Below are 144,179 nucleotides of genomic sequence, written 5' to 3'. Positions count from 1 at the left end.
AGATTCCATGTTTTGCATTCTTGATGGGTGTATGCTTAGTTTGTCATGTCATGCTCTGTAGTGAGTGCATCGAGCTCGTAAACATGCCTACTCGTTAACTGATTTGCATGCTCCAGTTTTTCACCAAGTCTGAATCTGTTTATGTTTTTGCCATGTTCACATGCTTGCAATTGTATTTTATGATCCCTTTTGGCTCAAGGTCACTAAGGGACTTTTGTTAAGTGCTTTGAGTAGCTTCATGCCATGCCTTGCTTTGCCATGTTAATTTCCTGTAGCATGTACTTTTCATGCTCTAAAGTGTGCTTCCTGATGTTAAATTCCAGACTTGTGTTAATTTCACTAAGTGTGAAACCTATTATCATTTGCACTTTTGTCATGCTTGTTTGAACCTGTTAATGGATGAATTAGCTGTAGCTCACAGTTCATCTTTTGTCAAGCATCATGGGTGGATCCCTGCCATGTATTTTGTTATCATGTTTGAGTGTTGTAGCATATTTATCTTGATGCATTTAGTTGGTCACTTTCTATTTATCACAGACCGGTGCCATATTTGTTTTGCTTGCCATTTCCAAACCGTGCGTCCGATTCCGGTGATCTTTATATCGACAACCGAAATCACCTCACCTTTCCAGTGGCACTCTTGGATTTCCATGTTGAGGCCAGGTTCAATCATTCCTTGTCAAATCTTGCATATGCATCACATATCGCATCCCGCATAGCATACCATGTTTGCATCATGTTGTTTGAGCATTGCACGTGGTCGATTGTGTTCCTTTTGCTTGTTTTTCTTGTTTGGGTAGAGCCGGGAGACGAGTTCGCGAACGAGGAGCCCGTTGAGTTCGCTTACGAGGATCCAGTCAACTCTGACAACTTTGCAGGCAAGATGATCATACGCTCGAAATCACTTCTATCTTTGCTTGCTAGATGCTTGCTCTTTTGCTATGCCTATGCTACGATACCTACCACTTGCTTATCATGCCTCCCAAATTTACATGTCAAACCTCTAACCCACCATGTCCTAGCAAACCGTTGATTGGCCATGTTACCGCTTTGCTCAGCCCCTCTTATAGCATTGCTAGTTGTAGGTGAAGATTGGAGATCATTCCTTGTTGGAACATTGTTTATTGTTGGGATATCACCATATTATCTTGTTATCTTAATGCACCTATATACTTGGTAAAGGGTGGAAGGCTCGGCCTTATGCCAAGTGTTTTGTTCCACTCTTGCCGCCCTAGTTTCCGTCATATCGGTGTTATGTTCCCGGATTTTGCGTTCCCTACGCGGTTGGGTTATAATGGGAACCCCTTGACAGTTCGCCTTGAATAAAACTCCTCCAGCAATGCCCAACCTTGGTTTTACCATTTTCCACCTAGCCTCTTTTTCCCTTGGGTTTCCGGAGCCCAAGGGTCATCTTAATTTAAACACCCCTGGGCCAGTGCTCCTCTGAGTGTTGGTCCGACTGAGCTGCCTGCGGGGCCACCTCGAGGAAACTTGAGGGTTGGTTTTACTCGTAGCTAGTCTCATCTGAGTGTGCCCTGAGAACGAGATATGTGCAGCTCCTATCAGGATTTGTCGGCACATTCGGGCGGTGTTGCTGGACTTGTTTTACCATTGTCGAGGATGTCTTGTAAAACCGAGATGCCGAGTCTGATCGGAATGTCTCGGGAGAAGGAATATCCTTCGTTGACCGTGAGAACTTGTGATGGGCTAAGTTGACAGTGATTTGAACTTTCAAAATCCGTGCCCGCGGTTATGGGCAGATGGGAATTTGTTAATGTCCGGTTGTAGATAACATGAAACTTAACTTAATTAAAATGAATCAACCGCGTGTGTAACCATGATGGTCTCTTCTCGGCGGAGTCCGGGAAGTGAACACGGTGTTGGAGTAATGCTTGACGTAGGTTTTTCTAGGATCACTTCTTGATCATAGTTGTTCGACCGTGCTTTTGCCTTCTCTTCTCGCTCTCTTTTGCGAACTGGTTAGCCACCATATATGCTAGTCGCTTGTTGCAGCTCCACATCATACCTTTGCATTACCTATAAGCTTAAATAGTCTTGATCGCGAGGGTGCGATATTGCTGAGTCCCCGTGAATCACAGTTTACTTCCACAACCAGATGCAGGGACCGATGATACCGTTCCAGACGATGCGCTTGAGCTCACGTGGGAGTTCGATGAAGACTCTCGCCGTTACTATTTGTCTTTCCCAGATGATCAGTAGTGGTGCCCAGTTGGGGCGATCGGGGACCGTGTCACATGTGGGGTTGATCTTTTATTTTGGTACCGTAGTCGGACCATGAGTGTATTGGATGATTGTAATGTTATTCATGTATTTGTGTGACGTGGCGAGTGTAAGCCAACTATGTATCCTTTCCCCTTTTATATATTTACATGGGTTGTTGTGAAGATTACCTTACTTGCGACATTGCTTTCAATGCGTTTATGCCTCTAAGTCGTGCTTCGACACGTAGGAGATATAGCCACATCGAGGGCGTTACAGTTAGGTAAGGCACTCACATCCCTTCAACGAAGCTATTTCTGGCGCCGTTGCCGGGGAGGTGAGTGCATGAAGGTATATCTTTAGATCTTGAAATCGAATCTTTTAGTTTCTTGTTTTATCACTAGTTTGGTTTACAAAAGAAAAATACACAAAAAATGGAATTGAGGTTGCATGATATTATTAATCATCTTTATAATATCTTTCTTGAAAATGATGGTTTGAATAATTGTTCTCAATTGTTAGAAGAAGAAGTCAATAAAATGTTTGGCACAAAATATTTGAATGATGAGCATGATTGGAATGTTGTTAGTATGAATTCTCTGAATATCCATGATGCTAATGATATGCAAAGCCATAAGCTTGGGGATGCTATATTTGATGAATATGATATTTTTAGTCCCCCAAGTTTTGATGAGAAAATTTATTATGATGATTGCATGCCTCCTATTTATGATGATTATATTGATGAAAGTGGATTTCGAGAGATCGTGACTTTATTTAATGATGAATCCACTATTTTGATGCGGCTTCAGTTGACTATGATAACAAAGTTGCTATCTATGATGATTATGGTGATGACACGTATGCTATAAAGAATAATGATAACCATGAAACTTGTCATCATGATTTTAATTTTCACTCTCATGATAGTTATTTTGTTGAGTTTGCTCCAACTACTATTGATGAGAAGAAATTTGCTTATGTGGAGAGTAATAAGTTTTTTATGCTTTTGTGTCATGAAAAGAATGATTTATGTGATGGTTATATTGTTGAATTTCTTCATGATGCTACTGGAAATCATTATGAGGGAGGAAATTATGCTTGTAGGAATTGCAATAATATCAAGTTTGATCTCTTTGTGTTGAAAGTTTTGAAGTTGCACTTGTTTTGCCTTCCTATGCTAGGATAGATTGATCGGAAAGAATAGCTTTGAGGTGGTTTCGTACCCTACAAACAATTCCGTCTTATGTTCTCCGCTAGATAGGAACTTTGGAGTAATTCTTTGTTGCACGTTGCGGGACGGTTATATGATCCAATTATATTAGCATTGTTGAGAGATTGACCTAGTGAAAGTACGGACCCTAGGCCTTGTTTTTAAGCATTGTGGTACTGTTTTTGTGCCCGTTTACTATTGCGATCTTGCTGATTTAATTTTTCAGATTATAAAAATATATTTCTACCATCCATATTACACTTGTATCACCATCTCTTTGCCGAACTAGTGCACCTATACAATTTGCCATTGTGTTGGGTGTGTTGGGGACAAAAGAGATTTCTTGTATTTGGTTGTAGGGTCGTTTGAGAGAGACCATCTTCATCCTACACCTCTCATGGAATGATAAACCTTAGATGATCGACTTGAGGGAAAATTGCTACTGTCCTACAAAACTATGCGCTTGGAGGCCCAACACGTGTGTACAAGAATAAAGTTGCGTAGTAGACATCAGAAAGCATCTCTCTAAATGGGAAGGTCCTTAGATTATCGAGGAGGTCTATCGTTCCGGTGCCATCAAAATCAACAATGCCGAAGGCACCAATCCGAAGGTGGTGAACGGTCAAAGAATCAAACATTATATCTCAGGTACTCCCATAAATGTTGAGACCAGTATAATTAATACCATAACATCGAAGGAGTACATAAGGAGACTTTCCAGAACATTTCAGACTCCGAAAGAAATAGGTATGTGGTACGGTAAGTATACAGACTCCAAAACGTTTCCAATGGCAATTTTCTCCATTTTGGAATATTTAAAAAATTAGGAAATTTAAAAGTAGTCCGAAGAGCGCCCGAGGAGGCGGCAAAGCAGGAGGGCACGCCCTACCCCCTGGGCTCACCCCTGTGCCTTGTGGCCACCTCATGTGCCCTCCGGACTCCTTTTTCTTGTCGAACACTTATTTTGGTTGAAAAAAAATCATTATATAACCTCCCAAAGGTTTTAACCACCGTACCACGATGAAACCCTCTATTCTTGTTACGAGTTGTTTTTCTGACAGATCTGGATCGTCATGACGTCTCCAAGCGCCCCCAAGGACAAGTTTTTTGAGAAGGTCATAAACCCTTACCTCACGGAGGTGCAGCAACACCCTCAAACTATTTAGATGTGTGAGGGGGTGCTGCACATCCGTGATGTTGAAGGGCCAAAGAAGACCGAAAGTGTGGAGGCAAGGCTCGAAGCAATGGAACAACAGGTCTTCATGTGCCAAGGGATGGTCGAACATGGACTCAACGCCAATCACTTTATGATCGCGGAGTTTACCCGTGACCACAAGCTGGACGCCAAGAACATCGGAGAGGCCATCTTCAAGCTTCATGAGAGAATCGAGCATCTCCAAGCCCAGATCTATGACCTGCAAAACCAAAACTATGAGTATGAATATAAATTTAAGAGGATGAGTTTGGCTGCAGGTTTGAGGATCCCGGAGACTCGTTCATCTTTTTACGATGGTGAACCTATGCCTTGGAAGATAGAGGATAAGATTCTTTCATCGTCAACAACTCCATCATCACCACCTCTGAAGAAAGAGATCTAAATACATGGGTATGGGCAGTCCCCTTGGCTTGTGCAAAGCTTGGGGGAGGTGCCACGGTATCGTCTCGCCATCACATCTTTAACTTTATCATTTTTCTTAGTTTGATCCTTTTGGTTATATATTGATTTAGTAGAGTAAAAGTTTTTTGTATGATCTAGTTTTGAGTTTTTCTTTGAGATCTATCTATGTAATCGAGTTCGTGAGTTATATAATAAAGAGTAGTTTTGAGTCGAGGGCTTTGCTTTCTTGCTATGATCTTGAGAAAAAGAAAGAAATAAAAAATATTATATAATGATCTTTAGGAGAGTGACGACTTCACATATAAAGAGTATGATGAATAAAATTTGTTGCGAGTTGACAAACATAGTTTTGGTCATTGTTGCAATTAATAGGAAGTGATAAAGAAAGAGAGGTTTCACATATAAATATATTATCTTGGACATCTTTTGTGATTGTGAGCACTCATTAAAATATGATATGCTAAAAAGTTGATGTTGGACAAGGAAGACAACATAATGGGTTATGTTTTCTTATATCCAAATGGAAGTTATATTGTCATGGATCCTCCAACATGTTGAGTTTTCTTTTCCCTCTTATTCTAGCCAAATCTTTTGCACCAAGTAGAGATACTACTTGTGCATGCAAACATCCCTTAAACCAATTTTGCCATGAGATTCCACCATACCTACCTATGGTTTGAGTAAGATCCTTCAAGTAAGTTGTCATCGGTGCAAGCAATAAAAACTGCTCTCTAAATATGTATGATCTTTTAGTGTGAAGAAAATAAGATTTATACGAAATTGTGATATGGAAGAAATAAAAGCGACAGACTGTATAATAATGTTCTTTATCACAAGCGGCAATATAAAGTGATGTTCTTTTGCATTAAGATTTTATGCATCCAACCGTTAAAGCGCATGACAGCCTCTCCTTCCCTTTGCGAAGGGCCTGTCTTTCACTTTTACCTTCTACCCTTATACAAGAGTCATGGTGATCTTCACCTTTTCTTTTTATACTTTTTCTTTTGGCATGTGTTGGAGAAAGATCCATATATATATATATATATCCACTCGGGTGTAGGTTGTCATAAAGTATTATTTTTTACATTACCCTTGAGATAAAAGGTTGGGAGGCGAAGCTATAAGCCCCTATCTCTCTTTGTGTCCGATTGAAGCTTTTAACCCATAAGTATGATGTGAGTGTTAGCAATTATAAAATACTAAGAGATGGTTTAGTATGTTGACTTGCTATGATAAATTGCAATTTCTTCAATGACTGAGATCATAGTTTCTTGGTTTTCAATAGAGTTTCTGATTCATACTTTACCTTGTGAACGAATTGTTACTTTGACATAATAAATTATATGACAATATATGTTGCTATTCTAAAGATGATCATGATGCCCTCATGTCCGTATTTTATTTTATCGACACCTCTATGTCTAAACATGTGGACATATTTATCGATTTTGGCTTCCGCTTGAGGACAAGCGAGGTCTAAGCTTGGGGGAATTGATACATCCATTTTGCATCATGCTTTGATATTGATATTCATTGCATTATGGGCTGTTATTACACATTTTGGTACAATACTTCTGCCTTTTCTCTCTTATTTTACAAGGTTTACATGAAGAGGGAGAATGCCGGCAGCTGGAATTCTGGACTAGAAAAGGAGCAAATCTGAGAGACCTATTTTGCACAACTCCAAAAGTCCTGAAAATTTACGGAGAATTATTTTGGAATATATAAAAAATATTGGGAGAAGAAAGCACCTGAGGGGACCCACCAAGCAACCACAAGGGTGGGGGTGCGCCCTACCCTCCTAGGCATGCCCCCTACCTTGTGGGCCAGCTGGCAGGCCTCCGGTGCCCATCTTCTGCTATATGAATGGTTTTGACCTAGAAAAAATAAGGGGGAAGCTTTCGGGATGAAGCGCAGCTGCCTCGAGGCGGAACTTGGGCAGAACCAATCTAGGGCTCTAGCGGAGCTATTGTACCGAGGAAACTTCCCTCCAGGAGGGGGAAATCATCGTCATCGTCATCACCAATGATCATCTCATAAAGAGGGGGTCAATCTCCATGAACATCTTCACCAGCACAATCTCCTCCCAAACCCTAGTCCATCTCTTGTATCTGATATTTGTCTCAAAACCTCAGATTGGTACCTATGGGTTGCTAGTAGTGTTGATTACTCCTTGTAGTTGATGCTAGTTGGTTTATTTGGGGGAAGATTATATATTCAGATTCTTAATGATAATTAATACTCCTCTCATTATGAACACGAATATTCTTTGTGAGTAGTTATGTTTGTTCCTGAGGACATGGGAGAAGTCTTGTTATAAGCAATCGTGTGAATTTGGTATTCGTTCGATATTTTGATGAGATGTATGTTGTCTTTCCTCTAGTGGTGTTATGTGAACATCGAGTACATGACACTTCACCATGATTTGGGCCTAGGGGAAGGCATTGGGAAGTAATGAGTAGATGATGGGTTGGTAGAGTGACAGAAGCTTAAACCCTAGTTTATGCGTTGCTTCGTAAGGGGCTTATTTGGATCCACATGTTTCATTCTATGGTTAGATTTATCTTAATTCTTCTTTCGTAGTTGAGGATGCTTGCGAGAGGGGTTAATCATAAGTGGGAGGTTTGTCCATGTAAGCACAGCACCCAAGCACCAATCCACCCACATATCAAATTATCAAAGTAACGAACGCGAATCATATGAGCATGATGAAAACTAGCTTGACAATAATTCCCATGTGTCCTCGGGAGCGCTTTGCTTTATATAAGAGTCTGTCCTGGCTTGTCCTTTGCTATAAAAAGGATAGTAACACCTTGTTGAACCTTAGTTACTTCTGTTACTTGCTACCCATTACGAATTATCTCATCATCAAACTATCTGTTACTGATAATTTCAGTGCTTGTAGAGACTACCTTACTGAAAACCGCTTCTAATTTCCTTATGCTCATTGTTGGGTTCGACACTCTTACTTATAGAAAGGACTATGATAGACCCCCTATACTTGTGGGTCATCAGATACCTTTGGGACCCGCAGACAAAGGAATCTAGGCAGGCTTGCCATAATGAGCCAAGGCCTGGATAACTTCATGCTCCATGTTGATGTGACAGCTCACAAGGGCGGATCTTCGGAAAAAGCAAGAGACGATTCCCCCATCAAATCCTGAGGCAAATCATAGAGGCCCGTGGCTACAACAGAATGACTAAAAATAATAGGAAGAGCAAGACGCTGACGTCCTAGAAAGTAGAGCTCCAAAAACTCATGCAAGAAGTCAAGCATCAGCATCATAGTCGGGCTCTAATACGTCATTTTTGCGTCATGTTTTCCAATTGATATTCATTGCAATTTGGACTGCTTTTTCACTTTATGACTATTATTATGCCTTTTCTCTCTTATTTTGCGAGTTTCACATGAAGAGGGAGATTGCCGGTAGTAGGAATTCTAGACCGGAAAGGGCTATATCAGAGATACATATTCTGCACAACTCCAATGACCCAAAATATTGGCAAAAGAATTACCAGAGGGAGACCCACCAGGCATCCCCAAGCCCGGGGGCGTGCCTTACCCCCCAGGGCATGCCCCCCGAGCTTGTGGGGCCCCTGGCAGGCATCCGAAGCCCATCTTCTTCTATATGATTACATTTAACCTACAAAAAATCAAAAGTAAGTTTTTGGGATGAAGCACCGCCGTCTCGAGGCAAAACATGGGTAGGAGCAATTTAGCTCTCCTGAAGTGCGATTTCACCAGGGAAACTTCCATCCGGAAGCGGGAAATCGAACCCATCGACATCACCGATGATCGTCTCATTATGGGAGGACCAATCTCATCTCAAACCCTAGTTCATCTCTTCTATTCAATCTTTGTCTCAAAACCTCACATAGCTACCTGTGGGTTGCTAGTAGTGTTGATTACATCTTGTAGTTGATGCTAGTTGGTTTATTTGGTGGAAGATTATATGTTTAGATCCTTAATGATATTCAATATCCCTCTGATCTTGAACATGAGTATGATTTGTGAGTAGCTACTTTTGTTCTTGAGGACATGAGAGAAGTCCGGTTATAAGTAACCATGCGAATTTGGTATTCATTCGATATTTTGATGATATGTATGTTGTTGCCTCCTTTAGTGGTGTCATGTGAACATCGACTACATGACACTTCACCATACTTGGGCCCAAGGGAAGGCATTGATGACACACAAGTATAGGGGATCAATCGTAGTCATTTCGATAAGTAAGATTGCCGAACCCAACGAGGAGCAGAAGGAAATGACAAGCAGTTTTCAGCAAGGTGTTTCCTGCAAGCACTGAAATTATCGGTAACAGATAGTTTGGTAGTAGGATAATTCATAATGGGTAACAAGTAACATGTGCAGCAAAGGTGCATCAAGGTGGCCCAATCCTTTTGATTGCAAAGGATAAGCTTGGACAAACTCTTATATAAAGCAAAGCGCCCCCAAGGACACATGGGAATTATTGTCGAGTTAGTTTTCATCATGCTCATATGATTCACGTTCGTTACTTTGATAATTTGATATGTGGGTGGACCACTGCTTGGGTGCTGTCCTTATTTGGACAAGCCTCCCACTTATGATTAACCCCTCTCGCCAGCATCCAGAACTACGAAAGAAGAATTAAGATAAATCTAACCTGAAACACCCACAATGCAGCTATCTCCCACTTGTCGGGCACGACTTAGAGGCATAGCCGCATGGTAGGTTTGTCGTAAGAGGGGTAATCTTCACACAATCCCATGTACTGAATAAGAATTGGATAAAGAGTTGGCATACAATCGCCACTTCACACAAATACAAGTTAAACATATATCATCCAGAATACAAACAAAGGTCCGACTACGGAACCAAAATAAAAGAAGACAACCCCAAATGCTAGATCCCGATCATCCCAACTGGGCTCCTCTACTGATCAAAAGGAAACAGAACAAAACAACAATCAAGATCTTCATCAAGCTCCCACTTGAGCTCAGTTGCGCCACCTGCACTGGTATCATCGGCACCTGCAACTGTTTGGAGTATCTGTGAGTCACGGGGACTCAGCAATCTCACACCCACGAGATCAAGTCTATTTAAGCTTATGGGTAGGAAAGGGTAGTGAGGTGGAGCGGCAACAAGCACTAAGCATATATGGTCGCTAACATACGCAAATAAGAGCGAGAAGAGAAGCAACATAGCGGTCGTGAACTAGAAGTGATCAAGAAGTGATCCTGAAACTACTTACGTTCAAGCATAACCCCAAAACCGTGTTCACTTCCCGGACTCCGCCGAAAAGAGACCATCACGGCTACACACGCGGTTGATGCATTTTAATTAAGTGAAGTGTTAAGTTCTCTACAACCGGACATTAACAAATTCCCATCTGCCACATAACCACGGGCACGGCTTTCGAAAGTTCAAACCCTGCAGGGATGTCCCAACTTAGCCCATCACAAGCTCTCACGGTCAACGAAGGATATTCCTTCTTCCGGGAAGACCCGATCAGTCTCAGAATCCCGGTTACAAGACATTTTAACAATGGTAAATCAAGACCAGCAAGATAGGAGCTGCACATATCTCGTTCTCGGGTTAATTACTCCCAAGGGAAAGGTATATGTTGTTAGGCAAATGTAAAACTAAGGTTGGGCCTTGCTCGAGGAGTTTTATTCAAAGCGAACTGTCAAGGGGTTCCCATAACACCCAACCGCGTTAGGAACGCAAAATCAAGGAACATAACACTGGTATGACGGAAACTAGGTCGGCAAGAGTGGAACAAAACACTAGGCATAAGGCTGAGCCTTGCACCCTTTACCAAGTATATAGATGCATTAACTAAATAAGAGATATTGTGATAACCCAACATAACCATGTTCCAACATGGAACAAACTTCAGCTTCACCTGCAACTAACAACACTATAAGAGGGGCTGAGCAAAGTGGTAACATAGCCAAACAATGGTTTGCTTGGAAAGGAGGGTTAGAGGCTTGACATGGCAAAATGGGAGGCATGGTATAGCAAGTCGTAGGTATCATGGCATAGAAATAGAGCGAATAACTAGCAAGCAAAGATAGAAGTGATTTCGAGGGTATGGTCATCTTGCCTGAGATCCCGCAAGGAAGAAGAACGAGTCCATGAAGAAGACAAACGGACGTAGTCGAACGGATCTCACAACTCCGGAACGGAACCGAAGCTAACGAGAGAAGCAACCCGGAAAGAAGCAAACAACATAGTAAACAACCACCACATAAACATGGCAGGATGCACAACCAAGTACGATGCATGTCCGGTTTAATGAGGCATGGCATGGCAAAGTGCACAAACAATACTACACATTAAGTGGAGCTCAATATGCAACGAGTTGCATATTGACGAAACACTACATGACTTATTAAGTTCTCTCTCGTATTTGTACTCAACAAATTAAATGTTGGTTAGCATGGCAAGAGGTGAAGCATATGAAAACTACCAATCTAGGCAAGTTTAAATTAGGATGGAACAACAAACAACAAGTCCGAAAACTCCTCATGTGCATATTTTAGGTTTGGTACTGTTCTACCCTAAACCATATTTTAGAGTTGTTAAACAAGCAAGATTAGTGCACCAAGTTAAACTAGGCATTTTTCCACCCCATTTACATATATAGTTTGTTAAGTTTGGAGCTACGGTTATTAAGTTATGAAATAAACCATTTTAGCATGGCAATAGGCAAAATATAAGCAAACATCACTTTAAACATTTTTAACATGCACGAAAGTGGCATATTATGAAACTAGATTAAATTCTAGTCATTTTTCATATATAAATCATTTTAATCCGATGCACCATTTGTGAGTTATTAAATGCATGATCTAGGGGGACTTTTCTGCAAAAACTACCAACTCTAGAAAATTGGCAAAATTCGCAGGGCCAGGAAAAAAACAACACTAGACCGAATCTGCAACTGAGCACTGGGCGCAACACACCAAAAGAACGCATAGGGCGCACAATAGAGGGGATTGGGCACTGGCTCACCATGGGCTTCGACCCACTAGTGGAGAGGAAGGCCGGCAGCGGGCGCGCTGGGCCGAAGCAGAGGAGGCGGCCCGCCTGCGTGGATGAGGCCAGTGACGTGGAAGGCGTTGTCCTCCTCCCGACGAGGACGAGCGGCGGCGGCTTGCGGACTCCGGCGGCATGGCATGGGGAGGCACTGGGAGGAGCTGGCGATGTGCGGCGGCACCAGATACGGGGACGGCCGGCCCGTTTCCAGCGTTGACGAGGCTGGCCGGCGATTGGGCGGCGAGGCGCTGCACTCTGGCGGCGGGGCCTGTCCACAGGCAGAGAGAGGTGAGGCACAAGAGAGGAAGGAGGAGGGGAGCGGGCGAGGACGGTCGGGACCTAGCGCGGTCGATGGCGAAGCTCACCGGCGGCGGGGTCGCCGGGTGGTGTGGGTCAGCGATGCAGGCGCCGGCGAGGAGGAGCGCTTGGGGAGGCGTCGACGTCCTAGTGCGGGGTGATACTTCTCCATCGTATCTATAATTTTTTATTGTTCCCTGCCAAAATTCTACAACTTTCATATAGTTTTGGCAACTTTTTATACTATTTTTGGGACTAGCATATTGATCAAGTGTCCAGTGCCAGTTCCTGTTTGTTGCATGTTTTTTGTTTCGCAGTAAATCCATATCAAACGGAGTCCAAACGGGATAAAAACTGACAGAGATTTTTTTGGAATATATGTGATTTTTGGGAAGAAAAATCAACGCGAGATGATGCCTGAGGGGGCCACGAGGTAGGGGGGCGCGCCCCAGGGGGCAGGTGCGCCCTGGGCCCTCGTGGCCACCCCGTAAGGCGGTTGCTGCCCTTCTTTCACCACAAGGAAACTAATATCCGGAAAGAGATCGTGTTAAAATTTCAGCCCAATCGGTGTGACGGATCTCCGGGAATATAAGAAACGGTGAAAGGGTAGAATCTAAGAACACATAAACAGAGAGAGACAGATAGACAGATCCAATCTCGGAGGGGCTCTCGCCCCTCCCATGCCATGGAGACCAAGGACCAGAGGGGAAACCCTTCTCCCATCTAGGGAGGAGGTCAAGGAAGAAGAAGAAGGAGGGGGGCTCTCTCCCCCTCGCTTCCGGTGGCGCCGGAACGCCGCAGGGGCCATCATCATCACCGCAATCTTCACCAACAACTTCACCGCCATCATCACCAACTCTTCCCCCCTCTATGCAGCAGTGTAACCCCTCTTTTACCCACTGTAATCTCTACTTAAACATGGTGCTTAACGCTATATATTATTTCCCAATGATGTATGGCTATCATATGATGTTTGAGTAGATCTGTTTTGTCCTATGGGTTAATTGATGATCGTGATTGGTTTGAGTTGCATGTTTTATTATTGGTGATGTCCTATGGTGCTCTCTGTGCTGCGCAAGCATGAGGGATTCCCGCTGTAGGGTTTGAAATATGTTCATGAATTGCTTATGGTGGGTGGCATGAGTGACAGAAGCACAGACCAGAGTAAGTAGGTTGTTTACGTATGGGATAAAGAGGACTTGATACTTTAATGTTATGGTTGGGTTTTACCTTAATGTTTTTTAGTATTTGTGCATGATTATTAGAGTTCCTATCATAAGTAAATATGATCCAAGTAGAGAAAGTATGTTAGCTTATGCCTCTCCCTCAAATAAAATTGCTATAATGATTACCGGTCTAGTTATCGATTGCCTAGGGACAAATAACTTTCTCGTAACAAAACGCTCTTTACTAAACTAATTTAGTTGTGTCTTTACTTAAACAGCCCCTACTTTTTATTTACGTAATCTTTATTATCTTGCAAACCTATCCAACAACACCTACAAAGTACTTCTAGTTTCATACTTGTTCTAGGTAAGGCGAACATCAATCGTGCGTAGACTTGTATCGGTGGTCGATAGAACTTGAGGGAATATTTGTTCTGCCTTTAGCTCCTTGTTGGGTTCGACACTCCTACTTATCGAAAATTGTTGTGATCCCCTATACTTGTGGGTTATCATGGGGCACGGGCCTCGCGGGTTGGGTCCGTTTGGGCTTCCTAGGGCCTGATGCTGGTCATGGCAAGCCCGCGGGCTTCGCGGCGGCGCAGGGAGACCAGGGGTGAGGTGGAGGCGCGAGAATGGCCCTGGGCGGCGGCGCATGTGGTGGCCGGCCCTGTGGACGGTGCCAAGTGGCAAGGAGGGGTTGGAGCGGCGCAGAAATTTGACAAGAGGTCTATCTACACTATAATAAGACTGCACGCCAACTTTCAACCCATTCCGAGAACATTTTCTGGCCACTTATAAAAATAATATTTCAGAGGTGCCGCGGGCGCGGGCGCGTGTGTCTTGGCTCAGAATGGACAACAGAAGGAACAAGGAGACCCGGGCGGATGCAAGTTTTGAATCATGATGATGCAATGCACATGATGACATGATGAAATGCAACACGCAAGCAAAAGACATGGCAACGTCGGCGAATAACTAGAAGACACATGGCGCATCGGACTCGGGGCATCACAACATTCCACCACTACAAGAGGATCTCGTCCCGAGATCTAGGATTGCACTGGAGAGAAAACGGAAGAGGAAGAGAAGAGGTAAAACTAAGTTGCTTCTCTGACAAATGTGTGAAACCAAAGAACCTTGCGAGGTTGAACAAATTGAAAGAAAGAATACAACGAAGATGAACAAAGTTGAAAACACTCTGTTAGAAAAGAGGAACAAGGAACACTACTAGAACCTTGTAGGTTGAAAGACATAAGAAAAACGGTTGCAATGGACAAGAAGTACATGCAAGCACTCCGGTTGAGAAGGGAGGTAAAACTTCATAAGATGAGAGAGCTCGAATGAAAACACGACACGCCGGTTTAATGGATAAGCAAAGGAAAGAACATGATCTTTGACAAAAATGGGATGATGGATCGAAGTGTGCAACATCATAAAGCCTCCGGAACAAAAGATAGAACGGACTGAAAGTAACGAAGAAAAAAACAACATCTTCTATGTCAAATGAATTTGGAAGCATCCTTCCAATAAGGTTAAAATGGAGTTGTTGGAAAGACCAACAACGAAAAGAGTAAGCTTGTTGTGGGCTTATGGAAAACATCTCGAAATATTGAGGTGAAATTCTGCCACTAACGAAAACAATAGATAGGATTGATATCAACAAGGAGACGAGAAACTTATTTCACCAGGAGGATAAATGAAGAACTAGGGTCATTTATAAGCACCATAAATAGCAATAATCCTTAGGGAAAGCTTTAGGTGAAATATAACCCAATCTAACTCCAATGAAGAGATTGATTGGTTGGAAAGATGTCTTTAGCGGAGAGAAAATGATGGATTTATATATGTCACTCTTGAAAACTTGTGAATCATGAAACACGAAGGGAAATTATCAACAATGACATAACACCACCTCAAAAGATGAGATCTGAAAGAATTGCGCTTCGGAATGCAAGATGAAGAATGCTTGAACTCCTCAAAACAAGACATGTGTTGAACACCATGTTTGTTTTAGAGTAAAACTTGGCGGACCATAACTTCAAGAGAAATCTTGAAGAACAAAAGGAATCCTTGATGAGCCACCATGTTGATTCTCCATGAAGAACTCCGGTAATAAAAGAATGATCAAAAGAAGTGAAGGATGAAAATAATGAGATTGAGGCCTTGCAATGATTAGATGGAGCTTCACGATGATATAATCGAGAAAACTTGGAACTCCGAAAAGAAAGATGAACAATTGAAACCTAGAATTTTGGTGAACCTCCAGAATAATGAATTAGATCACTTGGATGAAACAATAATAAGAATTACGTTATCCGTATCCTTCACCAATTTAAATTGATGACAAGCAACGGATTTGGCATACTGCTTATTCTTGAAGACAAGATTAAGAGAGATATAGCGAAAACTTGAGAAAAGACTTCAACGAATCACTGGTAGGATTTGAAAGAACGAAAGAGTTGATACGATAACAAAGGAAGAGAAATTTTGAACAAACCACCGTAAGGATTGAAAATGAAAAAAGAAAAGATAGCGAAACACCGGGAAGAATTAGAAAATGAACGGAGATACTTGAGAGAAATTAGATCCAAGTGAATTAAGAGACCATGAACTGGTTAGAGGATATCTGAACGATGCACCGGAAAGATTTGGAGAACGAGAGCTGATAGCTGAGAATGAGTAATATTTGAATAGATGGCCTTCGGAGGAAAGAAATGGAAACAACTCATGGAATGCTCCGGATGAGAGGATGGCATAAGGCTAGCACCATGAATCTTGAAGAGAATGGAGCAAGATTTATTAGAAACTCTTCTTCGGTCTTCAAATCCGAGAATGACGATGGGAAACACCACCATGAATTATTGAGATACTCTGGGAGAATGAATAATGAAGAAGTTGAGCCAACAATGAAAATAATTTGAAAACGATATTGGAGAAGGCAATTGACTGATGAAAATTCATTCTTACGTCAACTTGGAGAAGAATTTGATAGTAGCTCCGGAATAATAGAAGAGTCAGGTAAGATCCTAGGAAAAGACCTATGGGTTAGGGCCCACTGAAAAGACACACCGTTGAAATGATTTAAAAGATAGATTGCACCGGTTGAATTAAATGGCTTGAATAAGATAACATCCTCGAAATAGGTTGAACGAATGCAGAGTGGAAACATGAATCTCCGAGTTATCTTCAGCACACCGGAACAATTGAATAGCAAGCGGGGAATGATTATGAGGTGCACCGGCATGGGAAAACATTTGGAACGAAGAAAAGGATATGATTGATAAAGCTCGAATTGAATCCACCGGAGAAGAAATAGGAAGAAGAATGATGAACTTGTAGAGCATCTTCATGAGAACCACCGGGTAAGAACATTGACGGAAAAGAATGGAGAGACTTCACATCCATAAGATAAATACTTGATTAAAAATCTCTGTCCTTGAAGAAACAAGGGTGGGAGGGTGGGAAAACAAAGACAACTTGGGATGGATGAAACGAACACCGTTGAGAAAAAAGTTTAGAATTGATCTTGCGGATGTTGAAAATGATTGGATCCACTTGAAGAGAAGCACACCGGTTAAAAAGGATTGACATTACAATCTCGATTATCATGAAGGATTAGTATTCCGATAGAAATATGATAAAACCATTTAGAAAGAGACATGGAATCAACGTTTGACTTCAAAGCAACTCAAATACCACAACTAAAAACAAAACAAAGAATTTGGCTTGCAAAATAAGCCGAAACAAACATATGATAGATCCCATATCGTATCATGTGTCTGTTGGAAAGATTATTCTAGGAGCTACTTGAATTCCCACTTACAAACTCCTGAAACTTTCTAGTTATGTAATGAGGTGTTGGGATACAGGGGAAGCATAATATCTCACCCAAAACTAACAAATCCTACATCCAGCTGTATCCATCCTTCAACACATAACCAAGAAACCTTCGGAAATCATTTACCTCAACCTTCGAAAATCATCCGTTATATGAGTTATGGCAATACTCCCGAACTCCCGCCCTAGTACTGGGTGGCGTCGAGGTTATCTCACCAACAACTGCACAAAAGAGATTTTCGATGTCGGCGAACTCAGGTATTCCAGAACTGCAACGATAAAATTGTGACGACAACACCTCGGATCTCAACTCCCCAGGACATAGCCACAACCCCTAGATGTAAGGAGGCACCAAGAACAATGTTCTCGTCACAAAACCATCGGAACGATTCTAAGATACCCGCGTGATCCTAATTTTTTTCATGAAATTCGAGGAGAGAGAAGTCAAAACTTCTACGTCAGGAGGCCTCAATAGAGCGATGAAGGGACTGAGGAGTAAAAAGAATCCTAATCTCCGATATATATAATCCTAAGACTCAAAACATTTATTTATAGACTCAAAAACGTCAGCGATTCGATCAAGTAGGGGGCTCCTAAGTCGGGGATGGCTCTGATTACCAACTTGAAACACCCACAATGCAGCTATATCTCCCACTTGTCGGGCATGACTTAGAGGCATAGCCGCATGGTAGGTTTGTCGCAAGAGTGGTAATCTTCACACAATCCCATGTACTGAATAAGAATTGGATAAAGAGTTGGCTTACAATCGCCACTTCACACAAATACAAGTTAAACATATATCATCTAGAATACAAACAAAGGTCCAACTACGGAACCAAAATAAAAGAAGACAACCCCAAATGCTAGATCCCGATCATCCCAACTGGGCTCATCTACTGATCAAAAGGAAACGGAACAAAACAACAATCAGGATCTTCATCGAGCTCCCACTTGAGCTCGGTTGCGCCACCTGCACTGGTATCATCGGCACCTGCAACTGTTTGGAAGTATCTGTGAGTCCCGGGGACTCAGCAATCTCACACCCGTGAGATCAAGTCTATTCAAGCTTATTGGTAGGAAAGCGTAGTGAGGTGGAGCTGCAACAAGAACTAAGCATATATGTTGGATAACATAAGCAAATAAGAGCGAGAAGAGAAGCAACATAGCGGTCATGAACTAGAAGTGATCATGAAGTGATCCTGAAACTACTTATGTTCAAGCATAACCCCAAAACCGTGTTCACTTCCCGGACTCCGCCGGAAAGAGACAATCACGGCTACACACACGGTTGATGCATTTTAATTAAGTTAAGTGTTAAGTTCTCTTCAAACGGACATTAACAAATTCCCATCTGCCACATAACCGTGGGCATGGCTTTCGAAAGTTCAAACCCTGCAGGGGTGTCCCAACTTAGCCCATCACAAGCTCTCACGGTCAACGAAGGATATTCCTTCTCTCAGGAAGACCCGATCAGTCTCGGAATCCCGGTTACAAGACATTTCGGCAATGGTAAAACAAGACCAGCAAGACCGCCTGATGCACCGACATCCTGATAGGAGCTACACATATCTCGTTCTCAGGGCAACACCGAATGAACACTACGTACAACTAAAACCAATCATCAAGTTTCCCCGAGGTGGCGCTGCAAGTGGCTCTATTTTGGACCAACACTTAGAGAAGTACTGGCCGGGGGGGTTAAAATAACGATGACCCCCGGGTTAATTACTCCCAAGGGAAAGGTACAGGTCATTAGGAAAATGTAAAACCAAGGTTGGGCCTTGTTGGAGGAATTTTATTCAAAGCGAACTGTCAAGGGGTTCCCATAACACCCAACCGCGTTAGGAATGCAAAATCAAGGAACATAACACCGGTATGACGGAAACTAGGGCGACAAGAGTGGAACAAAACACCAGGCATAAGGACGAGCCTTCCACCCTTCACCAAGTATATAGATGCATTAATTAAATAAGAGATATGGTGATAACCCAACATAACCATGCTCCAACATGGAACAAACTTCAGCTTCACCTACAACTAACAACGCTATAAGAGGGTCTGAGCAAAGCAGTAACATAGCCAAAAAACGGTTTGCTAGGGAAGGAGGGTTAGAGGCTTGACATGGCAAAATGGGAGGCATGATATAGCAAGTGGTAGGTATCACGGCATAGCAATAGAGCGAACAAATAGCAAGCAAAGATAGAAGTGATTTTGAGGGTATGGTCATCTTGCCTGAGATCCTGCAAGGAATAAGAACGAGTCCATGAAGAAGAAAAACAGACGTAGTCGAACGGATCTCAGAACTCCGGAATGGAACCGAAGCTAACGAGAGAAGCAACCGGGAAATAAGAAAACAACATACTAAACAACCACCACATAAACATGGCATGATGCACAACCAAGTATGATGCATATCCGATTTAATGAGGCATGGCATGGCAAAGTGCACAAACAATACTATTAATTAAGTGGAGCTCAATATGCAACGTGTTGCATATGGACGAAACACCACATGACTTATTTAGCCCTCTCCCATTTATGTACTCAACAAATTAAATGTTGGTTAGCATGGCAAGAGGTGAAGCATATGAAAACTACCTATCTAGGCAAGTTTAAATGAGGCCGGAACAACAAACAGCAAGTCCAGAAACTCCTCATGTGCATATTTTAGGTTTGGTACTGTTCGGACCTAAACCATATTTTAGAGTTGTTAAACAAGCAAGATGAGTGCACCAAGTTAAACTAGGCATTTTTCTACCCCATTTACATATAAAGTTTGTTAAGTTTGGAGCTACGGTTATTAAGTTATGAAATAATGCATTTTAGCATGGCAATAGGGAAAATATAAGCAAACATCATTTTAAATATTTTTAACATGCATGAAAGTGGCATATTATGAAACTAGATGAAATTCTAGTCATTTTTCATATATAAATCATTCTAATCCGATGCACCATTTGTGAGTTATTAAATGCATGATCTTGGGGGACTTTTCTGCAAAACTACCAACTCTGGAAAATTGGCAAAATTCGCAGGGCCAGGAAAAAAAACACTGGGCTGAATCTGCAACTGAGTCCTGGGCACAACACAACAAAACAATGCATAGGGCGCACAATAGAGGGGATTGGGTGCTGGCTCACCATCGGCTTCGGCCCACTGGTGGAGAGGAACGCCGGCAGCGGGCACGCTGGGCCAAAGCAGAGGAGGCGGCCCGCGTGCGTGGACGAGGCCAGTGACGTGGATGGCGTATTCCTCTTCCCAATGAGGACGAGTGACGGCGGCTTGTGGACTTCGGCGGCATGGCGTGGGGAGGCGCTGGGGAGGAGCTAGGGATGTGCGGCGGCACCAGATCCGGGGACGGCCGGCCCGTTTCCAGCATCGACGAGGCCGGCCGACGACGGGGCGGCGAGGCGCAGCACTCTGGCAGCGGCGCCTGTCCACAGGCAGAGAGAGGTGAGGCATGAGGAAGGAAGGAGGAGGAGAGCGGGTGAGGGCGGTCGGGACCTACCGCGGTCGATGGCGAAGCTCAATGTCGGCGGGGTCGCCGGGCGATGTGGGTCAGCGATGTAGGCGCCGGTAAGGAGGAGTGCTCGGGGAGGCGCCGACGTCCTGGTGCAGGGCACGGGGATCGCGGGTTGGGTCCAAATGGGCTTCCTAGGGCCCGATGTGGGTCCTGCCGGGCCTGCAGGCTTCGCGGCGGCGCAGGGAGACCAGGGGTGAGGTGGAGGCGCGAGAGTGGCCCTGGGCGGCGGCGCAGGTGGCGGGCGGCCCTGTGGGACGGCGCCAACTGGCGAGGAGGGGCTAGAGCGGCGCAGAAATTGAGGGGGAGGGGGGCTAGAGGTAGGTGGAGGGCTAGGGCTGCCCAAAAATGGCAAGTGGGGTTGTTTAAATAGGGTAGGGGTTATGGTTTGGTGGGTTTGAGGTCGTTTCTGGACCCTCCGATCGCAATCGAATAGTTCCGGTCAGAGGGGGGTTTTAGCGGGCTGCAGTTGGGCTGGTTGTGGCTCTGTGGAGAGGCCTTGGGCCATGGAAGAGAAAAGAGGGAGAGGCCCGGCAGCAGTTTCTGGAGACCAAAAACGTCAGACGATTTGACCCACTATAATGTCGCTATAATTATCCGTTGGGGCATCAAACGAACTACGAATGCGAAGAAATTTGACAGATGGTCTATCTACACGATTATAAGACCGCACGCCAACTTTCAACCCATTCCGAGAACATTTTCTGGCCACTTATAAAAATAATATTTCGGAGGTGCTGCGGGCGCGTGCGAGTGTGTCTGGGCTCAGAACGGACAACGGAAGGAACGGGGAGACCCGGGGGGATGCAAGTTTTGAAAACACGATGATGCAATGCACATGATGACATGATGAAATGAAACACGCAAGCAAAAGAGATGGCAACGTCGGCGAATAACTGGAAGACACATAGTCACATAACCATAGCATGAAACATGTGGATCCAAATCAGCCCCTTATAAAGCAACACATAAACTAGGGTTTAAGATTATGTCACTCTAGCCACCCATCATCTACTTATTACTTCCCAATGCCTTCCCCTAGGCCCAAATCATGTTGAAGTGTCATGTAGTCGATGTTCACATAACACCACTAGAGGAAATACAACATACATCTCATCAAAATATTGAACGAATACCAAATTCACATGATTAATTATAACAAGACTTCTCCCATGTCATCAGGAACAAATGTAACTACTCATAAAGCATGCTCTTGTTGAAGATCAGATGGGTATTGAATATCATTAAGGATATGAACATATGATCTTCCACCAATGAACCAACTAGCATCAACTACAAGGAGTAATCAACACTACTAGCAACCCAAGGGTACCCATCTGAGGTTTTGAGAGAAAGATTGAATACAAGAGATGAACTAGGGTTTGAGAGGAAATGGTTCTGGTGAAGATGTTAATGAAGATTGACACTCCCATGACAAGAGGATCGTTGGTGATGACAATGGCTTCGATTTCCCCCTCCTGTTTTGGATCCATATGTTTCATGCTAGGTTAGATTTATCTTAATCCTTCTTGCGTAGTTGTAGATGCCACTGGTACGCGTTGGTCCTAAACAAACGGTTTTTAACCCCTTTCCTCAACGGCATTCAGAACCGTCGCCAAGTTAGTGTGGGCGATAGGGGGGTCCTTCCCACATGACCCAGAAACCGTTGGCGATATGCCCTCCTGGCACACACACTTGGCAAAATGAGGTCGTGTGCGACCGGCGAGCGCTCAAATACGGAAATACGTACAATAGTGCTAAAAAATACAATTATACGACGAAATTGTTTCCGGTCGCAAGTACATCCTACACAGTCAGTCCCCGCTAAACGTTTCTGTTCGTATATACATCACACACAGTTGCTACAAGGAAAATGTTTGTGCAAGGTGGCGTAATTCAAATAGTTTATAAGAGAATGTCATGTGTCATTGTTAATTGATCCAACATGGTTTATTCCTAGAAACTGTGTGCGTTGCTTGAGGTCATCGCCAACGATGTTTTCTCATTAATCGTTTGCAATAGGAAAACCCAATTAGCGGGCTAATTTCCCTATTATTAATAATCCGTTTGCTAATCTAATTGGCATTCATATTAAGCACATAATATATTCCATTTCCATATTAAGGAAGTAGGATTTCATAATTGAAATACATCGGAGTACAACATGATATAGCTTCAGCACTTAGCTATCCCATTACACAACTGCATCAGCAACAAGTTTCACATGCAACATCTAGAACCTTTTGAAATTAGCATGATTGACAGTACAAAGACCTTCATTCATGTTGAAGGTCTTTGCAACTTTAGGCCAGTGCCTGTGGATGATTGACCGTCCATCCTTCGACCTCTTCAGGAACACTTCAATATTGAACCATGGGTGTTGTATGAAAACTTTCCTCTCCTCCTGAGCACAAAGGTGGTTTGAGAGGTAATCATCAGTGAACACTGAAAACAAGGATGTGCATAAATATCTTCTCTATATTGGAAAAGGGGCAAAGGAATAAAGAAAAGCAAGGTATAATAGTTAGTACCATCTTGTAAACCTCAGTGCTTCCCATTGTTTCCCTAAAACACATATAAGGTAGTTAGTCATCAGGTTAAGTAAGGGTTCACATCCTATTAGTAAAATATGCTGATGAAAAATAAGCACATTGCCGATTCATCAGATTAATTCAAGCCACATGGAAAACCCATTATCCAAACTAAGCATGATTAAGAACTAGCAAATATAGCACTAGTATATGTTTCTCATGTATTAAGTGTAGCCAAATTAGATTTATTCCTGACATGGTATACAATAACAGAATGCAGCCACATCAATTGAACAACACATTGCAGAATTGAACCAAGAAGGTAACTAAACACCTGTGATAGCCTGGTTTTTGCCCTCTTCTCTTTGCCTGATTTTCAGTTGGTTTGGATTTGAATTTGAAATTTTACTTCAGATGGACTTAAACACTTGGGGTACCCCCTTGACTTTCACCCAAGTGACTTATTTCTCTCCCTAAGCCATCATTACTTCTCAGATCCATCTCAAAAATAATATTATGAATATTTTTCTAATGAAAAATATTCATTTTCTCTCTAAAACCCTAACTAGCCCCTTGTGTTCCAAAGCAAACCCAATTTTTCTTGCCCACAAAAATCTAACAAAATTCCCAAATATTCTTTGAACCCTAGGGCACCTTCCTGAGCAAAACCATTTCATCACTTTTTGGAATATTTTTGCTACAGAAAATATTTTCTGTTCTCGATAGAAATGGTAGTTTCTACAGCAACTACCATTTTACTTGCTCATATGTGGCTGGATTTTCTTGTGCATCATCACCTTAGTAGATGATTGCTAACCTCCAAAGCCTAGCTCCCAACTCTCAGTATTTTGACCACAGTAAGCTCTCAAAGTTACTGTCCAGAAACTTACCAGGAAGTTGAAATCCATGTTACTGCGCCTGAGCTCAAACCAAAGTGTGGTAACCTCTCAATCTACCATGGACTACACGCCAGACATGAAGTTTAGGCTTAGCTCGGCCTGAGGTCAGAGTTCGCGCGGTGACCGCGTTCGTCCAGGCATGCTGGTATATGGCCGACGCACTCTGCGTCACGCCCGCGCCTCTATTGCTCGCGTGATCGCTTACCCCCCTAGCAAACCTTGCCAAACTTCGCCCCGATCATCGTCCCGACCTTCATAACACTCTCCTGGCACTCGCCGACACCGGAGCTTGCCGCAGTGAGCACGGGCCCGGTCTGGCCAACGCAACAGTGCGCTGCGCACTGTGTTCGTCGCCACCCCCTCGCTCCTGTGCTTATCTCCGCTCGCCCATAGTGCCCGTGTGAGCTGCGTCACCTTCCCCCTCGCTCACTGACACCATTCGTCGCCCGGCGCCGTGTCTTGGTGTCCATCGACGGAGCCCGAGCCCCTATCATCGCTCGGCTACAAATAGAGCTCTCCCTAGCCACCTCGAGCATCATCCACTCCTCACACACACTCCACAAACTCGTAGAAAGTCGTAGCCCGGCCGAGCAGGCTGCGGGCCGCCATCCCTGAGCTTGAGCTCACCGGCGATCCCCTTGGGTCGTCTTCGTAGCTCCAGCCCCTCCCAGGCTCGGGCCACCCTTCCAGGGCCTCTGTCGTGCCTCGGTGGTGCCATTCCGCCCGATTGGATCCCCTGTTACTACCTCTAGTCGCCGTCGTCTCCAACTCCAGCGACCTATGCTTTATGTCGCCGCTGGAGACGTTGTATCCGACGCCGTTCGACAACCCCTAGCTAACCTACAGGTACGGGCAGGTGCGCCTCTGTCTCCTCTTTCGATCCCTCCCTCCAGTTCTGGCCAAGGAGCCCTCCTTGCCGACATGTGCTCCGGCGGAGCCTCGTCGCCCTCTATTTCCCTCTCCCCTCCCTCTCACCTGACTAGCAGGGCCCGCTAGTCAGCAACTCTGTACGCGCCCGAAGCGGTACGAGTGGTGGCGCCCGCGGGGTTTACGCCTTCGACGTCACCCCCCAGTTCTATTTATTTTAATTCAAAATTCAATATTATCCAGAGAGCTTCATACTGCCAAAACTTTTTAACCATAAGTTCAAATGAATTGATTCTTTTTGCATTGTGTTCTTTATGAAGAAATCGAGCAGCTCACCAAAAATGATATTTTTATTTGCTGTCTAGATTTTCTGGTGAATTTCAGAAGGGTTCTTGATGTTTTCTTTTTGTGTTTATAATTGTTTTCAGAAAGTGAAGCTTGTCTTGGGGATCACCAGGAGGATTGTGAACCTCATCTGCACTAAGGCAAGCGACATCAACATATTCATGGTGCCATTACAATATTTGTGATTTTTCAACTTGAATTAATTGTTTAATCCATGCATTTAAATCACTAGAATAATATTTATGTTCTGTTGGTTGCTTGTTTGAGTTGATATGCTTAGTTTATTGAAGTTTGAAGCTAATTTGGTTGGTTAAGTAACTAGAAGAAATATTTGTTAGGAATAAGTAATATGGTTATGGATATAAGTAATTATTTTTGGGTTATTTTCTTAAATGAGATAAATGATAAATTCGCTAAGTAAAGATTATGTGTAAAGTGATGATGAATCATAACCAGAGGGGTGTTATGAGCTGTTGATGTCTATGCTTAGTGTGGATATGGTTGACCCAGTTATTTCCGTTGATATATGATGCATATGTTTGTGATGTGTTTTCATGGCATATCATGACACCGGTTATTTTCACCTTAAGTTGAACCTGATAATAACTCAACTTGAACATATTGTTGATCAGGTCATGGCGTGCCACTGAATCGAGTTTTTCCCAGTGCAACCACATTTGCCTTTATGGGAAGGCCTTTATTCGGTCCATTGTCATGCCTCTGGTCGGTGCCACCAATGAGGGAAGGTTATGGGCGTGCGGTACCCTGGACCGGTAAGCAGACATAACCTTGTGTGCCTGTTGTTGTTGTTGTTGTTATGCTACCTTGTCCCCGTTTGGGACCGTTTATGTTTTGCCACGACGGTGGCCGTTGGTGTGTTTGGTAGACACGGGGCCACCTAGGACTAGTCTAGTGGGGAGTGAGTCGGAGTGGCCGGGAGAGTGTCATGGCAATGGAGGGGTTTCGTCGGAATGTCATTGGTCCACCCGAATGGGAGTGCGAGGCCATGGGTTCCGTGGTGTGGGTACAATGCACTACCTCTGCAGAGTGTATTAAATCTATCGATAGCCGAGTCCACGGTTACGGACACGCTCGAAAGTAGGTCACACCATGGGTCAAAGTTGAAATTAATTTTGCACACTAAGATATGAACTTTGCACCGTTGAGAAGATGATGTTTGGGAAAACATTGTGTTGATGAAGACCAAGTTGTTGGTCCGTTTGTGATCTTGTTAAGATCACCATTTGGTTACGAGGTAACCCGATCAAAGACCACGAGGTTGGTCCGTTTGTGATCCGAGAGCGATCACCGTTTGGTAAGAAAGTCCGAGGGACTTATATCACAAGATCATGATCACCGCATGTATGATATGATGTAGCATTAGTAAATAATTTGGTTAAATATCATGATATTTCTTGTCATTATGTTTATGTTTGTTGTGAGCTTGCAAGTACATTCAATGTACCGACCTGGCGTGTCATGCCAGCTTTCAGGAAAGTCTCATTGGAAGGGAGTGTTGTCTGAGTCTAGATCGTGTCCACATCGGTGTCCCTGTGCTATGGAGTTCCGCTAAGACGTCATTCTGCTGACGCGTAGTTGTTAGGATCGAGGCCCCATTTATGTTCACTAAATAAAGTACATATTGTTCAGCCGCACCGTGTGTGCCGCTTGACCTCGCCACATGTTGTAATATGAACTATGATCCGCTAGCATCAATAAAGCGGTTGTTTTCTGTACCAAGATGTTGTGTGTTGTCAGAAGACATGGTCTCTGGGCTGGCAATGCATGGTAAACTAGTTGCTCTGAGCCGGGGTGCCATAACACCACAACAAATGAACCAAACGTTAACTAAGCACCACATTGCACAATATAACATACTCCTAATAGAAGACCAAACAGTTAACCAAACCAAGCATGCTTAAAAACTTGGAAATATAGCAATTGTATTTTTTTCTCATGTATTTAGTATAGCCAAATTCGATTTATTCCTCACATTGTATACAATAACAGATTGCAGCCACAACAATTGAACATCGCATTGCAGAATTGAACCAAGCAGTTAACTAAACACCACTATCGGATTACGGGTTCCGGCAAACCCTTGAGGTTCGAACACTGGGGTGCACATGAAAATCTCCCCCCTGGCTCACACTCTCGCAACGATCTCAAAGCCTAGCTCGCCAAACCCGAGGAACAAGGGACACAAGAGTTTATACTGGTTCGGGTCACTATTGCGGTGTAATACCCTACTCCAGTGTGGTGTGGTGGAGTGCCTTGTAGGCTGGGTATGAACAAGTACATGGGAAGAACAACCTCCTGAGGAGAGGTGTTCTTGAGCTTGGTGAGCTTGTGTGGTTGGGGATGATCTAGATCTCTCCCCCCTCCTATGGTGGTAGCTAGTCCTATTTATAGAGGCCCGGGTCCTCTCCCCAAATATTAGGCGGGAAGGGATCCCACAACGGCAAATTTGAAGGGGGGCAACAAGTACAAGTTATCCTGACAAAAGGTGGTCTTTGCCTGCCAAAGGCTCTGGTGGTGACGTCGTCGTGGGCTCCGTGATGACCTCCGTCTTGCTGTCCTGCTGGTATTGGTCTCGCTGCATCGATATGGAAACCTTTGCCTGATGCCTCAGGAATCCTCGCCCGCGCATGCCTCTTTAGCAACAAAGAGGAAACTGGCAGTCTGCGCCCGCTGGCGCCCTCCTGGCCTTGGTCGTCATGGCTCATGTCACAGAAACCTCACGAGATGCCTCCTGCCTTGATCTCTCCGCTCCTCGCGAGCCAGCCTGGTGAGGCAGCCCCCGAGGAGGTCTTTTGTCGTCCGCCTCACGAGGCTTCGCCCCTCGCGAGGGTCTTGGGTGTTGGTTGATGAGGATGGGCCATACCAGATCGCTGGTGGAGCCACGCCCTAGGCCGCAGGCAGGCAAGTCTGGGTACCCCTATCGGTGTCAAAACCGGCGGATCTCGGGTAGGGGGTCCCGAACTGTGCGTCTAGGCCGGATGGTAACAGGAGGCAAGGGACATGAAGTTTTACCCAGGTTCGGGCCCTCTTGATGGAGGTAAAACCCTACGTCCTGCTTGATTAATATTGATGATATGGGTAGTACAAGAGTAAATCTACCACGAGATCGGAGAGGCTAAACCCTAGAAGCTAGCCTATGGTATGATTGTTGTTCTGTATGTTGTCCTATGGACTAAAACCCTCCGGTTTATATAGACACCAGAGAGGGTTAGGGTTACACAAAGTCGGTTACAATGGTAGGAGATCTATATATCCGTATCGCCAAGCTTGCCTTCCACGCCAAGGAAAGTCCCTTCCGGGCATGGGACGAAGTCTTCAATCTTGTATCTTCATAGTCCAGGAGTCCGACTGAAGGTATATTCCGGCCATCCGGACACCCCCTAATCCAGGACTCCCTCCCCTGATGCAGGCTTCAATGACGACGAGTCCGGCGCGCAGATTGTCTTCGGCATTGCAAGGCGGGTTCCTCCAAGTACTTCATAGAAGATTTTGAACACAAAGATAGTGTCCCACTCTGCAAAATAAGTTTCCACATATTTCCATAGAGAGAATAATATTTACACAAATCTAATCTGCTAACGTATTCCGTAGCATGACATCGCACCACGGCCAAGCCTTTATTCGAATCGTTTTATTGTCCCACCTCAGCGTGTCATGCGAGGCGGTTTCCTTGGCATGTCTCGTCGAAGCAGAGATCGTGTCCCCTTATTCTGGGATTCTCATCAATACGGGCGTGGGTAACCCAACTGTGCCTTTGATTACGGCTCTTGGAGATAAGCGAGTTTTACCAGGCTGGTGGGGACACACAGTTGCGTCCACCCATTTAAGGGGATAAGGATCCACCTTTTCACCTACACCTTCTTCCTCCTTTGCCTATCCATTTTCGCGCACTCGAGCTCCAGCGCCCAAGTCCGCACTCCCCACCTTAACCTTCTCCAGCCATGTCCGGAGCGGGAGGCAAGTGGATGGTCTCCTCCGTCATGGAGGGACACATCAAAAAACTGAGGTAGGCCGGATACTTGTCTACCGACATCGCGTACCGGCTTCCCGAAGAGGGGCAACTCCTCCCCACCCCAAGGCCCCATGAGAGGGTAGTGTTCCTTCCCCACTTCCTTCGCGGACTGGGCTTTCCTGTCCACCCATTCGTCCGGGGACCCATGTTCTACTACGGCCTTGATTTCCATGATCTGGCCCCGAACTTCATCCTCAACATCTGAGTGTTTATTGTCGTGTGCGAGGCTTTCCTCTGCATCCGCCCCCATTTCGGCCTATGGCTCAAGACTTTCAATGTCAAGCCGAAGGTGGTGCGCGGCAACCAGGCGGAGTGCGGAGGTGCCATGGTGGGCAAGATGCCCAACGTCTTATGCCTCGAGGGCTCCTTTGTGGAGACCCTGAAGGGGTGGCAATCGGGGTGGTTTTACATCACCGAGTCGCGTGACCCTGAGTGGGTCGCAGCCCCCGAGTTCCGGTCCGGACCCCCAACGCGGCTCACATCCTGGAAAGAGACGGGCCTGTCGTGGGGCAGCAAAGGAGAGGTGACTGGACTGCAAACATGCATCCAAACCCTGGTGCACAAGCAGCTCAAGCTTGTCAACGGAGTCCAGGTTATGCTCATCCGCCGGATCCTCCTGTGTCAACAACGGGCCTTCAATCTGTGGGAGTTCAACCCGGCGCAGCACCGAACTCTGAGCAGGCTCTTCGACACGATGTACGAAGATGCCTGGAAGGTGCTTTTCAAGGGCGCCGAGGCTCCCGCATCCGCTATCGAGGATCGCGGATTCAGTGTGCAGCGTCACGCTAGCACGGTAAGTTGTTTGTACCTTTTACAGGGCATTAGTTTTTCATAGCTTAACTCTATGCGGGATCTAAGCTCCCTTACCTTTGATAGGTTTGGCAGGCGAAGTCCGGACAGATCGACTGTCCGGCTCCTTTGCCCGAAGACCCAGCCGATGCCCGCTTGGAGAAGCTGCTGGTTCCGGCACCCTATGTGGTGCCGGAGAAGAAGGCCACGAAGAAGGTCATGGGGATTCGAAAAAGTGCCCGGCGCCAGGAGGTGTCGGGTTCATCATCCGACGGCTCCAAGGCACATTCCTCTCATGAAGACGAGGAGGAGGAAGAAGAGACCTCTCCCCCTCCAGCAGGGGGAGAGAAGAAAAGGAAAGCCGCCCTCACTAGGGAGGCCGAAGGGTCCAAGAAGGGGAAAACCCTTCCTCCGAACTACTCCACCGACACCGACGACGGGTGGAGAGGAGTGGCCGCTCAGGGCCAAGCCCCTGGCGAAATCGTAAGTATCTGGATACCAGAGTAATTCATAGTATTGCTTTATTGCATAGCTTTCCCTTATGTCGAATATGTTTATGTAGCCCACCCAAAGACCAGCTCGACGCGTCGTCGAGCGGCTCACTAGACTCGTCAGATGTGAATTCGCTTCCGACGCCACCTCCCCCCGCCCTACGGACGACGCCGAAGTATTGTACCAACAGGTTCCAAGCCAGGAGGAGGTGGTCCTAGAGGCACCGCAAGGCGACCTCCCAGACTCCAGGAGTAAAGGGGATAAACACCCCCAGGGCTCCAAGTCCGGCCCTAGGCCGGACACCGCTCCGGAACCTTCAAAGGTTCCAGAGTCCGGCGGGCAACCTCCTTCCAAGAGGAGCAAGCCCGCCGTGCCGGTGACCCCCGTCCAACCGGAGGCGCCGGACAATCTGTTGGAGGTGCTCAAAGGCGCCTCCATCGACGAGGAGCACTGCACCATTATGAGTGCGGTGGTCCAGAAGGTTCAGTCCGCCAAGAGTGGACTAACTGAAGCTTGTGCTAGCCTTTTAACAAGCTTTGAGGTAAGTAAAGAATGTGTAAATAATATTACCGCATAGACAGTAGCCCCTGATGCTCTGTTTGGCGTTCGGGAAGAAAAGCCGAATAGAGGATCAAATAAAATTCGCACGTGTCTAACAAAAAGGAGTCAATATGCGTATGCAGGCTTCTCTGCTGGCGTCCGCCGCACTGACTGCGGAAGTGGACACGCAAAAGCAGAACCTCGAGCAGTCCGAGCAAGAGCTCAGGCATGCCAAGAAGCAGCTTGAGGACAAGGAAGGTAAGAAATACCTTGTTTAAATATAAATAAAAAAGGTGCAATTGCAAAAAATGGCAGGATTATCGTGGCTATTGTAGGGGCCACGTCTAAGGTGGCGACCCTTAAGCAAGCACTGGTCGAGGCCGAGAAGAGGGCAGCCATGGAGCGCACCGAGTGGGAGAAGTATGAGGACCAGGTTGGCAAGGTGCGGCAAGAGCTCCAGACTCTCCTGAAAAAACATGAGAGTTTGGAGCTTGACTCAAAGACGCGAGCGTCCAAGCTCGCGATGGCTATTGAAAATGCCAAGTATGCCAAGGCCGAATCCCAGAAGACCCTCCAGGAGTTGGATGCGGTGAAAAAGATAGAGGTGGGTAAGGCATTCTTTATGCAAAGCAAACACATAAACGTGAGTTACTTGTTACTTACCCGAATCAGGAGCTCTCCAGGAGCATTCGCAGATCTTCCCCGTCGCGTGTCCAATGCCGCCGCATTCTATCGAGCCGAGGAGGGCAGCTTGATAGAGAAGGTGTTCTGGTCTCAGTATGCTGAGGCCGGACACCCCATGCCCCTGAGCGACCAGCTGAAGCAACTGGTCGAGCTCCACAAGGCGGCCGAACAGGCCATGAAGGGCCTCATAGTTCGGATGTGGCCTGGAGAGGCTCTGCCTCGGAGCTATTTCAGGCTAGTGCGGCGGCTTGTGGGGGCCTGTCCAAGGTTCGAAGTCATCAAGCACTCTGTCTGCATTGAAGGTGCCTGTAGGGCCCTTGCCCATGCTAAGGTGCACTGGGGCAAGCTGGATGCTGAGAAGCTTGTGAAGGATGGGCCACCGCCGGGGAAAGAGCATCAAAAGCTCGAGAATTATTATACGGATGTTCTGAAGGGTGCCCGCCTTGTGGCAGATGAATGTTCCAGGGATGTAATTTTTGAGTAAAACCTGCTCGTTTTGTCCTGTGCGCTGAAAACTTGTTCATATGCGTTAAGCAATGCTATTGGAATTTAAAATATTACCTTCTGTGCGGCTGTTTATCAATTCCGAGAGAAGGCGAGTCGTCGGCTTCTGCCCCCGTGCCGCTAGTGCTGGGGTGTTCGAGGATAAACCTGAGCGCTCTTTTTCCCATGGTTGGGTCCTTCGAGGGAGGCGCTCAGCACAACGAACAAGGCAATCGGACTATAATGCGTGAACACTCTCACTTAGCCACAGAATTCTATAATTTTAAATTTCGGCGAAGCCCTTGGTATTCGGAAGACCGAGTTCGGGGCGCTATCCATGCCTTGGCCGGACAGAGCCGACTCCTCGCTCTAAGCGGCATAAGTCTTTAGGGACTCGAAAAACCTCTCGAACAGCGACCAGCTCTCGCTTCATCATGACAGTCAGTTTTAGCTTTCTCTACTGAGGTGCTCAACCCATCTCAACTGGGGCACAATCGCAGTAGTTCTCCTAGTGCTACCTTAGCCGACATAGCAGAACGTAAGGCACCCAAACATAGGAGCCGGGCAAACCCAACTATTGACCGAAGACATGATTCGGAGCCGATGCATATAATGCTATAAGTTCGGGGTGCCGCACTTATTAAAGTGTTCGGACTTCTCATGCCATATTGAGGGGTACTAAAGCCCCTGGCATATTTTGGCCGTACCAAAGTGTACGGGTGCAACATGTCGTTAAGGAACATATATTTGTAAAAAAAGAGCAATGAAAAAATAGACAAAAGCTATGCATTGTTTATTAAAAAGGGCTGCGATCAAAGCAGAACGATACAAATAATGCGATAAGCAAAAGGTTGGACTATTTAACATGTCCATTCCACGGGCAGGCTGCGGAATGGCATGCGAAACAGGTATACTGCTCGTGATAGAGACCACCTGGGAGTTCCGTAATGCGGCATGGCTTGTCTGCTTCCCTGGTTCTTGCATCGTTTGTGCGGCAAGTGAACTGCCGAACAGGCCTTCCAAAGAATGGAGTCCTGAAAGTAAGAGAAAATTAAAACATCGGCAGCCCCTGGTGCGGTTTAAGACGTGTTTCGGGCGTGCCGTGATGGTGCCCCTCGCCCTGTACCCATGGTATTTCTAGAGCGTAGTTATGTACGTGAAGCACTAGCGTCGCATATTTGCGAGGGCTGGGGTTGGGGCCGCATTGCTACGCATGCTCGGAACGTGCCATGCGGTCTTGTTGTAGGTTACTCCAGGCGCGCTTGACGGTGTCCGGACGTTTAATGGCCAGACTGGAGAACTGCCTGGAGAGGCTGCTCTGTACTTCCGCTGCAAGGGCCACGGTGTGCTCCTCCGTTCAGGGGGAGCGTTCGGTGTTTCCATTGACCGTAATTACTCCTCGAGGGCCTGGCATCTTGAGCTTAAGGTATGCGTAGTGAGGTACCGCGTTGAACTTGGCGAATGCGGTTCGCCCGAGCAGTGCGTGATAGCCACTGCGGAATGGGACTATGTCGAAGATTAACTCCTCTCTTCGAAAATTATCCGGAGATCCGAAGACCACTTCAAGTGTGACTGAGCCTGTACAGTTGTCCTCTACACCTGGTATTACGCCTTTAAAGGTCGTTTTGGTGGGCTTAATCCTCGAGGGATCTATGCCCATTTTCGGCACTGTATCCTGGTAAAGCAGGTTCAGGCTGCTGCCGCCGTCCATAAGGACTCTAGTGAGATGAAATCCGTCAATAATTGGGTCTACAACAAATGCTGCGAGTCTGCCATGACGGGTGCTAGTGGGATGGTCCCTTCGATCAAAAGTGATCGGGCAGGAGGACCATGGGTTGAACTTTGGGGCGACTGGCTCTACCGCATATACGTCCCTTAACGTGCGCTTCCGCTCCCTCTTGGGTCATCCTCCGCTGTTCCATCGCCATCTCCTTCTTTTGGGGTGTCCACCATGTATATGTCATATGACGAGGTGGCTTTCCAGGGCCCAATAGGCGCTGGTTCTTCATCGTCTCCTGCATCGGCGTCCATACCGTCGATGTCTTCGGAGTCGAAGTCGAGCATGTCGGTTAAATTGTCGACAGTGCCTACAAAGTGGGTGGTGGGTGGGCTTTGAATTTCTTCATTGTCTGTATCCCAACCTTGCTGACCGTAGTCAGGTCAGGGCTCTCCTGATAAAGAGAGAGACTTTAGTGTCTTCAAAATATCGCCGAAAGGCGAGTGCTGAAAGATGTCCGTGGCAGTAAACTCCATGATCGGCGCCCAATCGGATTCGATTGGCAGGGGCGCGGAGGGTTCGGAGTCCGGAGAGGAGTCCGGCTCCTTGGAGTCACGAGTCTCGCAGAGTGCGGGGCTGGTGTTCGGCTCGATCGCCATTGGGATCGCGGCCCCCGAGGCGGCATCCAACCACCCATCCTCGATCGGCGTAGTTGGCTCCGAATTAAGGGTCGAAGCCGATGCGGGTGCAGCCTTCAGGGCACTGTTCAGCGCCAGAGCTAGATCATGCTCGTCATGACAGTGCGGCACGCATGGCAGTGGCTCGAATCCGTCGAAGATCAAGTCCCCACGGGTGTCAGCCGTGTAGTTTAAACTTCCAAATCTGACCTGACGGCCAGGGGCATAGCTTTCGATCTGCTCCAGATGGCCAAGTGAATTGGCCCGCAGTGCGAAGCCGCCGAAGACGAAGATCTGTCCAGGGAGGAAGGTCTCACCCTGGACTGCATCGCTATTGATGATCGTAGGAGCCATCAAGCCAAACGGCGACGACACAGAGGATCTCTCAATGAAAGCACCAATGTCGGTGTCAAAACCGGTGGATCTCGGGTATGGGGTCCCGAACTGTGCGTCTAGGCCGGATGGTAACAGGAGGCAATGGACACAAAGGTTTACCCAGGTTCGGGCCCTCTTGATGGAGGTAAAACCCTACGTCCTACTTGATTAATATTGATGATATGGGTAGTACAAGAGTAGATCTACCACGAGATCGGATAGGCTAAACCCTAGAAGCTAGCCTATGGTATGATTGTTGTTCTGTATGTTGTCCTACGGACTAAAACCCTCCGGTTTATATAGACACCAGAGAGGGTTAGTGTCGGTGTCAAAACCGGCGGATCTCGGGTAGTGGGTCCCGAACTGTGCGTCTAGGTCAGATGGTAACAAGAGGCAGGGAACACAATGTTTTACCCAGGTTCGGGCCCTCTTGATGGAGGTAAAACCCTATGTCCTGCTTGATTAATATTGATGATATGGGTAGTACAAGAGTAGATCTACCACGAGATCAAGGAGGCTAAACCCTAAAAGCTAGCCTATGGTATGATTGTTGATGTGTATGTTGTATATCTATCGACTAGCCTAGCCTCGGTTTATATAATGCACCGGAGGCCTAGGATAACAAGAGTCCTAGCCGAATACGCCGGTGGGGAGAAGTCCTTGTCTTGATCACCAAGTCTGGTGGAATCTTCCTTGTATGCGGTAGTCGTCCAAACTGGCCCATGAGTATACGACCACGGGGGTCCTCGGCCCAATCTAATAGATCGGGAGACGACGTGGTGAGTACCCCCTAGTCCAGGACACCATCAGTAGCCCCCTGAACCGGTCTTCAAGTTAGGGACGCTCCTCGATTCTTCCGAACTGTTCTTCATCTCCGGTTGCCGGTCTTGAAAACTGGTTCAAGAAATCTTCTTTATCTTCGATCTTAAGGATCGCCGAAATACATTCCACGAGTTTACACGTCCGGTATCCGAGGAGCCCCATTAAGTTTCTGGCCTTTATCAATGCCTTGTTTATTTTTCTGCCACACCTCGGGTTTGAAGTTGTTCCCGGGAGGCAGGGTACTCTCGCGTCCGAGCTCCAACACCGGACCGCTTCCCAGCTCTAGCGCCGGAATGTATCCGAGCTCCAACGCCGGACTATGTATCCGACCTCCAACGCCGAAATATATCTGAGCTCCAATGACGGACTGTGTCCAGGCTCCAATGCCGGACTATATCTGAGGTGTCATATCACCTTGGTTCAAAAAAGTTGAAGGAGTTTAGCCGAGCTTAATGCCGGAAATGCCCTCTATGGAGCCAGCCACTAGCGCCCGAGCTTTATGCCGGACTGCTTCTGAAGTGGTGCACCACCCCGACTATGGGCCGAGTTTTTGTCAATATTTTTTATTGGTGCAATTTATTCTCTGCCGAGATATATAGCCAGTAGCCCTCAAGGTGTGTATCGGTCTAAAACCCGAGCTGCACATGAAGGATGACATAAGACCGCTGATCCCAGTAGCCGCTGAGACTCAGGTTGATTTGCAAAATCAGCCTGAGGATCAAGTCCTAGCTCGGCAGAATACTTCGGGACACAAAAGCGGCATGCTCAGTCCTCAAGACTCAGGTTGGGTGCGGCCGACCAACCTGAGGATCAACATCTCCTCGGAAACTATATTGCACAAAAAAAATTCTGCATTGGACAAGCAATGCAGTAGCCCCCGAGACACTGGTCGGGTGGCAACACCAGATCAGGGGATCGATGTGCCCCTTTAATATTTGCAAATAATTAGCCCGAAGCCCAGTAGCCCCCGAGCCTTAATGCGGGCACGGGTGGCCGAATTAAGGATCAATATCCATAGTAAAATCACAAATTATGTGTAATGACTCTATGTATCCAAGTACTTTACGTCATTAATGCTCGGATCCGCATTGTACAAAACTTTGTTGACCGACCATCGGCTTGCACCTCCTTGGCCAGTAGCCGAGGAGTGTTTGTCCTACTTTATAAAGCCTTTATGAGGGCAAAGATTTACGACAAACAAGGCAATCTGGCCACACGGTTTTATAAACAAATGTACGCAGAGAGATATGTTATATTACTGTTTAACAGAAGAAATGTATTCCAAAGAAAATAGTCCCGCTATCGGTTCCTTTCTTTGGGTTGTCATGCTAAGCATGATCATGAAACCTCAGCTCGAATGTAAGAGCAAAATATTGAGGATTTAGTTTGGGAGGCCAGTTAATAGCCCCCGGTAGTGTTCGGCGAAAGTCGAGGTCAAGCCGTAAACACTTCGGCCAATGTTATGAATGGCCCGTCATAGTCATCGGATCGCTGACCAGTTTATGCTTATTGTGACAGGCAGTTTTCGGCTTTCTCCACTAAGGTGCTTAACCATGTGAGCTGGAAGCATAATCGCAGTGGTTCTCCCCTTGGACGCCTAGCCGAAAAAAACGGAACGTAGGAAGCAAGTGCAGGAGCCGGGCAACCCAACTATTGACCGAAGACACAATTCGAAACCAATGCATATATAGCAATATCTGAGAATGTTTTTGCCGAATCCCTAAAGTTGTCCGGCGTTGCACTGCGAGACTAATGCTGGAAAAGCACAAATAGTTTAAAAGTGCCAAAAAGCTTGGAAAACCAAGAAACGTCAGTAAAAACATGACGTCCGAACAAGATCAAGTGTTCGTGCCAATCCGAAAATTGGTCTTAGAAAAAAGAAGTGCTTCTGCCATCCTTTAACATGACACATCCTATCTCAAGACTTCAAGCGGGTCAGCCTACGGCTTCAACCTCCTATCCCGAGGGCGGAGTACTTCTCATTAGGCCAGTTTAGCAAACTAAACTCTAGCGGCTTTGAGAGAGAAATTAGGCTCCCCGGCTAGTGACCGCACACTTGCGTCGAAAAAAGGAGTGATAAATAATAATAATAGAACTTTGCAACGACTGAGAAGAAGAACACTTATTATAATACGGCTCAAATAAACTTAAGAGCCCGCAAGTGACTTGGGTAGAAGAATGATTGCATGTACCGAAGTACTTATATCATATCTATGTTCAACCGAACTACAAACGCGTCTTAACCGACCGTCGGCTTCTCCCTCTTTGGTTAAGGACCGAAAACTGTTATGTACTCCATCGGTCGAGAATATCGACGGTGTTTCCAATAACCAGGCAATCAAGCCATAAGGCTGTAACAGACAAGGCGCGCTCAGGGAACTTATGCTATATTACTGCAAAGAGTAAGAAGCATCTTCGAAGAAAATAGTACCCCCACCGATACCTTTCTTCAGTGCTCATTGTTATTATCAGACTTGTGCAATAGATTTTTTGTACTCATGAGTTCCGTTGTGTGTCGACCATCATTGAATAACTATAAGAGCGCTAGCTTTCGGCTTCACCCAGTCTGAGGTCAGGCTTGGGTGACCCGATCATGACAATCGCAGAGGTGCTCCCTTTACTCCCTAGCTGAACAATCGGGAACGTAGGGGTAAACACAGGAGCGAGGCAACGGAGCTTGCAAATCGCTTAAGTCAATGTGGTGCATATTGTGGCGTAATACACGAACAAGGAACGAAGCCGTACAAGTATAATCATATGCAACAGGAAAAGCTTCATAACGGAAGCCCCCAAGTGATGCACTAATCGGAAGGTTCCCGGAGTTTGGACGCTCGGATCGAGCCAAAATTGTGAGAGGTGGTAGATATAGGAATTCCGCAGCCGATCAATGGTTGGATCTTCCAAAGGACGTCCGAGCTAGAAGCTGGACACCACGCCCTAAATTCACCCAAATCCCCGTCCAGATTTGACAGGGCTCCGGTATATCGTGGATTGCCAGAGATTCCTCCATCGGAACTCGACGAAATTTTCCAGGGTTGTTGTAGACTCAATTCCGCACAATTCCACCAAAGCGATCGTCAAAGCGATACTCGAGGAGGTGGTGGTGGCAGATACGAGTTCGCTATCCAGAAAAACAGCACGGTCGCTTGAGGGCAATGTTGACGTTGAGCCCCCGAGCTCCATAGATGATTCCTCCGTGATCTTGATAGAGATCAGAGTTGATGTTTGATGAAGGCCCTCTTCCGGACATGGTGATCCGAACACGGGGCGCAATTCTTGGTCGAACCAAGGTGACCAGTCGAGCTGGTGACAAAGATGCCGAAGTCGCAGTTGATCTGCAGGCTAGCCATCGATCCTTTTGTCGATCACACAGCGGAACTCTCAGTGAAAGCACCAATGTCGGTGTCAAAACTGGCAGATCTCGGGTAGTGGGTCCCGAACTGTGCGTCTAGGCCGGATGGTAACAGGAGGTAGGGAACACGATGTTTTACCCAGGTTCGGGCCCTCTTGATGGAGGTAAAACCCTACGTCCTGCTTGATTAATATTGATGATATGGGTAGTACAAGAGTAGATCTACCACGAGATCAAGGAGGCTAAACCCTAAAAGCTAGCCTATGGTATGATTGTTGATGTGTATGTTGTATATCTATCGACTAGCCTGGCCTCCGTTTATATAATGCATCAGAGGCCTAGGATAACAAGAGTCCTAGCCGAATACGCCGGTGGGGAGAAGTCCTTGTCTTGATCGCCAAGTCTTGTGGAATCTTCCTTGTATGCGGTAGCCGTCCAAACTGGCCCATGAGTATACGACCACGGGGGTCCTCGGCCCAATCTAATAGATCGGGAGATGACATGGTGAGTACCCCCTAGTCCAAGACACCGTCAGTTAGGGTTACACAAAGTTGGTTACAATGGTAGGAGATCTATATATCCGTATTGCCAAGCTTGCCTTCCATGCCAAGGAAAGTCCCTTCCGGGCATGGGACGAAGTCTTCAATCTTGTATCTTCATAGTCGAGGAGTCCGGCTGAAGGTATAGTCCGGCCATCCGGACAACCCCTAATCCAGGACTCCCTCAACCCCCGTTCCTAAGACGCCGACAGTAGCCCCGGGGCCCACACTAGTAGGGAAAACCTTATACACAGAACATTAGCAGTAGTGCAGGCTAAAAACGCATGCTGGTGCTAATTAGTAGCAGCACGGTGTTTTAAACCGCGCTACAGATACAGTTATAGCAGTAGTGTGCCCGAGTACAAAAGCAGTACTACTAAAATTCCCACGGCTTAGCCGATATGTTGCACATAGTAGTAGCGATCTTCGCCGAACTGCACTACCGCTATTTGCTTTGTAGCAGCGCGTTTACGCTGAGAGGCACTACTGCTAAAATCAATAAAATTAAATGGAAAGCAAATAGAAAAGTAAATGAAAATGAAAGAAATACAAAAAGGTGAAAGCAAAAAAAATAAAATGTAAAGAAAGATAAATGAAAAAGTGGAAAAAGAGAATGGTATAGTAGTAGCGTGTACCCAAGAACGCACTGTAGCTATGTTAGCAGTAGCACACTTCCCGGAACGCGCTACTGCTACTTCTGACTAAACCGCTCGATTCGTTCTTGCCAACGGCCACTTCCCCCAAATCGCAACTCCTCCATTGTCGTCACCACCGTCGCCCATCGACCGCTGCGTGCTCTCCCGTCGCTCTCCCGCCTCAATGCTGCCCCCGACCCCGACCTCGATGCCACCGTCCGCCGCGCGCCCAAGCCCCGACCCCGACCTCGACGCCGCCTGCCCCTCCCTCGTCGCAGTCATCGTAAGGCTCTGCCTCTCCTCTCCCCTACCCTCCTCTCTCTCTCTGTTAGGGCAATTTATATATGTGTTGATGATGTGTTGATCTTCATATGAACCCTAGGTGTTCATATGAACCCTAGATTTGTTTAGGGCAGTAGGCATTTTTAGCATTTAGGAAAAATGATTAGCAATTTTTTTAGGAAATTAGCTAGGGCAATTTTTTATGAAAATGCCTACACAGTAATTTCATTTGCATATTGTTGTTATATGATATATGTCATTGATGTTCATTTGCATATTCGATTATTGAAGTGGTTCGATTGTGCCCAAGTGGCTTTGTTGTTTCCAGGAAATGAAGCCGAGTGGCCTATGTTTTGCCAGAATATTGATTCCTTTCCGTTCCGCTAAATTTCAGGTTCACGATTTGTCCACTTTTTAGCAAAAGCCATGCCAAATTTTTCCATGAATTTTGTCATGACTTGTGGTACAAACTAGGACATATCGAGTGCCCGGGATTTGTCGCACCGGGAAGGAGTCAGTGTTCCTACAAAGCATAGGCCTTTTTTATGTCATTATTCATTTTATTAGTTATAGAATTAATTGACTAGATTTAATCATAAGAACTACTTGAATTAATAGAACTAGTTGAACATGTCACATTTGTTGTTATTTTTTAGTTAAAGAAGTTTTCCCGGATCGATGTCGACGATGCCTATCCCGCATCCTCGTCGTCGAGTCGGCGGAGGACACCTGCATCACCAGATGGGCCATGTCTTGGACTGGGCTCCGTCGGGGTGGTACTGGGAGGCGCTACCTACCGGGGGCGTAGGTTGGTGAGGAGCCAGCATGTCGTTAACCCGAACCTTCTTTGGTGGCGGTCGCGTGGGCCAGTGACGGTCCAGAGGCTCGAGGACCCCGCGGAGGTGGTGTGTCACCGTGTCAGTGAGGAGGACGCGCACGTCCGTCGCTACTTGTTTGCGCTGGAGCATAGGTTCTCCAATACCTGGCAGGTTCTACAGGAATCTCACTGGAGCTGTGATCCTGTGATGGTTCCTTCTATCTGGGTGTCCACCGCCCGCGCCGATACCGGTCGTGCGCTAGGGTTTTAGTTGTATTAGTGATGTTATATGTATGATACTGTTCGGGATGTATTAGTGATAATATTCGACGATGTACAGACGCATGAGATGATTTACTTTTGCTTATTGAAAGCATGCTAATTTGAATACGTATTTATTTTACGATTTGATATTGCTTATTGAATGCACATGTCAATATGAGTCCTATAAGATATTTTGCATATCCTAGAGTTGTCTTCGATCGATTTTCAATTAATGTTTCAACTATGAACATAGGAAATGTCTGACAACGAAAAGGATTTCGGTATTTGCAAATATTGCGAAGACGAGCGCGGCCTGTGCGACGGAATCTTCCTAGATGATGATGGGCGCTTCAGCATCAAGCTGGACGTGAACTTCGAAGTGGATACAGTAAGTCACAACGACAAGTCTTTTTTCGTAATTAAGCATGACATTTGCTTCAACTTATAATTTAATTTTTTTACTATTCTACTAGCGTATCCCCTGCCATGCTAGAGTTTTTATCTTGGATAAGATAGGTTTCAGTCGTACTATGGAGGTAAAGAAAGTTTACTTGAAGACCGAGCATGGTTATATTTTCCATGCAAAATTATACAACGCAGACGACTACACCTGTTTTGGATGCAAAACTTGGCGAGCACTATGCAATACTTATGCATTTGAGCCTGATATGGTTATCACCTTCGATATTCGTCCGAAAGATGATATTGAAGGTAATACCGACATCTGGGTCGATGTGCGGACGCCTCCAGTTATACCATTATGTGAGTTTCTCAACCATATTTATGTCTTCGATATTGTTTATTCCAAAATAGTTGACAACTAATTTCTATTGTCAGCTTATTTCGGTTCAAGCAAACATGTCCACCGCTTGGTAGACAGGACCTACTACTGCCCCGGGGCTGAACTAAACTGCGAGGAGCTAAGTTATTATGTTTCATGGCTTGAGGATCTTGATACTGTCAAGACAAATTTTCTTCCTACACTTAGAAATGTTAGTACTGAAAACGTGCGACCAATAGTGTTAGTAATGAACTACGGTCACATATATTTAGGAAAGATGGTAAGATTTTTACTATTTATCCTCAGTGCATCTTTTGCATACATTATTTTTTAAGCTAGACTTCATTGCTAAGTATGTTACTATACAATGTTCTTCAACAGGGACTCCCGATGAATGTTGTGCCTCATGGGATCGAGACTAATGGTACCATGAGTATTGTTAGCTTACGGCCAAGATATCCTACAATGCACTTTAGTGCATTCAGGATTTCTAAGAGCGAGGAAGTCTTAATAGTGAAAGACTGGACCAAATTTGTGATGGAGGAGCGCAGAGAAGTACTAGGGGGCAGCAATCAGAAGCGCATCCCACGATTAGGAGACAGGTTCATCTGCATGCTCCAACTTGATGAAGGAGGAGAGCTACACATGTTTTATGTTATTTTACCTGAGAGAGAGCAACAGGAGTGATTAGCTAGCTAGAAATGAGTTTGAAGATGATGGTGTGCTACACTATGACTATGATGATTAAATAGCTAGTGTTGGTGGTAATGACTATGATGATTATTATTAGCTAGTGTTGGTGGTGATTAGATAGCTACTGCTTCTAGTGTTGGTGGTGATTAGCTAGCTAGAATGAGTTTGAGGATGATGATGTGCTACACTATGACTATGGTGATTAAATAAATATTGTTGGTGGTAATGACTATGATCATGATTAAATAGCTTGTGCTGGCGGATTAGATTCAAGTGGAGGCAACATGTGGTGCACATCGAAAGTACTACTAGTCCAAACTACATCAAGTTTGGATTAGTAGCACACTTTTGACATGAACCACATATTGCCTGCACTTGAACCTAATCCACCTTCATTTGACACACTATTATGGACATAATGATATAAACCTCATAATTGGTATTGTACCAAAATTTGTAAAACGACGTATAAATAAACTAAAAATGAAAATAAGAGTACTAGCAGCGATGGATAGTAAACACACTACAACTAGCTAGATTAGCAGCAGTGCGGGATAGAACAAGCGCTGCCGCTATGTGTCTTAGCAGTAGCGCTTGTCGCACGCGCTACTGCTAAGTAATAGCTGTAGCACCTTATTGGTAGCGCGGCTGCCCGCACTACTAGTGGGCATTAAACCCGCTCTACTACTAGGGTTTTCCCTAGTAGTGCCAAGGCGCGCTCGTGCTTGGCTTCGCGGCGAAGCCAAGGGTCAAGTGCGGAGCACCGCACGCCCTAACAGCTGATTGACGCGTGGCGATTGATGGGACGTGGGCGTCTCCGCTTCCCCATGCTGCCTCGGCAACTGCCTGACTTGACGAGTCCCCGTGGCATGATGAAAAAAGGTCATTATTACCTTAGATCATGGAGGCCGGTAGTTGGCCCCCTCGTGGCTATAAATGGGAAGGGGGGCGGTGCCCCTGTCACCCAACTCTTCCTCCACTCCTCCTGCTTCTTCGTCTTCTTCCTTGCCGCGACACCCATGGCGCCAGTGAAGAGGTTCTCGGCCGCCGAGAAGGGGAAAGCTCGCCAGGAGGGGCCCGGCTCTCCACCGCCTAAAAGGGGGCGCGGCCGCCCACACAAGCATGCTACCAACCTCGCTGCGGTCCCTCCTTGGCGTGGGCAGACTCTTTCGGGGTCCGGCTCTATCCTTGGCGGCCACGACGGCGCTCCTTGGTGCGGCAGGAGCCGCTTAGGTCGGGGTAGCCCCGTCGATGAGGGGAGGCGCGCCATGGTCGCCCAGCCTCCCCGGCCATGCTTCCACTTGGCGGAGGTGCTGCCGGAGTTGGTCGTGTGGTCGGTGAACCCAGCCAGCACTTGGCTTCAACTTCCGTGCTCCTTCACCGGCGAACTGCCGGCCCCAGGTCCCAGCGGCCTCTGGCTGCAGGCCGATGGCTGTTGCAGCAAGGCTTCGTGGGTTGCGGTGGAGGTCTCTACTGCGGTCAACGTGGCCCTGGCCCGCGGCTAGCAGACGTTCACCCGTGCACGCGGCCTGGGCAGGCGGTGCACCCTCCACTTCAAGTATGACGGTGCAGCGACCCTCTTCGTGAGGGTGTTTGGGGAAGACGGTTGCCGCGCCGGGTGCTGCCCTCAAGACTACGATGATGGTGGAGAGGTGCCTGGCCTTGGTGACGGCCGTGACGAGCACGAGGGCGACCTTGCCCTCGGCGGTGGCCACGGTTTGCCCAGCTAAGGCAGCTCCTCCTCCGGCGAAAGCTCCGGCAGCGGCGGCTATGACCAGCCTCCACGCCGTCGGGCCCACTTCGAGGACGGTGGCGGGTCATCCCATCGTCGCGCCTGGGTGAAGCATGAGGAGGACTCTGGCTGAGTCCGAGGGCTGATCCTCGTGAGCAGCCGCGTCATCGGAGCCGCTTTTGCTTGTCCTCTCCTTCCCTCTCCCGTACATTGTAAGAAACGAATATGGGGCCCTGCGAGGGCATGTAATGAACCATGGTGCTTATGTTGCTTTTGCTATGTGTTTATTGTTTCCGGGTTGTGCTGTGAGATCTATGCCTTATATGGGTGTAGAGGGGTAACTTAGCTCGATGCATCCGGGGTAGCTTTGACCTCATGAGGGCATGCGTCTCTAGGAACCTAGTGGGGCTTCCCCACTATTGATTCGGGTAACATCGCGAAGCTCCAAAAGTTTTTTAAGAAATCCTTAACCCTTCTTGCGCGGGGCCTCGGGTATGGGCTGGTTATGGCTAAACGCACCGCGTCACGGTACCCGTGGGCACGGACTAAAAGGGGATGTGCCGATCACAAGCTCAGAGAAGAACGCCTCGCGAAGACCAGGGAAGTGCGCACGCGCATACTACCTATCCAGCCCCCCTCGCGGGGCGTGCGAGGGAGAGGGTCGGGCAACTACCACCCTCCCTTGCAAAAAAGAAAGGATCAAGGGAAGAATCAGAAAGAAGAGGGGGGGTTCAACCAAGCCATCGAGAAACGCTAGAAATCCAAATTTCATTAAAGGAAAAGAGGCAAGCCAACTACAGAAAGCAAATGAACAGCCGCGTCCAGCAGGTAGTCTAGTCTTCTCACCAGCGCAGAGCTAAGTGCTGCCACTAGGACATGGGAGGGAGCCCTCGAGGCCCGAGGGCGACACTACGGAGACTCCGGGGTCTGTATAGCCCCACTCATTATTACGTGAGAGTGTCACAAGCGGAGACCTTCACAGGCACTGGGCCTTGCTTCATGGGTAGAACTTCTGGAAGTGCTGGATGTTCCAGGCGTTCTGGATGGGTATCCCGTCCTGCATCTCCAGGTGCGCGGCACCAGGCTTGGAGACGCGGGCAATCCTAAACGGGCCCTCCCACATAGGTGGGAGCTTATGCAGCTCTTCCCTGGAGATCACCCGCCTCAAGACGAGATCGCCCACCTCAAGCATCCTGGAGCGGATGTTGCGACAGTGGTACTGTCGCAGCCCCTGCTGCTATCTTGCCGCTCAGAGCAAGGCTTCACGACGGCGTTCCTACCCTGCACAAGGTCCATCCCCCGCATGGCATCCTGATGTGTCTCATCAAATGCCAGGGCCCGCGCGGAGCGATGCCTGACCTCGTCAGGGAGAACCGCCTCTGCTCCGTAGACGAGGAAGAACGGGGTCTCGCCTGTTGGCTTGGTGGCGGTGGTGCGGATGGACCACATCACAGACTGGAGCTTGTCCTGCCAGCCCCTGCCGCAGGCTTCGAGCTTCTTATTGAAGGTCCAGGTCTTCACGCCTCTCAGGACTTCGGCGTTGGCGCGCTCAGCTTGGCCATTGCTCCTGGGGTGTGCCACCGAAGCATAGCAAATCTGCGTTCAAAGGTTAGCACAATAGGTCTTGAAGAGATTGCTAGTGAACTGCAGGCCATTGTCGGTGATGATGCGGTTAGGGACCCCGAACCGGCTTACGAGACCCTTGATGAACTTAACTGCTGACCTGGCCGGGATGGTGTAGATGGCTTCAACCTCTGCCCACTTGGTGAACTTGTCGATGGCGACGTAGAGGTAGCGGTAGCCCCCAGGCGCTCGCAGGAACGGACCCAGGATGTCCAACCCCCAGACCGCGAAGGGCCACGAAAGCAGGAAAGTCTCGAGGCCCTGGGCCGACTGGTGGATTTGCTTGGCATGGAACTGGCAGGCCTCGCAGGACCTTACTAGCTGCGGAACACCTTGCCAACCAGGGTACGTGACGATGAGTGATGCCCGTAGTCTCCACCGTGTATGTCAGCCAGCAGCTCGTTCCCCTGCTCCCGGGAGATGCATCGCAAGGAAACATCATTTGGTCATTTTCTGTACAACTCACCGTCCTTGATGCAGTATGCCGTAGCCTGCCGGGCCACACGCTCCGCCTCCTCCTCCTTCTCCGGCAGCGTCCCATGCATCAGATATGCCTTGAATTCCTTGGTCCAGCACCCCTCCTGAGGCTCGAGCACCAGGAGCGGACGTGCTCCTAAGGTCGGGCTGCAACGGGGGCTCCCGAGGCTGGTGGCTGGGGGAGTTCTTCTCGAGGTGATGTAGTCTCCGCGGCCGCAGGGGTTGCCGAATGCTTGAAGAGTCGCTCTTCGAAGACACCAGGTTCTTGGGGTAACCACCTTGACGCCTTCTTAGCGATTTCGTCAGCCTCCTTGTTGGTGCCGCGTGGCACATGTTGTAGCTCTAGGCCTAGGAATTGCTTCTCTATCTTGCGCACTTCCGCGAGGTATGCCTCCATATGCTCGTTCCTTGGTTCATACACCTTGTCAGAGAAGTTGATGAGGAGTTGCGGGTCAGCCTTGATGGTGAGGCGCTTCACCCCCAAAGCCATAGTGGCCTTGAGTCCAGCGATCAACCCGTCGTACTCCATGATGTTCTTGGAGACCTACTCACACCGCTGGAAGCAGATCTGCACGATATAGTATAGCTTGTATTGGGTGGGCGAGATGAGCACAGCTCCAGCCCCTGCGCCTTCTCGTGTGAAAGCGCCATCGAAGTACATGACCTAGCCATCAGGTGCTTCATTTCCTGGCGAGAGGGATCGACTCTCACCCACTTCGGGCTCCTGAGCGTTGGTCCATTCTACAACAAAGTCGGCAAGCGCAGCTTGAGGCCAGCGGGAAGGGCTGGCATGATGAGCTCCAGTCTGTGTTGTTGTCCATCCGCACAACCGCGACCAAGCCAACAGGCGAGACCCCATTAAGCGGTTCTCCCTCACGAGGTTAAGCATCGCTCCGCGCGGGTCCTGGCATTCGATGAGACACAGCAGGACGCCATGCGGGGGACGAACATTGTGCTGGGGGAGGAACGCCAATGTGAAGCCTCGCTCCGGGCAGCAAGGTACCAACAGGCGCTATGACGGTACCACTGTTGCAGCGTCCGCTCCAGGATGCTCGAGGTGGGCGATCTCGTCAAAGGCAGGTGCTCTTTAGGGAACGGCTGCACAAGCTCTCGCCCATGTGGGAGGGCCCGTTTAGGATCGCCCGTGTCTCCAGGCCTGGCGCCACGCGCCTGGAGACACAGGATGGGATCCCCATCCAGAATGCATGGAACATCCAGCACCTTCAAAAGTTCTACCCATGAAGCAAGGCCCAACGCCTGTGAAGCAAGGCCCCGTGCCTGTTGTCGGTGTGAAAACCGGCGGATCTCGGGTAGGGGGTCCCGAACTATGCATCTAAGGCTGATGGTAACAGGAGACAGGGGACACGAAGTGTTACCCAGGTTCGGACCCTCTTGATGGAGGTAATACCCTACGTCCTGCTTGATTGATATTGATGAATATGAGTATTACAAGAGTTGATCCACCACAAGATCATAATGGCTAAATCCTAGAAGTCTAGCCTGTATGACTAAGGTATTAAGTATATCCTTTTCGGACTACACCCTTCGGTTTATATAGACACCAGGGGGATCTAGGGTTACATAGAGTCAGTAACATAAGATGGAATCTTCATTGTTGTTCGCCAAGGAGTGTCTTATCCGGACATGGGCACAATCTTCGTTCTTCATATCTTCACAACCCATCAGTCCGGCCCATAGATAACAGGCCGGACACCCGAGGACCCCTTAGTCCAGGACTCCCTCAGTAGCCCCTGAACCTGGCTTCAATGACAAGGTATCCGGCACGTAGTGCTGTCTTCGGCATTGCAAGGCGGGTTCCTCCTTCCGAACTCCTGAATAGTCTCCAGACGAATTGATCGTGTCCGGACCTGTAACACACATCGCACACAACCGCAGAGAGAATATAATAACACACAAGTCCAATATGCTGACAACTTTAGTAATGCAACGTCATGCCTGTCTGTAGGATCGATAGTATGTTTAGAGGGGGGTGATTAGACTACGTGACCAAATAAAAATCTAGCATTTTCCCAATTTTCGTTCTTGGCAGATTTTAGCAACTTTGGACAGGTCAAGCAATCTTAAGACAATTCAAGCAAGCATGCATAGATTAATATGAGCAGCAGAAAGTAAAGCATGTAACTTGCAAGAATGTAAAGGGAAGGGTTTGGAGGATTCAAACGCAATTGGAACATCCAGCACCTCCGAAAGTTCTACCCATGAAGCAAGGCCTAGCGCCTGTGAAGCAAGGCCTCGTGCCTGTTGTCGGTGTCAAAACCAGCGGATCTCGGGTAGGGGGTCCCGAACTGTGTGTCTAGGCCGGATGGTAACAGGAGGCAAGGGACACGAAGTTTTACCCAGGTTCGGGCCCTCTTGATGGAGGTAAAACCCTACGTCCTGCTTGATAAATATTGATGATATGGGTAGTACAAGAGTAGATCTACCACGAGATCGGAGAGGCTAAACCCTAGAAGCTAGCCTATGGTATGATTGTTGTTCTGTATGTTTCTATCGACTAGCCTGGCCTCGGTTTATATAATGCACCAGAGGCCTAGGATAACAAGAGTCCTAGCCGAATACGCCAGTGGGGTGGAGTCCTTGTCTTGATCGCCAAGTCTTGTGGAATCTTCCTTGTATGCGGCAGCTGTCTGAACTGGCCCATGAGTATGCGGCCATGGGGGTCCTCGTCCCAATCCAACTGATCGGGAGACGATGTGATGAGTACCCAATAGTCTAGGACACCGTCAGTAGCCCCCTGAACCGGTCTTCAAGTTAGGGACGCTCCTCGATTCTTCTGAACTATTCTTCATCTTCGGTTGACGGTCTTGAAAATTGGTTCAACAAATCTTCTCATCTTCGATCTTGAGGATCGCCGAAATGCATTCGGTGAGTTTACACGTCGGGTATCCGAGGAGCCCCTTTAAGTTTCCGGCCTTTATCAATGCCTTGTTATTTTTATGCCACACCTCGGGTTTGAAGTTGTTCCCGGGAGGCAGTCTCCTCTTGCGTCCGAGCTCTAACGCCAGACTGCATTCGAGGTATCTTTTGCGGCCGAGCACCAATGCCGGACCGCTTCCAAGCTCCAACGTCAGAATGTATCCGAGCTCCAACGCCGGACTATATCCAAGCTCCAACGCCGGACTGTATCCGAGCTCCAACACCGGACTATATCCGAGCTCCAACGCCGGACAGTGTCCAAGCTCCAATGCCGGACTATATCTGAGGTGTCATATCACCTTGGTTCAAAAAAATTGAAGGAGTTTAGCCGAGCTTAATGCCGGAAATGCCCTCTATGGAGCCACCCACTAGCGCCCGAGCTTTATGCCGGACTGCTTCCGAGGTGGTGCACCACCCCGACTGTGGGCCAATTTTTTGTCAATATTTTTTATTACTGCAATTTATTCTCTGCCGAGATATATGGCCAGTAGCCCTAAAGGTGTGTATCGGTCTAAAACCCGAGATGCACCTGAAGGATGACGTAAGACCGCTGATCCCAGTAGCCGCTAAGACTCAGCTTGATTTGCAAAATCGGCATGAGGATCAAGTCCTAGCTCGGCAGAATACTTCGGGACACAAAAAGCGGCGTGCTTAGTCCTCGAGACTTAGGTTGGGTGCGGCCGACCAACCTAAGGATCAAAATCTCCTCGGCAATTGTATTGCACTTAAAATTTTCTGCATTGAACAGGCAATGCATTAGCCCCCGAGACACTGGTCGGGTGGCAACACCAGATCAGGGGATCGATGTGCCCCTTTAATATTTGTAAATAATAAGGCCGAAGCCCAGTAGCCCCCGAGCCTTAATGCGGGCACGGGTGGCCGAATTAAGGATCGATATCCATAGTAAAATCACAAATTATGTGTAATGACTCTATGTGTCCAAGTACTTCATGTCATTAATGCTTGGATCCACATTGTACAAAACTTTGTTGACCGACCATCGGCTTCCACCTCGTCGGCTAGTAGCCGAGGAGTGTTTGTCCTACTTTATAAAGCCTTTATGAGGGCAAAGATTTATGACAAACAAGGCAATCTGGCCATACGGTTTTATGAACAAAGGTACGTAGAGAGATATGTTATATTATTGTTTAACTTAAGAAATATCTTCCAAAGAAAATAGTCCCGCTATCGGTTCCTTTCTTTGGGTTGTCATGCTAAGCATGATCATGCAGCCTCAGCTCTAATGTAAGAGCATAATATCGAGGATTTAGTTTGGGAGGCCAGTTAATAGCCCCCGGTAGTGTTCGGCGACAGTCGAGGTCAAGCCATAAACACTTCGGCCATTGTTATGAATGGCCCGTCATTTAACACTGTCATCGGATTGCTTACCAGTTTACACTTATTGTGACAGTCAGTTTTCGGCTTTCTCCACTGAGGTGCTTAACCATCTGAGCTGGAAGCACAATCGCAGTGGTTCTCCCTTTGCACACCTAACCGAACAAAGCGGAACATAGGAGGCAAGCGCAGGAGCCGGGCAACCCATCTATTGACCGAAGACACAATTCGAAACCAATGCATATAGAGTGAGATCCGAGAATGTTTTTGCCGAATCTATAAATGTGTCCTGCATTGCACTGCGAGACTTGTGCTGAAAACACACAAATAGTTTAAAGTGCCATAAGCTTGGAAAACCAAAAAAACGTCAGTAAAAACTTGACGTCCGAACAAGATCAAGTGTTCGGTGCCAATCCGAAAATTGGGGAAAAAATCGTGCTTCTGTCGTGCATTAATATTACACATTCGATCTCAAGACTTCAAGCGGGTCAGCCTACGGCTGCAGCCTCTTATCCCGAAGGCGGAGTGCTTCTCGTTAGACCAGTTTAGCGAACTAAACTCGAGCGGTCACTAGAGAGAAAATGGGTTATCTGGCTATTGACCACACACTCACATCGAAAAAGGAGAGATAGAACTTGATGTGGTCCTTTCTCGAGAAGGAGTTTCTCTTGAAAGAATTGAGTGGTAGGAAGATAGAACTTGATGAGGTTGTCGAACCTTTATTTCAACCAAAGAGTGATGCAACATAGAAAGATGTTTTCTGTGGAGCCTACGTCTGTTGAATAGGAAGTTAATGATAGTGATCATGAAGCTTCGGATCAAGTTGCTATCGAACCTCATAGGTCGACAAGGATATGTACTACTCCTGAGTGGTATGGTAATCCTGTCTTAGATATCATGTTGTTAGACAATAATGAACCTACGAGCTATGGAGAAGCGATGGTGGGCCCGTATTCCGATAAATGGATCTTTAAGAAGAAGACGGACGTGTGCGGTAATGTTGCCGTCTATGAAGCTCGACTTGTGGGAAAGAGTCTTTTCACAAGTTCAAGGAGTTGACTACGATGAGAATTTCTCATCCGTAGCGATGCTTAAGTCTGTCGGAATCATGATAGCATTAGCTGCATTTTTCGATTATGAAATCTTACAAATGGATGTCAAAACAAGTTTTCTTACCAGTTTTCGTAAGAAAAGTTGTATGTGATACAATAAAAGGTTTTGTCGATCCTAAGGATGCTAAAAGGTATGCTGGCTGCAGCAATCCTTCTATGGACTACAGCAAGCATCTCGGAATCGGAATATATGTTTTGATGGAGTGATCAAAGCTTTTAGGTTTATACAATGTTTGCTAGAAACTTGTATTTACAAGAAAGTGAGTGGGAGCACTACAATATTTCTGATAATTATATGTGGATGACATATTGTTGATCTGAAATAATGTAGAATTTCTGGAAAGCATAAACGGTTGTTTGAAGAGTGATTTTCAAAGGAAGACCTGGATAAAGCTGCTTACATATTGGGCATCAAGATCTATAGAAATAGATCAAGACGCCTGATGATACTTTCGAAGAATGCACACCTTGATATGTTTTCGAAAGAGTTCAAAATAGATCAGTCAAAGAAGGGGTTCTCACCTGAGTTGTAAGGTGTGAAGTTGAGTAAGACTCGAAGATTGACCACGACAGAAGAAATAGGAAGGACGAAGGTCGTCCCCTATGCTTTTGTCATAGGCTCTATATGGTATGCCATGCTAAGTACTGCACGAGATGTGTGACTTGCCACATGTCTGGCAAGAGGGTAGAAAGGTGATCTAGGAGTAGATCACCAGATAGCGGTCAAAATTATCCTTAGAGCAATAAGGAAATGTTTCTCGGTTATGGAGGTGATAAAGAGTTTGACGTAAAGAGTTATGTCAATGCAAGCTTAACACCTATCCGGATAGCTCTGAGTAGAGATACTGAATACGTATAATGGAGCAACAATTTGGAATAGCTCCAAGTGGAACGTGGTAGCAGCATCTATGATATGACATAAAGTTTTGCGAAATACATAGGGATCTCAATATGGCAAGACCCGTTGACTACAACCTCTCTCACAAGCATAACATGATCAAACCCAGAACTCTTTGAGTGTTAATCACATAGTGATGTAAACTAGATCATTGAGTCTAGTAGACTCTTGGATGTTGGTTGCATGGCGATGTGACCTGTGAGTGTTAATCACATGGCGATGTGAACTAGATTATTAACTCTAGTGCAAGTGGGAGACTGTTGGAAATATGCCCTAGAGGCAATAATAAATTGGTTATTATTATATTTCCTTGTTCATGATAATCGTTTATTATCCATGCTAGAATTGTATTGATAGGAAACTCAGATACATGTGTGGATACATAGACAACACCATGTCCCTAGTAAGCCTCTAGTTGACTAGCTCGTTGATCAATAGATGGTTACGGTTTCCTGACCATGGACATTGGATGTCGTTGATAATGGGATCACATCATTAGGAGAATGATGTGATGGACAATACCCAATCCTAAGCCTAGCACAAAGATCGTGTAGTTCGTATGCTGAAGCTTTTCTAATGTCAAGTATCATTTACTTAGACCATGAGATTGTGCAACTCCCGGATACCGTAGGAGTGCTTTGGGTGTGCCAAACGTCACAACATAACTGGGTGGCTATAAAGGTTCACTACAGGTATCTCCGAAAGTGTCTGTTGGGTTGGCACGAATCGAGACTGGGATTTGTCACTCCGTGTAAACGGAGAGGTATCTCTGGGCACACTCGGTAGGACATCATCATAATGTGCACAATGTGATCAAGAATTTGATCACGGGATGATGTGTTATGGAACGAGTAAAGAGACTTGCCGGTAACGAGATTGAACAAGGTATCGGGATACCGACGATCGAATCTCGGGCAAGTATCGTACCGCTAGACAAAGGGAATTGAATACGGGATTGATTGAATCCTCGACATCGTGGTTCATCTGATGAGATCATCGTGGAACATGTGGGAGCCAACATGGGTATCCAGATCCCGCTGTTGGTTATTGGCCGGAGAGGTGTCTCGGTCATGTCTGCATGGTTCTCGAACCCGTAGGGTCTACACACTTAAGGTTCGATGACGCTAGGGTTATAAGGAAAGTATGTACGCGGTTACCGGATGTTGTTCGGAGTCCCGGATGAGATCCCGGACATCACGAGGAGTTCCGGAATGGTCGGGAGGTAAAGATTTATATATGGGAAGTCCTATTTTGGTCACCGGAAAAGTTTCGGGTGCTATCGGTAACATACCGGGACCACCGGGAGGGTCCCGGTGGTCCAACAGGTGGGGCTACCTGCCCCAGAGGGCTGCGTGGGCCAATTGTGAGAGGGGACCAGCCCCAGGTGGGCTGGTGCGCCCCCCCACCAGGGCCCAAGGCGAAGAGAGAAGGGAAAAGGGGGAAACCCTAGGCTCAGATGGGCCTAAGGCCCACCTAGTGGTGCGCCCCCCTCTCTCCCCCCTTGGCCGCCCCCCTAGATGGGATCTAGGAGTGGCGGCCACCCCTAGGGGTGGAAACCTAGGTGGGGGCGCAGCCCCTCCCCTCCCCCTATATATACTTGAGGTATGGGGCTGCCCAACACGTGTGATTTGCTCTCCCTGTTGGCGCAGCCCTACCTCTCTCCCTCCTCGTCTCTCGTAGTGCTTGGCGAAGCCCTGCTGGAGTCCCGCGCTACTCGACCACCACCACGCCGTCGTGCTGCTGCTGGATGGAGTCTTCCCCAACCTCTCCTTCTCCCCTTGCTGGATCAAGGCGTAGGAGACGTCACCGGGCTGTACGTGTGTTGAACACGGAGGTGCCATCCGTTCGGCACTAGGATCATCGGTGATTTGGATCACGACGAGTACGACTCCATCAACCCCGTTCACTTGAACGCTTCTGCTTAGCGATCTACAAGGGTATGTAGATGCACTCTCCTTCCCCTCGTTGCTAGATTACTCCATAGATTGATCTTGGTGATGCATAGAAAATTTTGAATTTCTGCTACGATCCCAACATTTCCAATAACCAGGCAATTAGGCCATAAGGCTGTAACAGACAAAGCACGCTCAGGGAACTTATGCTATATTACCGCGAAGTGTAAGAAGAATCTTTGATGAAAATAGTACCCCCACCGATACCTTTCTTCGGTGCTCATTGAAATTATGAGACTTGTGCAATAGATTTTTTGTACTCATGAGTTCCGTTGTGTGCCGACCATCATTGAAAACTATAAGAGCGCTAGCTTTTGGCTTCACCCAGTCTGAGGTCCGGCTCGGGCGACCCGATCGTGACAATTGCAGAGGTGCTCCCTTTACTCCCTAGCCGAACAATCGGGAACGTAGGGGTAAACACAGGAGCGAGGCAACCCAGCTTGCAAATCGCTTAAGTCAATATGGTGCATATTGTGGCGTAATACACGAACAAGGAACAAAGCCGTACAAGTATAATCATATGCAAGTGGAAAAGCTTCATGAAGGAAGCCCCCAAATGAATTGGGTATTTGAATTTGTGCGTCACAAAGAAAGTTTGGACAAGGAAATTTTTTACAAGCAACTTTTTTCCAAAAAAGTATAATGCTTGGACGAACCGAACACAAGTTAAAAATTAAAACTTTGTGCATGAAAGCGACTTAGATGGTTAATGTGTTTGGCATTGATGACACGGTCCGAGCTTGATGCGGGACAAGGTTCCATCCCCCTAGCCAGTCCCGAGGTGGCGGAGCGGAGAGCTCGACACGCCGAAGTGGTGACATAGCACGGTCAATGTAGACCGGCAGAGTGACGATGAAGTCCCCGGATCATTTTCCTGTGCACAAAAAATAGTGCAAACCGGAGATAATAGTAATAATAATAATTAAAAAAATCATTGCATAATAAATAATTTATGTAAAGTGAGTAATAAAAGAAATATGGCCTGGCGCCGAAGTCAATGTCGACGCAGGGCGTCGGCGTGATGCGGTAAAGGCGTGGCAAATCCTGAATTCATAGGTCGGTCCGAGTTCCGGATACAGCGTTCGCCGGACTATGTACGGAAACTGACCGAACCACCACGCGACCGTCGTTAATGCGGCCATCATTTGATAGACCTGTGTACAGATGATGGAAAAAACAGAGTAATAATTCCTTGGGAAAATAAACCCAAACAAGTAAAAAAATACTAGGATTAATAGCACCTGGTTTATTTGTTGTAGCAATCCGAAGAAAGGTGATTCCCAAAATTGGGACTCGATCCGCACACCCATTGCCTAATGGGCGATAAAGCGATGGTATTGCGATGCTGGCAAAGGTTGGCTCGCCGAGGCAAAGCCCTCGTTCCAGCTAACGTGACGGAGCTGGTCGGCTAGTGACACCGAAGTCTCCGGAGTAGGTTGATGAAGAGATGGTGAAGCCCCCAGTCCAGCCGAGATGTCGAAGCCTCGACGTCAGCCGATGAGTCGAAGTAGGTCCGCGTGATGGACACCAGCTTGATGAAGCAATAGTGCGGCCCTGTCGATGCAGGTCGAGACGTGGTCGATGCCGGCTTGGTGAAGCGACCGTGCGGCGATGCCGGTATGCCCGCTCCGTGTAATCTGTGGGGCGGCGATGTTGATGATTATTTATCCTTCGCGATGCCGGACTCTTGTTTGGCTTGGCAAGATGATGATCCGAAGAAGTTGAGCTCGGCTCAATAAAGTGACGACATGTCTAGCGCAGGTCGACACCCGTGGAGCAATATTGCCGGACTGCTTTGGCAACAGCATGATGTTGAAGATCATGTTCAAAAGATCTTAAAGTTAGTGGGATGTGTTCGGGAACAAAACACAATACCCCATACAAAACTTCCTTCAAAAGGGATGTCCGAAATCCCGTTCATAAAAAAGATGAACTCGTTTCGGATTCGTTTTCGCGCAGAAAACAGATCCGAAAAGTGATGCACTAATCGGAAGGTTCCCAGAGTTTGGACGGTCGGATGGATCTGAAATTTGGAGGGGTGGTAGATATGGGAATTCCTCAGTAGATGAACGGTTAGATCTTCCAAAGGACCTCCGAGCTAGGCTCTGGAGACCACACCCTAAACTCGTCCAGATTCTCGTCCAGATTTGACAAAGCTCCGGTATATCATGGATTGTCAGAGATTCCTCCATCGGAACTCGACGAAATTTTGCATGGATGTTGTAAAATCAATTCCGCATAATTCCACCAAAGGGATCGTCAAAGCGATGCTCTAAAGAGGTGGTGGCAGCAGATACAAGTTTGCTGTTCGGAAAAACAGCACGGTCGCCCGAGGGCAATGTTGATGTTGAGCCCCCGAGCTCCATGGATGATTCCTCCATGATCTTGATAGGTATCGGAGTTGATGTTGATGAAGGCCCTCGTCCGAACATGACGATCGGAGATGGATCACGGTTCTCGATCGAGCCAAGGTGACCAGTCGAGCCGGCGACGAAGATGCTGGCATCGCAGTTGACCTGCAGACGAGCCATCGATCCTTTTGCCGATGACACAGCGAAACTCTCAATGAAAGCACCAATGTCGGTGTCAAAACCGGCGGATCTCGGGAAGGGGGTCCCGAACTGTGCGTCTAGGCCGGATGGTAACAGGAGGCAAGGGACATGAAGTTTTACCCAGTTTCGGGCCCTCTTGATGGAGGTAAAACCCTACATCCTGCTTGATTAATATTGATGATATGGGTAGTACAAGAGTAGATCTACCACGAGATCGGAGAGGCTACACCCTAGAAGCTAGCCTATAGTATGATTGTTGTTCTATATGTTTCTATCGACTAGCCTGGCCTCGGTTTATATAATGCACCAGAGGCCTAGGATAACAAGAGTCCTAGCCGAATACACCAGTGGGGTGGAGTCCTTGTCTTGATCACCAAGTCTTGTGGAATCTTCCTTGTATGTGGCAGCTGTCCAAACTGGCCAATAACAAGGACTTGCCTCACTAGCGGTAGATCTTCACGAAGTAGGCGATCTCCTTGCCATTACAAACTCCTTGGTTCAACTCCACAATCTTGTCGGAGGCTCCCAAGTGACACCTAGCCAATCTAGGAGACACCACTCACCAAGAAGTAACAAATGGTGTGTTGTAGATGAACTCCTTGCTCTTGTGCTTCAAATGATAGTCTCCCCAACACTCAACTCTCTCTCTCTCACTAGATTTGGATTTGGTGGAAACAAGATTTGAGTGGAAAGCAACTTGGGAAGGCTAGAGATCAAGATTCATATGGTAGGCATGGAATATATTGGTCTCAACACAAGTGTAGGTGGTTCTCTCTCAGAAAATATAGGTTGGAAGTGTAGGTTTGTTCTGATGGCTCTCCCCACGAATGAAGAGGAGGTGGAGGGGTATTTATAGCCTCCACACAAAATCTAACCATTACACATAACTTCCCAAACTCAGTGGGACCGAATGGTTACACTCGTTCTGACCGATTTAGCAAAGCTAGTGACTGTTAGGGTTTTCAGTGGGGCCGACATGCAACTCGGTAGGACCGATATGATTAGGGTTAGGGCATAACGTAATCTCGGCGAGACCTATTACACAAACTCGCTGAGACCGATTTTGGTAATAAGCTAACCAGAGAGTTGGTCAGGTAAACTCGGTGGAACCGATCGCTCATTTCGGTGAGACCGAAACGTTACGAAGGGAAAACAGAGAGTTTACATTGCAATCGCGGTGGGACCAATCGCTCATCTCGGTGAGAGCGAAATGTTACGAAGGGAAACCGAGAGATTACAACCCCATCTCGATGAGACCGAGATCCCTATCGGTGAGACCGATTTGCCTAGGGTTTGTGGCAGTGGCTATGACATTTGAAACTCGGTGGCGCCGGATTGGAAAAATCGTTAGGGCCGAGTTTGACTTTTCGTTTAGGTCATATGTGGATGTGAGAAAGTAGTTGAGGGTTTTGGAGCATATCAGTAAGCATTTTGAGCAAGAACCTCATTAAACAACACTTCATCCCTGGCTTTTCCTATAGACTCAATGTGATCTTGGATCACTAAAATAGAAAATGTAGAGTCTTGAGCTTTGAGCTTGAGCCAATCCTTTGTCCTTAGCATTTCGAGGGGTCCACTTTTCTCATCCATGCCATGCCAATCCTTGAGCTTTCCTGAGATATTAATCTTGAAATAGCATTAGCTCAATGAGCTATATGTTGTTAGGAATTACCAAAACCACCTAGGGATAGTTGCACTTTCAATCTCCCCCTTTTTGGTAATTGATGACAACATATAGATCAAGGCCTCGACAAATGATAGTAAGAGTGAAAAACATTGTTGCTTTGAGAAGTATGTGAAAAGCAAGAGCTCCCCTTAAATTTGTGCATAGTTTAAGATTTTCTTTGGACTGCAAATGCACAAAGAGTTAGGATCATGGGTTACTCTTCCATGTCACATACATCTTGGTGGAGCGCTCAAAATGATAATAATTAAAATGCATGCACTCATCACCAAGCAAAGTGAATGATCATATAAAAAGGATAATGTCATCCAACAAGCATTAAGGTAGAATATGATCAAACACATGATCATCCAAGCAAGCACGAAGTATAAAGTATCTCAACCAAGCAAATAAACGAAGTTTAACCACCAAACAAGAAGAGAGAATAAAAAGCAACGCTCTCTCTTGAAGCCTATGATCTATACATTTTCTCCCCTTTGGCAACAAGTTACCAAAAAGTTCATAAAAATACATAGTGCTAGATCGACACTCAGGCTTGGTCTTCGGGTGGTGGTGTAGACAGAACTCCAAGAACGAAGGCATCAGTCAATGTAGATGGAGCTGGTGGAGTAGGTGCTAGAGCCGGTGGCACTGAAGTTGTAGCTTGTGTAGATGAAGTGGCTCTGGTGTCTGGAATAGGCACTGCAGGAGACCTCTGACCTCTGGGCACTCTAGCAAGAGCATCAGTGGTTGTCTTGCCCTTCTTCTCCTGCACTTCATCCCGAAGTTTCTCAACGACTTACTGGATCTCAGTGACCTTCACATCTAGGTCATAGAACTTCTGCTCCACGATCCTCTCCAAGCTCTCCTGGTTTTGAGTCAGGGTGGCTAGTCCCTTCTCAATCCTCAGAGTGGAGGCAATCAAGTAGCCAAGATGATCTTGCTTGCTTTTCAGAGGATACTGAGATGCTTCTTCAGTAGTTGGCATCCTTGCAGCCTTTTCAGCCTTTGACTTCTCCTTCTTGGCTTGTGCCTACACAGAAGATGGTTCATTTTCATCCATCACCACAGTGTTGTCCTCAAAGTCTGGGTAGATGGGCAGGTGCTCCTTGTCCAGCAGATATGTGCCAGTGCACATCTTGGGGTTAATCAGCTCCTGGATCTGTGGGGCATACCCACAACTCCTCTTCTGATCTGCTGATGTCCTCTTTATGGTTTCCACTATTAGGCTCATGACTTTGAACTTTTGTGGGACATCAAAGATGTGAAGCAAGTTAATTGCATGGCCTCTGATCATCGTGTGATCACCTGACTTTGGCAAGAGAGTGTGCATGAGGATCCAGTTGATAGTTGGCAAGCCTGACAGAAGGTAATGTATAGATCCAAACTTGTGTGTCTCAAGAACAGCATATGGGATCTCCTTGTACATGTGTGCCATCGTGTTGTGATCCTTCTTCTTCTTGGCATAGACATCCAAGTCATCTTCACTCTATTCTGGGGCATTGATCAACTTAGCCCATTCTGCAGCTGTGGACGGGTACCTAGAACCTTCAGACATCCAGACAATCCTTCCATCTGGGTAGAAGTGAGTTGTGGAGTAGAACTGTATGATGAGCTCATCATTCCATTTTGTGAGCTTCTGAGCCACAAACTCATCAACTCCACAAGCCTTGAAGCTGTCATATACACCAGGGAAGTGATCCTCATTTTCCTGAATGAATGTCCAATCGACCCATCTCATGTCACCCACTATGGGCTTCTTGTCAAGCAAGATGGTCTCATAGAAGTCCTGTTGTTCCTTTGTATGGAACCTATAGTTGACAGCAGTCCTTCTCCTGGTGGCATATGGATCAGACTCTCTCCATAGCCTTAGACCAGAGTCCTTCCTGACTTTCATGTTCTCTGCAACTGGATGAGCATCATTGTGGTCTGGAATTTTTGGCTTGAATTTCCTCAAGACAATAGAATCATCTTCTTCTTCTATTGCAACTTCAGGCATTGGGGCCTTGTTCTTCTCTGCTACTAGGATGTTCCTGGTGCTCCTCTTTGGTGCAGTTTTGGGTTTTGGAGCAGCTGGCTTAGAATATCCTTTGGGCTTAGATGGAGCAGCCCCTGATCTTATGGCATCTCCCATAAGCTTCTGAGCTTTGGGTGCTGGTGCTGCATCCTATTCCTCTTCCTCTTCTTCAGAGTCATTCATGATTGAAGATCTCCCAAACACTCTGGCAGTGGTCTTCTTGACCCTTTCCTTTCTTTTCTTTTCTGCCACAACCTGCTCTTTGGGTGCAGATCCCAAAGTCTCTTGAGTAGATGTTCTGGCTTTAGACATTGGAGCTCTCTTGGAAGGAACCTTTTGCCTCATCCCTGGCTTGGTGGCAGCAGCTGTGCCATATTCCTTTTTCAGGACTTTCCTCCTTAAGGTGGTTTCTTCTTCCTCAGCCACATAGTCCTCATCCTCTGACTCTGAGGTTCTTTTCTTGCTGGCCCTGGTGGCAGCCTCTGGCAGATTGCTAGGTGTTCTCCTGCTTCCATCATCTGAGCTGCTAGACGGACTAGTGCCCTCACTCATCTGAACCTGCTCCTCAGATTTGTTCTAACTGTCACTCTGATCTGACATCATGCAAACACTGACGGCAAACCCTGTGACTAGATTATAGATGAGGTAGAGTGGATAAGCATCACAAAGTACAAAGGTTTTTGCAAAAGAATGAATTAAAAACTTAGTTTTATTTTTCCACAGAAAGCATTTTGGATCTACCAATTTGCAAACTCAGTGATACCGAAGCAGCTTTTGGAACCTAAACTAGTGAACTCGGTTAGACTGAGTCACAGTTCGGTGGCACCGAGACTGCTAGGGTTTCACAAAGTGCAGAACTCGGTCACACCGATTTGCAATTCTCTGTCAGACCAAGAATCACATGTGCAATGGCCTGAGCCAAATCAGTGGAACCGATTTCATTAACTCGGTCGGTCCGAGATGGTTTCGGCGGAAACATAACCCTAAATTGTCAATTCACGACTAAACTACGGAGTGTTTTCGATGGATAGATTGATCTCAATCGTGGCAAGATACATGGCAAAGCAATGTGCTGGGAAATCAGAGTTAGAACAACACAAAGTTCAAGTCCATACCCTAGTTCGGCGATGAACTTGCTATGGTGGCAACGGCGGAGACGATCCCATTGACGGCGGCAGAGACCAGTGACAGGAGGCGGCTTGCGACGAGGAGGACGATCCGGAGACCCAGGGAGGCAGAGCAGGCTAAGCGCGGGCGAGGAGGTTCAGAAAGTTTTCCAAAATTTGACCCGCGGATATATATAGCCTAACCCTGTCGGTGTGACCGAGTGGAACAACTCGGTGGCACCAAGATTCATAACTGCAAGCAGTTACTGAAACTCGGTGTGACCGAAAATTTCAAATCGGTTGCACCGAGATTGAAAACCTAGATCGACTTAGTGATCTCGGTATGACCGAAATGGATGAATCGGTCAGACCGAAACGCATGAAGAAGTTTTGGATTTTTAAGTCTGTGATGAATCGGGGACTCCGAGTGCTCCTCACATAGAGTGGTTCGAATATGACTTGATCAAACTTTGTGATGCAGCATGAGTAGTGTTTGAGACAAGAAAAGCATAGATAGCTAGAGAAGGTTCTTAGGCATTATTGTCCATCCACTTGGCAAAAGAAAAAGAAACCAATCAATCAAAACAACAAGTGGATGTCCTCGAATGAGTAAATTATGCAACCAACATGCTCACACAATAAAATGACAAATGAAATTTGTGGCAAAGCATGCACAAGAAATTCTAGCATCTATCAAGCAATTGGCGATGACTAGGTCATCTATATATGAGTATATTGACTTAGGAGTCAAATGAGAACATTTGATCATAGGTCATACTCATCATTTAAGCACAAGTGGGGTTACCACTTTTACATAAAGCATTGTTGTGTTCACACCATTAGATTTGCTTTAACTCAATTGTTAGAGCAAAGCTCCCCTAGATGTGAGATCCCCCCTAAGAGGGATGAACTAACCTTGGGTTTTGTCGATGATGACTTCATGTAGGTGTTGAATATGTGGATGCTCTAAGTTGATGTAGATCATTCGGAGCTATCCTTTGGAGTAAATTGCACTTTCAGTACCTACACGGGTTAGTCCCACAAGGAACAAACAAGGATATCCATAGACATAGAGTGATGCACACACAATATGATGTCTGTGAAAGCATTAGGTTACCTTGTCCCTTGTCTTACCAACGAGAGGGTTTGTGACTCTTTGAACTAGTGCAAGATGTGGAAGTTGATTGCACTTGTTCTTGCCAAAATGATAAGAGTGAAGTATGTTGGTGGAGTCACCCTAAAGAACTCTCTAGTTCTTCTTCTTCGGGATCCACACCATCTTGATGGGAATCCTCGGAGTTGTAGTTGTATTTGATGAAGTGGAACTTGATGTAGTCTTGGGAACCCACTTAACCAAGGCTTAGGAGCTTCTTCAAATGCATCAATTTCCTCTTGAAGCTTGTCCTTGCCTTTTTGCTTGTGGTCTTGTGGTGGAAGATCATCTTGAGCTTGTGTCCCTTTGAAAGAAGTAGGATCATACTTCTCTTGTTGAGGAACAAACTTCGTCTTGGGGTATTGATCTTCTTCCCACTCAACTCCATTGGCATTGAACTTTCGTTCAAAACCAATACCTTGATTCTTCCGATGCCTTCCTTCTTGCGTATAATTTCCTCGAATTGCTTACTCCCGGCAAGGCTCTTGTAAACACCTTTCTCTATGATTCCCTTCAATAAGCTATTTTCATTCTCAAGTGTAACTTGGCTAAGAGAATCATTAGTGGAATCAAGAGAACTACTAGAAGCAACAACATTGGATTTAGCACGATTATTGTTACTACTAGAGGAAGAATCCTTCTTGTTCTTGTTACTAGACTTGACTTGAGGCATGTATATGGATAAGAGTAAACGCTTGGCAATGTAAGAAGAACTTTTCTTACGAAGATCATCATTGATTGCCTTTAAGAACTCATGCTCTTGCTCAAGATTGATCTTCTCAAAACGTAATTTCTCATGAGTCCTTAAAAGTTCTTGATGATCTCCTAAGATAGTTTCATGAGCTAACTTAAGAGTGTTTAGTTATTTAGTTAGAGACTCAATCTTCTCCTTATCATTGTCATTCGTTTCATCTTGATTAGCATGATTAATTGACGTTTCATCATAGTAATCATCACTAGAGTTGTCAACAAGTAAATCATCATCACCTAACAACTCATCTTCATCACTATTGAAATCAATATACACGACTGTGATACCTTTGGGCCTTTAGCCATGGAGCATCTTCCAATTCCTTCATTTGGTGAATCAAATATGTAGTACAAGTTGGTTGACACAAGTGCTAGATCGGCAACACCTTCATCTTGAGTATATTCGGAGTCGGAGTGATAGCTTCTCTCGGAGTGACTGTCGGAGTCAGGGCCGGATACCCATTCACCAACATGAGCTTGATGTCTTCGTTTTGTGTGGCTCCTTGATGACTTGTCCTTCCTTTCCGAATCCTTGCTTCTCCGGGAGGGTCTTCGTTCATAACGATCATCCCTACTCCTTCTCTCCCTTGACGGTGATTCTTCTCCTCTACTTCTTATTTTGGGAGAATATTCTCTTCTCTTGTGGGGAGATGTACACTCATTGGAATAGTGTCCGGGTCTTCCACAATTGTAGCAGTTCCGCTCTCGACTAGAAGATCTTTTGTCATTGTAGGACCTTGACTTGGAACTTCTCTCTTTGCTTCTATTCTGGTAGAACTTGTTGAAGTTCTTCACCATTAGCCTAAATTCTTCATTGAAGGTTTGTTTCCCACTTGATGATGTGGGAGCTTCACATGAGGCTTTGTAAGAACCACTTGACTTGTTATGGAGCTCCTCCTTATCCTTGAGCGACATCTCATGAGCAAAAATTCTTCCAATGACTTCCGTTGGCTTGAGATCTTTGTAATTTGGCATCATTTTGATCAATGTGCATACGGTATCGTATTTTCCATGCAAGGCTCTTAGGATCTTCTTGATGATGAATTTGTCGGTCATCTCTTCCCTTCCTAAGCCGGCAATCTCATTTGTGATAAGAGCAAGCCTAGATTACATTTCAGTGACACCTTCACCATCCTTCATTTTGAACTTGTCAAGTTGACTTTAAGCACATCAAACTTGGATTCCTTGAAAGAGTCGGTACCTTCATGCGTATCAATCAAAGTATCCCAAATTTCCTTTGCATTCTCAAGACGACTGATTTTGTTGAATTCTCCGGGGCACAATCCGTTGAAGAGGATATCACAAGCTTGAGCATTGTATTGTAGCATCTTCAACTCATCTGCGGTAGCTTCACGATTCGGTTCTCTCCCATCAAAGAATTCACCTTGCAAGCCAACACACACAATAGCCCAAAGGCGGGGTTATGTCCAAGAATATGCATTTTCATCTTATGCTTCCAACTAGCAAAATTAGTGCCATCAAAGTAAGTACCTCTACGGTGGTAATTTCCCTCGCTAGACGCCATACTCTCCTAGGTTGTGAAACCAAGGCTATGACTTCCAAAAGCTATGAGAATCAAAGCAAATGGAGACCAAATCTCTGATACCACGTGTAGGATCGAAAGTATGTCTAGAGGGGGGGTGATTAGACTACTTGACCAAATAAAAATCTAGCCTTTTCCCAATTTTAGTTCTTGGTAGATATTAGCAACTTTGGACAAGTCAAGCAATCTTAACACAATTCAAGCAAGCATGCATAGAGTATATGAGCAGCGGAAAGTAAAGCATGTAACTTGCAAGAATGTAAAGGGAACGGTTTGGAGGATTCAAACGCAATTGGAGACACAGATGTTTTTGTCATGGTTCCGATAGGTGGTGCTATCGTACATCCACGTTGATGGAGACTTCAACCCACGAAAGGTAATGGTTGCGCGAGTAAACAGAGAGCTCCACCCACGAAGGGTCCATGAAGAAGCAACCTTATCTATCCCACCATGGCCATCGCCCACCAAGGACTTGCCTCACTAGCGGTAGATCTTCACGAAGTAGGCGATCTCCTTGCCCTTACAAACTCCTTGGTTCAACTCCACAATCTTGTCGGAGGCTCCCAAGTGACACCTAACCAATCTAGGAGACACCACTCTCCAAGAAGTAACAAATGGTGTGTTGATGATGAAATCCTTGCTCTTGTGCTTCAAATGATAGTCTCCCCAACACTGAACTCTCTCTCACTGGATTTGGATCTGGTGGAAAGAAGATTTGAGTGGAAAGCAACTTGGGAAGGCTAGAGATCAAGATTCATATAGTAGGCATGGAATATCTTGGTCTGAACACAAGTGTAGGTGGTTCTCTCTCAGAAAATATAGGTTGGAAGTGTAGGTTTGTTCTGATGGCTCTCCCCACGAACGAAGAGGAGGTGGAGGGGTATTTATAGCCTCCACACAAAATCTAACCGTTACACATAACTTCCCAAACTCGATGGGACCGAATGGTTAAACTCGGTCTGACCGATTTAGCAAAGCTAGTGACCATTAGGGTTTTTCAGTGGGGCCGACATGCAACTCGGTAGGACCGATATGATTAGGGTTAGGGCATAACGTAATCTCGGTGAGACCGATTACAGAAACTCGGTGAGACCGATTTTGGTAATAAGCTAACCAGAGAGTTGGTCAGCTAAACTCGGTGGAACCGATCACTCATTTCGGTGAGACCGAAACGTTACGAAGGGAAAACAGAGAGTTTACATTGCAATCTCGGTGGGACCGATTGCTCATCTCGGTGAGACCGAAATGTTACGAAGGGAAACAGAGAGATTACAACCCCATCTCGGTGAGACCGAGATCCCTATCAGTGAGACCGATTTGCCTAGGGCTTGTGGCAGTGGCTATGACATTTGAAACTCAGTGGCACTGGATAGGAAAAATCGGTAGGGCCGAGTTTGACTTTTGGTTTAGGTCATATGTGGATGTGAGAAAGTAGTTTAGGGTTTTGGAGCATATCACTAAGCATTTTGAGCAAGAACATCATTAAGCAACACCTCATCCCTCCTTGATAGTATTGGCTTTTCCTACAGACTCAATGTGATCTTGGATCACTAAAATAGAAAATGTAGAGTCTTGAGCTTTGAGCTTGAGCCAATCCTTTGTCCTTAGCATTTTGAGGGGTCCACTTTTCTCATGCATGCCATGCCGAGCTTTCCTGAGATATTAATCTTCAAATAGCATTAGCTCAATGAGCTAAATGTTGTTAGGAATTACCAAAACCAGCTAGGGATAGTTGCACTTTCACTCTCCGGTCATAATTTCGAACCGTTTTTCGCCCCACGTTTCGAGACGTGGTTGTCATTGGCACGTCTTGTCAAAGCAGAGATCGTGTCCCCTTATTTACATGATTCTCATCAATACAGGCGTGGGTAACCGAACCACGCCATTTACACAACCCTTGGGAGCAGGCGAATTTTAAGGTGAATGGGGGGGCGTTCAATATTCACCGCCCTTATAAGGAGACAAGATTCCCCTTTCTTCTCCCATGCTTTCTTCCTGCCACTCCGCTCTTGAGTGCCGACGCCCAAGTCCTCATTCATTCCCATTCAAACAAACACCCTACCATGTCCGGATCCGGAGCCGGCGGCAAGTGGATAGCCTCCTCTGTTAAGAGGAAAAATATAGAGGAGCTCCGAGAGGCCAGATAGCTGGCCAAGGAGATCGTTTACCGACTTCCGGCCAAGGGACAGATCGTCCCCACCCCTGAGCCTCATGAGAGAGTGGTGTTCCTCATGCATTTTGTCCGCGGGTTGGGATTCCCTCTCCACCCGTTTGTCCGCAGACTGATGTTTTATTATGGGCTAGATTTCCATGATCTAGCCCCCAACTTTATCCTCAACATCTCGGCATTTATAGTCGTGTGCGAGGCCTTTCTCCGCATCCCACCTCATTTCGGCCTATGGCTAAAGACCTTCAATGTGAAGCCGAAGGTGGTGAGCAGTCAACAGGAAGAGTGCGGAGGAGCTATGTTGGGTAGGATGCCCAACGTCACCTGGCTCGAAGGTTCTTTCGTGGAAACAGTGAAGGGGTGGCAGTCGGGGAGGTTCTACATCACTGAGCCATGCGACACCAACTGGCGGTGGCCCCCGAATTTCGATCCGGAGCTCTGATGCGGCACACCTCCTGGCAAGAGAAGGGCCTAAACCGGGGTTCTCTGGGCGAGCTGACAGGGCTCCGGACATGTGTCCAGAACATGATATCCAACAGGATCAAGCTTGTCAATGTGATCCAGGTTATGCTCATCCGCCGGATTCTACTGTGCCAACACCAGACTTGCTATTTGTGGGAATTCGATCCGGCCAATCACCAGATGCTGCTAGAGCTCTTCGGCACAACGCACGAGGATATCTGGAAAGTGCTTTTCAAGGACGGTGAGACGCCACCGCCTACAACCAAGGATCGTGAGCTTAGCTCAAAGCGCCAAGCTAATTCGGTAGGTTCTTTCACGGTCTCAAGGCATAATCTTTACTAGCGCATTGTGAGAAAGAAGTCTAAGCTCTCCTATTAATTTTTTTCCTTAGGCCTGGACCGACATAGCGAGGCGGATTGACTGTCCATCCCCACTACCCGAAGACGAAGAGACCCCACTCTTGACGAAGATGTTGTTCCCGACGCCTTATGAAGTGCTAGAGAAGACGACCAAGAAGGCGGCCAAGGGGGCCAGGGGTGGCCTTCGGCGAAAGGATACTTCGGACCTGTCGTCTGAAGACGAGACTGACACCTCGGTCGCTGAAGACGACGAGGAGGAGGAATAAGACAACTGCCCCCTGAGGGGGGATGAAGAAAAAGGGTGGCCTCCACGAACCTGGAGGTGAAGGCACCCAAGAGGGGGAAGGGCTCTCTCGCGGATAACTCCACGTGGGATGTCGATAGCAGTCCAGAACGAATGCCCCGGACCAAGCCTCGGGCCGCTTCATGAGTACCAAAGACCTTATGTTTGTCCAAATGTATGGCCCTTCCCCTTTGCCATATTAATATGTTTAGTTTGTACTATTCCAGTCCGGCCCGCGACAGTTCTCCCAATACTCGATAGAGGGATCACTAGACTTGAAGGAGATGGCTAGCATGTCGCCGCCATCTGCTCACTCTGCCTCACCCAAAGGCGATGATGAGATGGTGTCCCAAAGGGCCTTTCCCTACCAAGGGGAGGCTACGGAGATCATTAGGGCGGCGTCCAAGGATGACTCCACGGCCGCCGGGCATATGGGGGAAGAAACCACCATGGGGACTGATGGTGGGGGGCGAGTTCCATTCGGCCCTCAGTCGGATATCATTCCGGAGACCTGCACGGCTCCGGAGTCTGGCGAACGGCCTTCCCTGAAAGGAGGGGGCGTGCTTGTTCCGCTGGTGGCCTCCATCCAACCAGAGGCATCAGATGATCTGCTGGAAGCACTGCGAGGTGCGTCCATTGTAGATGAACACCGTGTCCTCATGGGTACGGTGATCAAAAAGGTTTAGTATGCCAAAAGTGGGCTGACCGAAGCCTGCACTAGCCTTTTAACAGGCTTTGAGGTAATAATAACTATAGAAAGAATATCATAGCGGTAGACAGTAGCCCCTGATGCTCTATTCAGTGTTCGGAAAGAAAAGCCAAACAGAGGATCAAAACAATTTTCGCAGGAGTATAACATATGATGTCTATGTAAATAAGCAGGCGTCGCTGTTGGCTGTTGCCGCTCATACTGCGGAGGTCTCCGAACTGAAGCAGAGCCAAGGTATGTAGTAACCTGTGCATGTATGTTAGGAAGGATGAATACTTCATGCTGACTAAAGTGTCATGGACTATGCTAGGGGCCACGAGCGAGGTGGGGGCCCTCAAGAAGGCATTAGCCGAGGCTGAGGACAAAGCGGCCAAGGAACACGCTATACGCGAAAAGCACGAGGACCGGGTCAGCGAAGTTCAGCAAGAGCTTCAGGATGCCGTCAAAAAGTTCGAGTCCCTGGAGCGTGATTCTAGGACGCCGGCATCCGAACTTGCGAAGGCCTGCCAGAGCGCACAAGAGGCTCGAGCTGAGGCCCAGAGCGCCCTTCAGGAACTCCAGGCGGCTAAGAAGATTGCAGCGGGTAAGGCTTTCATTATGCAAAACAAGTCTGTGAAGGAAACGCTCCTTTTACTTACCCGAATTTGGTGCTCTACAGGGGCATTTACGGATTTGCCGTGCAGCGTATCCGATGCTGCTGAATTCTATCGAGCCAAGGAAGGGAGTTCGACAGAGAAGTTGTCCTGGTCTCAATATCTTGGACCAGAACATCCGGTATCCTTTAGCGACTAGCTGAAACAGTTGGTCGAGCTACACAAGGCAGACGAGCTGGCCATGAGGGGCCTGATAGTCCGGCTATGGCCTGCCACGCCGATACCCAGCAGCTACTTCGATCTGGTGAAGCGGCTTGTTAGTGCCTGCGTGTGGCTTGAGGTCGTAAAGCGGTTGGTCTGTATTGAGGGTGCCCGGATGGCCTTTCCTCGTTGCAAGATGTGGTGGGCGAAAATGGATGCCGTCGAGATGACCAAGGGGCTGCCGAAGGGCAAGGAGCATCGTACACCCGAGTGCTATTTTGCAGAGGGGTCTCGTATTGTAGCCACGCAGTGCGGGCATAACATTATTTTCGAATGAATACACTCGTATTTTGTCTTGTATGATCACAACAAATCCGCTTTGTGATATAATTTATGTTTTGATTATGTCCTCCTGTGCGGCCGTGTTATTTTAAATCTGAGGGTTGGCCAGTAGTCGGCTTCTGCCCTCACATAGGTAGTACGGAGGTGTTCGGGATGGTATCTAAACAATCTTGATCCAATTGTATGGTCCTTGCAGGAGCTGTTTAGTGCACGAACCAGGCAACCAGACTATACGGCTTGAACGCCCTCACTTAGCCATAGGAGTTCTATAATAAAACATAGGCGCAGCCCTTGGTATATGAAACAGTGTGCTGTCAGTGTCTGATCGGGAAGTACGATACTTCAAGAAATGCGGAAAAACCTCCAACGATTTGAGACCTCCGAACAGCTGATCGACTCTCGCCGCATCATGACAGGCAATTTTCGGCTTTCTCTACTCAGGTGCTCAATTGGTTTAGACCAAGGCACAATTGTAGTAGTTCTCCCTTTACTACCCTAGCTGATGTAGCGGAACATAGGATAGCAAGCACAGGAGCCGGGCAACCCAACTATTGACCAAAGACATGATTCGGAGCCAATGCATATAATGCTAAATCCGGGGTGCCGAACTATACTTACAAGAAGTGTTCAGATTTTTGTTGCCGTACTGTGGGGTGATATAAAGCCCCTGGGAAACATCAAAACGTACCAAAGTGTACGGGTGCTACCTGATGGGGTTATCAACAGGGAAACTGAAAAAAACAGAACAAGTGTAAAGGTAAAAAGCTGGGGTCCTACAACTCCAGCTACAATCTGTTTTGATTGTAATGTAATTAGTACCTCAAGGCGCATTGATACAAGTAGTGCAATAAGAAACAGGCTATTTAACATGCTGAAACCAGGGAAGAGCTGCATGTGGGTCCTGGAAGACAGGTAGAGTTATCATTAACAGAATCACCTAAAAAGTCCCCGTATGTCTGCGCTCCTCGCCATTTTGGTGTGTTTATCCTTCAAGAGGACTGATAACCAGACCACCTGATGGGGTTTGTGGGATTAAAACCTGAAATAAAATAAGCAAAAGTGAAAGAATATGTGTATCCGATGTCGGTTGAGCCATGCGGTGGATCACAAGCTAGCTATGCCTCCGTCGATGCCCATGGAATTTTGAGTGTGTAGTTATGTATGCGCGGCACGCAGGCCACCGCTTGATCGGGACTGAGACGGAGGTCGGATTGCTAGTCGAGCTCCTGATGAGCTGAGCTCTCCTGATGCAGAGTAGTCCGGATCCTCTTAAGGGTGTCCGAGGGCTCGGCAACCGAATGAAGGTTCTGCTTGAGAAGGCCACTTTGTACTTCTGCTGCTAGGGCAGCTGTGTGCTCTTCTGTACGGAGAGAGCGTTCCATATTGCCATTGACTGTTATGACGCCGCGTGGGCCGGGCATCTTGAGCTTGAGATAAGCATAGTGTGGCACTGCGTTGAATCGAGCAAACGTAGTTCGTCCGAGCAATGCATGATAGCCGCTACGGAACGGGACGATATCAAAGACTAACTCCTCGCTTCGGAAGTTGTCTAGAGATCCGAAGACAACCTCTATTGTGATTGAGCCCGTACAACGGGCCTCTACGCCTAGAATGACTCCTTTCAAGGTGGTCTTTGTAGGCTTGATCTTTGATGGGTTAATGCCCATTTTTCACACTGTATCCTGATAGAGCAGATCGAGGCTGCTATCGACGTCCATGAGGACACGAGTCAGGTGGAACCCATCAATTATTGGGTCTAAGACTAGTGCGGCTGAGCCTCCGTGATGGATGCTGGTCGGGTGATCCCGGCGAGCAAACGTGATCGGGCATGACGACCATGGATTGAATTTTGGAGCGACTGGCTCTATTGCGTAGACGTCCCTAAGCGCACGCTTGCGCTCCCTCTTGGGGATGTGGGTAGCATATATCATGTTCACCGTTTTGACCTGAGGGGGGAACTTCTTCTGTCCCCCTGTGTTCGGTTGTCATGGCTCTTCGTCATCATCCTCGCTTTGTGATCCCTTTTCCCTGTTCCTGACGTTTAATTTGCCGGCCTGTTTGAAAACCCAGCACTCTCTATTTGTATGATTAGGAGGCTTGTCGGGGGTGCCGTGAATCTGGCACGAACGATCAAGTATGCGGTCCAAGCTGGATGGGCCCGAATTGTTCTTTTGGAACAGCTTCTTCCGCTGACCGGACTTAGAGTCGCTGAATCCGGCGTTGACCGACGTATCATCGGTGTTGTCACTTTTGTTTCAACGCTTGTATCTATTGCGTCAAGACCTGTCTTTGTTGCCTTTAACTTCAGGGGCGTCGGTGTCGTTTGCATTGTTTTTGCTACGGGCCAACCAACTGTCCTCGCCCGCACAAAAGCAGGTCATGAGTGCCGTGAGGGCTGCCATGGATTTTGGCTTTTCTTGGCCGAGGTTGCGAGTGAGCCATTCGTCGCGGATGCTATGCTTAAAAGCTGCTAGAGCTTCGGCGTCCGGACAGTCGACAATTTGGTTCTTTTTAGTTAAGAACCTTGTGCAGAATTTCCTGGAAGACTCTCCGGGCTGTTGAACTATATGGCTTAAGTCATCAGTGTCCGGAGGTCGAACATATGTACCTTGGAAGTTATCGAGGAAAGCCTCTTCCAAGTCCTCCCAGCTGCCGATGGAATTTTCAGGCAGACTATTTAGCCAATGTCGAGCTGGCGCTTTGAGTTTTAGAGGGAGGTATTTTATGGCGTGGAGGTCATCTCCGTGGGCCATATGGATGTGGAGAATGAAGTCCTCGATCCACACCGCGGTGTCCGTGGTTCCATCTTATGATTCTATGTTCACGGGCTTGAATCCTTCGGGGAATTCGTGATCCAAGACCTCATCAATGAAGCAATGAGGGTGTGCAGGGCCTCTATATCGAGCCATATCATGAGGCAGCTCTGTTAGAGTCCGTCTGCGGTGTTCGGCCCACGCATGACTGGATTTGTCATGTCCGAATAGGTGGCCATGGTCGCGTGTCGAGGCGCGTCCTCGCGATCCATAGATTGATCTTGTATGTCCTACTTTATTGTTCAGGTTCTGCCGTAGGTCATATGTATGGCCGTGGGCTAATTTACCTCTGCCTGAGTGATGAGGCGGGGCGGGCTAGTGTTCGGCATGAGTTGTCGTTCTGTCCCGACCACGTGGTGGTCGGTCAGCCGTATTGTGTGATGGTGGTATGTACTCCGGCGCCTCCTTGTCAAACTGAGGTAGCAATTTGCATTTTGGGTAGCTTTTGGTTGGGTGCTTGAGGCCGTACTATTCGTCTGGTAGGACATCAGTCCATTTATCATTGAGCAGATCTTGGTCAGCTTGAAGGTGTTGCTGCTTCTTTTTCATGCTCCTTGCCGTGGCTAGTAGCTGGCGCTTGAAGCGCTCCTGCTCAAGAGGTTCCTCGGGCATGATGAAATCTTCGGTGCCGAGGCTCACATCATCTTCGCAGAGCGGGAGGTAATTATCGTCCTGCAAATCTTCGCGTGTGGCCTGTTTAACAGGGCTAACCTGCTCATCTTCCCGTTCATCTTGTTCGTTTGCTTTGCCGACGGGGTCTTCGTTGTCTTTGGCACCTTCTGGAGTGTCATCTTCTCCTGTGCCGGTGTTGCTGTCTTTACTGTGTCGTGATTTAGAGTGGCGCCACTGACGCTGACGCTTGGATTGTATTTCGGAAGGTTTATCCTCAAGTGGGTCTTCCTTATCGTCGCTGCTGTTCTCCTTTGGTGCATCCACCATGTATACGTCATACGAGGAAGTGGTCGTCCAGCATCCGGTGAACGGCGGGTTCTAGGCCTCTTTGTCTCCGGCATCGTCGTCCATACTATCGATGTCCTCGGAGTTGTAATCAAGTTCGTCGGTCAAATCGTCGATCGTGGCTATAAAGTGGGTGGCGGGTGGGAAGTAAAATTCTCCAGCGTCAGCCCCTAGTTCGAGCCGGATATAGTTCGGCCGAGAGTCCTCCGCCAAGGACTTGTTTTTTTAATGAGTTTAGCACATCGCCCAAAGGCGAGTGCTCGAAGACGTTTGCGGCGCTGAATTTGAAGATTGATAAACAATCAAGCTCGGCGTCCACGGGCTCACGCGGTTCAGAACCTACGGCCGAAGACGAGTTCGACGTTCTGGTGTCATAGGCATCATGTGTGACCAGGTCCATGTGCGGCTTCAACACCGTGGAGTCCGCAGCCTCCAAGGTGGGGTTAATCCTCCCATCCTTGGATGGCACGGCCTGCTCCGGCTCTAAGGCCAGAGCGGTTACAAGAGCAATCTCCTGGATGCGGCCCGATGACAGATTTAGGTCATGATCATCGGGTTGACCGGGAGCGGCCACCATGGTATCAAATCCAGCGAGGATCAAGTCTCCACGGATGTCTGCGATGTAGTTCAAGCTCTCGAATCTGACCTGATGGCTAGGGGCATAGCTTTCGATCTGCTCCACATGGCCAAACGAGCTGGCCCGCAGTGCGAAGCCGCCGAATATGAAGATCTACCCGGGGAGGCAAGTTTCTCCGCAGACAGCGTCATCATTGACGATTGAAGGGGCCACCAAAGCTTTCAGTGACAGCATAGAGGAACTCTCAATGAAAGCACCAATGTTGGTGTCAAAACTGGCGGATCTCGGGTAGGGGGTCCCAAACTATGCGTCTAAGGTTGATGGTAACAGGAGAAAGGGGACATGAAGTTTTACCCAGGTTCGGGCCCTCTTGATGGAGTTAATACCCTACGTCCTGCTTGATTGATATTGATGAATATGAGATTACAAGAGTTGATCTACCAAGAGATCGTAATGGCTAAACCGTAGAAGTCTAGCCTATATGACTAAGGTATTGAGTATATCCTTTCTGGAATACACCCTCCGTTTTATATAGATACCGGGGGGATCTAGGGTTACATAGAGTTGGTTACATAAGATGGAATCTTCATTGTTGTTCGCTAGGAATGCCTTCCATGCCAAGGAGAGTCTTATCCGGACATGGGTACAGTCTTCGGTCTTCATATCTTCACAACCCATTAGTCCGGCCCATAGATAACAGGCCGGATGCCCGAGGACCCCTTAGTCGAGGACTGCCTCACATGTCAAGATGTCCGCTCGTGACACTCCCGCGTAATAATGAGTGAGGCTGTAAATTCCCCGGAGTCTCAGGAGTGCTGCCCTTGGGCCTCGGGGGCTCCCTCCCACGTCTGTGCTGGTGAGAAGACTGGACTAGGTGCGGGACGCGGCTTTTCATTTGCTTTCCATAGTTCGCTTGCCCCTTTTTCTTAATGGAAGATCGCATTCTGGTTTTTCTTGTCCTCTTGGTTCGGTCGCCTTTTCCCCTGTTCTTCCTTGGATCTTTGTTTTGGTCCGTGCTCACCCTCGCATGCCTCGCGAGGGGGCTGGACAGGTGCCCTCGTGAGCATTTTTCCTGTTCTTCGCAAGGCACCCTCGCGCGAGCCCACAAGCTGGCGCACCTCTCTCAATTCGTGCCCCTCGCGTACCACGATACGAAGCGCTGGGTCATGACCGGCGGCGCCTATGACCAGGATTCGGAAGAATGAGAGTCTCCTAATGAATTTCTGCAGTTCCTAGGCGCCTCCCGAGCAAAGGAGGCCTCGCGAGGCACTAGGAAATGCGTGCCTCACGAGGAGGAAACCACTTCAGGCACATCAAGCTAAGTCTTCTCTACACGCCTACATAAAATTTTGGTGCCACAACATGACGCAGGGACGATAAACATAACATAGCAACTCGGAAATCATGGTTCATTACACGCCCCTACAGGGCCCATACTTGTTTATTCTTAAATACAGGAAGGAAAGAACAAAAAAAGTGGCGCGTGCCCCCGCAGCGGTTCACGAGGACGGACCCATGGCGCTCTCCTGGGCTCAGTCGGACCCCTCCTCGCGCCTCACTGGAGCACGGCGACGGGATGACCTGCTACCACCCTCGAAACGGGTGCAGTGATGTGGCGGCTGGTCATAGCCGCCGCTACTGGAGTTGCCGCTGGAGGAGGAGCCGTCGTAGCTGGACGAACCGCGGCCAGCGCCGAGGACGAAGCCACCTTCATCCTGATCATGACCATCGCCAAGGTTGAGCACCTCGTCGCCGTCGTTGTCCTCGGGGCAGCACCCGATGCGGCGACCATCTTCCCCAAATACCCTCACGTAGAGGGTCGCGTCACCATCATACTTGAAGTGGAGGACACACCACCTGCCCAGTCTGCGCGTGCAGGCAAACGTCTGCCAGCTGCGGGCCAGGGCTACGTTGCCCGCGGCGGAGACTTCCAGCGCGACCCATGAAGCCCTGCTGCAGCAACCGTCAGCCTGCAGCCAGAGACCGCCTGGACCTGTGGACGACAGTTCGCCGACAAAGAACTGCGGGAGCTGAAGCCAGGTGCCAGCCGGGTTCTCCGACCAGATGATGAACTCTGGCATCACCTCTGCCGAATGGAAGCACAGTCGAGGAGGCCGCGCAACCATGGCGTGCCTCACTTCATCAACAGGACTGCCATGACCAAGGCGAGTCCCGCCGCGCGGGGCGGCGCCGCCGCTGCCTTGAGGGGCCACAGTGGGGGTCGCGGCGTGCGTGCACGGGCCACCACGCCCCCTCTTGGGTGGTGGCGAGCCGGGCCCCTCTTGGTGGGCCTTGCCCTTTTCTGTGACTGAGAACCTCTTCGCCGGCCCCTCCTGACGGGCCTTCCCCTTCTGTGCGGCCGAGAACCTCTTCGCCGGCGCCCTGAGTGCTGCTGCTAGCAAGGAAGCAAGGAAGAAGGAGGAGCAGGGGGAGCGAAGGAAGAGATGGATGACGGGGGCTCCGCTCCCCTTCCCATTTATAGCCAAGAGGGGGCCAACCGCCGGCCTCCATGATCTAAGGTAATAATGACCTTTTTCTGCATGCAGCAGGGACCCGTCGAGTCGGGCAATTGCCGAGGCGGCGTGGGGAAGCGGAGACGCCCACGCATCAAACGATGCTGCAGGCTATTGGGCTCTTGGCGCTTCGCGCTTGCCCCTTGGCTTTGCCTCGAACCCAAGCCCGAGAGCGCCTTTGGCCCGGGGGCTATTGTTGGCGTCCTGGGAATGGGGGTCCCCAGACTTAACTACCTGCGGCCCATGGCGTGGCTCCACCAGCGGCCCTGTACGGCCCACCTTCACCAGCAAACACTCAAGACCCTCACGAGGGGCCAAGCCTTGCAAGGCGGACAACGCAAGACCTCCTTGGGGGCGGCCTCACTAGACTGGCTCGCGAGGGGCGGAGAGATCAAGGCAAGGGAAACCTCGTGAGGTTCCTGTGACGCAAGCCAGGACGACCAAGGCTAGGCGGGCACCAGGCGGGTGTCAGCACGCACAGTGTCCGTGTTTGCTCTTTGGTTCTAAAGAGGCAAGCGCAGGTGCGGAGTCCCGAGGCATCAAGCAAAGGTTTCCATATTGGTGCAACAAGACGAAGACCAACAGGGCGACAGGACGGAGGTCCTCGTGGAGCCCAGGACAGCGTCACCACGAGAGCCTTTGGCAGGCGAAGACCATATTTTGTTAGGATAGCTTGTACTAGTTTTCGCCCTTCAAACTGGTCATTGTGGGATCCCTTCCCGCCTAATATTTTGGGAGAGGACCCGGGCCACTATAAATAGGACTAGCCACCACCTTAGAAGGGGGACGATCCTCTACGGCATCAGCTCACCAAGCACAAGAGCACCTCTCCTCAGGAGGTTGTTCTTCCCTTGTAACTATTCATCCTCAGCCCAAGAGGCAATCCACCACACCACACTGGAGTAGGGTATTGCACCACATCGGTGGCCCAAACCAGTATAAATCATGTGCCCCTTGTTCCGTGGGTTAGAGCCTCTAAGCCTTGAGATTGTGGTGAGGGCGTGAGTTAGAGGGAGGAGAGATCTTCGTGCGCACCCCAGTGTTTGAACCTCAAGGGTTTTGCCAGAACCCGAAATCCGACACCATTGTTTGCTATTTTTCTCGAGAGAAGCCACTAGTGAAACCTACGCCCCCGGGGTCTCTTTCTCATATTATTTGCCTTTTATTTTCAGATCTACTAAACTAAAAATACAAACATACCTTGCTACGTTTTATTCTTATTTATTTTATTTGGCATTCGATCTATCAATCTACTATAATTTTATCTCACGTCCGTTTGCCAATTTCTGGCGCCGCTATCCGAAAGGGATTGACAACCCCTTTTACACATCGGGTTGTGAGTGGTTGTTATTTGTGTGCAGTTGTTGATTACGTTGTGTTGCATGCACTACAAAAAAAAGACACATCCGTGACATTTTGGGCCGAACTAATTTTTTTTCTTTCAAACTTATGACACTTCTATGACGATAATTGTGACAAAACCCGGTATCATCATAGATGTGGTGGGGTCCTACTTCTATGACAAAAAATCATGACAGAAAATGGGCTTTTCGTCCTGGGTGGGCCGGAGATGCAGCTGCATGACATTCTTTGGGCCGTCCATGACGGAAAAAACAGTGGTAGAAGCGAGGGCGAGGAAAATATCAGGGTGTTCCCGGTTACGTTGGGTGGTCGGGGCCGAGCGATGCATGTTTCTCTCGTACACGCACGCGCGTTGGTGCGGGGCGTTCGGCTCTAACTGAACCCGAGTGAGGCTTTGGGCTCCAACTGAACCCGAGTGATTGCACTGCAGGCTACGCGTTACTAAACCCGAGCGATCGATTGATGGCTATTAATTGAACCTGATCGAGCGATTCCTTCGCTACTGCTGCTAACTGAAGCCAATAGATGCTGCCTCTGGATGAACAGTGAGCGTTGCTGGGGGGTTTGGATGAACAGTTCATGGTGGGGGTGGATGAACAGGACCCCGTGGCGTTGCCTCTGGATGAACAGGACCCCAATCGATCGAGCCGGTTGGGGCTGGATGAACAGGACCCCGTGGAGGGCAGGATGAACAGGACCACCCCATGGAGGGCTAGATGAACAATAGACGGTGGAGGGCTGGATGAACAGTAGCTCGTGGAGGGGTGGTTGAACAGGAGCCCGTGGAGAGGGCTGGTTGAACAGTAGTCGGTGGAGTAGCGCGTGGTGGAGGCTGGATGAATAGCAGCCCGTGGATGAACGGTCGCAGGTGGAGGCTAGAGGAGGTCGACGGTGGATGAACAGTAGGCCGTGGATGTTGGAGGGGGTCGATGGTGGAGATGAACAGTATCCCGTGGAGTCCCATTTTGCGGTACGCCACACCCCTCTCGATGAACAAGACCCCCGTTTCGACCGTAGCGCTCCAACACAAGTCTGTTACCTCCATTTTACGGTACGCCACACCCCTCCCGATCAACAGGACCCCCGTTTCGACCGTAGGAGGTCCATTTCCTCCGTTTTGCAGTACGCCAGACCCTTCCCGATGAACATGATCCCTTTTCGAATGTGGCCGGTCGAACACAAGGCCGTTTCCTTCGTTTTGCGGTACGCCAGGCCTCGTTTCCATCGGTTGTTCCGTCCAAGACCTCCTGATGAACACGACGACGCATTCCATTCTAACCCAGTCGGTTGGCTCCCCATGAACACGACAGCGATGCAATTTCTCCATTTTGACCCAGCCATGTACATGAGCCCTGGCCGTACGTATGCGCAAGTAGGCGTTCGATACCCTGCCCGTATGTACGCACGTGGCCGTATTTTCTTTCTTACTCACTTGCCGTTGTACGTATGTGTACATGCTATGTGTGCGCCTCTACTACGACACGTGTGTCGGTGGGAAACGACACCTATGGGATCACAAGAATCCCTACTACGGTCGTGGGGCGCGGGGTTGAGAGAAGAGCGGGTCTAACAGGGAGCACGCGGGTCGTTTATCCAGGTTCGGGCCGCGAGGATGCGCAAAACCCTAGTCCTGCTTTGGTGGATGTATTCTAAGTGCTTGAACTAGCTACGGGGTGCAATGAGCTCCAAAAAAGCCGAATCCATCCCCTCGTCGCCTTGGGCTCCTTTTATAGAAAAAGGGGTTGCCACAGTGGCACACAGGAGGTGGAAAGGCAACAGTGTTGCGAGGTTATCCTGGTATTACAGGAGAAAGCGCATTAAATGCGAGGCTTAGGTGTCCCTCCACTTTATCGGGGACGGGGGCGAGGCCCGTCCCATCCGTTGCCGCTCCTCCATGCTTCGACACGCACATGGCCAGCGATGCATGCGGTGTCATGTAAGTAGGCAGGCAACTGAGGTGGTGCGGTGGTGGAGCCTCCACGAAGGGCTGCATGTCGCCACGCAGGTGCCTGCCCAGCTGGTTGGGTCGGCAGCTACATGCGAACGGCGATGGAGACTTGGCTGGTGCGGGTCTGGTGCTGGCCCTGCTAATACGCTTGGCGAGGGCCTTGCTGGGTGGCCCGACAAGGGTCTTGCCGTGGCGCGCAGGCGTCCCCGGCAAGGATCTTGCCTTGGGTCTTGTGGGTTTCTTCGGTGAGGATGGCTACCTTCCTATCCTCATTTGATCTTGACTATTCTTTGTCTTCACGAAGATCTGCATGCCACCACAGAGGTGCCTCCCGAGCCCTGTCCAATGCATTTGTCGAGTGTTGGTGGGCCCGAGGGTGGCTCGCTCGGCTGGCGTGGGCGAGCTGCCCCGGCAGGGGTCCTTGCCGGGGAAACCTGCTTTGCCCATCTGATCTTTGTGTTCTTGGTCCTTGTCGTTGCTTTGCTTCGTCTTGGGATTCGGTCTTACCTTGGCTTACCTCCCTCGCTCTGCTTGGTGTGGTCACGGGCACGGCTCTGACTACCCGTGCATAGGTGAAGGGGTACAAAAATGTGCCCCTAGTTTTGTACACCGACAAGAGCCCCCCGGCCTGGGCCACACACAAGCGCGACACGTTGTTCGGTCAGGCCCAATACGGTGTGCGGGCAGGCGGGGCGGTTTTTACCGCCGTAAGATTTTTCGCGTGCTGTGCTTCCCACGACACACGTGCGTGGGGCGGGGTGGAGGGGCGTGCGTGACGTAGGCGGCATGCATGGGGCGGTTTTCACACGCATGCGTCACATCGCAGTAAAGAGGCGGCTCGCGCCTTCCCAGTAAAGGGAGGGAGGCGTGGAGGCGCGGCTCATTTACTGAATGAGTCTTCAAGGCGTCCACTCCCTTGATCACGGGGTGGGGAGTGGTTGCCTCACCCGTCCCCTCGGTTCTGCACGTCCGCCACGCGTCTTTCATGCGCTCGGGGTGGCAAATGGTGGAGGCGGGAAACCGGGCCATCGCTGGTTGGGGCAGCGGGTCGATCTTGGTTCTCTGCGCCTCCCGTGTCTTGATTGGCCGAGAGGGGCGGCCGAGCCCCAACCCCGTTCCTTTATAAGGAGGGGGAAGGGGGGATGGCATCCCGCATTCCTCCATCTTCTAACTCCCTTCGCTTCCGCTCCTTCCTTTCATTCACCATGGAGAAAGGGAATCCCGGTCCTTCGATGGTGGCGGCGAGGGTCGCCGCTCGACAACGCGTCCCTCCTCCCCCTGAGCCCGTGTGGCAGAGCCAGCCACAAGGGGAAGGGGGAGGGGGCGAGGCCGTGGGCGAGGCCGTAGTGCTCGGGGAAGAGGAGGACGGGGCGGCAGATCAGCCACTCCTCCGCCAGCAGCTCCTACTCCGATGGAGGGCCACGATGGAAACAAAAGCTGTGAATTCTTCGTCAGGCTGCGCCAGCCATCGCGCCGTCGCCCTCGCCTCCCAACTCCATTCGCACGGGAGATGGAGCTGGATCCGCCGCAGGTGTTGCGGTTGCATATGAGGGGGTGCGGGAACGGCGGCTCATGGGCCGGCGTCGAGTTCCCCGCCCCTCACGTCATGTATATCCACCGAGGGTGGAAGACCTTCGCTCGCCACCACAGCTTGACGGATGGGCTCACTCTCCATTTCAAACTAATGGAGGGTGGCCTCCTCTCCGTCAAGATCTTAGGGCACTTCGGGACTCGCGTAAGGTGTTGCGTGGAGAGCTCTTCTGATGACGAAGATTCCTCCTCGAGCGAGAGTAGTGAGGAGGACAACGGCAGTGACGATGAGGCTAGCAGGCGGCAGGATGACGGGTCCGATTAGGCGTCGGGCGCCACTCTGAGCGGCACTGGCGACTCCGTCATCCGTGTCGCTGGCTCCTTGAACGTCTCGGGGTCGTCTCCTTGGGCGACTGGCATTGGGAGGCTGCGGAAGAGGAAGAGGGCGGGCGGCAAGGCCGTCAAGTCGGAGTACGCAGGCACTGACACCATCGTCGCGTACCGACGTCCTGCCGCCTCGTCTTCAAGCTCTGCCTCCGGCGCCGCCATCACCATCCAGCCCTTGGACGGCCACCAAGATGTTCTCTTGGTGTCTTCTGCCACTCGTACCCCTCTTAGGCGCCCCTTTTGCCATTCTGTTTTCTTGTTCCATTTCCTGAGGAGAGGGACATGAAAGGGATTATGGACATCGTATCTCTTTTTAGTCTTGTAAGCCTTCGGGCCTTTGTCAACTTTAGAACTTGTAATCCCCTTATTCATGTTTTTCATTTCGTATGAACTTTACCTATACGGGATGTTTTTCTGATGAAAAAGGGATGTTTGCCGGGTTTTTCGTTCGCAGGTAAAGCCCACGACAAGGAGTAAATCCTTGTTACTTTTAAGATAAATGTTTTCTCGCCCGGCAACAGGCCTGGCCGTCTGATGACCCACAAGTATAGGGGATCTATCGTAGTCCTTTCGATAAGTAAGAGTGTCGAACCCAACGAGGAGGAGAAGGAAATGATAAGCGGTTTTCAGCAAGGTATTCTCTTCAAGTACTGAAATAAGTGGTAACAGATAGTTTTGTAATAGGATAAATTGTAACGAGCAACAAGTAACGAAAGTAAATAAAGTGCAGCAAGGTGGCCCAATCCTTTTGTAGCAAAGGACGAGCCGGAACAAACTCTTATAATAGGAAAAGCGCTCCCGAGGACACATGGGAATATTGTCAAGCTAGTTTTCATCACGTTCAGATGATTCGCGTTCGATACTTTGATAATTTGATATGTGGGTGGACCGGTGCTTGGGTGTTGTTCTTACTTGACCAAGCATCCCACTTATGATTAACCTCTATTGCAAGCATCCGCAACTACAACAAAAGTATTAAGGTAAACCTAACCATAGCATGAAACATATGGATCCAAATCAGCCCCTTACGAAGCAACACATAAACTAGGGTTTAAGCTTCTGTCACTCTAGCAACCCATCATCTACTTATTACTTCCCAATGACTTCCTCTAGGCCCAAATAATGGTGAAGTGTTATGTAGTCGACGTTCACATAACACCACTAGAGGCTAGACAACATACATCTTACCAAAATATCAAATGAATACCAAATTCACATGACTACTCATAGCAAGACTTCTCCCTTGTCCTCAGGAACGAATGTAATTACTCACAAAGCATATTCATGTTCATAATCAGAGGTGTAATAATATGCATATAGGATCTGAACATATGATCTTCCACCAATTAAACCAACTAGCATCAACTATAAGGAGTAATCAACACTACTAGCAACCTACTAGCACCACTCCCGGACTTTGAGACAAGAATTGGATACAAGAGATGAAATAGGGTTTGGAGATGAGGTGTTGCTGGTGAAGATGTTGATGGAGATTACCCTCTCCCGATGAGAGGAGCGTTGGTGATGACGATGGTGATGATTTCCCCTTCTGAGAGGGAAGTATCCCCGGCAGCACAGCTCTGCCGGAGCTCTAGATTGGATCCGCCAAGGTTCCGCCTCGTGGCGGCGGAGTCTCGTCCCAAAAAGTTCCTCCCTATTTTTTTCTCAATTAAAGACCTCATATAGGACAAGATGGGCATCAGAGAGCCACAAGGGGGCCCACGAGGTAGGGGGGCGCGCCCTAGGGGGGGGCGCGCCCTAGGGGGGGGCGCCCCCCACCCTCGTGAGAAGGGTGTGGGCCCCCTGGCCTTCATCTTTGGCGAGGATTTTTCTTTATTTCTTTTAAGATATCCCATGAAGTTTCAGGACTTTTGGAGTTGCGTAGAATAGGCCTCTAATATTTTCTCCTTTTCCAGGCCAGAATTCCAGCTGCCGGCATTCTCCCTCTTTATGTAAACCTTGTAAAATAAGAGAGAATAGCCATAAGTATTGTGACATAAAGTGAAATAACAGTCCATAATGCAATAAATATCGATATAAAAGCATGATGCAAAATGGACGTATCACCACCCCCCCACTTCGCTCGACCTTTCTCACGCCCTTGGCGGAGGCAGGGATGAGGTGGGCTTAGGCTCCTCGTTTCATTTCCTTGCTGCCGCGACTACGACCAAACTCGGTCCTAGGAAACGAGTCCTAGGGTCCGGAATGAGGGGAGCACGGTAGCTTAAGGATAAAACGAGGTATCACATACCGCAGTCCATAATGAAACGCATGATAAGGAATAGAGAACTTATCTGAATCTGCAGCCCCTAGCAACCTTGGCTTGCCGTGGGTGCATCTTTGCTCTTGTAGCCCTCGGCAATAATGGCTTGCCGGGGTCCAGACGCCGGTCTGTCCCCTTCCTTCCAAAGCAGCTCGGCAAGGATACTCATGTGTCCTGTGAACCAAAGAAGATAGAGAAGAACAGAGAGACACGCACTCGACCTCTAAGCAAGGGGTTAGCCACCGCTAAGCACTATCAACCCTAACCAAGGACGAGACTCGACCTAGCAAGCATGCTATAACTTAGGGCGCCAGCGCTTCATTTATTTATGCTCAGGGTCTGCGCCTGGCTTTGTACAGAGGGTCACATGTCTTGTTGGCAAAGCTCGTACAAAAGGTGGCTTGCCGGGAGGCCCGACAAGCCGCGCCTTATGGGTAAAACTTGCGAAGATGCTCGATGTTCCAGGAGTTGCTCACTGGTATGGCATCCTCGGTCTCCAGGTGGACTGCACCCGGCCTGGTGACTCGTATTACCCAATAAGGGCCTTCCCACTTCGGCGTCAACTTGTTGGAATTCTTGGCCAATTGAACACGCCGAAGAATAAGGTCGCCTTCATCAAGGCTTCGGGCATGAACCTTGCGGCTATGGTAGCAGCGCAAGGCTTGCTGGTAGCGTGCCGCTCTTACAGCCGCCCAAAGACGATCTTCCTCAAGGAGCGTCACGTCATCTTGGCGCAACGGCTCTTGCTGAAGCTCATCATAAGCGAGCACTCGAGGTGACCCGTCTATGAGTTCCGTGGGGAGAAATGCTTCCGCCACGTATACCAGGGCGAAAGGCGTCTGGCCGGTGGCTCGATTTGGCGTCGTCCTGATCGACCAGAGAACCGCCGGCAACTCATCAATCCAGCGCCTTCCGGTCTTGTCCAGCCTGTCAAAGGTCTTCATTCTCAAGCCTCGCAATACTTCAGCATTTGCCCTCTCCGCTTGGCCGTTGCTCCGTGGATGTGCCATGGAAGCAAAACAGATCTTGCTGCCGAGGTCTCGGATCTACTGCATGAAGGTGTGGCTTGTGAACTGCGTGCCGTTGTCGGTGGTGACTCTGTTTGGCACACCAAAATGGCAGACCAGTCCTTTGAAGAATTTGACGGTTGACTGAGCAGTCACCTTCCTCACTGCTTCCACCTCTGGCCACTTTGCTAACTTGTCGATTGCAACATACAAGTACTCAAAGCCCCTGACAGTGCGGGGGAAAGGGCCCAGTATATCGAGACCCCAGACCGAGAACGACCAGGAGAGAGGGATTGTCTGAAGGGCTTGAGCTGGTTGATGAAGCTTCTTTGAATGGAACTGGCACGCTTCACACTTGGTGACTAGTGCCGTCACATCCTGGAGGGCGGTGGGCTAGAAGAAACCTTGCCGGAACTCCTTCCCGCCAAGGGTCCTCGACCCTATGTGGGAGCCACATATGCCTCCATATATCTCTTCCAACAGCTCTAGTCCTTCCTCCCGGGGGATGCACTTGAGTTTCACACCATTCGGCCTCCTCCGGTACAGGACGTCATCGACGAACTGGTACAGGGAGGACCGACGGGCTACTCTCTCTGCTTCTTTCTGCTCCTCAGGAAGCTCCCTGTTTGGAGGAATTGGACGGTGTGTTGCGCCCATGCCGGAGCTTGAGGCTCGACGGCAAGGACCAAAGGCATCTCTTGTGCCATGGGAGCAGCTGTCTCCATGGCCAGGGCCTGACGCCCTACCGGAGCCAGCTGCTCTTGGGCAGACTCAGCGTCTGCAGCAGCACCCTTGCCGACAGCCCCGGGGGGCTCGGTAGGAAAGTACTTGCCGGGACCTGATTTCCTCCGCTTGCTCTGCCCTGCTGATGGGTCGACGGATTGTTGAGTTAACCAGAGCAAAAAGGTACCTGGTTCAACAGGTAGCTTGAATGCGGCACGCTTTGACAGGTAATCGGCGATGTCGTTCTCCGCTCGGGGGACGTGCTCCTCCTGGATACCGTCAAAGCATTCCTCTAGCTTCCTCACCTCATCTACGTATGCTCCCATCAATGGGCTCTCATAATCTTTGTTAACCTTCCTGACAACGAGCTGCGAGTCACCCCTGACGATGAGCTTCTTAACCCCGAGGTCCACCGCGATCCTGAGACCGGCAAGCAATCCCTCGTACTCGGCGGTGTTATTGGTGGACATCTCCCTGGGGAAGTGCATCTGGATCACGTACATGAGGTGCTCTCCGGTGGGTGCGATGAGCAGCACGCCGGCACCGGCGCCTTGCAGCGAGAAGGCTCCATCAAAGTACATGATCCAATTGCGGTCTGCTTCCTTGCCGGGGAGAGTAGTCTCCTGGATTTCTTCGTCAGGCGTCGAGGTCCATTCCACGATGAACTCCGCCAAGACTCTGCTCTGAATTGTCGTGGTACTCTCAAACTTTAAGCCGAAGCTTGACAACTCCAAGGCCCATTCCACAATCCTTCCGGTTGCATCCGGGTTGTGCAGTATCCGTTGCAACGGGGGCGAGTGACGACAGTGATCTCGTGGGCCTGGAAGTAGTGACACAGCTTCCTCGAGGCCATGAGGAGGCTAAAGAGCAATTTTGCACACCGGAATACCTTGACCTAGCCCCTGCAAGAGGGAGCTGACAAAGTAAACCGGGTGCTGCATCATCCTTTTCTTGGGCACCACCTCACTCGACTGCGGGGGCATCGCCCTGGCGGAACCAGACTCTGCCGGGGGAATCTTTGGCACGCCATCCGCTGGTTCTGCCGCCATTTCTACCTCCTCGTCGACCTCCCTCTGTGCCACTAGTGCAGCGCTGACCACTTGATTTGTCACCGCCAAATATAGCAGCAATGGCTCTCGTGGTTTAGGCGCAACTAGTATTGGTTTGGAGGAAAGGTATTTCTTCAGGTACTGCAATGCGGCCTCAGCTTCTGGGGTCCACTCTATTGGGCCCGCCTTTTTCAAGGTCTTGAAAAATGGAAGGGCGCGCTCGGCAGACTTGGAGATGAACCGGCCCATGGCGGCAACGCAGCCGGTGAGCCGACGCAGATCCTTGATCCGCTTGGGCGCCTTGATCTACTCAATAGCCTTGATCTTGTCTGGGTTTGCCTCAATCCCGCGCTGTGACACGAAGAACCCGAGAAGCTTGCCGGACGGGACGCCGAAGACGCACTTCTCAGGGTTCAATTTGAGGTTGATCTTGCGCAGCTTGGCAAATGTCTCTTCTAGGTCTTGCACAAGAGTCGGTCCGTCCTTGGTTTTGACCACTATGTCATCCATGTAGGCCTCCATATTTCTATGGAGCTGAGGTTCAAAACCAATTTGGACCGCTCTTGCAAACGTTGAGCCAGCACTCTTCAACCCGAAGGGCGGCCGTAAAAAGCAATACGTACCACATGGGGTTATGAACATTGTCTTCTCTTCATCCTCTCTTGTCATGAAGATTTGGTGGTAGCCGGAGTAGGCATCGAGGAATGATAACAGATCACACCCGGCCGTGGAGTCAACAATCTGGTCGATGCGCGGCAACGGGAAGGCGTCTTTAGGACAAGCCTTATTGATATCTGTGTAATCAATACACAGCCCCCACTTCCCATTCGCCTTGCGCACCACTACCGGATTGGCCAACCACGTCGGGTGGAGCACCCCTCTCACCAGACCTGTCGCTTCTAGCTTCCTGATCTCCTCTGTGATGAACTCCTGCCTCTCTAGAGCCTGCTTTCTCACCTTCTGCATAACAGGCCGCACGTGGGGGCAGACGGCTAGGTGGTGCTCAATCACCTCCCTGGGAACACCGGGGATGTCGGACGCTTGCCATGCAAACATGTCGACATTTAGCCGCAGGAACGTGACAAGCTCGCCTTCCTATTTGCTGCTGAGGGCGGAGCCTACGATGAAGGCCCCTCCCGTGCCGTCTTCCGCGATGGGCACCTTCTTGGTCTGCGGCAGCCCGGCTCTGGATATCTTGTTCTTGTCGGCAGAGCTCTCTGGCACGTCCTCAACGGTAGCACAGCACCCCGAGGAGGTGTGCTTGCTGGAGTGGGCGCAAGAGGTCTTGCCGGGCTCCTTCTTTCCTCCCGGGCCTTCTGCTGTAGGAGCAGGTGTCTTGATGGCAGCTGCTGCAATGCTTCCCGGTAGAGTTGGTCGGTGCAGATCAGCGCGTCCTTCTTGTCGGAGGGGATGGAGATGATGGTCAATGGCCCGGGCATCTTTAGCATGTTGTAGGCGTAGTGTGATGCCGCCATGAACTTAGCTAGTGCCGGGCGGCCGAGGATCCCATTGTAGGGCAAGGGGATCTCGGCCACGTCGAAGACGATCCTCTCCGTCCGGAAGTTCAACTCCCCTCCAAATGTCACGGGCAGTGTGACCTTTCCCTTTGGCTGGCTTCTCCCCGGATTGACCCCCTGAAACGTGCCCATTTCCTCGAGGTCTCCGTCAGGGATCTGCAACCTTTTGATCACGACAGGCGAGATCAGGTTCAGGCCGGCCCCGCTGTCGGTGTTAAAACCGGCGAATCTCGGGTAGGGGGTCCCGAACTGTGCGTCTAGGAGGATGGTAACAGGAGACAAGGGACACGATGTATTTACCCAGGTTCGGGCCCTCTCGATGGATGTAAAACCCTACTCTTGCTTGATTAATATTGATGATATGGGTAGTACAAGAGTAGATCTACCACGAGATCAAGCAGGCTAAACCCTAGAAGCTAGCCTATCGTATCATTGTTCCTACGGACTAAAACCCTCCGATTTATATAGACACCGGAGAGGGCTAGGGTTACATAGAGTCGGTTACAATGGTAGGAGATCTACATATCCGTATCGCCAAGCTTGCCTTCAATGCCAAGGAAAGTCCCTGCCGGACATCGGATGAAGTCTTCAATCTTGTATCTTCATAGTCCAGGAGTCCGGCCGAAGGTATAGTCCGGCTATCCGGACACCCCCTAATCCAGGACTCCCTCAGTAGCCCTTGAACCAGGCTTCAATGACGACGAGTCCGGCGCGCAGATTGTCTTCGGCATCGCAAGGCGGGTTCTCCTCCAAATTCTGCGTACCTGTTGAATAATGTCTGGTTTCTTGTAAATGTAGCGCTCTTTGGCTTCTACGCTCAATAATGGCCGTATTCCACGTGTCGCGCTATGGAATAGGCTATTCTGCCTTGTGCCCCGTTCTCAGAAAGGTCAATATATCAAGTGGGCGGAGCCGAAGTGTGGCGCATCGCCGGGACCAGATATCTATCCGGAACCCCAAAGAAAGCGTCCGAGGACTGGCCTTCGGAATGGTTTTATATAGAGGACGTCCCGCTGCCGGATCCTGTCCGGATCGACCTCCCTGAGTTCGACAGTGCTCCCCTAAAGAAGCGCCTAAGCTGGCGTCCACGGAGCCCTCAGAGGGAAAGTGATGAGGACGTTCTTTACCTGATGGGCGGGGTAAGATTGTTAGCTCATTCCAGACTGACCATGATCGGGGTCATGGCCGCATGCATCATGTGAGGGGTGCAGCCGCTTCAGTATAGAGGCCACCCCATGTGGGACTTCAATGAGGAGGACGACGCCACCCGCCACGGCCGTAAGGGGCCGGATTCGGCTGCCGCTCTAATAAAGATCTTGTCCGCTTTGTACAAGGAAAAGAGGAGGAATTTCTCCGCGTCAACCCACAGGGTGGATTTTCTATGTACAATCCCCCAAGTTGGGTAAGTGGACACTTCTACTTGCCCATCCGTTTTATATTCCCATCGTTAAATATTCAGTCTAACGACTTCAACGCACGAACTGCGCCAGGCTGTTAAAGAAATAAACAGCCCTCCTCCATAACCCGAGGATCCGGGACGGTCCCTCGTCCCGGCCTCTCAAGAGGATACGGACTTATCTGTGGAGCTGATTGATGGGGTGTTTCATCAATTGAGCAAGGACAACGCCTTGGTGGCCATTACGGCCAATTACCCAGGGCTACTCCCAGCCTCACATGTAACTAAGACCGAAATCCCAGCACTTTGAAAAGGGATCTATCCTCGCGTGTTTTCGATTGCCGTATGACAACCGTGTTTTGCGGGGGAGGTCCTTGAGACGGGAGGCCGAGCCTGCGGTGACTAGCCAACGAGGGGCGGCAAGGCCCCGCGGGCTGAAAAGAAGTGTGGTCCGGACTGAGACGCCGGCACAAAGGTATAGCGCGCCATCTTATTCCCAGGTGTTATTCCTTCGAGGCATATTAACGCTCGTGCTCTCTTCAGGACGAAGAGACCTCACTGGACTATATCCGGAGAGGTTGCCAATCACGCCTCCACCAGCCAGGCTCCTAATCCTGGTCCGGAAGCGGAGGCGAACACAAGGCGCGCACCGGATGCTCCTCTGACAGAGGATGCGGACAGGCTGTCTGCCACCAATTCCGAGGTGGAGAGTGCCATGAACCACAGGCGTCGCCGGACAGTTCTTCGCGACGCTTGTTTCTCCCAAGAGGCATTGGATGCCTTCAATTCGGGAGATGCGTACCTCCGTGCCGCTCAAAATGGTCTAGCCAGAGCCAAGGAGCAATATGTAAAAGACATATGGGTAAGAAAAATTTGGTAATTATATATATACCACTAGCCCCCGAGACTTGAAACAGTTAGAATAACTGATTTAAGGATCATTTGTTATGCATGTTCTTACAGAAAAGAATACCCTACTATCCCGGGAGCTAGAAGAGTGCAAAGCCCAACTTGAGGCCGCACTAGCCGCGGCAGGGGAGCCCAAGGAGACCCCCTTTGGTAATATACGCTTCGAAAGATAAGTATTTTGTGAAGTGCGGCGTGGGTGCAAATCTGACAAATGGAATTGCAGATGGGGGAGGATTAAATCCAGAAAAGCAACAACTCCTACGCCAGCTGAAGGCTGGTGAGAGCGTGCTGACAAAGGTGAGGCGGGAGAAGAACGATCTCCAAGATGCCAACACCAAGCTGGGCGTTGAACTGAAGGATGTTCATGCCCAGCTGTTGGACTCCGTTAAGGAGAATCAGCGGCTTTGACACGGCATATTTAGTAAGTGCTTAAACGAACTTTGAAAAAAGAGTTCGGCAAGGAAGTCGACAAATAGAGTAATGTCTGTAGGTATGCTAACAGGTCGTCCTGCAGAGGAAATGCCCGGTTCTATGGGAGACCTTCTTCCCGAGCTGTCACAACTGCACGAGCGAGTTCGGCAGGTGATGCAAGGCGTCGCCCAAGCTTTGTGGCCATCCGTCTCCATGCCCAAAGGCCTTGGAGAGCTTGTAGAGAAGCTGAAGGGAGCATGGCGGCGCTTCCGACTGTGGAAGATGTCGGCCTGCCTTCAAGGCGCCAGGGAGGCCTGGGCCATGGTGAAGACGCGGTACACGAAGGCTGATCCAAACCAGATGGCCGAGGTCGGACCCGTGGGGCCCGATGGGAAGGAGATCCCTGTGAGCCTAGTATACGGCCAAGTAGAATTGGCCACAAAGTATTCCCAACAGGACCGTAAACTAGACAGCCTGTTAGATGGTATTGAAGAGGAATACAATCAGTTAGATTGACTATGTGATTTTAATTGACATGTGTAATGCCTTCTAGCCGGATTGTAGATAGTTTGTCATGGCCGACCTTTTCACTTCAACCTCGGGACCTGACGGTTCGGAGTGTGTCCGAATACCCTCGCGGTTATATAAGAACCAGGGTATGCATGAAGACCTGGCGTAGGGGTCATTAGTGCTTGAACAGACAAGTGTCCAACTAGTTATGTTATATTTCATGGTTAGTAAGAAACATCTTCCAGGGAGAATAGTTCCGTTAGGGGTTCCTTTCCCTGGGAGGCATGCCCTAAAGTGCATGTCCTTTCTGCGAAAAGAGACAAAGGAAAAACATCTGGGGGCGTATAGATAAATAAGTGAAAAAAAGATCATCTTTAGTTCACCGACCGAATATTCCCTTAAGAACGCTAGCTTTCTGCTTCACCTAGTCTGAGGTACACATCCGGCTGACCCGGCAGTAACAATCCCAGAGGTGCTCCCTTTACCACCTAGCCGAACAATCGGGAACGTAGGGGTAAGCACAGGAGCCAGGCAACCCAGCTTGGCCAAAACTTAAGTCATATCAATGCATATAATGGTGAATAAAAGGTACATGCGGAAGTGTGACACATGTGTTGGGCATGAAGCCCGTATAAATAAGCTTCTGTTTAAAGAAGCCCCCAGGTTTAATGAGTGCGGATAGCGCGTCACTTTATGAGCCTTTAAAGGCTATAAGAGAGAGGGAGGGGAGAAGGAGAGAAATGTAAGACAGAAAGTATATAAAAAATGGACAGAGGAAGGAGACGAACACATAGTCCGGCGCTAGGCATAGAATCTTCGGAGACGGGCTGCGTTCCTTGGGTTCGGCTCGAGTCGGTTATCCGATGCATCTCGCAGGCGGTACGCTCCACCAGTCAGGACTTGGTTAATTATGAAGGGACCTTCCCACTTGGGCTTGAGTTTGTCCTTTTTCTTGTCCGGCAGGCGCAAAACTAGTTCGCCAACATTGTAATATTTGGCCCGTACTTCTCTACTTAGGTATCTTCGAACCTGCTGTTGATAGAATGCGGAACGGGCTTTTGCCACGTCACGCTCTTCCTCCAAGGCGTCCAAACTATCCTGCCGATCGAGCTCAGCTTCTCTTTCTTCGTACATGCACACTCGAGGTGAGTCATGAATTATGTCGCAGGGCAAAACTGCCTCTGCGCCGTACACCATGAAGAATGGTGTGTATCCGGTGGTGCGATTCGGCGTGGTCCGCAGCCCCCAGAGTACAGAGTCGAGCTCCTCTACCCAGTGCATATTAGATTCCTTAAGGGACCGCACTAATCTGGGTTTGATGCTGCTCATGATAAGACCATTTGCACGTTCGACATGGCCGTTAGTTTGTGGGTGATAGACGGAAGCATAATCGAGCTTTATGCCCATGTTTTTGCACCAGAGTTTTACCTCGTCGGCTGTAAAGTTCGTGCCGTTATCAGTGATGATGCTATGGGGGACGCCGTAACGGTGTACAACCCCGGATATAAAGTCTATCACCGGTTCGGATTCGGCCGTCTTAACAGGCTTGGCTTCTATCCATTTGGTGAACTTATCCACCATGACCAGTAAGTATTTTTTTCATGTGGGTTCCGCCTTTAAGGGGTCCAACCATGTCAAGCCCCCAGACCGCGAAGGGCCAAGTGATGGGGGATAGTTTGGAGGGAGGTGGGTGGCATATGGCTTTGGTTTGCAAAAAGCTGGCAACCGATGCATCGTTGGACTAAGTCCTGGGCGTCTGCCCGGGCCGTCGGCCAATAAAAGCCTGTACGGAAGGCCTTGCTTACAAGGGACCGAGCTGCAGCGTGATGACCGCCGAGTCCGGCATGAATTTCAGCCCTTCCTCTTCGGAGATGCACCTTTGAAGGACTCCGGTAGTGCTTTTCTTATAAAGTTCTCCCTCGTGGACTTTATAGGCTTTAGATCGCCGCACTATGCAGCGTGCCTCATTTTGGTCCTCGGGGAGTTCCTGCCTAGTAAGGTAGCTGAGGAATGGTTTTGTCCACGGGGCGATGACGGCCATTATTACGTGGGCTGAAGGTGTTATTTCATTGGCAGAGCCTCCAATTATGTCAGAGTGTTCGGTGTCGGGCAGTGCGGTTGGGTCTGGGCTGTTATTGCCGGGTTCCCCTTCCCATACTACGGATGGATTGAACAGCCTTTCCAAGAAGATGTTGGGGGGGACTACATCGCGTTTTGCGCCGATGCGTGCCAGGACATTTGCCACCTGATTATTTTCCCGGGCTATATGGTGAAATTCGAGCCCTTCGAACCGAGATGACATTTTTAGGACGGCGTTGCGATAAGCTGCCATTTTTGGATCCTTGGCATCAAAGTCTCCATTTATTTGGGATATTGCGAGGTTCGAGTCCCTGCGCACCTCTAGGCGTTGAATGCCCATGGATACTGCCATCCAGAGACCATGTAAAAGGGCCTCATATTCGGCTGCATTGTTGGAGTCTGTGTACATTATCTGGAGTACGTATTGAACTGTGTCTCCTGTGGGGGACGTCAAAACGACGCCAGCCCCTAGAACGGCCAACATTTTGGAGCCGTCGAAGTGCATGACCTAGTTTGAATATGTGCCATACTCTTTAGGGAGTTCGGCCTCCGTCCATTCTGCGACGAAGTCGGCCAAAACTTGCGACTTGATATCTCACCGTGGCTTGTAAGTTATGTCGAACGGGAGGAGCTCAATGGCCCATTTTGCAATCCGGCCCGTCGCGTCACGATTATTTATAATATCGTTAAGTGGCACTTCCGAGGATACTGTTATTCAACACTCTTGAAAGTAGTGTCGCAACTTCCGGGATGCCATAAATACCGCGTACGCAATCTTTTGATAATGCGGGTATCGTGACTTGCACGGAGTAAGGACAATGGGCACATAGTAGACCGGCTTTTGAAGGGGGAATTTGTGTCCGTCCGTTTCTCGTTCGATGACGAGCACTGCGCTTATGACCCGATGGGTTGCTGCAATGTATAATAGCATTGGTTTTCCAATGTTTGGCGCGGCCAAGACTGGGTTTGTTGCCAAGATGGCTTTTATTTCGTCGAGTCCGGCCGTGGCTGCATCCGTCCACTCGAAGTGTTCGATGCGCCGATGGAGGCGGTAAAGGGGTAGGGCCTTTTCTCCCAAGCGGGAGATAAAGCGGCTTAGAGCCGCCACACATCCGGTTAATTTTTGTATTTGTTTGAGGTCCTTCGGGATATCCAATTGTGACAGAGCTCGGATCTTTGCTGGATTTGCTTCAATTCCTCTATCGGATACAATGAAGCCCAAGAGCTTTCTGGCTGGAATGCCGAAAACGCATTTTTCTGGGTTGAGCTTGATGTCGTATGTTCAGAGGTTATCGAATGTTAACCTCAAGTCGTCTATTAGAGATTCGACATGTCTTTTTTTAACGACCACATCATCTACGTATGCCTCCATTGTTTTGCCGATCTTGTTTGCCAGACATGTCTGAATCATGCGCTGATATGTTGCGCCGGCGTTTTTGAGCCCGAAGGGCATTGTGTTGAAGCAGAATGGGCCATATGGTGTGATGAATGCCGTTGCGGCTTGGTCTGACTCTGCCATCTTTATTTGATGGTAGTCGGAGTATGCGTCGAGGAAACACAATGAATCGTGTCCTGCGGTAGCATCGATAATTTGATCGATGCGGGGGAGGGGTAAGGAATCCTTTGGGCAAGCCTTGTTAAGGTCTTTAAAATCAACGCACATGCGCCATGATTTGTCCTTTGGTACCATCACCAGGTTTGCTAGCCAGTCCGGGTGTTTTATATCTTTGATGAATCTGACCTCCAATAGTTTGGCTAGTTCCTCTCCCATGGCCTGTCTCTTAGGTTCGGAAAAACGCCAAAGAGCCTATTTGACTGGCTTGAATCCTTTTAGGATATTTAAGCTGTGTTCGGCCAGCCTGCGTGGGATTCCTGGCATGTCTGAAGGGTGCCAAGCGAAAATGTCCCAGTTCTCTCGTAGGAACTCTCGCAGTACGGCGTCTACATCAGGGTTTAACTGTGCCCCGATGGAAGCTATTTTATTGGGGTCCGTTGGATGGACCTAGAATTTGAATATTTCTTCCGCCAGTTTAAAGGAGGTGGACTTGGATCTTTTGTCGAGTATCACATCGTCCCTATTCACCATGGAGCACAGCGCAGTCAGTTCCTCAGCCGCTAGGGCTTTGGATAGCGCCTCGAGGGCCAGTGCGGCTTTCTTGTTTTCGGCCCGGGCATCTCGAGCTTGATGTTCCCGTAATGGGGTATTGCTTGGAAGATTGTAAACGCTTCCCGCCCTAGCAGAGCGTGGTATCCGCTACTGAACGGGGCCACTTGGAACGTGACCTCTTTGGACCTGTAATTATCTGGCGTGCCGAGCACCACATCTAGTGTGATTTTTCCTGTACAGTGCGCTTCCCAACTGGGGATTATTCATCTAAAGGTTGTGCTGTTTTGCTCAATGCGGTTCCAGTCTATTTCCATTTTTTGAAGGGTGTCCTCATAAATGAGGTTCAATCCGCTGCCGCCATCCATGAGTACCTTGGTAAGACGAAAGCCGTCCACTATTGGACTGAGGACCAATGCAGCTGGTGCACGGGCTGTTCGGAATTTAGGTTCATCACTGGCGTTAAAAGTAATAGCCATGTCACTCCATGGGTTTATTGTTGCTACTTGGTAGACTTCGGCTAGGGTGCGGAGTGTTCTTTTTCGCATATTATTTGATGTGAAAGTCTCGAAGACTGTTAATACCATACTGGTGTCTCTTGGGTGGCTTTCTGTGGCTTCTGGAATTAGAAGATCTTCGCCAATTTTTGCCGCCTGCTGGAGTATCCAACATGCTCTAAGGCTGTGAGTTGGTGTGGCATCCTCTCCACTGTGAATTTTACAGGTTCCATTAAGCCATCCTTCCAGTACGGTTCCGTGCCCTATAGAGGACTTTTGCTTTTTGGTATTGAACCCGGGTGTTTGGCGATGATGCACCCTTTTAATTCGGACTGGGTTTGTATTCAGGGACGGATTGTCCCAAAATTTTATTTCGGTTTTCCAGGCGCTTTCCATCACAAAGTACTTTCGTACTATGGACGCCAAGTCAGTGAAGCGTGTAATATCACGGCGACTTATGGCATTGAGGATTCTCTTGTCCGTGCAATTATTGCAGAAGAATGAAATTGCGTCTTCCTCGCGGCAGTCCTTTATCCTGTTCGTAACCAGGAGGAATCTGGCCCAGTAATGATGTACTATTTCTTCGGGCTCTTTCCTAATTTGGGATATATCGCTTATGTACAGGTGGGTGGGTGGAAAAAATCTGAAACCTCACCCAATCTGAGACCCAGAGGCCAGGGAGTTTCCGAACTCGGAAGTTTGGATTCTTGGATGTTGTCCAATGAATCTAGCCCATCGCCTGACTTTAAGTTCAGGTCTTGAGTGATGTCCTCCCCTCCGCGGGCATCCGGCTTGGAGGGATCGGGAATCCGGACATAGCTGGTCCTTAAGATAGATGAAGGGTCGCCGCACTGTCCCTCTACCACGGCAACGTGATGGGTGACCTGGGGAGAGTCAATCTCTCTCAGATCGGGTTTAGGCCCAATCTGGTCGTAATCCGTAGCGACTCCTAGGGCGGCGATGCAATCCAAGAGCTCGCTTAGGGAAGAGATCTCCATTGGATCTAGCTGCTCAGTGAATTCCGAGCTGACGTTAAGATTGCTTTCGATGACCCGAGAGGTCATCGTCGGCGCAGCAGCCAAACAGGCGGTCATAAGGAAACCACCTAGCCGGAGAGTTTGGCCGACAGCCAAAGCTCCCTTAGCAATGGTGCCGTCTTTAAAGACGGGGAGGCATCCTTCCTGATGGCGACGGCACAGAGGAACTCTCAATGAAAGCACCAATGTCGGTGTCAAAACTGGCGGATCTCGGGTAGGGGGTCTCGAACTGTGCGTCTAGGCGGATGGTAACAGGAGACAAGGGACACGATGTTTTTACCCAGGTTCGGGCCCTCTCGATGGAGGTAAAACCGTACTCCTGCTTGATTAATATTGATGATATGGGTAGTACAATAGTAGATCTACCACGAGATCAAGGAGGCTAAACCCTAGAAGCTAGCCTATGGTATCATTCTTCCTATGGACTAAACCCCTCCGGTTTATAGAGACACCGGAGAGGGCTAGGGTTACACAGAGTCGGTTACAATGGTAGGAGATCTACATATCCGTATCGCCAAGCTTGCCTTCCACGCCAAGGAAAGTCCCTTACGGACACGGGACTAAGTCTTCAATCTTGTATCTTCATAGTCCAGGAGTCCGGCCGAAGGTATAGTCCGGCTATCCGGACACCCCTAATCCAGGACTCCCTCACCCGCCGTCAACCAACAACTTGTTCACCCTGAGTTTGCGCATTGTTGACGAAACCAACAATGGCAAACACCCAACCGCGGTAGTGTGATCAGGGTGGTCCTCGGCGTCAAAGATGAGGGGCGTGCTAGACCACTTTAGTGGCTTCTGAGCGTCGAGCGACGGCTCTGTTGCTGTAACCTCTCGCGCCCACTGCTTGAGCTGGCGGTGAGAGGTCTGCAGCGAGGCGCCGCCATCGACGCACATGGCCTCCGTAGCCTTCTGGAACCCTTGCTCACCAGACTCGTCGTCCTCGTTGCGATCGTTGTCTTCTTGTTTCTTGTCGTGGCCAAGGGCGGGTCTTTCTTGCTGTTTGTCCTTGCCGGGGCGGCCTCCTTGGCCGCCGCGCTTCTTGCCGGATCCCTTGGCACCATCCTGGTCCTTCTCCTTGTCTGGCCTTTCGTACTCAGCCTTTTGCTTCTCAGCAGCTCGACTTGCCGGCAGTTCTAGAGATCGTGGCCCTTGGTGCGGTGGATCTTGCAGTATTGCTTGCTGGAGCTTCCTGGCTTGTCGGTAGCCGCCAAGGCCCGGCGGGCGGCGCACCCGGCAATCTCCTTGCCGGGGGCGTCTTTCTTGACCTTCTTGTTGGCACCGGTATCGTTAGATCCCTCAATGGCAAGCACGGCTTTGCCTTTGCGTTTCCTGTTGCGATGCCGGCCCTTCTTCATCGGGGTGGCGGCGTCCTCCTCCGTAGAGTCGGTTTCCGCGCTGGCGTTTTTGCCGGGGTACTTCCTTCCCTCTTCGGCTCGGGCGCACCTTTCAGCCAGAACATAGAGCTTGGCCACATCCTTAACCCTGGTCATCGCCAGCTCCTCGCGCATCTTGCGATTGCACACGTTCTGATGGAAGGCGCTAATCACAGCGGCGGGATGAACGCCGGGGATGTTGTACTACACCCAGCTGAATCTCTGGATGTACTTGTGCAGGGTCTCCCCTTCCTTCAGGGGAATGATATGCAGATCACTGGCCTGGTCATGAGCTTGGTGGCCTCCCGTGAAGGCGCCGACAAACTCATGGCACAGATCTGACCAGGAAGAGATGGAGTCCGCCGGCAAGTGCATCAACCAAGACATCACATCGGGCTTGAGCGCCAGCGGGAAGTAGTCGATGAGCACCTTGTCATCGCGAGCCCCAGCAGCCTGCATCGCGATGTTGTAGATGCTGAGAAACTCGGACGGATGGGTATTGCCAGTGTACTTCTCGCCGACATTGGGCTTCAACGTGCGGTGGGACGTCCACTGGAACTACCTCAGCTCATGGGTAAAAGCCGGGCAGCCCACCTCGTAAGGTAGGCCGCCGGGGCCCCCCGGTGCCGGGTGGTCCGTAGAGGGTCCCGCCCGCTCGTCCGACTGGCGGGGCACTTCGCGCCGGCGCTCGACGGTGGCTCGAGCGTCTTCGTGAGCTCGCTCCCGAAGGACCTGGCGCTGGTCGGAGGGGGTCCGTGGATTGGATGATGCTATGGAGATGTTATCACCAGCGTCGCCGCGACGGGCCGACGCCCGCGGCGGCTGGCGAGGAGGAGGAGAGTGCAGCGTGGTCGCAGCTCCCCCGGTCCTCCCAGCGCCAGTAGGTGGTGGTTCGGTGAAGCGCCGACCCGAGGGCCCCGCCGGTCATGGATCGTCTATGTTCGCGACGACGACGAGGCTCCGGATGGTGGCCCTCCATTCATCGAGCTTCTCCGCAGCAGGAGGGAAGTCGAGGAGCAGCTGCGTGCGTGCCAAGGCTTCCGCTGGCGTGGGTGGCGGTGACAGCTAAGTGGATCGTGGTGTGCTTCGACTTCTAACTATGTTAGAAGGAGCTCTGTCACGACCCAGCGGATGCGTGCCATTTTCACCAGCGCTTCCGCGAGCGTGCCGAACTCCTTCGCCTTGCTGGCGACGCACAGGGCTCTTCCCACAGTGGTGCGCAGGGTCACCAACGTGGTGACGCTGTTCGGCACGCATACCATGGGAAGAAAGCGCGGTGGTTGCTGGCGTATGTGTCCTGGAGGTCGCCGCGCCGCCCGGAGTCGGCGCGATGACACCCCCGGAGGGCCCCGCGCCACCGGCAGGGGGCCCAGCTCCGTCTTTGGATCCGGTGGCGTTGGGCCGATCGTCTGGTGCACGAACGACGCCGCTCGCCAGGCTCCGACTATCTGGGTGGTGCTGGTGTTTGCGGGCCACGGCCCGGGTCCTGTCCGCGACCGGTCCGCTGCTCGTCCGCACCGGCATGGGCCGTTCGGCCCCCAACGAGCCGATCGCCGTGGCCGTCTTCTTCTTAGGGGCCATGCTGACGAAGAACAGCTAGGCTAACTACCAGATCAGATTCTCACAAACGCGCCCCCTACCTAGCACGCCAAAGATGTCGGTGGGAAACGACACCTATGGGATCACAAGAATCCCTACTGCGGTTGCGGGGTGCGGGGTTGAGAGAAGAGCGGGTCTAATAGGGAGCACGCGGTTCGTTTACCCAGGTTCGGGCCGCGAGGATGCGTAAAACCCTAGTCCTGCGTTGGTGGATGTATTCTGAGTGCTTGAACTAGCTCCGGGGTGTAACGAGCTCCAAAAAAGCCGAATCCCTCCCCTCGTCGCCGTGGGTCTCCTTTTGTAGATAAAGGGGTTGCCACAGTGGCACACAGGAGGTGGAAAGGCAATAGTGTTGCGAGGTTATCTTGGTATTACAAGACAAAGTGCATTAAATGCGAGGCTTAGTGTCCCTCCACTTTATCGGGGACGGGGGCAAGGCCCGTCCTATCCGTCGCCGCTCCTCCATGCTTCGACACGCGCCCTGGCCAGCGATGCATGCGGTGCCATGTAGGTAGGCAGGCAGCTGAGGTGGCGCGATGGTGGAGCCTCCACGAAGGGATGCATGTCGCCACGCAAGTGCCTGCCCAGCTGGTTGGGTCGGCAGCTGCATGCGAACGGCAGTGGAGACCTGGCTGGTGCGGGCCTGATGGTGGCCCTGCTGAAGCGCTTGGCGAGGGCCTTGCCGGGTGGCCCGGCAGGGGTCTTGCCGTGGCGCGCAGGCGTCCGCGGCAAGGATCTTCCCGGGGGTCTTGTGGCTTTCTTCGGTGAGGATGGCTGCCTTCCTATCCACATTTGATCTTGACTATTCTTTGTCTTCACGAAGATCTGTATGCCACCATAGAGGTGCCTCCCAAGCTCTGTCCAATGCATTTGTCGAGTGTTGGTGGGCCCGAGGGTGGCTCGCTCGGCTGGCGTGGGCGAGCTGCCCCGGCAAGGGTCTTGTCGGGGCCGCTGAGGCTACCCCCGCAAGGGTCCTTGCCGGGGAAACCTGCTTTGCCCATCTGATCTTTGTGGCCTTGGTCCTTGTCGTTGCTTTGCTTCGTCTTGGGCTTTGGTCTTACCTTGGCTTACGTCCCTCGCTCTGCTTGGTGTGGTCACGGGCACGGCTCTGACTGCCCGTGCACAGGTAAAGGGGTACAAAAATGTGCCCCTAGTTTTGTACACTGACAACGTGCGTGCCTCTACATCGACCAGTATGTACATACACGTTCGCGACCAGAATTACAATGCTATGTACGCTTCAACCAGGTGGGTCCCGACTGTCAGGCACTTCCTTGCGTCTGAAGATGTAGCTGGTGGGTCCTAGCAGTCAGGGGGGCGAATCGTTTTTTTTTGCCCGGACGCACTTCCTTGCATGCGAATATGTAGCTGGTGGGTCCCAGTAGTCAGGGGGAAACATTTTTTCGCGAAATACGGTGGCCCGTCCGGTGGGTCTCCGCTATCAGGTGGAGGAATAATTATTTTGCGTGTAATAAGGAGCTACTTCTTTGCTGCGGCCTTGGACCCAGCTGTTAGCCTCTCCACGTACAATCCAAGTCCGATCGAAGCCATTCCTTGACCACGTTGACCATGCCGCGCTGAGAGCACCAGGGCGGTCGACAACGGCGAGGCCTAGGAAGGGGACGACGTGGAGCCGGGGAATACGCGGCAGTGGAAGCCTGCGCGAAGAGGAGTACGAGGGTTTACTGGTTCGGCTGCGGTGTGAGGTTGCCGTCGCCGCAGAATAATAGGGGGTGTGGGTGAGTAGAGGGATGGCCTGGCCAGCGGTGGGAGTACTAGGGGCGGTGAGGCCTCCACGGCATCGCAGCCGTCCACGGGAGGCAGGAGCATGAGGCACGACCGGCGCTGGTTTGAGCGGCCGAATCAAGAAGACCAGAGGTTGAAGAAGCACTACAGCCGTTGGATGGACATCGTACGGTAAATGGAGCTAGAATCATGCATATTGACTAAGTTGACAAAGCCCTCCGTCCCCGTCAACTTAGTAGGCCCACAAGTCAGCCTCCCACTATACTGGGTCCCAGCTAGCAGGGGGAGTATTCATTTTTTTGTGCGTAATAAGAAGGCACTTCCTTGCATGCGAAGATATAGCTGGAGAGTCCGAGCTGTCAGCGGCGGTAACGTTTTTTTCGCGAAATACAAAGGCCCTTTCGGTGGGTCCCAGATGTCAGGTGGAGGAATCATTATTTTGCGTGTAATAAGGAGGCATTTCCTTGTGTGCGGCCGTGGACCCAGCTATCAGCCTCTCCACGCATAGTCCACATCAGATGCATGTCGGTCGTTGACCATGTTGACCAGGCCGCGCCGAGAGCACCAGGGCGGTGGACAACAGCGAGGCCTAGGAAGGGAACGACACGAAGCCAGGGAAGACTCGGCAGTTGTTTCCCATGCGGAGGGGAGTACAACTGTACGAGGGTTTACTGGTTCGTCTGCCGTCGCCGGAGAATAACAGCAGGTGTGGGTGAGTAGAGGGATGACTAGGCCAGCTATGGGAGTACGGTGAGGAGGTGAGGCCTGCGCGGTAGCACAACTGGCCGCGGGGAGGAGGGAGCAGGCAGTCCCGCCGCCGCCGATTGAAGAAGCACGACGGCCGTTGGATGGACATCCAACAGTCACTCCTTGTGCATAAACCTTTTTTTAGGAAAGCTTCAAATCTGTGGAAAACAACATACTGCCCATCTGCCATTATTTCTAACAATTTATAGCCCATTTCCTAATTCTTAAGGTTTTTTTGGAGCCCATATTCTTTTTGTTAGCATTACAGCCCATATTGTGGCCACAGTTAAAAGATTATACGAAATTTTGCATATTTCGGTGCAGTCCGAACTGTTTTTAATCCCGAAATTTCGAGTCACGTTCAAACTGATTTTAAAAATAAATATATATCAATATAAAATCCAACAAATTGTCCACAGATAAAAAATCAATGCAACTTAAAATCTCGAAATGAAAAAAACAAATTTGAAACTAATTGCCAGTTTGATGTGTTTTAGAAATGTATAGCTCATTTCTCATTACTGATAGGCCATTTTCTCGACCAACCAAATGAAGCTCTCCTCGTCTTGAAAGATTTGCAGCCCAACTGGCCTGACAAAGCGACTTACTTGGCAAATCACAAAAAAACTAGGTTGTGGCCGTGGACCCAGCTGCGGCCATGGACCCATCTATCAGCCTCTCCATGTACAGTACTCTTCCGATGGAAGTAGGTCGTTGACCACATTGACCAAGCCGCGCCTAGAGCACCAAGGCGGTGGACGACGGCGAAGCCTAGGAAGGGGATGATGCGGAGCCGGGGAAGACACGGCAGTGGATGCCCACGCGAAGAGGAGTACGAGGGTTCACTGGTTTGGCTGCGGTGTGAGGCTGCCGTCCCTGCGGGGCCTGGCTAGCGGTGGGAGTAGTAGGGGCGGTGAGGCCTCAACGGCAGCACAGCGACCACTGGAGGAAGGAGCAGGCGGTCTCGCTTGCACTGGTTTGGGCGGCTGGTGCAAGAAGAGCAGCGATTGAAGAAGCAGCAGGACCGTTCGATTCAAATCCAACGGTTACTAATGCTAGAATCGTTTGTTGACTAAGTTGACAAGTCCTCAATATGCGTCAACTTAGTAGGCCCACAGGTCAGCCTCCCAACTAGTGCGCCACAGATGTCAGTGGGAGGAATCATTTGTTTCGCGTAATAAGGAGGCAGTTGATTGCGTGGGGCCAACCCATCGGAGGGAGTAGGGTGGGCCCGGGAAGCCTACGCGGCATCACAGCGGGCCACAAGAGGAGGGAGCAGGAAGTCCCGCCGGCGCTAGTTTAGGCGACTGGAGCAGGAAGATCAGAGATTGAAGAAGCACGTCGGCCGTTGGATGGACATCCAACAGTCACTGTTGCTAGAATCGTGTGTTGACTGACAAAGCCTTGCGTAAACAAGTTAGCCTCTAAGTCTGTGGCGTGTACAACCCATTTGCTATTATTTTTATAATTTTTACTCATTTTCTAATTCATATGGAATTTATTGCAGCCCGTTTTCAATTTTTAGAATTTCTGCCCATTTTCTGGTCAGTACCAGGGTTAAAAATTAACTAAATATGTGGGAAATTTTGAAAATTCGCAATTTTTTGCTGAGGAAAAAATATTCTTAATCCAAAAATTAGTATCCATACTAAAACGAATTTAAAAATAAATTAGTACTATGTCATGTTAAATCCAATGAAATACTCCCTCCGTCCCAAAATTCTTGTCTTAGATTTGTCTAAATACGGATGTATCAAGTCACGTTTGGTATTAGATACATCCGTATCTAAACTAATCTAAGACAAGAATTTTGGGATGGAGGGAGTATAAGATATCAGTGAAGAACAAAAACAAAAAAAGAAACTAATATCCCATTTGCTATAATTTTTTTTGGAATTTTCAATCCCTTTTGATATTACTTTTAACAGACGCTGACCATACTCTTTGGCCAGGCCGGAATGCATCCCTCCTCATCTTGAAAGATTTGCAGCCCAGTAAGTTGGAGAAAACAAATAGGCCTAGCTTGGGTATTCTTCAAAAAGAAATACTGGGCTACCTATTTTCCCAAAGAAAAAAACAGCTGGGCTGGTCATGTTGTTAGACGGGCCACACAGACCGCACAACCCAGTTTATAGCCCGCTCCTCTGAATTACTACTAAAAATAAGTTGTGCAATTCTGTCGTTAATTGACTATACGTTGAAAATGATGTGAGTCCCAGATATCAGCAGGGTGGATTAGAGTACAAAAATGAGGGGTTCATCTGAGTAGTAAAATAGGCGCTTGCTTGTGTTCGGGAGAGGACCTGATGAGTCCATACTGTCATACTCACAACTACAGTCCTCTCCCGATTCACTATGTTGACAGGGACCGTTTCGAAAAAAACAATATTGACAGGGCCGGACGGCGGCGCCGTGGCGAGCGCACCAAGGCGGAGGATAATGTGTTGTCGCCAATGTGCTGGGCTGGGTTGGACATTCTTATTGAAAAATAAAAATGAACCGAATCTATTTACGATGTTGACTACGATTTGCATGGGCCCGCTGGCTGCAGGAAGAAAATGCTGGGAGAAAGAAGACTGGTCGCTATCTTTGCCGAAGAATAATATCGACTGAATGTAACGACACTATCAGAGGAAATAATATCCTCCTATTAAATCGTGAAATTAAAGAACTGATGCATGAGCGTTTAGCTTTATTTATTTATTTACTTATTTATATTTAGGGAACCATGAGCATGTACATGGGCCGGATTCATGTGAGAGCCTCCCTTCCAGTTAATTATGGGCTTCTCTATTGGGCCTTCATCAGTCGGCTTCATGTTATCAACAAGTGGAAAATGTGTTCCGTACGAAAAATAGTATGCCCTACGTACGGTACGGGGCACTAAAGGATCAAACTGTGCAACGACTTCCAAAACATTGTGTTTGTCGTTCTAACAAAATATTTATTCAATCAACAAACGAAATATACTACTGATTGTACATTGAAAACAGTAGCAGCAGCAACCAGGCCTGGGGGTGCAACAGAAGCAGTAAGCAGGCCAGAAGAGTGAAGACGCAGCTCTCTCTTCCAAACCAAACATCAGCCATCATTACAAAAGGACTACCAAAAAGAACAAGTGTATGAATCAAACTAAATAAAGATCCTACTACAACAAGTGTATGCATCTAACTAACTGGCTCAGTTAGACGTTACTATTTATTAAGCTGTGGAGATTGGCTAACGGCTTGAACCAGATGGGTGCTTGACGGGGGAAACTCCAGCCAGCAGGTCGAAGTCTGATACTTGTGACCCTCTCTCCTACTTTGGGTTGTAGAGCATGGCGGCACATATCAGGATTGGGTGCATGCAGAGACGCATGGTACACTGTGTACACACATTTTTGCCTGATGAACGAAACCGCGCTACCATCATGATACTTGCCGTCGGTTATCTCCGGTTAATCGCATAATTCAGTCCGACAAACAGAGAGTGTGTACCAAGGCTACTTACCAACCTCTAGTCAAATATTCCTGAAGGCCCGGAGAAGCTGGGATCCTGCTCAAAGACCTTGCACTGACAGTGATTGTATTCCACGAAACAACACATCCGGTACATGCGAACAATCATCAATCGTTCGCCATCGTCTGATCGAGCCAGGAACCACCAGCAACTGCCATGCCGCTTTTTTTTGAAAGGTTCTAGGATTAGGAAGGGTAGGGACACTAGGCGGCCTACAACATCATATCAAGTTGGAGTCAAATAACCCTCAAAAAAAGTTGGAGTCAAATAAAAAAGGGCTCTTGATGTAGTCAATCTTAAGAACAACATGTTATGAGCATGAATATTTTTTCAGTAAATGTTGACAGTAATATAAGCAAGCCATCATGATATCATAGGAAAGTAACATACTACTGTAACAGCCATTTTTAGCGATGACTGGAGTAGGCCAGCAATAGATCCAACCATGGAAGGAGTGGACAGCGTAAATGAAGCCCTTGTGTTCAATGGCATCAGAGAACCATGGAGGATGTATGATCCTGTGATGGACATGCAGATTTATTCACTTACCGCAGTTACCTGTCAGATAGGCGAGACTGCGGTAGAAGAACACAATCAGTCTAAAGTCTTTATAATTCGCATATCTTGTGGGCACTTGGCAGATTACAACCTTGAGAAAATCAAACTTGGTATCATGTTGGCTACTGTAAGATTCCATGTATTCTGGGCCGCGATGCCAAAGCAGCACAGTGTTGACCTCCATGAGCATCCACGAGCATCCAGCTGCCGCGACCGTCGATGAGCACCATGCAAGACGTGTTCATGCCGACCTAGTACATACCGTTAATGTAGTTGAGGGTGACGGGAATCGGATCGCAGTCAAGGGGGTTGATGCTTTTCACCCTACGATCGTTATGATGCGTGACACGCTGTTTCCGAAGATTAGGCGGCATCAGCAAGCCAGGAGCTGGCTTAAATATCTCCGGCCTGAGGGCTTTCAGTAAACGGTACAGCCCCGACGAGCATGCGGTGAGCAGCATGGTACTGAGATTGTCCACACGCGAAATAATGAGCTTGATTACCTCTGTGGGGAGCGAATTCCAGCCACTCTTTCGACGGATGCTGCTCGGTTCTGCCATTGTTAGTGCTTGGGTTTCGGACGAGGGGGGGAGGCCCCTTAGCGGGGATGGAAGATTGAACGAGGGGGGGCGCCTTAGCTGGGATGGAAGAGCGGACAAAGACGGGGAAGCGAATATGTTCTGCGGGAAGTGGACAGGTGATGATGACTACAGCATGTCGCTTGACTTACGAGACACATACCAACAGCGTAGGGTCATATCAAAGTCACACAACTTGCTTGAGTGATCACAGTACTGGTCCAATCATTGTTATATCGAAAGTAAACTGTTTGGAGTGAAACATAAGATATTTTTAGTGATACGTATATCAAAAGTAAGTTGTTTTCTTTCAAATTTGTGAATATGTATTATTCTACTTTGGATCTGTTTCAACGAACGGGCTCATTGTTATAAAGGTTTATCTCTTGCATTCTCCGCAACCAACACCTAGTGTACTGGTCCAGCCCGGATGCTCGCAGCGCGATGACCTGAGTTCGAATTCTTTCCTAAACTTTAGCTTTTTATATTATTTTTTAATATATACTATACTTCTTTCACTACTATACTGGCAGTGGAACCGACAGAGTACTTAGAATACAGGATTAAGGATGGATTTGTTTCTTTTTAACTTTCTTTATGAATCTGTAGCCAGCCTGCAAGTCAAGTAAACTATACTGACAGTGGAACCCACAGAGTACTTAGAATACAATATTAAGGAAGCAATGAACTTTTTATAGAGGGAGAATCATACACGCAATTAACTCAAATGGATTGGACAAGACTCTATTATTCTCCAACAGCAACCGGCAAATTTCCTCTCGCGGGCCGGAGTAGGTTTCTCGGTTCGCATGCGAGTTTAACGGAGGGGTTTGATGGAGGCGAGGAGGCGTGTTCAGCCTGGCGTGTAGTGGACGGCGCAGTACTATTCGATTTGACAACTACAAGTAGTATATTACTAGTACGCGGGTACGTGCATAGCACGTGCAAAGTTCAATTCGTGAAAACACATCTCCCACGCTAATTTTTTTTCTTCAAAAAAGAAGTCCTTGAAAAGTCTAACAAATCAACCATTTTGTTATGTTTGTATGTAAAGTTATCATGACAGCTATCCTAATGTCACTAATCAAAATGTCCTAGTCACATTATTTCTTCGAAGAAAAATATTTTCATGGTTGCAAAACTTGGTAACATAAATTTTTGTCCATCTCATGTATTTGTGCAGTGTGATAGATGACTTAACCATTTGCACGTACATAAGTAATAGTAGTACTCCCTCCTTCTTGGTCATGGTGCACAACCAAATATGACTTATTGACCTGGACAGAGGGGGTAGCACAGTTTGCAAGCATATATAGAGAGAGACGTGTAGTGCGATAGTATATAGTAAAGTTCGTGCTATATGCACGTACTTACAAAATGCATGCAAATACACAAGGTTTCCAAGCTTTCCCTTTTACATACTTAATTAAGGACGCTAATAATTCTTGAACATTCGGGATTTATCATTTGCGTCCCAAAACTAATGAGATCGCCTTATGAAGCAAAAATTATACTCCTACTAAAAGCCAAGGCGCTCGCAGGAGCGCTTGTGGCGCGCCACGAGTGCCCTAGTGTGCGGACGTTTCCCAGTGCGCGGACACAACGCCTCTTCCTCAGCCTCGCAACACGCGAGGTGCTGACTGGCGGCTTGCCCGCGGGCGAGCGCGATCTCACCGGTGTGGTGATCCGGCGCCAACAGGTATTCCTCCTCGCTGCAAGCATGCACTCGGTCCACGTACCGCCAAGTGTAGATGAGGCGCTTGGGCCCGACTGCACTCAGGGCTTTGGCTCGGGTGTCATCCTCAACCCTCATGGCCCTCGCACGAGCCTTCTACCAAAGAGCCAATTGCCTAACTCTCTCGGACATGACATAGGCCTGCCAGGTAGCTTGTTCCGCGGTGCGCTTCTCTTCCTCGGCCTTCTTCTCTGCCTCTATTTTGGCGCGCTCTGCTGGAGGCAAAGCCTCCCACAAGGCGACATCCATTTCTTTCCAAAGCTCCTCAAGGTTGGGGGGCTCGGCGGGCGGCGCGGCGCGGCGATCTCCTAGTCGCGGGGAGCTGACGCGTCCTCCGACGCGCAAGCTTGCGAGATTGGGAATGCCGACGCGTCCACCTCGATGCGTCGCGGCAAGGAGCGGAACAGCGACGCGTCCTCCTCGACTAGTGGCGGCGAGGAATGAAACGGTGACGCGTCCACCTGGACGTGTCGCGGCGAGGAGCGGAACGCTGACGCGTCCTCTTCGACTAGTGGCGGCGAGGAACGGAACAGCGACACGTTCCCGTCCGCGCGCGGCATGGCGAGGGGCACCTAGGGCTTGGGAGGGGCGATGCCATGGTGGTCGACGTGAGAGGGAGGGGGAGGAGATAGCAATGAACGTGAACGTGAGGGGGAGGAGATAGCGATGTCGTGGGAGGCGCGGTATTTATAGCGAGCAATGGCACACCCACGTAAGATATGGACTGAGCTGCACTGACTTAACTGTAGGTCCAGTTGCGTCACTGACATGTGGGCCAGACCCCTGTTGGGCCCATATGTTGGTGACCCAATGCACCTAAAGTTAAGTAACTGAAGCAGCATCCCGGAAGATATGTTGCGTGATTAACGTAACAACTACTCCCATCACATGTTCAGATTTCAAGGTGCATTAATTCATTGCATGTGAAGCTTATGAGAAACTTGACCAATGCATGTACTTCATGCATGAATGCATTGAAATTAATGCATTGGTAAACACAATTCTTTGAGAAAAACGAGTGCATTAATTGAGTTCTTTTACAAACCATGAAAATTATTCCACCACTCATCATCTACCTAGGTTGATGAGATTTTTGAATTGAGCCCTATAAACCGGAAAGGAGGTAGTACGTGGGACTATTTGTTGGAGTAAATTACGGGGGAGGGAAGGGGTGGAAATATTGCTGGTCACAACGGATTGGACGAGCGCCGGGGGAGGAGAGTCATGCATGCAGATTTTTTCCACATGGGGTGGAGTGGTGGGACCGCTGGAGGGAGAAGGAGAGTCTGGCAAGCATATTGTTTCCACACATGGAGAGGAAAAGATTTGGAGACGAACGGGCTTCCTGCAGGTATGGGGAACGGTGCATAATAAGTCTCATCTTGCATGCCGGGCTAGGTATAGTCTCAAGTCATTAAAAACATACACGCCCCACACATGTTCATATTTCAAGGTGCACTAAATTATTGCATGCGATGATTAAGGCTGGCCATAATGGTGGTATCTTAGCTGATATCATGCACACGGGAATAGCAAACATGTTGATGTGGCAAAGAATTAAGAAAGAGAGGGGGTTAGAGTAACTAGTGTTCATGCATGCATTGGTAAACACATTTTTTTGTGAAGAAATACAAAAACTATTCCACCGCCTCTATCTTGCTAAGAGTAGGTGAAAATTTTGAATCGAGCCCTTTAAACTAGAAGGGAGGTAGTAGTACTCTAATAGCTAACCTTGGCCCTATTTGGATCCATGTGTTAGAGTTAGTTTGGGTTAGTTTGAACTCAACTAACTCAAAAAAAATCTAACCCACCCAAGAGGTGCTTATTTGGGTTAGTTCTTCTCGGGACACTAAAAAATACATTTTTCTCTCCCTCTCGCCGCAGCAGATCCCTCCCCACTTCCTCGAAGCTTCTCGTCCTCTCCCTCCCTCCCTCCCTCTCACACCGCCCATGAAGGCACTGTCGGTGCCAAAACCGGCGGATCTCGGGTAGGGGGTCCCGAACTGTGCGTCTAAGGCGGATGGTAACAGGAGGCGGGGGACACAATGTTTACCCAGGTTCGGGCCCTCTCGATGGAGGTAATACCCTACTTCCTACTTGATTGATCTTGATAATATAAGTATTACAAGAGTTGATCTACCACGAGATCGTCGAGGATAAACCTGTAACGCCCACGATGCGGCTATATCTCCCACGTGTCAAAGCACGACTTAGAGGCATAACCGCATTGTAAGCAATGTCTTCACAACAACCCATGTAATGAATAAGGGAAAAAGGTACATAGTTGGCTTACACTCGCCACGTCACACAATAGCATAAATATCATTACATTCATCTAAAAGCCACCCGAATGTGCCGACAAATCCCGATAGGAGCTGCACATATCTCGTTCTCAGGGCACACCGGATAAGCAATCCGTACAACTAAAACCAGCCCTCGAGTTTCCCCGAGGTGGCGCTGCAAGGGGCTCTAGTTTGGACCAACACTCAGAGGAGCACTGGCCCGAGGGTTAAAATAAAGATGACCCTTGGGCTTCGGAAACCCAAGGGAAAAGAGGCTAGGTGGCAAAAGGTAAAACCAATGTTGGGCATTGCTGGAGGAGTTTTATTCAAGGCAAAGCGTCAAGGGGTTCCCATTATAACCCAACCGTGTAAGGAACGCAAAATCAAGGAACATAACACCGGTATGACGGAAACTAGGGCGGCAAGAGTGGAACAAAACACCAGGCATAAGGCCGAGCCTTCCACCCTTTACCAAGTAAATAAGTGCATTAATATAAACAAGATATAATAATGATATCCCAATGATAAACATGTTCCAACAAGGAACAAACTCCAATCTTCACCTGCAACTAGCAACGCTATAAGAGGGGCTGAGCAAAGCGGTAACATAGCCAAACAACGAATTGCTGACAAGGTGGGTTAGAGGTTTGACATGGCAATATGGTAGGCATGATAAGCAAGTGGTAGGTATCGTAGCATAGGCATAGCAAAAGAGCGAGCATCTAGCAAGCAAAGATAGAAGTGATTTCGAGGGTATGGTCATCTTGCCTGCAAAGTTCACCGAGTTGACGTTAGCTTGATCCTCATAAGTGTACTCAACGGGCTCCTCGATCACGTACTCATCTCCTGGCTCTACCCAAGCAAGAACAACAAGCAAAGGGAGACACAATCAACCACGTGCAATGCACAAACAACATGATGCAAAACATGGCATGATATGCGGGATGTGATATGCGATGCATATGCATGTTTCGGAAAGGAATGATTGAACCTGGCCTAAACATGGAAAACCAAGTGTGCCACTGGAAAGAGGAGTTGATTTCGGTCGAAATCAATATAAAGATCACAGGAATCGGATGCACGGTTTGGAAATGACAAGCAAAACAAATATGGCACTGGTCTGCGATTAACAGCATGAGGCCATCTAAATGCATCAAGAACAACAAGCTACTACACCCAAACATAGCATCAAAATACATGGCAGGGATCCACTCAAGATACTTGACAAAAGATGAACACTGAGCTATGGCTAATTCACTCAATAACAGGTTCAAACAAGCATGGCAAAAGTGCAAAAAGATTACAGGTTACAGACTTAGTGGAAAATAACAACACGCCAGGAATTTAACATCAGGAAGCAATGTTTAGAGCAAGATAACAACATGCTACAGGAACATATCATGGCAAAGCAAGGCATGGCATGAAGCTACTCAAAGGATACAACAAAAGTCCCTTACTGACCATAAGCCAAAAGGATCAGAAAATACAATGGCAACCATGTGAACCTAGCAATTATCGTCAACAGATTCAGAAAGTGAAAAACTGGAACATGGCAAAATAGACATTAAGTAGGCATGTTTGCGAGCTCGATGCACTCACCACAAAGCATTGCATGGTAAACTAAGCATGCACCCAGCAAGTAGACATGGAATAGAAGCTAGACATGGCAAGAACAATAACATAGCATGCATGGATCAACTATAACAAGGTCGGAAAAAATGCTTAACATGTAAACATTCTGCCAGGAACATTTGATAGCAAAAGTAGAGCTCGATTGACTCAAGCTAGGTTGCTCCATAATTTCAAACAAAGGCATGGATGGATAGAGCACCACAATATCTACAAAACATCCTTACTGATCATGCTCAAAAGAGGCACGGATCACTCGGTAGCAACATGAACACATGGCATAAAAATAATGACAGGGAAAAGACTTAGAATATTTCTAAGTCCCTGAAATCAGCAACATTACTAGGGCTACTTTGCATGCTTGTGCTAGTCACCACAGAGATCACAAAAATACATGGCATACACCCCTGTAAAGATGGCATGGCATACTTCAAAACTCATGTAGAGCTCAAGATCATAGGAGGCACACATCAATCATGGCAAAAATGGCAAATGAGCAAATGTTCATAAGATACTGAAACTGACATTGCATAGCCCTCTTCCAACAGCATTTAGGGCATCAAGATGAGCTCAAATTAACATGATGCAATGAGATAAAATGAAGTACTCGTCGAGACAAACATTTCGATATGCTACACGCACGAATCAGTGCAACGGTGAAGAACTTATGACATGAGGAAAAAGTCTAAAAATACTGGGAATTAGGGTTAGAGCCAAAAAGTCAACCGTTAGCTCAGATCCAGATCTGGTTCCTGTAGCTGCACGCAATCCAAGGAGCTCCGGTGAGAGGTTGCTGCTCCAGCAAGGTCGAAGCTCCGCTCCGGCGAAGGGGAAGGCGAGGAGGAGGCCGAATCCGGTGGCCTCGAGGTGCTCCGGCGACGAGGGCGCCGGATCGGCACGGCGGCGGGCGCGGATGACGGCGGGGCAACGTCGGCCGGAGAGAGGAGGCGGCGGCCGGTGATGGTGACATGGTGGCTGGCAAAGGAGAGGCGGCGGGGTTCGGCGCCGGTGCGGGAGAGGAGAAGCGGCGCGGGCGACATGAGGCGGATGGGCCGCAGGGGCTCCGCCTGGGCCGAGCGGGCCTCGGCAGTGGCGCTGCGGGTGCCACGTGACGCCTCAGGACTGGTGCGGGGCGGCGGCGCGGTGTGTCCAGCGGCGGGCGGACGTGTCCGGCCGGCGGAGGAGTGGGTTTTGCTAGGGTTTTAGGGGGGAAGAGACCCGGGATTTCAGAGGAGGGGCTATATTTATAGGTAGGAGGAGCTAGGAGGCTCCAAATTGAGCGTGGTTTACGGCCACGCGATCGTGATCGAACAGCCTAGATGATGGAGGAGGTTTAGGTGGGTTTTGGGCCAGTTTGTAGGGGTGTTGGGCTGCAACACACACGAGGCCTTTTCTGTCCATCAGTTAACCGTTGGAGTATCAAACGAAGTCCAAATGGTACGAAACTTGACAGGCGGTCTACCAGTAGTAAACCAAGGCCACTTGGCAAGTCTCGGTCCAATCCAAAAATGTTTAACACCCGCACACGAAAAGAGGTAGAAAGGGACAACGAAGGACATAGGAGCGCCGGAATGCAAAACGGACAACGGGGAAAATGCTCGGATGCATGAGATGAACACGTATGAAAATGTGAAGCCATGATGATATGATATGAGATGCATGACAAAGACAAAAGCACATGAAGACAAAAACCCGACAATGAGGAAATATCATAACTTAGTGCCAGAAATGGCAAGAGTTGGAATACAATTATGGCAGGTTACATACGGGGTGTTACAAAACCCTAGAAGCGAGCCTATGATTATGATTGTTTTTGTCCTACGGACTAAACCCTCCGGTTTATATAGACACCGGAGGGGGCTAGGGTTACACATAGTCGGTTACAAGGGAGGAGATCTACATATCTGACTTGCCAAGCTTGCCTTCCATGCAAAGGAGAGTCCCACCTGGACACGGGACGAAGTATTCAATCTTGTATCTTCATAGTCCAACAGTCCGGCCAAAGCATATAGTCTGGTAGTCTGAGGACCCCCTAGTCCAGGACTCCCTCAGTAGCCCTTGAACCAGGCTTCAATGACGATGAGTCCGGCGCGTAGATTGTCTTCGGCATTGCAAGGCGGGTTCCACCTCCGAATACACCATAGAAGATTTCGAACACAGGGATAGTGTCCGGCTCTGCAAAACAAATTCCACATACCACCGTAGAGAGTATAATATTTCCACAAATCTAATCTGCTGACAACTTTTCATAACGTGACATCACGCCATGGCCCGGTCATTATTCGAACCGTTTTTCTCAACCAGCTATTGCACATATAGCGAGGCGGTTTTCTTGGCACGTCTTGTCGAAGCAGAGATCGTGTCCCCTTATCACGGGATTCTCATCAATACGGGTGTAGGTAACCCAACCGCGCCATCAATCACGGCGCTTGGGGAATAAGCGAGTTTACCAGGCAGGTGGGGAGGCGCATAGTTTCTTCCGCCCTTATAAAGGGACAAGGACTCCTCCTTTTCACCCACGCCTTCTTCTTCCCGCCCATCCATTCTCACGCACTCGAGCTCCAGTGCCCAAGTTCGCATTTTCTCCGCAAAACCACTCCAAACATGTCCGGAGCGGGAGGCAAGTGGATGGTCTCCTCTGTTACGGAGGAGAACATTACGAAGCTTCGGGAAGCCGGATACCTGGCCGCAGATATCGCGCACCGGCTCCCAAACGCGGGGCATATCGTCCCTACCACCGAACCCCATGAAAGGGTTGTGTTCCTTACCCATTTCGTCTGCGGGCTGGGATTTCCCCTCCACCCATTTGTTTGCAGGCTCATGTTCTACTACGGGCAGGACTTCCATGATCTGGACCCCAATTTCATCCTCAACATCTCGGCATTTATTGTCGTGTGCGAGGCCTTCCTCCGCATCAAGCCCCACTTCGGCCTGTGGCTGAAGACCTTCAATGTTAAACCGAAGGTGGTGGTCGGCCAGCAAGCGGAATGCGGAGGCGCCATGGTGGGCAAAATGCCCAACGTCACCTGGCTCGAAGGCTCCTATGTGGAGAACGTGAAGGGGTGGCAATCGGGGTGGTTCTACATCACCGAGCCGCGTGACACCAACTGGGTGGCGGCCCCCGAATTTTGATCTGGCATCCCCATGCGGCTCACCTCCTGGAAAGAAAAGGGCCTATCCTGGGGTTCATCGGTGGAGCTGGCCGGACTACAGAACTATGTTAAAAACATGATAAGCAAGAAAATCAAGCTTGTCAATGTGGTCCAGGTCATGCTCTTCCGCCGGATCCTCCCGTGTCAAAGACGGGCATTCAATATGTGGGAGTTCGACCAGGCTAAGCACCAGACGCTGTGAGAGCTCTTCGACAAGACGCACCAGGACATCTGGAAGGTGTTGTTCAAGTCCGCCGAGGTACCTCCTCCCATTACTGAGGATCGAGGACTCAGCGCAAAGCGCCCTGCCAATCCGGTGAGCTCCTTATATCTTGTAAGATGTTTCTTTCCCTAGTATAATCATGTGGGGGATCTAAGCCTCCATGCCATTTAACATGACTAGGTCGCGACAGCGGAGCGGATCGATTGTCCGGCCCCACTGCCCGAAGATCCAGCTAGGGCTCTCTTAACGGAGATGCTGGTTCTGGCGCCCTATGAGGCGCCGGAGAAGAAGGCCAAGAAGAAGGCCACGGGGACCAGGAAAGGTCTCCGGCGCAAGGTCGTATCGGACTCATCGTCCGATAACGCCGAGGTGCCCTCCTCCCACGAAGACGAGGAGGAGGAAGAGGAAATTTCTCCCCCCCCCCAGCCGGGGAAGACAAGAAAAGGAAGGCCGCCCCATCAGGGGAGGCCGAAGAGTCCAAGAAGGGAAGGACTCTCCTTCCGGACTGCTCCATGGCGGTCGCTTTTAGCGACGAGGAGTGGTTACCCAGGGACAAGCCCCTGGCGCAGTCATAAGTATTCGGATACCATAATAGTTCTTGCTATGTTTTATTTTATGGCTTCTTATCATGCCGAACATGACCATGCAGCCCATCCAAAGCCCATACCGATGTGTCCTATTTGGATGAGTCTTTGGGCCCATCTGAGATGAACAGCAATTCACTCCTGACCGCCTCCTCCCCTTGCCCTATGGACGACGTCGAGGTATTGTCTCAAAGGGTACTGAACCAAGGGGAGACAGTTCCGGAGGCTCCCCAAGGCGACATTCCGGATGCTAGGCGCACTAGGGGCAAGACTCCCATGGGCTCTAATGCCGGGGGCAGCTAGTCTAGCCCCCAGCTGAATACTGTGCCAGAACCGCCAATGGTTCCGAATTCTGTCAAGCGACCCCTCGCCAAGGGGTGCAAGCCGTCTGTGCTGATGGCCTCTGTCCATCCAGAGGCATCGGACAATTTGCTGGAAGCGCTTCGCGGTGCTTCCATTGACGAAGAGCGCCGCACTATCATGAGTGCGGTGGTCAAGAAGGTTCGGTCTGCCAAAAGCGGACTGACTGAAGCCTGTGCCAGCCTCCTAACAGGATTTGAGGTAAGTAATCAAATTATGAGAAAATGTTACAGCATAGATAATAACCCCTGATGCTCTGTTTGGTGTTCGCAAAGAAAGGCCGAACAAAGGATCAAATAATAATCACAGGAGTCTAATCAGAATATGTCAATGTGAATAAGCAGGCTTCACTGCTGGCTGCTGCCGCTCACACGGTGGAGGTCTCCGCACTGAAGCGGGACCTTGAGCGGTCCGAGGAAGAGCTCGGCCTTACCAAGAGGCAGCTCGAAGAGAACAAAGGTAAGTAATACCTCGTCTGTTTATTGATAAAGAAAAAGGAAAGTGGTTGTTAGATCATAGGATCGTCATGAATTTTGCTAGGGGCCACAACCGAAGTGGCAGCCCTGAAGAAGGCGCTGTCCGAGACCGAAGAGAAAGCGGCCAAGGAGCGCGCCGAGGGCAAGAAACAAGAGGCCCGAGTTGGCGAGGTTCAGCAAGAGCTCCAGGAGTTTGTCAAGAAGTACGAGTAATTGGAGCGTGACTCTAAGATGCAAGGGTCCGAGCATGCGAAGGCCCTCGAGGACGCACAAAATGCCAAGGCCGAAGCCCAAAAGGCCCTCTAGGAAATTGAGGTGGTCAAGAAGATAGCGGCGGGTAAGGCATTCATTATGCAAAGCAAGCATCTGAAGGAAACTTTCCTTTTACTTACCTGAATTCGGAGCTCTCCAGGAGTGTTCGCAGATCTACCCAGCAGTGTGTCGGATGCCGCGGAGTTCTACCGGGCCGAGGAAGGGAGATCGATGGAGAAGTTGTTCTAGTCTCAGTATAGTGGGACCGAACATCCGATTCCCTTGAGCGACCAGTTGAAGCAACTGGCCGAGCTTCACAAGGCAGCCGAACTGGCCATGAAGGGCCTCATAGTCCGGATGTGGCCTGGCAAGCCCCTGCCTGGCAGCTATTTTGGCCTAGTAAGGCGGCTTGTGAACGCTTGCCCACGGTTTGAAGTCATAAAGAGGTCCGTCTGCATTGAGGGTGCGCGCAGGGCTTTTTCCCGGGCGAAAGTGCACTAGGCGAAGATGGACGCCGAAAAGCTGGTGAAGGAGGGGCCACCGGAGGGCAAGGAGCATCGCCACCCCGAAAAGTATTATGACAGTGTCCTGAAGGGTGCTCGCCTTGTGGCAGAGGAATGTGCTAAGGATGTAATATTTGAATGAATGTGCTCATGTGATCCTGTAATGTGGAACGAGTTCATGTGCGCTATGTAACGCTTGTTAATTTAAAATATTACCTTCTGTGCGGCTGTTTATAAAATTTGAGAGTTGGCCAGTCATCGGCTTCTGCCCCCATGTAACTAGTACTGAGGAGTTTGGGATAAACCTGACCACTCTTTATCTCAGTTTTGGGTCCTTCGAAGGAGGTGTTCAGCACAACGAACCAGGCAATCGGACTATAAAGCATTATCACTCTCACTTAGCCATAAAAGTCTACGATTTTAAATCTTGGCGAAGCCCCTAGTATTCGGAAGGACGAAATCGGGCCGCTATGTACGCCTAAATCGGACAAAGCTGACTCCTCGCCCGAAGCGGAAAAAATCCTTAAGGATTTGAGACCTCTCGAACAGCGACCAGCTCTCGCCGCATCATGACAGTCAATTTTCGGCTTTCTCTACTGAGGTGCTCGTCTGGAAGAACCGGGACACAATCACAGTAGTTCTCCCAGTGCTACCTTAGCCGATATAGCGGAATGTAAGGTACCAAACATGGGAGCCAGGCAAACCCAACTATTGACCCAAGACATGATTCGGAGCTGATGCATATAATACTATAAGTTCGGGGTGCCACACTGTCGAAAGTGTTCGGATTTTTCGTGCCGTGTTATGGGGTACACTGAAGCCCCTGGCGCACTGGTCGTATCAGAATGTACGGGTGCGATTTGTCGTAAATAAGCAGACAGGGAAAAAAGATAAAGGAATGCAATAATGAGCTAATGTTGTACATTGTTATTTAGATGATGCGTCAAAGCGTATGCATACATGTAGTGCAATAAGTAAAAGATAGGACTATTTGACATGTCCTATCCAAGGTCAAGCTGCGTGTGGGTATGCAAAATAGGTATATCGATCGTTATCAGAGACCACCTGAGGATTCCCTTGTACGTCAAAGCTTCTTGTTTCCTTTGTGTTTCCTTCCCGTGCGGGTCCGATAATCAGACGATCGGAGAGGGCTTCAGAGAATAGGGGCCTGAAAGGAAGAAAATGTTAAAGGTATACGGGTCCTGAAGCGGTTGAGCCGCATTGTGGGCTGTGCCAGGGTCGTGCCTCCGCCTATGCCCATGGTGTCTTTAGTGTGTAATTATGTACGCGCGGCGCAAATTTCACCGCTTGACTGGGGCTAGGACGGAGGCCGAATTGCTAGGTGAGCTCTAAACGTGCCTGGCGGTCCTCTTGCAGGGTACTCTAGGCTAGCTTGAAGGTGTTCGGGGTCTTTTTCGCCGAATTGGTGGTTTGCCTCATAAGGCTGCTTTGCGCTTCTGCTGCGAGGGCCGCGGTGTGCTCCTTCGTGTGGAGCGAGTGTTCTGTGTTTCCATTAACTGTTATAACCCCGCGAGGTCCTGGCATTTTGAGCTTGAGGTATGCATAATGCGGTACCACATTGAATCTGGCAAATGCAGTTCTTCCGAGCAGTGCGTGATAGCCACTATGGAAGGGGACGATATCGAAGGTTAACTCCTCACATTGGAAGTTGTCCGGAGATCGGAAGACCACTTCCAGTGTGATTGAGCCCGTGCAACTGGCCTCTACACCTGGGATGACACCTTTAAAGGTGGTTTTGGTGGGTTTGATCCTCGAGGTGTCTATACCCATTTTGCGCACTGTATATCGATAGAGCAGGTTCAGGCTGCTGCCACCGTCCATAAGGACTCAAGTGAGGTGAAATCCATCAATGATGGGGTCAAGGACCAAAGCGGCAGAACCACCATGACGGATACTGGTGGGGTGGTCCCTACGATCGAAGGTGATCGAACAAGAAGACCATGGGTTGAACTTTGGGGCGACTGGCTCCATCGCATAGACGTCCCTCGGTGCAAACTTCCGTTCCTGCTTGGGAATATGGGTTGCGTATATCATGTTTACCGTTTTCACTTGGGGAGTAAATTTCTTCTATCCTCCTGTGTTCGGCGGCCGGGGCTCCTCCTCGTCGTTGCTATGCAGCCCCTTTTCCTTGTTTTCGACATTCAACTTGCCACCCTGTTTGAACACCAAGAATTCTATGTTGGTGTGGTTGGCTGGTTTATCGGGGATGCCGTGAATTTGACATGAATGATCGAGTATGCGGTCCAACCTGGACGGGCCCGGATTGCTTCTTTTGAACAGATTTTTCTGCTGACTGGATTGAGAGCCACTGAGTCCAGCATTAACTGTCGTGTCTTCGGCGTTGTCGCCGTTGTTGCGTCGCTTGTGTCTGTTGCGACGTGGCCTTCCGTTGCTATCTTTGGCATATGAATTGCCAGGGTTTCTGGATGTGTTGTTGCTGCAAGATAGCCAGCTATCCTCGCCCGCACAAAAGCGGGTCATGAGTGTCGTGAGGGCTGCCATGGATTTCGGCTTTTCTTGGCCGAGCTGTCGGGCGAGCCACTCATCACGGATGTTATGCTTAAATGCCGCTAAGGCCTCGGCATCCAGACAGTCGACAATTTGGTTCTTTTTAGTTAGGAACCGAGTCCTGAATTTTCTGGCTGATTCCCCTGGCTGTTGGGTTATGTGACTCAAGTCATCGGCATCCGGTGGTCGCACATAAGTGCCCTAGAAGTTGTCAAGGAATGCATCCTCCAAATTCTTCCAACTGCCAACGGAGTTTGCCGGCAGGCTATTGAGCCAATGCCGAGCAGGTCCTTTGAGTTTTAATGGGAGGTACTTGATGGCATGTAGATCGTCACCGCGGGCCATGTGGATGTGGAGGAGGAAATCTTCGATCCATACCACGGGGTCTGTTGTACCATCATATGATTTAATGTTCACGGGTTTAAAACCTTCTGGAAATTCGTGATCCATTACTTTAGGGGGTGTGCGGCGCCTCTATGCCGGGCTATATCACGACGCAGTTCATACAAGTCTTGTCTGTTGTATTCGGCCCGGACGGATTTGCTTTTAGTATATCCAGCGTGACGGTTATCGTCACGTGTTGGGGCGCGCCCCGTGATCCGTAGATCGATCTTACATGTCCTACCTTGTTTTCCAATATGTCTCGCAGGTCTTGCGTGTTACCCCGGGCCTTGGTATTTTTGTTTAGCTGGCGACGGGGTGCGGGCTGGACTTCAGCCTGACATGCCGCTTTGTCTCGGCCACGAGGTGGCCGGTCAGTCGCATCATACGCTGGAAGTGTAGGCTTTCATGCTTCTTCCTCGAGTTGGGGTAGCAACCTGCGCTTTGGGTCACTTTTGGTTGGGCGCTCGAGTTCGTATTCCTCGGCTGCCAGGACCTCAGTCCATCTATCCGCTAGCAGATCTTGGTCAGCTTGAAGATGCTGTTGCTTTTTCTTCAAGCTTTTTGCTGTGGCTATAAGCCCGTGCTTGAAGCGCTCCTGTTCGGCGTGATCCTCAGGCATGATAAATTCTTCGTCGCCGAGGCTCACCTCGCCTTCGGAGAGATGCATGTAATTGTCATCCTCTAATTCTCCGTCTGCTGCCTGTTCCTTAGGGCTAGCTTGCCCATCCTCCCGCGTGAGGCCTGGCTGGAGTGGATTGTCTTCGTCTTTGGCGCTATCCGCAGCGTTATTGTCTCTTGTGCCGGTATCTCCATTTTTTCTATGGAGGGGCTTAGAGCGGCACTGTTGACACCGGTGCTTAGATTTTTTCTTGAGGGGATTATCCTCTGTTGCCATATTGCCATCGCTTTCTTTGGGGTTGCCTACCATGTATATATATCATATGATGAGGTGGCAGCCCAGCGCCCTATGAGCGGTGGTTCCTGTTCTTCTCCTACATCGTCGTCCATACCGTTGATGTCTTTAGAGCCGAAATCAATCATGTCGGTTAAGTCGTCGACAGTGGCTATTAAGTGGGTGGTGGGTGGGGAACAAATTTCTTCGTCGTCCGCTTCCCACTCAAGTCGGACATAGTTCGGCCAAGGGCCTTCCGACAAGGAGAGAGACCTCAATGAATTCAGCACATCGCCCAGGGCGAGTGCTGAAAGATATACGCGGAGGAAAACTCTGTAACCGGCGCCCAATCAGATTCGATAGGCACGGACGCGGGCGGTTCGGAGCCCGTGGCAGGGGACGAATCCAAGGGTCCGGCAACACGGGTCTCGTAGGAGGTGAAGTCAGTATTCGGCTCTATCACCGCTGAGTGTGCGGCCTCCGTGGCGGGGTCCATCCACCCGTCCTCGGACAGCGTGATCTGCTCCAGATCGAGGGCCGGAGTTGCCACAGGGATGATCTCCCGAACACTGTCTAGCGGCAGAGCTAAGTCATGATCGTCGTGACTGTGCGGCGCACCTGACACAAGATCGAATCCGTCGAAGACCAAGTCTCCGCCGATGTCGGCAATATAGCTTAAGTTTCCAAACCTGACCTGATGGCTAGGGGCATAGCTCTTATTCTACTCCAGATGGTCAAGCGAGTTGGCCCACAGTGCGAAGCCGCTGAATACGAAGATCTGTCCGGGGAGAAAAACCTCACCCTGGATCGCATCGTTGCCAATGATCGAAGGATCCATCAAGCCTTATGGTGACGACACAGTGGAACTCTGAATGAAAGCACCAATATCGGTGTCAAAACCGGCAATCTCGGGTAGGGGGTCCCGAACTGTGCGTCTAAGGCGGATGGTAACAGGAGGCGGGGGACACAATGTTTACCCAGGTTCGCGCCCTCTCGATGGAGGTAATACCCTACTTCCTGCTTGATTGATCTTGATGATATAAGTATTACAAGAGTTGATCTACCACGAGACCGTAGATGCTAAACCCTAGAAGCTAGCCTATGATTATGATTGTTGTTGTCCTACGGACTAAACCCTCCAGTTTATATAGACACCAGAGGGGGCTAGGGTTACACAGAGTCGGTTACAAGGGAGGAGATCTACATATCCGACTTGCCAAGCATGCCTTCCACGCAAAGGAGAGTCCCACCCGGACATGGGACAAATTCTTCAATCTTGTATCTTCATTGTCCAACAGTCCGGCCAAAGCATATAGTCCGGCAGTCCGAGGACCCCCTAATCCAGGACTCCCTCAAGCACCTCACCGTATCTGTGCTCCATCTAACCCTGTCATCCAAACACCTCTTTCGCTAGAGTTACTTCAGGGTTAGTTCAGGATTAGAATCTTTAACTCATCTAACTCATCTAATGGTAGTTCTTATACTCATTATAATCAGGATTGTAGATATTGATATTTTTAGTGTAAATTTGGTCAAACACTTTGCAAATGGTTGACGAAAGTAAAAAGGACCAGAGGGGGTATCATGCATGCGGAGTAGGCAAAAAAATTTCTGATTTATAGCCGGTCGAAGACTGAAAGGGTGCGACCGAGCGAGGGAGGTGAAGGTCGTGGGAGGCGCGATGGTTGACGGAATTAAGTGAAGTTACCCACGCGCCGGCATGGCGTGCGAACAGGCAGAAGCTATACCGTCAGGCCTACGATATGGGTCTAGTAGACATGACATCTACTGGGTCCCGCATAGTTCTCGAGAACTCTTTGGCGGCTTGCAGCCGTTTATCCACCGGGCAAGCCAGCAACCCCATGCTGTTCGCACGCCCTACTCGTCCCCGTCTTCTACTAGTACAGTACCTTACAACAGTTTTCTCCCAGTCGTCACGTCCTTTCACATTACACCAGTTCAACTTCTCCTAACCCTCCTCCAAAATCCATGGCCTCCCTAATCTCCATGGTCGCCGCTGAGTACCAGGTTAGAGCCATCACTGGAGATGAGTTCTTCGTCATCTACACATGTGGATCCGCGATGGTGAAAGCATGCCTTGCTCGCTTCCTACGCATGTTCAACAGTTCAACGGATGAGTAGGTCGCTGGGCTAGATGTTGAGTTCACCACAGTCCTGCAAAGAGAGAAGAAACTAAAGGAGGCAGAGAAGAAGAAGCCCGCCGTGATCCAGGTTCGTGTACATAATGTGTGCTTGGTCTACCACATATGCCATGCCGACGTTGAGTGCCAGGATTTTAAGAACTTCCTCAAGGATGGAAGAGTGAAATTCGTTATTGTAGACTTTAGGAACAACAGGGTTGTCCTGGGTCGGATAGGCCTCATTGTAGGCCAGCCCTTCAATGCTGACCCTGGCAGCAGCCATGATTGATCCTTCGTACGCTAAACTGAAGAAACCTCGCCACGAGTTTCATCATGCATGGGAGTGGAAGACATTAGATGAAGATCACATACTGTACGCAGCAATGGATGCCTACCTTTGTTTAAATATCTACAAGGGTTGGATGAAGAAGCAGAGCCCAGTGTTCACTTCAAGCAAAAAAGCATCGGTGAAGAGGAAGAGGAAGAGGGACGAGGACGAAGTCGAGGACGTGTACTCAGACTCCGAGTAGGTGGCAGTGCCGTCGCTCATGCTGGTTCTACTGCAGTGTCAAGCGGACTAGTTGCTTAGTTTATTTTCAAGGGTGTGTTGTGCTGAGGCCCCAGCAGAACTATGTTTATGTTCTTACTCGTTATTTGAACTCTTTAGTACGTACAGTAGTACTAGTACTATGTCTTACTACTCTTCTTCTTGCGGTTGGTACTACTACTCATATCTTCGTGTTCCTACTGTACTTAATACGTTCGTAATAGTAGTATAATTTGGGTCAGTCGATTTGTGAAAGAAGTTCGACGGAGCGAAGGAAGAAGATGGCAGAGAAGCTACCCCATTATCTATATTAGGGTGGCAGGGTGCCCACGATCTATCTTATGAGTGTTGGGTGTGGAATGCAGTTCGCGGGAAAATAATGGATCGTGCCCGGTGTTAAACAGATGGCGAGGGTGGGGGAGCATGGTGGTAGCAGGCGGTTCAGGGGAGGGCGGAGCGGCGGCGGCAGGCGGTTAGGCATGTGGCGGGTTGAGAAGATAAATCGTGCATCAATTTCGGAGGTTTAAGAAGCCCTTCTAACCATCCATGTTGCATCAAACGGCTCACAAGAGTCGACTGACCCAAATTTCTCCTTCAGATTGCAGGATCCACGTGGCATTCAAGGTCTCGAAGGTAGATTCCACGTTCGCACCCAGTTTGTGGGCTTGACGCACGTGCGACTGGCTTCCGCCGTGACAGCCACCATGCGCTCCTCCTCCGCGTGGGCGGAGATGACAATGACACGCTAGTTCCTCCTCATCGGCATGCTAGAGCACGCGCTCGTCCTCCTCTTCATACGCTGCGTGCATAGACGCGACTCCACTAGCTGCTCGCGTGCTTGGCAGCGCGGCGGCATCGCAAGGAGGGCATGCGCAATGGCGGCGCCGGCATGCGCAACGGTGGCGCCGGCATATTGATGAGTGCGCGTATGGGAGCGTAGTTTAGTTTTATATAGGGTTGATTAAACTTAAAAGAAAATCGTACTAGTACATGTAAACATTAGACTTACGCAGCGCTTTTATTAGTTACCACAGCCACGATACGGAATCCTATGCAAGCGCGTGAACCGCGGCCATGCGGTCGATCGAACGGTGCATCACTATGTTGCGCTCGAAGGACATCCACCGAACCTTTTTGTGTGTGTGAAAACAATCACTAAATATTACTCAACTTTTTTTCCTAGAAAAGTTCTTGACGCTACAATATTTCCATATATTTGAATTTAGCTCCAGTTCGTGTTTATTTGGATTTGGACGTTTTAGGTGCGCCCTTGTTTTTTTAATACAGATTTTGTGTGTGTGACTGAGAGAGAACGTGTGTATGTGTCCACATGTGTGTTGTGGCGGAAGGGCAATGTGGAGACGGTGTGTGTGTGATAGAGACATAGAGAGGTGTGAATGTGCAAATGATCATGCATGAGTGAGACATAGACAGATGCCGATATGTTGTGTACTTGTGTATACATGAGAGAACGGTCTTCTATTTTACTTATGTGTGTGTGTGCGAGAGAGAGAGAGATAGAGAGGAGCATCCGTAACACAACAACCATCTCTCTCGATTCGTCCGTCCCTGGCATGATCGCATGTAACACATGCATCAGCGCACACATTTTGACACCCTCACCTGGCCCGTGCCCACCTCAAGGCCCGCACATCGCTCTCTATCTCACACGCACAATCTCTTCATGAATACCCTGTTTAGCATGTAGCTTTCCGTCACATACACACACATTTCTCTCCTTAGGTTTGTTTTCTCTCAATATCTCACACACACACACGCAACACATAGCACACACACACACCCCTCCCCCGAGCACACAATTCATCCCCATCCAAGGTTATATGGCGACCACTCTCGCTTGTGCTTCTTTGCACCCCATCATGCACAACACCTCAATCTTCAAAGAGGGCATCGAGGAGATCGAAGACGGCGACCACACTGCGCTAGAGAATGCGGGGCCATTTGGAGGTAGGATGATGTGACGACGGCTGACTGACTCCTCCCCCCACCCTCTCTCTCTCGCACAAAATTACCAATCCCTCTCTCCGCCGCACAAATTTATCAATCCCTCAACCCACGAGATCCTTCCCCTCTCGTCCATGTTTTTCCAGCTCTCTCATCAAACTTATTGTCTCTTCTCCTTCCACGTGTACAAAGTCCGGATGCACACTCATCTCATGTATATTACATGTCTCCATCTTTCTCACAGACCTAACTTGTTCCTCTGTCTTTCTCTCTCTATCTCCTTCTCTCTATTTCGTTAGGTTTGTCTCCTACTCTCTCGTCCACATACATACAATCTTTCCCGCCCTATCTGCTCCATCTTCGCAAGCTCTCTCTGCACGTTTCATTCACACATTGGGATATGTTCAAAATGTTGCTTTTATAATGGCTGATGTAGAGTTATTGTTGGTTTTGTTGCATCCTACAAAGTAATAACTATGAAATGCATTTTGATTGTTATTTGACTAGGATTATGCGAGTTTGAGCATGTTTTGAAGTACTATAGACCTCGTATACATCTTGGAATTCGACAATGATTGTAACTATTGAATTGTATAGACCATTACATTCGAAGTCAATATCCTAATATATTTATTTCACAATTTCAACAAATGATTAATTCACTACGTACTAAGAAAACAAATGTGTACATCCTAAATTTTTATTTAAGTCTGCGTATTAGCATTTTTCAAAGTCAAGTTTTGTAAACTCTTAGAAAGTTTATAACAAAAAAATATTAACATATACAATAACGAATAATTACCATTAGATTCATTATTCAATGTACTTTCACATCATACATATCTGTTATGGTAAATGTTTATATTTTTCTATAAACTTGGTCAAACTTTAGGAAGTTTGACTTCGGTCAAACCTAATATGCAGAGTTTACTAGTACTACTCGCTAGATGCTTAGCCGAATCACCCAACATGCCACACGGGGAGTTCAGTGTCATAAAATTTTGAGGTCGGCGGGAAAATCTGCCGCGACCCTGATTCAAGCAGTGGGAAGTTACCATCATAGCCTTCGGAATAGGCCTACGGATGAAGGTTGGTAGGGGGCTATTTTTGTAACTTCAGGTTCACCCTACCCAGCCAACCCCACCACGACACCCAGAGTAGTACACCTGAATACTCCCCATTTTCTATCCCCACCGCAAAATAGACTTCTCCACAGCACCGCAGCCTTTGTGCTCCTCCCATCTACATATCGACGCACTCGTCCACCGCAGTGCATCCGCCTCATCGATGACCTCGTACGCCGCACTGGAGCCGGTCCACCATCGTCGTCGTACACGGAGCCTCTTCCCCGACACCGTCTTCCACAGTCTCGGATCTGCTTCCTGGAAGCCGATGCCAAGCGCAGAAGCACCACCGTCGTGGACAATGAACTGACTCCCATTGCCGACCATGACTCACAAAGGCCGCCGCGACCATCGTTCTCCTCCTCGATTGGTAATGTGTGTATTGAATCACCTAGCAGTACATGTGTAGCTCCAATTTTGTTCATACCTACCCTTCAAATTTACTGGGTGCTATTGTTCCCATAAAAGTAATTGGTTATAGCCTCTATTTTTCTTGCCATGTTGAGATTTGAAAACCACGAGTGCGAACATGCAGAGGAGCAATGAAGGCCAAACACGGGATATTGGGGATATCTTCAAGGAGCGTGGCAAGTTAAAGAAGAGCTGCACCGAACCTATAAAATGACCTTTGGTAAGTAACACCCTTTCAATTACTTCATGTCAGGATGTAGTTCCTGCGAGGAGGGAAGTATGGTCAACCTCGAGGTCATGTCTCCAGAATGAGGATGGATTACACACAAGGTGCCAGTTCCCTAACGATGCTGGATTAGACACAAGGTGCAAATTCCCAAATGATGCTGGATTACACACAAGCTAGGTCGAGTCGTCAGTTGTTCGTGTCCTCGTGGCTCTAGTAAAGGCTGAAAGAAAGCATGCAACAGCCCTTGGGAATGTAGTTGAGTTCCTGAAGAAGCGAAAAGAGCAATCAGATGCTCTCTTCACCCATGCCAAAGAAGATATGGTAGAAGCCAGAAATAAGCTAGTAGAGGCAGAGCAGGCTAGGCATCTCCTGTCAGCATGCCTGTTGTGATGTCCGTGCATCTACTGATGTGGCAATTTTTTTTCAGGTCATGTAATAACAGGAATTACTTTCCAAAAAATAACAGACGAAGCATTGGACATGGTATAGTTCATGCGCAAGCCCGACATTCCAAGTTCAACTTCCACATCAAACTAATGTTCACACATATCTCCACATTCATACGTAATGTCCACAACCATGATTCACTTCAAAGCCAAAACAATTGAGGAGAGTTATGAATACAGAAAAACCTCTAGTTCCTGCTGCCAGTGCGAGCACAACAAGTCAAGACCATGCGTAATTAATTATATTTTGGTCATTTTTTGTGTTCAAAAATGCCGGCCGGCTCGCGGAAGGATGTGTTGCCGGCACACGTGCGGATTCAATGAAGGTAGGTGGGGCAGTCTGAAGCCGGTTGCATGCGGCGAGGAGGGTTGTTCAGCCGGGCTCGCAGCGAGTGGGGCCCTCTTGGCCGGCGTGCCGGTTCAATGCCTGCGCTATGAGAGGTCGCGTCAGTGTCAAAGCAATCACTCCCTCCAGTCCTTTTTTGTTTGCATGTAAAAGAAATCTCTTTTTCCATTCACATTTTACAAGTAAAATTCGTGGACAAACTTTGACCCAAAATACGATGGGGACTAGTAAACCAGAACGGAGGTAGTAGTTTTTTTAATCAAAGAAGGGTTTCCCCCTTCCGATTTTCATTACTGAAAACCAACATCTAAATCTAAACCATAGTATTTGCCCTAGAACTACCAGGTTCAACATCTCGCAACATAAACCCATACAACCATACGCCAAGGAGGTACGTAGTACTATGAATTCCATTTTCGCTCCATACCAATCGTTCTAAAAACTACTTAGTACTTATAACGTGCCATTGAAAATTGGAAGTCTTAAACCTGCTAAAAATGATATTTTAAACGTGGCTACTCGATCTGTGGAAACTGGCGAGCCACCGCCTCCAAGTCATTCACCTGTGGTCCCGACCATCAACTCCTATGGATCAAATTATCACGCGAGCTGACTATTCCTACAAAGGTGCACTCCACCACGTACCCGGTACCCGCGAATGCAGCAATCTTGCACATTGGGTTTTAGGGTTTATTTGTTAACGTTGCCTTTATGTAACACTCATGTGTGCGAGACAGCGAGAGACCTACTGCGTGCGTGCGCCTCTTCTCTTCGTATATCTACACCACCGTTTGTCTAGTGTCCAAAAAATTATAATAACTACTAGCAATGCGCCAATGCATTGCCACACGATCAGAGTAGATTATTACATATTCACCGATTTGATAGAAAAAAAGGTCTAGTTTTGAAATACGTGTATCACTAAAAAATGTTATGTTTCACTCAAAATATATTCCTTTGGAAGTTTTGATGAGATAAGGGAGGAATGTTGTTAGTTTCAAGATTCAAGAAGTGGTATATGTCTAATTTCTACTCTTACTAGCAAGATGCCTGTGCGTTGCGCGGAACATCAAGATCTTGTGGGAGAAAAGGATGAACAAGGGAAGGCCTTATCTGCAAATGTGGAGAGGAGTGCGGGTAAATTGCCATAGTTTCGTTCCTATCCGTCAGATATAAATCGGACGGCCTATATTGCAGGATGGAAGGCCCACCATCATCACCAACTCAGTTTTTTATCCCCCACTCTTATAAAAAAGCATAGTCGATGATGATCGTGTGCCTGCCATCCTGCAATATAGGCCGTCCGATCTATATCTGACGGATAGGAAGGAAACTATGGTACTTTTGCAAAAAGATACCCACACCCCTCTCCACACTTGCAAATAAGGCCATGTGTGTGAGAGAGAGAGAGGGAGAGAGGAGGAGGATGGAGTGCATGTGTGACAAAGACACAAAGAGTGTGTGTGCGAGAGGTATCAGCTTAAAATGAGGCGATAGTGTGTGTGTGCACGATCGAGAGGGCGTGTCTCAAGAAGGGAAGAAAAATCTACATAGATACAAGGAGCGGGAGAGAGACATGTATGCGATAGTGGAAGCACGAATGTGCAAGTGTATAAACCTATCTAGAGGCTAGTCGATAAATGTTTGTGAGAGAAATACTAGTCGGGGGTGCGAAAGCGGCAGTTTTGTGTGTGAGAGAGAGATGGTAGTCGGGAAGGGGAGTGGAACAGGAGTTGTGTGTGTGTGAGAGAGAGAGAGAGGGGGGGAGTTTGTCTGATCAGTAAACAAATGAATAATGTTAGTCTGGGATGGAGACGAAAAGGAGACGGCAACAAATGTTGTGTCTACAGGAGAGAGAGTGAGTAATTTTAGTGGTATGATTCATATCTAGAGACATATAGGGTGTGTGAGAGAATCCCATAGAGAGAAAGACAAAGTGAAAGACGAGTGGAGACTGTGTGTGTGGCGGTGAAAAGAAAGCTTAGGTACATAGTGATACGAGAGAATGGTAGAGACGTGAGAGATAATGAAAAGCGTGTAATGTATAATGATAGGGAGAGTGTGACACTTCTCAAGGGAGACGTCGAGAGACCATGTTTGCGAGGATAGGAGAAACATGAAGTGAGCGTGCGGGTGAGCTGGAGAAAAGAGAGTGATAGCTATACGAAGGAGCATGCATGCGAAAGAGATGGGCGTGAAAGGAGTGAACATAAAAGGGATTCAAATATTTCAATTCGAGATGATGATACATGTAATCCATACTCGAACCAAAATTGATCTATCAAACATGCATACTCATATGAATTCATGCGCCTCTATGTTATTTAATATGTAGATATTACTGATCCATACATTTTAGTAGAACATAATTTAGTTTAATTTTTTGAATTCAACCTTATGATTTTGAGATCATTGTATTTGTAAATCATATTATAAATATAAAGGAGCAAAATTCTTTGTTGTGCTTTTGAAAGTATATATAAAAAATGATGTATATAGAATTTTATTCCAATTGAAAATGGATCCAGCCCAAAAAAAATTGAATACAAACGGTATTCGAATTGAGTTGGCACGGTAAACGTGCACTCTGCAAAATTTGAACGAAGCGGGGAAAGTCGCAGTAACCGCCCGAAACCAAAATCTGCGAGATGGAAATTACTACTACCTATCCCTGCCACGCAAAGCCTATTTCCTCGATTTCTATAGGTTTCGATAGGGGTAGGTTTGTAATTTCACTCAAACGTGACATAACTGCCTCTCACCCGGATTCATACACGGTGGGCGCCAAAACACAGTGTGTCCTCGGCCGAAATCGACTCCCTCCCCGATTCGTACATGGTGGGCGCCAAAACAAACTCCCGTCGGCAAATATTCGGTGTATGCGAGATTACCGTCCTATCCCCAACCGACTAATATTGCTGTGTTGTAGGAAATTTGAAACAGGGGCTAAGTTTGTAAATTTCCTCGCATTTGAGACAAGCGCACCTTGAAGACATGGTTCCCCCCTTCCTCTCCACCTCCATTTCCCCATTCGTACTCCGCGGGCGCCAAAACACCCTCTCCACCCCAGCCTCCTCCGTCTGCCACCCCATCCACCATCGTCCTCCACCATGCCGGAGCTGATACCCCGATGCTGTCGTCCATTACAAGAGATCGACCTCTCCCATCCATGGCTTCGGACCGGGATCCTTGCATCCCATCCTCTCGCTTCATCCCCGCCGTCGTCCACCTTGACGGCGCCGCTCCTACGACCATCTCGTCCACCGCGCCCCGCCGCCACCATCTACCCTCCTAGATCAGCTTCCACGCCGCCGACAGCCATCGCTACCGCAGCACCATCAAATTCTCAGCAAATGCATACACGACACCGCACCAGAGGCGGTACTCTTTCGTATCTGCTCAACTTATTTATCGCAGCAAGAAAATAGATCGCCACTGCTTTACTCTGATTTCTTATCCATCACTTACTTGCTAGTGGAAAGCAAACATTGGTTGTGAAGTTTCCTTTGTCCGGTTTGCACCTTCAGATCCACCATGGCGCGCTCAACACTATACTCCCAATGCTTATGGTTTTCCCCTTTTATATTCCACACTAGTTAAATCACAGTAGACTAAATTTCAAAATTGGGTCAGTCGATTTTTCAAAGCTCGCCGGAGTTCGCCGGTGCGAACGAAGGGGCTCGGGTGGGGACTTTGGTTGTGGGGGCGATGGTGGGGCCTCGCCGAACGAAGAAAACTCGACGCGGGTGGGGGCGGGAGTGGGGGTGGCGGAGGAACACAGGCGGTAGGGGCCGGTGGTCCGGCTGATGGCCCGTGCAGTGTTCTGTATGGGAAGAATCAAAGACGAGGAAGAAGAAGGGTTATGAGACATAGGATCTTCATCCAACTGCCTGAAATAGTCGACTGACCCAAATGACAAAAGTCACGCGACTTGCATGCAGACATGCCTTTATATTCAGTACCATCATCGTACCTGCTTAGCACTTCTCCTGAATCCATCAAGCTAAACAACGTGCCACTCATAATTCCAAACTTGTTGCTCAAGTACGAATCTGATATGATGCTGATATTACTAAAATAGATAACATTTATTTGGTCAGCTAATGTTCCTACTTTACTTTCGAAAAAGCACGTGCACCACATATAGAGAGACAGTAGGGAGTTGCATTCTTAATGCGCTCTGGTTCATCATGTGTGGCCCCTGCGCAACGAACATTTTATTATCCAAAATCTGCTTGCTCTTCTTTAGCATGTTCCTCTTCCGTTCTTCTTTAATAAGTACTCTCTCTGTTCCTAAATACAAGTCTTTGTATAGATTCCACCATGGACTACATATGGAGCAAAATGAGTGAATCTACACTCTAAAATGTATCTGGATACATCTGTATGTGATCCATAGTGGAAATCTCTACGAAGACTTATATTTTGGAACGAAGAGTGTATGATAGTAGTACAGTATGTTCCTTGTAGTGAAGATGAGCAGGGACATTTGTAGTGTAGAGGTCTATACGGTCGGTTAGAATGGACACTTTGAACTCTTTGGGCCTCTTTGATTCATAGGATTTTGTAAACATGGTAATAGGATTTGTAGTGGCGTGCCCACTTGAATCCTATAAGAATAGCAAGGAAATGCGGGGAGCTGTGTCGCCTTTGAGAGTTACACTGATATTAATAGTACCGCACCTTCACTTGAAGAGAGCTAGTATCCGAAGCCTTTCTAGTCGTACTGGCAATACTAGCACATATATTCCAGCAAGTTCCACTTTGCTGATTTTACTCTGATGCTTACGGTTTTCCCGTTATATCTAAACTATGATATGTGTAGCTGCTTTGTGTCGCACTAGCAGCAGTCCACTCTTGAAGCTAAACACCGCAATGACTTACAAAATTGGCACCAAGGCATTGAGTGCCATTCTGGATGCAATGAAACTCTTACGCTCCCCACCTCTTGATTCTTGTTCAGAATATGATCCTAATGACTATTCTATCCTCGAGGAGTCAAAGGCAGATGGCTTGTCCTGTTCACCCATCAAGGTGCCTGTTCTAATTTGGCAAGGTTTTATTGATTTCGCGTAACTTGCATATGTTGTCTTGCATTTCTTCTACTTTGTTGCACCGCCATCTGCTTATTTTAATCATCATATATGTCGAGATGCCATGCCCATCCATTATCAATACATTTTCCATCTGTCATCATACCATTGTTTTCAACTCAAATGTTGTTCTTGTGCATCAGATATCAAAAAGGAAGAGGGTGATTGCTGAACCTGAAGGGGCACCAGCAAAGTCCTTGAAAAACGTGGTTGTGCCGGAGAAATCAGACAGCACCCCACTTATATTGGTTGTACAACCAGTGACACAAAACATAGGACCGACTCCAGCAGACTGTACCCATACTAAACTGGCCACACCACTAGCCACACCACACAGGACCTGCACTCCAGCAAAAGGTATGCCGATTTCAGTTACCATAGCACTAGCCGTACCATAGAAAAATCCCACTCCAGCAAAAAGTACAGCAAGTCCACCGGCCGAAGACCTATCCCAACTGCAGAGACGGCCAATTCCTGCAGATTGGAACCCCATTCTAGTTATTCCCAGTTTAAAAGACAATGCTTTCAATGTTATTAGGGACTACATGCATATATTCCCATCATGGGAAGATTATAGTGAAGACAAACACCATTTTCACATCTTCCTGTCCCACTTACGTGTAAGTGCTATTATTCATGGTGATTATTTTCCTTTTTCTGCAGATTGCACACATCAATGATTTACATTACATTGTTGTAAGTAGGCGAGGGTCAATCTGGATAGTCATGACGAGTAAAGCTTGCTTGTGCTTTTCAAGGAAGCATTGCAGCAGTATTGGTGTTACCTAAGGAAATCACACTTTGACGGCAAGTCTATAAACGAATTTCTAGTGAAGGCTCCTGTGCTAAATTTAGAAGCCATTGAATGGAAAAACCTTGCTATGCACTCGTCTTGTTCCGAGGATGAGGTACTGTCTATGATATCGCATGACAATTTGAACTTCTACTTTTCAGCATGTGCCTTATGGATCTTTTTTGCAGGAAATATGCTCAAAAAAGAATTCCGGTTTGAAAAGAACGACATGATATCGCAAATATGATGCCCGCTGCTTTGCTCTTGTTAGTACCTATTGTCATATATCATGGTACTTGCATACATACCTGGTTCAATGTGACAGCAGTATGCATGATAGCTTGCTTATCAATTGTTTGCTCCAAATTATTTGATATGTATGAATGGTTACATTAGTGTAGAATATATCCAATGCCAATGAAATTTTTTAGCTATGCATTGTTCTTGTAAGTACCTGCTATCCTTTATCAGTGTACTTATATTGACAGGTAGTTGTTCATGCACCATCACTCTGCAGCTTATTTTCCTTTTCCCTCCATTCTACACATAAGATCTATATTTACTCTTACCATAAGGTTGGACAACACCGATGGTACTGAAGAAGTTTAGCTCTGCATTGCTCTTGGCTGTACCTTTTGCCTGCATCGTTGTACTTACATTTATAGCTACTTGGTTATGTAGCATCACTCTTCATCTTATCTTAAATATTCTCCATTTTTTCTTATATTATCACATCTATATTTACTCTTAACAAAATGTACAATAAAGGCAATGCTTATGAAGAAGATTTTGTGGTAAACTTCTTGAATTGCCCCCCCCCCATCAGCATGGACAAGGGCTTTATAGAGCCTGCCTTCACCAATAATGTAAGTTTGTCCTTCTCAAACCTAGAAACTTTGTTGTGTATATTTGGTTAGGCATGACTGCAACAGCTGTTAATTTTTTGTGTTTGCATTAAATTGCATGTTTAAAGTTTATTATGTATTTCATAAACAAAAGTTTGTCCTTCTCAATTTAAGTTTTCAGTTGTACAACCAAGTTCCTTCTTCGTACCATGTAAATTAAACTATACAGAGCAAGTGATCTTGTTTTGCACTGCATGTATGCTTCTGCTCCTGATCTGTAATCCAGTGGTGTGGTGAACCTACCCACTACAGCACAATGTCATATTCTGCAATGTCTTAACTATGAACAATGTGATATCATTCTACTATTATTTAAACTGTCTCTTCATTTGCCAATCTGAAATGGGATAAATTGACAGCACACTAACCATTGATACTTATGAGTTCTTGATATGTAATCGAGTGGTGTCGTGAAGCTACCAACTCCTTCATAATGCATTTCCTGCCATGTCTTGACCTGAACAATACCATATTGTGTTAATGCAATTTTAAACTGTGTCACTTTATTGGTCAGTAAGAAATGTGATGAATTGTCAGCTCTGATACTTTTATGTGCAAAACATGTCATCTGTCTGCTTATTTATCTTTCAAAGTGAGGAGGATATAAGTGTTAAACAAGCGCAGTCTCATCAGCTTGCTTAGCTGCTTGCGTTGCAGCTCCCTAGTAGGGCAAACCTTTCTTGAACTCTATTGAAGTACCGTCGGTTTTGTATATTATTTTGTCGGTGTGTTTAGTTGCACTGGTGGCGATCTTTGGTGCCCCGTGTATGCAATCTGCTGTCTGCTTGTGCTTTATTATCATAGTGGCGAACGTTGATCCCAGTGGATGTAATAAGTCGTTATTTCTTTATTGTATAGTCTAGGTTTTTTCTTATTCATGAAGCTATAGTTATTTTACTGTATATATATCATGTCTTTGTAGTAAACCGGCCAAACTGTAAAATTACGGTACATAATCGGGTCGTCACGCAATCACGATGTATGATCCGCATCATGGGCCCCGTCATCTTCGTACGTTAGAAGGCCTAAATGTAAACTGGCCCACTAGTAGATTCGGGCCTTTAATAGGCCGAGTAAACCGCCAGCCCTCTTTTCGCAAGAAAACTCAATGGGCTTTTAGGAGGCTGAGAAGTAGGTTGGGCCTGAAACGTGCCAAACAGCTCACGGGCTGGCAGCAGCCCAAAATGGACCCCGGCCCATGATTGTGCCAATCAAATCACGGGCTTTTAACACGCCAAAATTGTCTCGGTCCTTGTTTGGCCCAATCAGATTATCGGCTGCGAGCAGGCCGGATGCAAATCGGGCCGTAGTTAGGCCCAATTATATGACGGGCTTTTAACAGGCCGAAATTAATATAGGGCCGAAATGTTAAATGGACCCTTAACAGGCTGAAACTAATATCAAGCCAAATTACTAAATCGGCCTTTAGCAAGTGGGCCCAAAAGCATAGCGTCTAGTTGATGGGCCGAATCTGATATGGGCCATAATTTAGCCCAAAGCCTCTTAAAGGGTCAGACCTGATCTGGGCCGTAATTTGGCCCAGAACGTGGTAGGCTTTTAAAGGGCCGGATCTCATATGGGCCATTGTTAGGCCCGGAACATGGCAGACCATTAATGGTCTGGATCAAATATGGCCCGGCATTTGGCCCAAAACATGGCAGCCAGTTAATGGGCCGGCCTACTAGGGTCCTCAAAATCTTGTGGGCCTATAGCTAGGCCGTCCCATTAATATCGCCGAAATATCATGGGCCTTTAGCTGGGTCGTCCCATTATGTTCCATAAAAATCTTGTGGGCCTTCAGCTGGACCGGCCCATTATGGCCCGCAAAAATCTTGTGTGCCTTTACCTGGGCTGGCCCATTATGACCCGCAAAATCTTGTGGGCCTTTAGCTGGGCCAGCCCATTATGGTCTACAAAATCTCATGGTCCTTTAGCTAGGCTGGCCCATTATGGTCAGCAAAATCTTGCGGGCCTTTAGTTGGGCCGACCCATTTAAACATTATGGGCCACATTTGGGCCGGTCCACGTGTCAACATATCATAGGCGCATCTCGCCCATTGGATGGGTGACACCTATGCCAATGTAGAACTGACACGTGTTTCCGTCAACCAATCAGAGTTTTACACGTGGAAAATCCCCATTAGTCCGGGCTGTTAACGGGTTATCGAATCCAAAACCGGACCCGATAGCTTAACAACGTTCCGTTACGGTGGATGACACGTGTTGGTCACCCTTGACAAAAGCACTTATGTGACGCGCGATTTATTGTCATGGAAGTGGACACTTCTGTGATGATAATTTTGGTAATGTCATGTAACACTTCTATGACAGCACAGGTATGACTATCTTGATTCTGTCATAAAATTGTCATGGATGTACATGCATGACAGAAAACGTGACCTACAATGACAAACACGTATCATCACGGAAGTGTATTTTTTGTAGTGTTGGTTCTCCTACTGGTTCGATAACCTCGGTTTCATATCTGAGGGAAATACCTACCGCCGCTGTGTTGCATCATCCCTTCCTCTTTGGGGAAATACCGACGTAGCTTCAAGAGACATCAAAAGGAATTTCTGGCACCGTTGCCGGGGGGATCTTCAACATACACCAGGTTGCTAATCACAAATCTCATCTCCTCGCAATTTACATTATTTGCCATTTGCCTCTCGTTTTCCTCTCCCCCACTTCACAAAAATTTGATGTTTTATTTGCCCCTCTTTTTCGTTCGCCGTTTTCATGCCGGATCTGTTTTTGCATGGAATCTTGTTTGCCGTTATTACCGTCATGGATAGTTCTTCCTCTATTGCGTGTACTCCCGAGAACAACATTCTCAAATTTAAACAAAGGGGAGGAGAAAATTTAAAAGATGCTTGGTATAGAATTTGCAATGCTGATAATAGATCTATCCGTAAGCAATCTACTGTTGTTCTCCTTCGTTGCTTTTATTTGGGCATCACCACTTGGTATAGATTCGTCCTTGATACCATTACCAGTGGAAATTTCTTGATGTGTCCCTCCCTTGATGCTCTTAATTCTATGGGAAATTTTGTAGGCTCACCACCTCTTATGATTAATGAAACAACTTTGACTCTTGAGCATGTCATGGAAAGATTAGGTGCTATTGAAAAGAAAATGCTTACTGAAGAGCATATTGAAGATGCATAATTTTGCCACTAAAAAATTTGGATAAGAAGATGCATAATTTTTCCACTAAGATTGGGTCAAAAGCGGGAGAAGTTTTTAAGTTGTTAAAAAGGAACTATAATTCATGAAATAATTGAAGAAAGTCTGTCTCGGATTGATAAATTAGAAGAAATATTTAGTAATTTGAGCACGACTTTTGCTTCCGCTAAAACTATAGAAAAAATTCCCGTAAAGATTGGCAAGACTACTCAAGTTACTAAGAAGAAGGGAGCAACTTCTAGTAATAGTAAATAGGATCTTAAGATGATTAGCATCCACCTGGATTATGTCGAAGTTAGAAGACATCCCTTGGGCAAAAACGAACTCTTTAAAATTGTTCCTAGGAGTATTGTCATTGAAAATATTTATGCGAAATCTTTGAAGAATTCTAAGTGTTTGATTGAGGAGTTGAACAAGGATGACAAAACTTAGATCCTTGCTTTATGCCTAGCTAACGGCGTAAAACTATAGCGCTTGTTGGGAGGCAACCCAATGAATAAAATTTATTTTTCCTTTTTGCTTTATGTTTGTGAGTGTTAGTAAAATTATGCTACTGTTATGATTGTGTTTTTGTTTTAATGAGTGTTTGTGCCAAGTAAAGCCTTTAGGATCTTCTTGGGTGATAGTTGTTTGATCTTGCTAAAAAAACAGAAACTTTTGCGCTTGCGAAAATAATTTTCGTTTTTAACCAGAGAGCGATAAAATACCCATTCCTTATGCAGTAGATCAATATACAAATTGCTCAGGCCGTCCTAAATTTTCAGATTTTTTGCGTTACAGAAGTATTCGAAACATCCAGATTTCTACAGGATGTTCTGTTTTTGACAGGTTCTGTTTTCTTTACGTTGTGTGATTATTTTCATGGATCTATGGTTTTCTTCGATGAGTTTTGGCCATAGAAAAGTTGGAATACAGTAGATATAATGCAAGAACAAAATATGAATTGGTTTACTACAGTATTTATAGTAGTGCTGTGTTTTCTTATACTAACGGATCTCACGAAGGCTTTTGTTGAGTTTTGTGTGATTGAAGTTTTCAAGTTTTGGGTTATCTTACGATGGAAGAAGGAATAAAGAGTAAGAAGAGCCTAATATTGGGGATGCCCCGGCATCCCAAGCTATTACCAAAAAAATGAGCAAGCAACTAAGCTTGAGGATGCCCGCGAGTGGCATCCCCTCTTTCTTCTAACGATCATCGGTATTTTACTCGAAACTATATTTTATTCGTCACATACAATGTGTTTTGCTTGGAGCGTCTTGAATGATATGAGTCTTTGCTTGTTTTATTTTGTGTTTTTAGTCTTGCTCCCTTGCTGGACACACTTAATTGATAGAGCCAAAATTATGTCATGACTTGTTAAAATTGCTCACTATGCTTCACTTAAATTTTTATGAGCTCTGGATTTGCTCTAGTGCTTCACTTATATATTTCTGAGCGTGGCGTGCTTTAGTATTTTTAAAGAAATTCTCTCTTGCCTCACTTAAGTTAATTTGAGAGAAAGAAAAATTATGCTCATGATCTTCACTTATATTTGTTTGAGCTTATCAAAAGCAACATATGAAAATTAGTTCCAAAGTGATAGATATCCAAGAAGGATATAATAAAAACTTTCATGAAGATCATTGGAAAAAATAAAATTGATTCTTAGTAATAGTTTTGAGATATCATGATGTGATATGTGAGTCATGTTAATCAGTAATTATGCTTTAGTAAGAATATTGGTGTTAAGGTTTGTGATTCCCTATGCAAGCACGAAAGTCAATAATTATGCAATGAAATTATATCCTACTTGTGGTGGATTATTTGGTGTTAACTATGCTTAATGCTAGCTTAAGATTATTCGTTTCTTGGTTGGTCGCTTCTTAATCTTTTGCTAGCCTTCATTTTGCACTAAGTATGATCACTACTTGTGCATCCAAAAACCTTTAAACCAGTTTTGCCACATGACTCCACTATATCTACCTATATGCGGTATTCTTTTGTCGTTCTAAGCAAATTTGTATGTGCCATCTCTAATTTTCATAATAAACTTCTCTTTTGTGTGTTCGTTCCACTCGCGGAGCGGTGACGGGTGGCTAATATTTTCCATGCTAGATGTGTTATTCTCACGATGAGTGTTTATTCACTTGTCATTGCACAAGAGTAAGGCAAAGGTATTAGGAATGCCCAGTCCCGAAATGAAAAATGAATTTACTTTATGTAGTCAAATAATAAATTCCTTGGAAAGTGTTGGTATGGAAGGCACCCGTGGATACGGTTAGCCATGGAAAGTGAAAGTATGCTGGAAAAAGGAATAAACTTTAATTTCTATTTGGGAACCGCCTATGATATATCTAGAATGGGAAGTGTTGGGAACTCTAAGTCATTTACGTTGGTGGGAAGGACACACCTCCCAAAATGTTTTTATCACTAAGTTTTTCGCTTTGACCTCTGGCACCTCTACAATTCCCTACTTCCCTCTGTGAAGGGCCTTTCTTTTACTCGATGCAATTTTTATTTTGAATTTGAGTCTCCATCTTCTCTTATAAAAGCACCAACTAGGAGGCACTATGATCGTACTTGAGCATTGGGTGTAGTTAATATGCGAGTGTGTTTCATGAATGGATCAATGATTGAGCATGATGGTCTAGGGATAGCTTATTTTAGCATTGATATTTTGAAAGACATGGTTGCTTGTAGATATGCTTGAGTATTTAAGTTATCATGTCAAAACTAGACTATTGCTTTGAACAATATAAAAGTCCAAATGTCCATGCTATAAACAAGCGGATATGATATGACATGTTAGGCAGCATTCCACATCAAAAATTATGTTTCTATCACTTA

At 48.2% G+C, this 144,179-nt stretch overlaps 1 protein-coding gene across 1 annotated transcript; it reads left to right on the top strand.

Annotated features, from left to right (window-relative positions):
* Positions 1-42,378: 42,378 nt before the first annotated feature.
* Positions 42,379-43,503, top strand: LOC147978637 (uncharacterized). The gene is made up of 4 exons (XM_087516642.1): positions 42,379-42,423; positions 42,509-42,797; positions 42,873-43,096; positions 43,198-43,503. Exons 2-4 carry the CDS (start codon positions 42,566-42,568, stop codon positions 43,501-43,503), a joined length of 762 nt encoding a protein of 253 aa, XP_087372768.1. The 5' UTR covers positions 42,379-42,423; positions 42,509-42,565.
* The last annotated feature ends 100,676 nt before the right edge of the window (positions 43,504-144,179 follow it).

This window comes from Triticum urartu, chromosome 3A, assembly GCF_056163025.1.
Source record: "Triticum urartu cultivar PI428250 chromosome 3A, HENAU_Tu73, whole genome shotgun sequence".
Classification (NCBI taxonomy): Eukaryota; Viridiplantae; Streptophyta; class Magnoliopsida; order Poales; family Poaceae; genus Triticum; species Triticum urartu.
Note: the sequence above shows the minus strand (reverse complement) of the source record. Positions and strands in the feature narration are given on the sequence as shown.

Excerpts from the sequence above, each read along its gene's own strand:
- LOC147978637 (XM_087516642.1), top strand. The coding sequence starts at position 42,566 with ATGGAGGTAAAGAAAGTTTACTTGAAGACCGAGCATGGTTATATTTTC. Across the intron at positions 42,798-42,872 it reads GCCTCCAGTTATACCATTAT|CTTATTTCGGTTCAAGCAAA; the intron begins GTGAGTTTCTCA and ends TTCTATTGTCAG. Across the intron at positions 43,097-43,197 it reads ACATATATTTAGGAAAGATG|GGACTCCCGATGAATGTTGT; the intron begins GTAAGATTTTTA and ends GTTCTTCAACAG.